Source organism: Lissotriton helveticus, chromosome 11, assembly GCF_964261635.1.
Source record: "Lissotriton helveticus chromosome 11, aLisHel1.1, whole genome shotgun sequence".
NCBI lineage: Eukaryota > Metazoa > Chordata > Amphibia > Caudata > Salamandridae > Lissotriton > Lissotriton helveticus.
The window spans coordinates 967,342,126-967,486,304 of NC_136072.1; positions in this window are offsets into that span (position 1 = coordinate 967,342,126).

Here is a 144,179-nt window from a genome sequence, read left to right on the forward strand (position 1 = left end):
TACCTGATAATATTTCCTGAATACCTGCCTGATTTCCTGTGGGTCTGAATGTATTTTCCCGGACTCGTCCCTAATCTCCCTGACTACCCCCGTTGCTGCTATCTGTCTGGTGCGCATGGCAAGTACATGTCCAACCTTTTCGCTAAACTCGTAGCATCTCTCCCTTTTGGTCGTGAAATTCTGAGCTGCCTTATTCGCCATATCTTCTTCCGCTTCGCTTTTTACTTTCATTAATTCTATACTGGCCTCTTCAATCGATTCGCCCCTTATTAAAGATTCATAAAGATGCTGCTCCGCCTTTAAAACAGCCCTCTCCAAATCACTGTCCCTAGTTCGCGCTATTTTCCTTTTATGGGCGCTAAAGCTGCATGTCTCACCCCGCACTCCGGCCTTAAAGGCATCCCAAACTACTCCTACTGGGGCACTGCCTCTGTTATTCTCAAAAAATTCGCAGATCCATTTGGACATATGCTTTAAGTAGTGTTTATCCAGAAGAAGTCCCCTTTCAAAAGTCCAAACCCTACTTACTTTACTTCTCCCTCCCACCTTCATTGTTAATATTAAAGGGTTATGGTCACTTAAGATACGAGGTAGCCTATCAATTTCTAACCTATTCAGTAGATCTGTTGAGACCAAAAAATAATCTAATCGGACACACAGATGGTGAGGTGCTGAATAGTATGTAAATCCTGCTTGACCTGGTTTAATACTACCCCAAACATCTTGCAGCAGGTTATTCTCTAAAAGATTGGTTAGGGCTTTGTATACTCTTTTCTTCCTCCCTTTGTAGGACCCTGTTGACCCTACCCCCAGCCCGTCTGCCCCATTAATATTTAAGTCTCCTCCTATAATTATTTGAGATGGCCAGCCCACCAATTCTGTATCCAGGAATTGCAGGATTTCTGGGTCGTCCTGCGTTGAGCCATATACGGCTACTAAAGTTGTCCATACCCCATCAATCAATATCTCTGCCATGGCCCATCTACCCCATTGATCCTCTAATTTTCTGCCGACCACCACATTTCTACTCCGTGAGAGGATGGCTACCCCTCTATTTTTAGCCCCTAGTTTAGATCTTGCTATCAGATGAAATCCTAATTGGTTAAGGCAGAACTCCTGAGTACTCATTACATGTGTCTCCTGTAACAATACAAAGTCTACATTCATCTGCCGTAGACGGACTGCTATCTTTTGTCTCTTTTTTGAGTCATTCAGACCACAGACGTTCCAAGTTACAAATCTAACTGCCATATCGGAATTTGAATAAACAGCCTACTAACTGCACAGTACTAACACTCAAATTAGGTGGACTATTCTTTCCATCTTTTATCTCCAGATCTAGCTTAACACATTTATACCTTTCATTACGCAGTCTATAATAACAGTTCCTGTCTGAGTCATCTTCTTCCTCTTCATTACTCTTGTGCCCTGCCCCTTCCCCATCCCTCCCCCTCCCCTGACCACCCTTCCACAGATTCCCACCCCCCCTACAGGCAAATAGGTCAACCTGACCTATATCTGACCTACGATGCCGACGGGATGTCGCCCCCTCACCCCCCCCGATGCTCACTTTAATCTAAACATTTGTTTCCCCCTCTGTTACCACTTGCTCTCACCTCATCTGCCCCTCAAAACTTCCCCAACCCAAAAAAGACAAAATACAAAGACCCCTAAACCAGTGGATCCCCCTATTCCCCAATCTGGAATTATACACCAAATCCTATTCATAATCTTGAAATTATAATGATATATAAGATGACATATGATAGAATAAACATCAAATCAAGCATTACATTTCTATCTCATTGCTCTGAGCATTATTACTATTATTGTCTTTTTATTTCTGCTTCTTCCAAGAGATATCTCTAACAGCTACCAGCTGTGATCCACGCTCCTCAAGTTCCCTTTGTTGCGCCTTCTGTTTGCCTCTAGATTCACGTAAGAAACTTAGGTACTCTTGTGCCATAATTTCAGAGTGGAAGATCTTAAAGTTTCCATTCAACCCAACTTTCAGCCTTGCGGGAAAGAGGAGATAAGCTTCACAGCCAATGTTCTGAAAAGGGGTAATCATCTGCCGCATCCGCCAACGCCTCTCCACAGTGGTGTGGCAAAAATCAGGGCGAGCAAAAAATACTATGTCCTTATATGTACATTTCGCATGCGGCTTTGCCTTGCTAATTATTTCTTCGCGCAATAAATAGTTGCCAACATAAATCAATATTGCACGAGGTTTGCCCTGAGTTTCTTTCCTCGTCATCGGGAATCGGTGCGCTCGCTGAATCTCATGTTCCCAAACCCATGATGTCATTTCGGGAAAAGCGCCCTTTAAAAGCTCAATCACAAATCCTCGAACATCTCCCCCCTCCTTTCCTTCCTGTACTCCAAGTAATCTGACGTTATTGCGTCTTTGCCTATTTTCTGTCTCTTCCAATTTCCAAAGCATATCATTTGTGGTCTTCTCCTGATCCCTCTTAACGTCCTGCAAATTTACCACCTCCTCCTCCAACTTGCCTGTTCTTTCTTCCACCTCAGTAATTCTCCCGACCACCTCTTCATACATTTTACTAATTTTATGAAGTGAAGATTGTATTTTTTTATTGGCGTGCCTAGCTCTTCTCTTAGCATTTTGGCTCTCAGTACGAGCCTCATCCTGCATTTGCTTTAAAGTGGATAGTAAGACTTCAAAGTTAGAAGGATTCACATCCACGTCCACGTCCACATCCTGTGCGGTAGCTTGCGGGATATCAGTGTTTATATTATCCGGATCTCCTGTGAACCTCGCTCGACTTTCCAAGGTGTTCTCCCACTCAAGTCTTTTGGCAACTGTTTTCACAGGAGTCTCGTGATGTTCCCTAGCCGGAATCATATGTCTAGAGCTACGCCTTTTATTCTTTTTAGTCTTCCTCTTACTCCTACTCTTACTCCTACTCTTACTTTTACACTTGGCTTTAATCTCTAGTGCAGATTCGCTCTTTTCAGCGGGAACAGAATTAAGGACTCTCTTGGGGCCTTTCAGTACTGTATCGTGCTGTATGACAATTAGTTCTGCCTCACTATCGATAGGGGTTGAGGTGCTGTCATACTCCAACTCACTCTCGTTATCTGATCCAGTACCAGATACCGACCCCACAGATGTTTCCAACTCTGATTCCGAGAGTGGATCTGGGTCCGGGTCACTGTCCTCACTCTCGTCCTCATCATCCGCCTCGTCGTTTCCAGTAAAGAAAACATCCTCTGTGGGTGAGGCTGGGACTAGTGCGAGATTACCCAAAACCTCTCTGTTAGCCATGGAAACTCCATTGCTTGCCTCTGTATTCCCTGCCCCAAAAAACACATTCTTACCGTTGCACCCTTGAGGTAAGTCCGGCAACGTTGTGTCTGCATCAACTGATATCAGCACCTCCTTATGAGCCCCATTCTGTAGTTGCAAGGTGCCAGCTACGTTATCTGTAATACCTCGTGCCAAAGCTGATTCTACACCTTTAACTGCAGACCCACTCCCGCTGCTCTCGGTGATTTTTTCAGCCATTGGGTCCGCCTCTGTACTAGCTCCGCCCTCCACTCCGCCTCCTGCTGATAATGTCAGCTGTTGTACGGGCTCTGTAACTTCAGCGCAACCATTCTCCAGATCAGCTCGGTAAGCGACGCTCTTCATTGCGCCCCTCTCCTGCTGCTCCGCCAGGCACCTCTCCCGCTTTTCTACGGCGCTGCACAGAGCGCTGAGCGGCGGAATGCTGAAAGCTCGAGCAGGCTGCTGAGCTTGTTGAGGGTGAAGCATGGGGGAAAACGTCTCTACGATAGTAGTTTGCCGCAGTGAAGTCTCTTTTACTGCTGTCTCCCCCTCGACGATCTGCACATCATTCCGCTTTACTGCCAGCGTCTTTTTCCTTTTTGCCTCGATCTCCTTCTCACGAACCTTGCGGAGCTTGCTTTCTTTGGCAGCCTCTCGTCTCTGCTGCGCTTTCGCTCGTGCCTTCCCTCTCAGATTGGAGGCAGGGGCCCCAGGACTGTCCAAGTGCGCGTCGTCATTATCACATACATCACCCCATTTGCCTTGTGGCTCCTTATGCCTTTTAGGTGATCGCTGTATCTTAGGTGCCATCTTCCTAAGCAGGCTCCTCCAGTCGATCCGCCCAGACTGTGTCAAGCGCGCCAAAAGAGAAAAACCGGCTGTAGAAAAAATCTTGGATTTGGCCTGTAAAATAACATCAAATCGTAAAGGCCATAAGAAAGAGGGACCGAGCATTGCCCTGTCAGCAGCAGCACCTTGTGTTCTCTCCAATAGCAGTTGTATTCACTACCATATGCAGCAGCAGAACAGTAGAGCAGTAATAGAGATGAGAGATGAGAGGCAACCGTGTAGATTAATATACCCCTAAAGACAATCCATAAATTCAGTCCATTAATCCTTCAAACACAGTTCCTTAGAGGGGCGTCGTGCAAGAATCAGCACAGCATCGGGAGGAGGATCTGGTGCGACTAACCCCTACAGCCTCTCGGCGGCCATCTTGTCCCTAACATTTTAAATGATTGATTCAGGATGACGATAAGGTGTGGCCTATCCAGAGGTTTGTTTAAGGTGAGGCCTACTCAGGGTTGCAGATGAAATTTACGCTTGTTGAAGAGTACAGAGGAGATAATACATGTGAAAGCCTACCAATGTAGTAAGTCATGTCCACTTCACTCTTGAACAAAGGCCAGACCTCTTCTGTGTCCGTGGACAGGCCTAAACCTCATCTGCACAATGTCATTCGTAAACTTAGGAAACACAGGTGATGTAATTGAAAAATGTGGAGTTTCTTTTCCTCATTTCACAATCACATCACCTGTGTTTCCTTTGCTTAGGTATCTCATAGTGCATTATAGTTATTTTTTTTTTTAAATACTTTATTAGTTTTTCTTTCCCCCCCCACATTTTATTTATAACAGGGCACATTAATTACAATCCATTTACAGTAAAGAATTAAGCATAGTATTACAGACAGTGAACAAAATCATATAATAAGCAAACTATTCCCCCCCCCTGAGGGCCTAGGCCTACTTTCCATCGGATGAAGGGTTCCCAAATCTGCATTCCCATTTTCTTACCATTCTTCCCCCTTCTGGCATATATAGCTGTTTCTAATTTTTGTATAGACATTACTTTGCCTAACCATTGATGATATGTTGGAGGGTTAGGGTCTAGCCAAGCCGATGCCACAATCAACCTCAAGATCGCCATTGCAACAAATAAAAAATATTTACAAGTCGGTTGCTCACCAATACTAATCCCCAACAACATAACAGCTGGTGTTAATTCTATATTCGAGGTCATAGCAATCTGAAAAAAATTAGTAATGTCTTGTTTCAGTTTATCCAATTGGGGACAACTTACAAAAATATGTAAGAGATCTGCATCTGCATTCCCACATCTAAAGCAGGTATTTCCAGTCGTACCACCCCACTGGGCAATCTTAGCAGGCGTGTAATACAGATGATATAATATCTTATAATGCTGGGCTTGAAGAGACGATGAGCATAACGCTATCCTGCCCATTTCTATTGATTCAGTGAAAATGCCCCTGCCCGCATCCATATCCAAATTTAAATCCAAGGACCATTTATCTCCCCATTTCTCTAAATCGTCCTTCTTTATTTTCGTCATCTCTAAATAAAATCTTTTAATCGTGCAATCAATACCTTTTTCCATAAGATCCATTATTGCATTTCTTTCGAAACCCGATGCGCCCCCTTGCTTATTTACAAGACAGCTTCTAATTTGAAGGTATTTGAAAAAGTGTCTAGCATCCAAATTGAACCTCTTTTGCAGTTCGGCGAATTGTACTATGCCATAGGGACCCATCATATCTCCAACTTTTCTTATCCCCCGCCTATCCCATTCTTGGAATACATTATCCGAAAAAACCTCACTAGAGAGCGATGGATTATTTTTTAATCTAGTATAAAAGCTATACTTCCCAATTCCCACCTTTTTTGAAATTCCTTTCCAAATATTATGTGCAGCGATTACAGTCTTAAAACGTGTTCTTTTAAAATAACTACCCTCAGAAAATCTCAGAAAAGCATTCTCAGCATTCATACCAAGTGCCAAACCATAAATAACAAGTGATCCAAAATCATGCCAGGCCTCCTTTTCTGCTCCTCCAACCAAACCCACCATATATTGTAATGCCGCTGCCCAATAATAAAGTTTTAAATCGGGCAGAGACCAGCCCCCTCTTTCCCCGCGGGAGCGACATATACCTGAGAGCCCTCCGCGTCTTACCTCTAGCCCAAACAAAGCGGTTAATCATTTGCTCGCAAATTTTGAACCACTTGCCATCGAAGAATAGTGGAATTGCTCTAAAGATATATAGAAATTTAGGCAGAACCATCATTTTGATAATATTCACACGTCCTACTAATGATAAATGCAGATTTTCGTAACGGTCTAAATCTTTCTTAACTTTGCCTATAATTGGAGCTATGTTTTTTTCCACCAATTTATCTAGATCTGCTGTGATATTAATTCCTAGATAGACCCCTTCATGTACAACACGATTATCATTACAAATAGCCATTGAGTTCTTGATAATCTGGGTCTTTAAGGTATTCAGGGCATAACCAGATACCTGTCCAAACTTACGAGCCTCCCCCTCTATCATAGCAATTGCCTCTGTGGGGTTTGGAGTTATCACCGCCACATCATCGGCATACGCAAGTATCTTACAGGGTCCCAACATGGTGTTCACTGGAGTAATGTCTGGACATAGCTCTATCCTGCGAATTAGAGGATCCATATACATGGCAAACAACAGAGGCGAGCAAGGGCACCCCTGCCTTGTACCTCTCTTAATTGAGAATTGATCCGTAGTGCCCCCGTTGACTCTTATAGCTGCGACCGGATCCCTATACAAAGTTTTCAGGGCTTTAACGAATCCCTCCTTCATCCCAGCTCTTATTAAGATATGCCACAGGAAGTCCCAGGAGACCCGATCAAATGCTTTTTCAGCATCAAGCAGCATTACCGCCATCGGGTCCCCTGTAACTTCTGCGACGTCAAACATAGTTATGACTTTCCGGGTATGGTGTGTCGTCCCTCTGCCAGGAATAAAACCATGTTGATTACTACTAACCAACGGAGATATATTAGCTGCAAATCTTGTTGCCAATGCCTTTGAATATATTTTAGTATCACTGTTCATGAGCGTGATTGGTCTATAAGACCCTGGCTCAGTTTCTATCTTCCCTTTCTTTAATATTAGAACAATGTCTGCGCCACTCCAGTATTTAGGGATAGATTCCCCAAATTGTGCAATTTGCATAGTCTTAACTAGGTCTTGCCCTAGACTCTCCCAAAAGATTTTATAAAACTCTAAGGGCAATTGGTCCGGGCCAGCAGCCTTACCAGAGGGCAAGTTAACCATGGCTTCTTTAACTTCATTAGGCTCCAACACTTTCTCGAGTTCTTCTGCATCCTCACTAGATACCCCGACCACCGGAACGCCCTGAAGGTATTCCCTTATCTCTACAATATTACTAGGCTGTTGCTCGTCATACAGTACCTGATAATATTTCCTGAATACCTGCCTGATTTCCTGTGGGTCTGAATGTATTTTCCCGGACTCGTCCCTAATCTCCCTGACTACCCCCGTTGCTGCTATCTGTCTGGTGCGCATGGCAAGTACATGTCCAACCTTTTCGCTAAACTCGTAGCATCTCTCCCTTTTGGTCGTGAAATTCTGAGCTGCCTTATTCGCCATATCTTCTTCCGCTTCGCTTTTTACTTTCATTAATTCTATACTGGCCTCTTCAATCGATTCGCCCCTTATTAAAGATTCATAAAGATGCTGCTCCGCCTTTAAAACAGCCCTCTCCAAATCACTGTCCCTAGTTCGCGCTATTTTCCTTTTATGGGCGCTAAAGCTGCATGTCTCACCCCGCACTCCGGCCTTAAAGGCATCCCAAACTACTCCTACTGGGGCACTGCCTCTGTTATTCTCAAAAAATTCGCAGATCCATTTGGACATATGCTTTAAGTAGTGTTTATCCAGAAGAAGTCCCCTTTCAAAAGTCCAAACCCTACTTACTTTACTTCTCCCTCCCACCTTCATTGTTAATATTAAAGGGTTATGGTCACTTAAGATACGAGGTAGCCTATCAATTTCTAACCTATTCAGTAGATCTGTTGAGACCAAAAAATAATCTAATCGGACACACAGATGGTGAGGTGCTGAATAGTATGTAAATCCTGCTTGACCTGGTTTAATACTACCCCAAACATCTTGCAACAGGTTATTCTCTAAAAGATTGGTTAGGGCTTTGTATACTCTTTTCTTCCTCCCTTTGTAGGACCCTGTTGACCCTACCCCCAGCCCGTCTGCCCCATTAATATTTAAGTCTCCTCCTATAATTATTTGAGATGGCCAGCCCACCAATTCTGTATCCAGGAATTGCAGGATTTCTGGGTCGTCCTGCGTTGAGCCATATACGGCTACTAAAGTTGTCCATACCCCATCAATCAATATCTCTGCCATGGCCCATCTACCCCATTGATCCTCTAATTTTCTGCCGACCACCACATTTCTACTCCGTGAGAGGATGGCTACCCCTCTATTTTTAGCCCCTAGTTTAGATCTTGCTATCAGATGAAATCCTAATTGGTTAAGGCAGAACTCCTGAGTACTCATTACATGTGTCTCCTGTAACAATACAAAGTCTACATTCATCTGCCGTAGACGGACTGCTATCTTTTGTCTCTTTTTTGAGTCATTCAGACCACAGACGTTCCAAGTTACAAATCTAACTGCCATATCGGAATTTGAATAAACAGCCTACTAACTGCACAGTACTAACACTCAAATTAGGTGGACTATTCTTTCCATCTTTTATCTCCAGATCTAGCTTAACACATTTATACCTTTCATTACGCAGTCTATAATAACAGTTCCTGTCTGAGTCATCTTCTTCCTCTTCATTACTCTTGTGCCCTGCCCCTTCCCCAGCCCTCCCCCTCCCCTGACCACCCTTCCACAGATTCCCACCCCCCCTACAGGCAAATAGGTCAACCTGACCTATATCTGACCTACGATGCCGACGGGATGTCGCCCCCTCACCCCCCCCGATGCTCACTTTAATCTAAACATTTGTTTCCCCCTCTGTTACCACTTGCTCTCACCTCATCTGCCCCTCAAAACTTCCCCAACCCAAAAAAGACAAAATACAAAGACCCCTAAACCAGTGGATCCCCCTATTCCCCAATCTGGAATTATACACCAAATCCTATTCATAATCTTGAAATTATAATGATATATAAGATGACATATGATAGAATAAACATCAAATCAAGCATTACATTTCTATCTCATTGCTCTGAGCATTATTACTATTATTGTCTTTTTATTTCTGCTTCTTCCAAGAGATATCTCTAACAGCTACCAGCTGTGATCCACGCTCCTCAAGTTCCCTTTGTTGCGCCTTCTGTTTGCCTCTAGATTCACGTAAGAAACTTAGGTACTCTTGTGCCATAATTTCAGAGTGGAAGATCTTAAAGTTTCCATTCAACCCAACTTTCAGCCTTGCGGGAAAGAGGAGATAAGCTTCACAGCCAATGTTCTGAAAAGGGGTAATCATCTGCCGCATCCGCCAACGCCTCTCCACAGTGGCGTGGCAAAAATCAGGGCGAGCAAAAAATACTATGTCCTTATATGTACATTTCGCATGCGGCTTTGCCTTGCTAATTATTTCTTCGCGCAATAAATAGTTGCCAACATAAATCAATATTGCACGAGGTTTGCCCTGAGTTTCTTTCCTCGTCATCGGGAATCGGTGCGCTCGCTGAATCTCATGTTCCCAAACCCATGATGTCATTTCGGGAAAAGCGCCCTTTAAAAGCTCAATCACAAATCCTCGAACATCTCCCCCCTCCTTTCCTTCCTGTACTCCAAGTAATCTGACGTTATTGCGTCTTTGCCTATTTTCTGTCTCTTCCAATTTCCAAAGCATATCATTTGTGGTCTTCTCCTGATCCCTCTTAACGTCCTGCAAATTTACCACCTCCTCCTCCAACTTGCCTGTTCTTTCTTCCACCTCAGTAATTCTCCCGACCACCTCTTCATACATTTTACTAATTTTATGAAGTGAAGATTGTATTTTTTTATTGGCGTGCCTAGCTCTTCTCTTAGCATTTTGGCTCTCAGTACGAGCCTCATCCTGCATTTGCTTTAAAGTGGATAGTAAGACTTCAAAGTTAGAAGGATTCACATCCACGTCCACGTCCACATCCTGTGCGGTAGCTTGCGGGATATCAGTGTTTATATTATCCGGATCTCCTGTGAACCTCGCTCGACTTTCCAAGGTGTTCTCCCACTCAAGTCTTTTGGCAACTGTTTTCACAGGAGTCTCGTGATGTTCCCTAGCCGGAATCATATGTCTAGAGCTACGCCTTTTATTCTTTTTAGTCTTCCTCTTACTCCTACTCTTACTCCTACTCTTACTTTTACACTTGGCTTTAATCTCTAGTGCAGATTCGCTCTTTTCAGCGGGAACAGAATTAAGGACTCTCTTGGGGCCTTTCAGTACTGTATCGTGCTGTATGACAATTAGTTCTGCCTCACTATCGATAGGGGTTGAGGTGCTGTCATACTCCAACTCACTCTCGTTATCTGATCCAGTACCAGATACCGACCCCACAGATGTTTCCAACTCTGATTCCGAGAGTGGATCTGGGTCCGGGTCACTGTCCTCACTCTCGTCCTCATCATCCGCCTCGTCGTTTCCAGTAAAGAAAACATCCTCTGTGGGTGAGGCTGGGACTAGTGCGAGATTACCCAAAACCTCTCTGTTAGCCATGGAAACTCCATTGCTTGCCTCTGTATTCCCTGCCCCAAAAAACACATTCTTACCGTTGCACCCTTGAGGTAAGTCCGGCAACGTTGTGTCTGCATCAACTGATATCAGCACCTCCTTATGAGCCCCATTCTGTAGTTGCAAGGTGCCAGCTACGTTATCTGTAATACCTCGTGCCAAAGCTGATTCTACACCTTTAACTGCAGACCCACTCCCGCTGCTCTCGGTGATTTTTTCAGCCATTGGGTCCGCCTCTGTACTAGCTCCGCCCTCCACTCCGCCTCCTGCTGATAATGTCAGCTGTTGTACGGGCTCTGTAACTTCAGCGCAACCATTCTCCAGATCAGCTCGGTAAGCGACGCTCTTCATTGCGCCCCTCTCCTGCTGCTCCGCCAGGCACCTCTCCCGCTTTTCTACGGCGCTGCACAGAGCGCTGAGCGGCGGAATGCTGAAAGCTCGAGCAGGCTGCTGAGCTTGTTGAGGGTGAAGCATGGGGGAAAACGTCTCTACGATAGTAGTTTGCCGCAGTGAAGTCTCTTTTACTGCTGTCTCCCCCTCGACGATCTGCACATCATTCCGCTTTACTGCCAGCGTCTTTTTCCTTTTTGCCTCGATCTCCTTCTCACGAACCTTGCGGAGCTTGCTTTCTTTGGCAGCCTCTCGTCTCTGCTGCGCTTTCGCTCGTGCCTTCCCTCTCAGATTGGAGGCAGGGGCCCCAGGACTGTCCAAGTGCGCGTCGTCATTATCACATACATCACCCCATTTGCCTTGTGGCTCCTTATGCCTTTTAGGTGATCGCTGTATCTTAGGTGCCATCTTCCTAAGCAGGCTCCTCCAGTCGATCCGCCCAGACTGTGTCAAGCGCGCCAAAAGAGAAAAACCGGCTGTAGAAAAAATCTTGGATTTGGCCTGTAAAATAACATCAAATCGTAAAGGCCATAAGAAAGAGGGACCGAGCATTGCCCTGTCAGCAGCAGCACCTTGTGTTCTCTCCAATAGCAGTTGTATTCACTACCATATGCAGCAGCAGAACAGTAGAGCAGTAATAGAGATGAGAGATGAGAGGCAACCGTGTAGATTAATATACCCCTAAAGACAATCCATAAATTCAGTCCATTAATCCTTCAAACACAGTTCCTTAGAGGGGCGTCGTGCAAGAATCAGCACAGCATCGGGAGGAGGATCTGGTGCGACTAACCCCTACAGCCTCTCGGCGGCCATCTTGTCCCTAACATTTTAAATGATTGATTCAGGATGACGATAAGGTGTGGCCTATCCAGAGGTTTGTTTAAGGTGAGGCCTACTCAGGGTTGCAGATGAAATTTACGCTTGTTGAAGAGTACAGAGGAGATAATACATGTGAAAGCCTACCAATGTAGTAAGTCATGTCCACTTCACTCTTGAACAAAGGCCAGACCTCTTCTGTGTCCGTGGACAGGCCTAAACCTCATCTGCACAATGTCATTCGTAAACTTAGGAAACACAGGTGATGTAATTGAAAAATGTGGAGTTTCTTTTCCTCATTTCACAATCACATCACCTGTGTTTCCTTTGCTTAGGTATCTCATATTGCAGATGGACTCTAGCATATCAAAGAGTACACATAAGTTGAGCAGTGTATACAACAATTTTGACATTTACAGAAGATTCAGCTTCTTATCTTGTTGGAGATGAAATGAGGCCTGTCTTGCAACATGGTGCATCTTTTGCATCACTGCTGCATCGGTTTCATGTGGCACGGGACTTTACAGCATGACACATCTGCCTAGATGCATCAAGTTGTAAATATGTCACCACATAGCAAATCTTTTGCACCGCCGCTGCGTCACAAAAGTGACGCACAGTGACGCAAAAGAGTCATACACCTATCATAAATCTGTCCCTAACATTTTAAATGATTGATTCAGGATGACGATAAGGTGTGGCCTATCCAGAGGTTTGTTTAAGGTGAGGCCTACTCAGGGTTGCAGATGAAATTTACGCTTGTTGAAGAGTACAGAGGAGATAATACATGTGAAAGCCTACCAATGAAGTAAGTCATGTCCACTTCACTCTTGAACAAAGGCCAGACCTCTTCTGTGTCCGTGGACAGACCTAAACCTCATCTGCACAATGTCATTCGTAAACTTAGGAAACACAGGTGATGTAATTGAAAAATGTGGAGTTTCTTTTCCTCATTTCACAATCACATCACCTATGTTTCCTTTGCTTAGGTATCTCACAGTGCAGATGGACTCTAGCATATCAAAGAGTACACAGAAGTTGAGCAGTGTATACAACAATTTTGACATTTACAGAAGATTCAGCTTCTTATCTTGTTGGAGATAAAATGAGGCCTGTCTTGCAACATGGTGCATGTTTTGCATCACTGCTGCATCGGTTTCATGTGGCACGGGACTTTACAGCATGACACATCTGCCTAGATGCATCAAGTTGTAAATATGTCGCCACATAGCAAATCTTTTGCAGCGCCGCTGCGTCACAAAAGTGACGCACAGTGACGCAAAAGAGGCATACACCTATCATAAATCTGTCCCTAACATTTTAAATGATTGATTCAGGATGACGATAAGGTGTGGCCTATCCAGAGGTTTGTTTAAGGTGAGGCCTACTCAGGGTTGCAGATGAAATTTACGCTTGTTGAAGAGTACAGAGGAGATAATACATGTGAAAGCCTACCAATTAAGTAAGTCATGTCCACTTCACTCTTGAACAAAGGCCAGACCTCTTCTGTGTCCGTGGACAGGCCTAAACCTCATCTGAACAATGTCATTCGTAAACTTAGGAAACACAGGTGATGTAATTGAAAAATGTGGAGTTTCTTTTCCTCATTTCACAATCACATCACCTGTGTTTCCTTTGCTTAGGTATCTCATAGTGCAGATGGACTCTAGCATATCAAAGAGTACACATAAGTTGAGCAGTGTATACAACAATTTTGACATTTACAGAAGATTCAGCTTCTTATCTTGTTGGAGATTAAATGAGGCCTGTCTTGCAACATGGTGCATCTTTTGCATCACTGCTGCATCGGTTTCATGTGGCATGGGACTTTAAAGCATGACACATCTGCCTAGATGCATCAAGTTGTAAATATGTCGCCACATAGCAAATCTTTTGCACTGCTGCTGCGTCACAATAGTGACGCACAGTGACGCAAAAGAGTCATACACCTATCATAAATCTGTCCCTAACATTTTAAATGATTGATTCAGGATGACGATAAGGTGTGGCCTATCCAGAGGTTTGTTTAAGGTGAGGCCTACTCAGGGTTGCAGATGAAATTTACGCTTGTTGAAGAGTACAGAGGAGATAATACATGTGAAAGCCTACCAATGAAGTAAGTCATGTCCACTTCACTCTTGAACAAAGGCCAGACCTCTTCTGTGTCCGTGGACAGACCTAAACCTCATCTGCACAATGTCATTCGTAAACTTAGAAAACACAGGTGATGTAATTGAAAAATGTGGAGTTTCTTTTCCTCATTTCACAATCACATCACCTGTGTTTCCTTTGCTTAGGTATCTCATAGTGCAGATGGAGTCTAGCATATCAAAGACTACGCAGAAGGTGAGAACTGTATGGAACATGGCTATGTAAGTCAAATAATCAAAATCTAAATTTGCCAAGCACACATGGGGGCGTATTTACAAGGACCTTGCACCACAGGGAAAGGTCTTAAATTAAAATGGGAAAAATAACATCAGAGAGACTCAAAGGCCTTATAAATATGCCCCAAGCAACCTATGAAGCTCTAGCATTACATATCAAGAAACCTAATTGATTTCAAAAGTCGTTTTTAAACACATCATCTAAATCAATTATATACCTGCATTCATCGGGAAGTGACTTTAAATGCCCTAAGACACATAAAAGCGTTTTTTTAAGCCCTTGCTCCATTTTTAGATCACTTTTAACATGGCTATGTAAGTCAAATAATCAAGATCTAAATTTGCCAAACACAGATGGGGGCGTATTTACAAGGACCTTGCACCACAGGGAAAGGTCTTAAATTAAAATGGGAAAAATAACATCAGAGAGACACAAAGGCCTTATAAATATGCCCCAAGCAACCTATGAAGCTCTAGCATTACATATCAAGAAACCTAATTGATTTCAAAAATCGTTTTTAAACACATCATCTAAATCAGTTATATACCTACATTCATCGGGAAGTGACTTAAAATGCCCTAAGACACATGAAAGCGTTTTTTTAAGCCCTTGCTCCATTTTTAGATCACTTTTAACATGGCTATGTAAGTCAAATAATCAAGATCTAAATTTGCCAAGCACAGATGGGGGCGTATTTACAAGGACCTTGCACCACAGGGAAAGGTCTTAAATTAAAATGGGAAAAATAACATCAGAGAGACACAAAGGCCTTATAAATATGCCCCAAGCAACCTATGAATCTCTAGCAGTACATATCAAGAAACCTAATTGTTTTCATAAATCATTTTTAAACACATCATCTAAATCAATTATATACCTACATTCAAGGGGAAATGACTTAAAATGGCCTAAGACACATGAAAGCGTTTTTCTTAAGGCCCTTGCAACATTTTTGGGTCACTTTTAACATGGCTATGTTAGTGTAATGTTGACTCCACGCATGAGAAGTATAATTAAAGGTTTATTAGAGAGAGCACAGGAGCAAGGTAGGTAACAGCCTACGCAGGACTTCTTCCTCAGTAACTGCCAATACAGAGATGAGGAAGAGAATCCTGTACAGTACAGAATGTAGGAGGCAAACAATTCCAATAATATTTAAAGAGACAACATGACACATCTTCTTCCTTATGGAATAAAATAAATTAATAGATTAACAAACAAAATCTTGTAACCACTTGGGTTTGGAGCAAACACGTTTTTCACTTACATTCGCATTATTAACACTATCAGAATCTACAATAGTGGAACTGTTGGAGACGGAATTCTGTGAAGAACATTCATTTGACACTATGGAAGATGAACCAGAATTAATATTGTTAGCAGAGTCTACACACTCATCAGAGATATTTTCTGAAACAACAAAACCACCTTGATCCTCATTATGAACAGAATGAGGTTCATGAGTAGCAGTAGGAGAATGTGAAGAGCAAGAAGAATTGGTAGTTACATCTTTTTTTCCTTTGTAAATGGCAATTCTTTTCATATTCCACACCCTACCATCAGTTAATAAAACTGCATTGCGTAAAACTTTCTTAATCATTAATGGTTTTGAATATTGAGATTCTCCTTTTTTAACTTTCCAAGGTTTTTTAACTTTGACCCACATGCCAGCTTTGACATCTATAGTACAAGCATTACATTTTCCATCAAAACTTTTTTTATACTGTAAATGTTTCTCAATGATATCGGATCTAACTTTGTTCATACATATGTCCCGACAAGAATTTTTATGTAACCAATTAGGATTAGATTTGGTTCTGGCAGTACGACCCCTCATAATTTCGAAAGGTGACATTTTTAATGCATCATGGATATTGGTTCTGTAAGACCAAACAGCTTTGTAGATACAAATTTCCCAATCTTCTTTATTTAGATTGGCAATATGGATAGCGTTCTTCAATACTTTATTGAAACTTTCACATAACCCATTTCCACTAGGATTATATAACGAAGTAGTTTTGTGGATGATACCAGTTCTGTCAAAATAAGATTTGGTTAATTTGGACATGAACTGAACCCCATTATCGCTGATAATTTGGGTGGGAAGGCCTTCTTCAATGAACACTTTGTCAATGAAATCTAATACAGCGGCTGAGTCAACTTTGTCTACAATGGTGATGCAAGGCCACCTAGAAAAAATGTCAATAATAGAAATTATAAACTTGTGATTGACGCCTATAGGCCCCATACGTCAATGGCCACAGTGTGCCAAGGACCATCAGGAATGATGGGTTCACACATTTCAGGTTTCAGAGTGTTGAGAACCTTATCAGAGTTTGCGCAAGTAATACACTCACGTACAGTTCTTTCAGCAAGAACATCAATACCAGGCCACCAGTACCATTGTTTCACATTCTGTTTAGTTTTGACTATGCCACAATGATCTTTGTGACATAATTGCAAAATAGAATTCCTCAAGGATGAGGGGGGAACAGCTCTATCACCGCGAAAAATAGTACCATCCAAAACAGTAAGTTCGCTTCTAACTTCCCAGAATGGTTTGAGATCTGAGTTTAACTTTTTCTTTTCTATCCAACCTTCACGAATAAGTGAAATTGCAGTGACTAAGACATTGTCTTTTAAATATTCTTCATTCCACATTTTCTTCTCAATGCAAAAAGGATTCTCATCATGGATGAGAGCAATCTGAAAAGAGTCCCACTCACTCACCTCACATTCTTGTAATTCAGAAGGCATGCGTGAAAGGAAATCAGCAATCACATTGTTCCTGCCTGGAAAGTACTCAATTTTAATTATAAAATCCTGTAAACGCATAGACATTCTTGCTATTCTAGCAGTGGCATTATAAAGACCATCAGTGGAGAGAAGCTTAGTCAGGGGTTTATGGTCAGATCTAACCACGCATTTCTTGCCCCACACAAAACTCCGGAAGTGTTCTAAAGCCCAGACAACGGCCAAAGTTTCTCTCTCAATAACAGAAAATTTGTTTTCAGGAACAGAAAGAGCCCTGGAAGCGAACGCCACAATACGTTCTTTGCCTAAATTATCTACTTGTGAAAGTACACCACCTAGACCTTTGTTGCTGGCGTCTACAGTAAATACGGAATCCAGATCAAGGTCAAAAGGAGACAACAGAGGTGCATTAATAATGTCTGTCTTAATCCTGTTAAATTCATCCTCACAAAGAGCAGACCATTCAAATGTGACTTTACTTTTCAACAGTTGTCTTATATTATAAACTTTGCTGGAAAAACTTTTGATAAATTTCGAATAAAATTCTACCATCCCTAAGAATGATCGAACATCATCTTTACTAGAGGGGGGAGGAGCTTCTTTAATAGCATCAACCAATTTGGGTTTGGTAGAAACACCATCTGAACATAATACATGACCCAAATAAGTTACAGATTTAACTCCAAAGTGGCACTTTGAAAATTCAATTGTCAACCCTTTTTCTTCAAGAATGCTTAAAACCTCTTCAAGGATGGTATTATGTTCACTTTTATCTTTTCCATAAACTAGGATGTCATCTTGGAAAAATTTAACATTAGACATATGGCCAAAAAGGTTATGCATAATGCGTTGGAAAATGGCAGCTGCGGAAGCAAGACCGAATGGCATTCTCTTAAATTGATAACACCCCATAGGGGTGATGAATGCTGTAAGGTGCTTACTGTCATTCTCAAGTGAAATCTGGTGATATGCAGCGGAAAGATCCAACGTTGTGAGGTTTATTAGAGAGAGCACAGGAGCAAGGTAGGTAACAGCCTACGCAGGACTTCTTCCCTAGTAACTGCCAATACAGAGATGAGGAAGAGAATCCTGTACAGTACAGAATGTAGGAGGCAAACAATTCCAATAATATTTAAAGAGACAACATGACAGTTAGTCAAAGAATTAAAATCAAAATTTGCCAAGCACAGATGGGGGCATATTTACAAGGACCTTGCACCACAGAGAAAGGTCTTAAATAAAAATGTGAAAAATAACATCAGAGAGACTCAAAGGCCTTATAAATATGCCCCAAGCAACCTATGAATCTCTAGCAGTACATATCCAGAAACCTAATTGTTTTCTTAAATCGTTTTTAAACACAACATCTAAATCAATTATATACCTACATTCATGAGGAAGTGTGTTAAAATACCCTAAGACACATGAAAGCATTTTTGTAAGACCCTTGCACTATTTTAGCGTCACTTTTAACATGGCTATGTAACACAAAGAAACAAAATCTATTTGTAAAACACTTGACACAAATCAAAATGTTAAATACACAACTTTCTTCATAATGTTCTCCCTAAACCATACTATTCTCTATCTAAATTAAATGAATCTTTTCTCACCTTAGCAAATACTTTATGAGTTTCAAAACAGTCTCAGAAACACACCAAATTGTCTTAGCAGAGCAAAAGGTATGCACTCCAGAGTCTGCAGCTATAAAAAGCACAGAAAAGCTGTAAATTCATCACACATATCTCTCATGTCACCCAATCAAAACTCTTCCATCACTTTTTTCAAATCAACACCCTTCCCCCCTCTGCCCTTTCTGCCTTTTTTGCATAGCAACCACCTCCTGAAAGACCTCTCATGTTTGCAAGTTCACACAACAATGTTTCAATTGAACTCTGAACTCTCCGTACACCTGCATATCCAGTGCAATCTTTCATAAAATGATTTTTTTTTGACCATTCAAATTACATCTTTCAAAGAACTCATCCATGCACCCTAACTTTCTGTTTTCAGCAATCAAAATCCACCAATCACTGCTACTGCTTCATTAACACAGAAACTCCACAGTTTTTTTCATTTTAAACTCTTATTTTTTCAACTCCCATTTCATTGCCACACTTCATCTGACTGCAGCAGAACCTCCTCTCACCATGTTTTCTGTCTGGATTGTTAGACATAGTTACATCTACTGGGCTCAGAGGTATGCTGATAACAGAAATTTACCTAACCTCAATTTACAAGATGTGGAAATTAAGTGGTTTGGCCACAGAGGATTAAAATGTCATCAATTGATACCATTGGTGAAAACCTTTATGCATTTGCCTAAACCTGACCTGTTAATTGTGCACTGTGGAGGAAATGACTTGGGCACTTTGACTGGGGTAGGTCTGGAAATGCTTTTAAAGGACACCTTTGAGCAATTGATGGCACTTTTTCCTCAAACTGCCTTGGTATATTCAAATATATGCCAAAGACAGAAATAGAGATGGTCGAACCAATTTTGTCCATAAAATGAGAAATCGAGGAAGCATGTAAACAAATCTGTTTCAGCTTACATGAGAGACCATGGAATGGGCTCCATCTACATCAATAACTTAGGTTACTACATGCAAGATATCTACAGAGGAGATGGAGTTCACTTCTCAGATGAAGGGAACAGAATTTTCATTCTGAATTTAAAACTGTGCATTGGTACCTACTTATAAGTACCTAAATGTACCATAAACTTAAAAGCTCTTCTCAGAGCTACCCTACATCTGATCACTCACAATTATTATTTTACTCTAACTTTTTTCACTAATTTTCAACAAAGTACGCTCCCCGGAGAGCTACCCGGTACGCGAACCGGAAGCTAACCGCGCGAAATTTTTTAAAAAAATGATTTTTTTTCACACATATGGGCCTCCTCAGCCACCCTCAGAAAACCTAGGGGGTCAAAATACGTCTACCGTGCCCCCTTCTACCCATTCTGAACATTATTTGCCCTCCATCTTGTATCTTAATTCGACCAAAACACAAAATGGTGGACTCCCGTAACGCTTCCGGTTCGCGTACCGGGGCGCTCACCGGGAAGCGCTCCATTAAAAAAGGTGGGAAAGTAATTTACAGAAGAAACTCTGGAGACACTTTCACCAAATATAGATTAGCTCATACTACATACCAATCCCTACCATTTTCACACATTTAGCCTGTAGACCTCTCTAAATACCCTGAGGTAAATTACTTCACAAAACACATCTGAAGTGTTGGAATTGACAACCAATTAAAATGTTACTTTCATTTTCTACTTTTTTTTACCTGACATTTGATTGGTTATGTAGCTGAATATATATAAAAAAAGAGAGAGAAACACAGCCATTTTGACTACTACTTCCTGAACTATATTGCAAGATCATTTTCACTCACAACTTAAACTTGTTTTTAAAAGGTAAGATATTATTTTATAAATTTGAAAATATTTTCAGATAGTTATATACTATCCCTCTGTAAGAGTTAGACATTGAGAAAGGCTTGTTTATTATAATTATGGATTGATTTAGGTTTCTGTGGTATTATTATGAATTTACATAGGCTTTCTCACAGGCACTTTTTAATAGTACTACTTCATGCCTCAAAAGTACCTGTCTGAACTTAAACCCAACAGTGCCCTATCTCTACTGATATATTTATTTTTTATTCAAATTTCAGCACAAAAATGCAAGGAGAACAGAACGTGTCCTTTGAAATTGTCCTAGACATGAATAATGAGGAAATAATTGAACCCATTGACTTGGAATTCATGGATGAATCACGAGACCATGAACTTCTACAATGTGTAGAATCTGTGGATCATTTACTTCATTATGATGACGGTCAAATGTGGGAAGTTATGTTCACTCAACAAGAGGACATATCGGACAGTCAAATGTTAGACGTTCTATTAAATTTTGAAAAAGAATCAGAAAAATAAAATTATATTTAATAATAAAAAATTGTTTGAGTCTTTAATCATTTTTATATGTAATTCATAAACTAGTACCAAATTGATTATAATGTAAAGTCAGACTTATAGTATACTGTGCACAATTCCAAAAATAAATTTATATTTAATAATCATAAATACTACTACTTAAATAACAAAAAAAACAAAAAACAACAACAAAAAGAACAATCAATAAACATACAATATTTCAAAATATCATAGTCTATCATTCTTTTTTCCTTATAGTACGCTCCCCGGACCGCTTCCCGGTGCGCGTACCAGGCGCTACCCATGCAAAAAAAACAAAAAAAAAATTATTTTTTTGTTTGCCCCGCGGAGCCCTTCCAAAGCCTCCACATCAAACCTAGGGGGTCAGGAAGGATCTACTATGCCCCCTTATGGTCATTTCCCCCTTTGTTTTGGCCTCCTCTTGTCTCTCGATCCTACCGAGAGACAAGATGGCGGCCGCTCCGGACTGTTTAGAATGTTGACAGACACCGGAGAGCCAATCAGCTTCGCTTCGCGAAGTTCTGTTACGCATCAGGTACGCGAACCGGGGCGCTGCCCGGAGCGCGCTTACAGATATATATATTTTTTTGAACGTTAATTTATCAAAATCCACTGGAGCACATATATTGAGACCTAGCAAAGGCACATCGGGCTACCAGTCCCTACAATTTTGCCAATTTTCGTGCAAATCCATTCAGCCGTTCGGGCTAAAAGTGAGGCCAACTGCCCTATGGAAATTAACATGGGAAAAACGCGTTTTGGGACCCCCCTTTTTTCTCGGCCCCCCCTTGACGAACCCCCCCCTGAAAATTTCAGCCAATTCCGTCCACAAACGCCAAAGTTATTAGACATAGAATTTTCAAAAATCCCATAGAGAAAAAATCCTAACTATATATACCTACTGGCGACCGCCAGTAGGTAATGTCATTTTTTATTACTATGAGTAATATTGCCAATACATGCCACATATGACCTTTGGCTATGCATGGTGTGGATTGGGTACACCCAACCCCTCAGAGGGGGCCGCCCTGACCACCCACAGTCAAATGGTTGGCCCCAGGGCTACCCCCATACACAACAAACCCACCACAGACACACAAGCCCCTTTTAAAAAAATATATGTTTTTCAGATCCCATGGGAATTTTGTGGGAGCCAGCGAGGGCCTCTGTGCTCCTGTAGTGTTCTTGTCAATCAATCCATCAATCATGGTATTTGTAAAGCGCGCTACTCACCCGGGAGGGTCTCAAGGCGCTGGGGGAGAGGGGTATGTTACTGCTTGAACAACCAGGTCTTGAGCTGCTTCCTGAAGGTGAGATGGTCTTGGGTTCGCCGAAGGTGGGTGGGGAGGGAGTTCCACGTCTTGGCTGCCAGGTAGGAGAAGGATCTACCTCCGGCGGTGGCTCTGCGGATGCGTGGTACGGTGGCGAGGGCGAGGCTGGTCGATCGTAGCTGGCGGGTGGGTGTGTAGAAGGTCATGCGGTCGTTGAGGTATTTGGGGCCCAGGTCGTGGAGAGCCTTGTGTGCGTGGGTGAGGAGTCTGAACCTGATTCTCTTGCTGACGGGGAGCCAGTGCAGTTCTTTCAGGTGTCCGGTGATGTGGCTTTGTTGGGGGATGTTCAGGATGAGTCGTGCGGAGGCGTTCTGGATGCGTTGGAGTCTTTTTTGGAGTCTTTGGGAGTAGGCTGAATCAAGCTGACTCCCACTGTTGTTCCGCTAGATCATTGAAACCCCAAAAAAAGGAAATACGTTTGCGATTGGGTGCGGGGGTTCGTCCGGGACCCCCCATAATGTCCAAGCAGTTAAGGAACGCTATTGTTTCCTCATTATATATTTTTTTTCAGGAAACGGATGTCAAGTCCTTCTGTCCTGTAATGGTTGCAGCAATATTTTTATTCATGTTGCCGCCTGCCATTCAGACCATGAGCTCACAGAGGACTTATTGGACCTTCTTGTGGCTGAGGGAGTGAGGTGGCTGATGGGAAAAAATCTCCCTCGGCCAATCAGATCGTACTATTAGTTGAAGCTGTGTGTCCGTCAGAGTGCCGTGGGACTCCCATGTACCCAACCATCCAGTAATCTGTGCAATATTAACCTCAATGTCTCAAAATCTGCTGAGCTGATTTACACCAAATCACAAAAAGCTTGCTTTCTGTGCGATGATCTGCCAAATTTGAAGTAATTCTGTTCAGCCATTTTGACTGTAGCATTGTTTACCAATCTCCGTGGAAATTACATGGGGATATTGTGTTTTGGGGCCCCCCTATTTCTTGGCCCGTGCTTCATGGATCACCCCAAAACATTCCAGGATGTAACTGAGGTGGATGAACTTTTTTGGGGAACATTTTGTGAAGATTCATCAAACTGCACAAATGTTATGAGAAAACCAAAATAAAATCCTCTGGTAAATAGATCCTAACTATAACTAAACAGTGGTGACTGTGACTGTAATTTTCTTATAAAGTGTGGGTTATTAATGTTTCATGCCACCTGTTACCCCTACAAATTGAATGCTGTGAATTAAGTTGCATATAGTGGTTAGGATGTAAGTGGGTGTTTATATTGTGGCTAAACATCTCATGCTGTACATAATCTTGCATTCCATAAAAATGTTTGCATTTTCCAAATAGCATGTTTCAGTACTGTTTTCTGACACAGGTGATCATCTGCATAGTGAAAACGGTGAAGTGACTTGTCTGCAGTGTTGAGATTGCTGACCAGTCCGTCTTCATCAAATATTATGGTTTACATCATCCTGGACTGCCTGGAAACATTTCATTTTACCAGGTGGTGTATTTTCAGTGCTTTTTCATGCCACCCATTATCCATGTATTGTGAATGCTGTGACGTATGTGACTCGGCACCTCATGATGGGGCACACCGTGAGAGCTCTGGAGTTGAGTTCGAAGGCAGCTTGATTTTCTCACTACATCTGCCTCTGTGTCACACATTTTTAGGCTATAAACGTATCCAATTTATGGCCTTTCTGCAGAGCACACTTAGCTAAGGTCGGATAAGAGCCAATTTTATTACAGGATGGGAGGCTCATATTATGCAGTCTCTTTTCGTACTGTTTATTCACATATTACTTAAATACAACGACAATTACCTTAATCCTGTTCGCCACTTTCTTTTCTTATTGCTGAGATACATCTTTTTTAGTGGATTGCTGTTGTGTGTGTGTCAGATCTTGTTGTGCGTTTGAGGAGTGCCACTTTGTAACTGTTTGTCAATTGGTGGTTGTAGGCTGGAGGAGTCCTGCTCCTGTTCAGAAGGCAACCTTGGTTTATTATTGTTCTTCCTTGCAAAATCAAGGCCATTGTAATTTTCGGTTTGACTTGGGGGAGTGCTCTATTGTATTGGCAGGCACTTATGAGTGTTACTTTGTATCAGCAGGTATTTGGAGAAACTAGCTCTAAGAGCATTGCCAGTTTCAATCTGACTTGGGAGAGTGTTATTTTATATCAGCAGGCATTTTTGAAGACACCTCTCACGTCAAGGTCATTTTCAGTTTCAGTTGGACTGGTGGGTCAAGATTCATTCCCTATCATTTCATGTCAGTTATTTTGTTCGTCTTTCTAGTGCAATCCTTATCATCTTTAAATAGACTTGTTTCTAAACAAAGGGGCTTATTTCATAAGTGGCCCCAAAAAGCTGGAGTAACAAAATGCAGCTCAAATCGCTGTGTTGAATTATTCTGCCCTGGGAAGGCCTTCCCTGGCATTGTGTGGGTGTTCCCATGCAACTCCTATGGTTTTTGACGCATTCCCAGATTTACAAGACCTTATAAACCTGGGAATGCACCAAAAAGATATGCCTCACCAGGAGAAGCATAATGAGGAGAAATAGCTTTATTTCTCCTTGTTACTTCCTCTTTTCATTTGTGCTGCATTCTGCGGCACATATACATAGAGGAATATGCCTCTCAGTATTGTTTTTGTCCCTTCCTGCACAAAAATAATCCTGTATGCAATGCAGGGTCACTTGCAACATGGTGCGTTGGCGCTTTTTCATAAATTTGTCCCAAAGTGTATGACCCAGAGGTGCAGTTTGGGATTAGCAATCAGACTTTATGAGTTTAATTCTAGGTGCAGGTTGGAAAATTTCAATTTTGCTTTCTTTGTTCCATCTTTAATTTTCAAATATGTATTTGTACATTTAATATAAAAGAAAGCTGTGACTAAAACTGTTTTGCTTTAAAAGGGGCTTTATCTCTTACTATATGGTTGTTATATAGCAATAACTTTAGCCGAGTTGTTTTTCACTCTGTGTGGGCGTTCAATTCCCTAAAGTGGAAAATGTTAGGAGAAATAAAAAAAAAAAACTGTATATATATATATACATATATATATACATTGCTTGACACTTCAGTGGCAAATTCTATATGAAAAGTAGCATCTTCCTCTTTTAACAACTGTGACCTCAGATATAGGAATCTCAGTGGCCACAGAGATAACAAGCTCCTTGGCACTCCCAAGGGGCAAAACAAAATGAAAACAAGCACGTTTGCACAGAATGATGACCAGGAGCATGATAAATGAGGCTGCATTTCAATTCCACATACTGGTATGAATTTTGGTGGTCACAAGAGACAATTCATTGACAGTTCTGAGGTATATTTGGATGAAGTGGACTATGATGATAATTGGTATTACCAGCATACTAATCCTAATATAGCGAAAATGTTGAAAGCAGATAAACTGTGAACTGTTATTTTCAGCGCTGGGGGCAATCCTATGCTTGATCCTGAATTTCTGGGTTGCCACAGCACCCCAATTCAGCAGTGTGGTTTCCACCTACATTCTTGGATGAATATGTAAAAATTGGGATTAGGACTATTGTAGATAGGATAACTAGGGCTAGGATGAAGGCTGAGTGCCTTAGGGCCTCTATTACGGTTAGGACAGCCATTATCACTAATAATGACCCTATAATTGTAAACTTTAAGGACAGGGCAGGCAAGTATCTCAGGAACGTACTTGGCAGGGTCTGGGAATACTGTCAGGACAAGCTTCTGTACACTTTAGGTCCTTTGTCTAAGATATTATAGTTCTGGTGAGCCTTTGGTCTCTATGTGGCAATTATATTTCTGACCAATACAAATTTGAGGTATTTAATTTTTCCGTCCTTCTTTTTCTTTCCTTTTTCTTTATCACCTTCCTCTTTCTTTTTTGCCTTCCTTTCTTTCTTTCCTGTCTTCTTTCTTTCTGACCTTCCTCTTTCTGACCTTCCCATTTTCTTTTTTCTTGCCTTCATCTTTCTTTCCCACTTTCTTGTCTTCCTTTTTTCTATGCATTCCCCTTTCTTTCTTTCCTTCTGTCTTTCTCCCTTACTTTCTCACCTTCTTTCTGTCTGCCAATGCGAGATCAATTGGTTTTTTTAAGTCTGTGTTAGCCTGGACCATTTGATTTTACTAATATTATGTATATAACATAGTTACTTATAAGGGATCCCAGCCAGACTTCATCCATTAATTAGTCTGTGGTTCTGGTATTCACATTTTTCTTCCACCAACTCCAGCATACATCAAAGGGCAATGGGTCACCCCACTTCAGCCATTGACTGAATTCACTATGAGTTGGGGTTGCTGCCATTTCACAAGAACAAATCGACCCACAAGATAGTTTCCCCCGTGCCAGAGAGTACGATGCAATGTATGATTTTTTTTAGATTATACCAAATTTTTTGCCTTTAGCAAATGTTTTGTTTAGATTGATACTGCCCTGGTTGTTTCCTTTGCAATAAAGGTTTGCAAAAACCATGACTAAACAAGAATTGCCAAAAGCCTGGCAGTGAATGCCCTAGTGGCTTTTCCAATGCATGCTGATAGTATAGTTATTGGCTACTGTTGTCATGGTAGTTTGTGCGGTTGGTAAAATAGGTTAAACTGTTGATTTGTATTACATTTTTGCTTTGTTTCATTAATTCATCTGTGTAGATTTTATTTTGCTTTGTATACTATTTGCACGTAATGCTTTTGATCGAGCAGGTGATTCCATTTTTACAAGTGTGAGGGAAGTCATTGTTGTTTTTTTTGTTCAGACAATATAAGTGTCTCAGTTCAGTAGTTTTAGGTGCATTATTCTTCAACATTTTCCCGTTGACTTTTTTTACTATAAATGTTATGACATGACTTCATGTAAGATGTTTTCTGCTGCAGCATTGGAGCTGATTCTAGAATTCAATTCAGAACTTGAGCCAATGCATGATTCAGAAACTGACACTATATCAGATGTTGAGAGTGGAGAGGACTCTGGCTGAGCGGAACTCAAAGGAATCTGATTTCTTTGATGATGGTGATGCATATGTTGTCGCAGGGTCAATGTCTTTGACTGTTGAGCATGAAGTGGAAGCTCCACACTTATGGGTACCTTGAGCTTATACAGTCTCTTAGACTTGTGCCTGCTGGAGCAAGAGGGCAGGAAGAGCTAATGTGTGTTGCTCTGGATGGAGATCAACATGTTCTACTTTATTTAACAGGGATTCCTGGTGGCTCTGTGGACACAGACAATTTTACTCCAATAGTTTATTTAAATTTATTTGTGGATGATGATTTTTTTGGCAAGATGGACTATGCTGAAAAATATTTAACACAGCACTAGGACAGGCATCAGCCCAATTCAAGAGTACATCTGGGAAGATGCTGTTCATGCTGTGCAGTTTGTGGCACTGCAATACAGCTCAAAATGTGCAAATTTGCACCCCAACCCATGAGCTGTGAATAAAAAATAAAAAAATTAATTTTGGGATGCAGAAAGTCGCCCTCTGATCATCACAAGGGCTAGAGGGTAAGAGTATTCCTACCCTGCCCCTTATGTCCTTTAAAAAAATATCAGGACAGTGGACCAAGTTCCCAAGTCCTTTAATTAATGCTGCAACATTTCTGTTCATGTTGTCACAAGCCAATCAGAGTACTCACACCGAAAAAGCCCCCTCTGCTGATCAGAAGGCTTGAATTTAGAATTTTAGCCCAATGGTGCAGTTATCTATTAGTTTTGAACGTTAATTTGTCAAAAACTACTCATATGTACGAAGGATTTTAGTGCATCTTATGAGAGAAATGAACAAAATTGTTTCAATAAGTGTGAATTCATTTTCTACTTTGTTAACAGTGGAGTTTGTATTAGCAATGGCTTTGTTTACCGAGCATGGGAAATTGGAGAGAAAGCTTAGGTAAGAGTTTTTTTGGGATACATTATTAATTTGTCATGCTGAAAAGCTGGTGCCTGAGACAGCTTCTCTACAAAGCCCTTTTGTATGTATCTTTGCACAAGCATTGGACGAGATAAAATATAAGCCCAGGCACTAAAATAAAAGTGGCCCCCATTAGAAAAGCAGATGGCTAAAAAAAGTGACGCATATTTGCAAATTATACCAGTTTTAAACTTGTAAAGACGGTCTTTAGATATTTTCCGAGGTAAGGGAGACTGTATGTGTTGGAAAGTGGATTATTGTAGTGGCAAATAGGCATCTACCACTGGCAATAATGCCACTAACACAATATAGGGCTCAAAATAGGTCTTAGAAAATTATTTCCATGATCAGCCCTTGGTAGCTTGGCTGTGAGCAGGCAGGCTTAACTTCAAAGACAGGAATGTAAAGCATTTAAAAAAAAAATAAAGTAAATAAATACACAACACACAATAAAAATCCAACACCAATTTATAAAAATAGGAAATATTTTTATCTTTAAAACGACACCAAAACGAAAAGAAATCCCATGTAGGGAACCAGAGATATGATTTGTTCAAAGATGTAGCACTATATAGCACATAATGCCTATTGGGACATGGTTGTGACAAAGTCAAAGTTTCAGGCCAACCGCATTGGAGCCCTCGGCCACTACCCCTCGCAGTAGGTCTTTGTCAAAGTTTTTGCCAAATGACTTATAAACTTTTCTGGAGCTTTTCTTCCAGGGGTCCCTTGAAGCGCTCAGCTAGTCTAGATTGACGGTTCAATGGCTTTTCTTGCAAGGAGATCCCAGACAACTTATGGAAGTCATACCTCTTGAGCTTTCCATCGGGACGAACAAGAGATCCAGGCTGACTCGTGGTTGAAGGTGGGCGGCTTGACTCTTGCGGTTGAAACCCCGTCACCCTTTCTATGTTCGGACTTGGAAACGTATACAGGCCTTTTTCTTCTGGAGTCCCCCGATGCTCTTCACTAGCCAGATTCGGTGAGGGTTCGCTGGCTTGGGTTGCTACCAACTCCCAGTCAAACTCTGGAAGTCGAATATCTGGAGCTCTCCAGCAGGACATACCTGGAGGTCAGGCCAGCTCGTGTTTGAGGGTCATCAGCTTGGCTGGCCAGATCGATTCCGTCTACTCATTGAGCTTTTTTTTAAAGTTGCTCTAAACTTCTTCAAACTTCTGGAACTTCTTTCTGAAGTTCCTTTGAGAGTCCCAAAGTGTCTAAAACTTACTACAAGTATCTGGAAGCTCCAAGATGGTCCTTGAACGTTGAGGACTTCAATTCCCACAATCCACTTGGACAAAATCCTTACAAATTCACTGGCAGTACATCAGGCTGGGGATTCATGGTGGTGATGGTCCAGGTGAGCTCTGTTAACCTATAGCTTGCATGGAGTCCCCTCTTTAGTCCTTTTGAAGCAGGTTTGATCCACATGGCTGTAGTTCCAGACTGTGTAGCAGGCGTAGTCAGTCAGAGCGCAGGGCCTGGTTGGTGCAAATCAAACTTCTCAGTATGGACCCTTCTGCTTCCTTTAGTTTCAAGCAGCAGATCTAAGAGGCTCAGCCCCTCTCAGGAACTTATTCAGTGTTATTTGGGTCAAGCAAGGTGGCACTCCTATCCAATGAGGTGCATGGTAACACCCCAGAGCATGACCATTTCCTCCAGAGTGTGGCACTATGGTCTCCCAGAAAACACTATTCTTCAAAATTAAATATGGCTGAATTCTCAGCAGAGAGGCAAGAGCTGGCTAAGTCAACCTCCAGGATGGCTCATTTCCATATTCTCCCTCCCCCTGCTATCTGAACACTCCTTCCTTAAGCCTACCATATGGCTGGGTTCAAAGGATAATGTTGTATGTGGGCTTTGCTTCTCTGACTTGCCCCATCTTCACTTTGAAGATCAGTGTTTACGACTCCTCCCCTGCTCTGGTATTCTTATGCAGCAGAACCCTCTCCTCTCAAAATGGCTCTTTCACCCCAGGGGCTACTTATTACCTCATCAAAGTAGCCTGGCTAGCCCACTTAACTCTGACCAATCATGGCAGATTACTGGAAGGCTGAATTTTGGCTTACATCCAAGAAAGTCTTATAACTTATTGTCTGTACATTTTAGGACAACTTCAACAGTAGCATATTGTTGGCTTTATCAATACCATTCTAGTAAGTCCTTGAATTATATTTTTTCGGGTTTCCCTGGTGGAAGTTTTTCTTTCATAACTTTTTGCCATGTTAACCTATGTGGCTGGGGATCTGCAATGGGGAAAATGAACTGGGCAATTTCTCCAACACCAGAGTTTATAAAACATATTTTATGAAGACCCTGCCTATATATCCAGGACCCCTCACCCCTGGAACATCCAGGGGAGACATTAGGGGCACTGAATATGCCCAAATAATCCAGATCCTTACTCCATAGTGCTCCTAGCACAACATTCGATTCTGGGAAGCACATTACTACAATGGGGAAAGGGCAATGTGCTATTTCACTAAACCCAAGGCATATATAACCTATTTTATGAGGGTCCCCCTTATAAATACTTGACCCTCCCACTCCACTGAGACACATTGGTGAGACCCTGAGAGTACCTAATATGTCAACATATTGTAGTTTATTAATTTTTAAGTGCCCCAAACACCAAAGTCAAGTTTGGGCACAATTTGCATTTTAAAAGTAGTCCTGCAACACAGGGCTGCTTTTAAACTTACCTCAGGTCTCAGCAGTGCACACAGGCAAGTGCAGGAAGAGCTGCTGGCCTCTAAACTGCCTTTCCCTATTATATACTAGGGTCTTAAAGGTTATGTTCATCCCCCTATCCTATTATGTACTAGGGCCTAATAGGGGAGGTCATTGTATACCCTATTGTTTATAAGTGTGTTTTTACTGTATTTTAAGTGTGCCCCTGCATAGCACTGGGACAGTCAGAGTCAGTTACCACCAATACGCAAAAAAATGGGGGTACACAGGGCACAGGATGACTTTGCTTGTGGTAATATCAGGGAAATCAACAGTAAAAAAACGGCCAACTGGCAATGAAAGAAGCCCACAAACCACTGAAAACCGGCCCACACATTGACCAGTCAGACCAAATCTTCAGCCATTGCTATATTGTTCTATAGGCCAGTCGGTCCCTCTCTTGCTCACACACTGACATTCAGCTGACATGTGAGGTGGCGTGTTGTATGTATGTCATCCCATCAGCCAGCATGGGGCATGAAAAGGATTACACGAAAACAGGTAGTGAAGTGTTGAAAAACATGTCCACTGTCAGGAGATTCAGGTCCTGGTTTAGATTTAGTCTTCACCACTTGTTATGCGCTTTTGCTTTGCATTGAAATAATATTATTGATATTTTTCTTTTTTCACCGCTTCCCGAAAGATGTAACATTTCTACTCTTTGTCACTTTTTTGATGTTTTCATTGCTTAACCATTGATTGTAGCTTTGACTCATGTTACCATGGGAATACAGACATTTTGTTAAGTTACATGATTTTATTTATCTTTGCTATAATAATGGCATTTAGAAGCCATTTTATGGCATTTTCGAGTTGTAGTAGCTGTCTTTAATTATATCCACGATTTGCCCGTCATTTTTCGCCTAAATGCATTATGGAACATATATAGCAGAAGTTTTATCATTCATACGGATAAAAAAACGAAAAAACAAATGCAGATAAATACTGTCAAAATACACCACTTAACATCTCTTATCTGGTTTAAGGATACATCAACTGCTTCCGATATACTTATACTTCACACTATCCATATTATCCGTATCTTTAAGCGGATTAAAAATACACAACTTACATCGACATAAATCAATGTATATTCTGTATACTTAGCAACTGTTTTAATAAAGTCACTGTGGAGCAATGGGCTGCCCAAACCTCTCCATCTTCTTTTCCCACCGGTAATAATAATGTGAGATTTGGCATGAAAATGGGATTTGTTAAAAAAAGAACATGATTGAAAATTAATGATCATTACAAATACAAAAAAAAGACAGCAATATGACATTGACATAGGCAACCTGTACCAAAGGCATTCGTAAAACTAAAAACTGCCATACATAAGCAACATTTTAGATTTATTTAAATTGTTGCAATTGGACTAAACATATACTGAGACCCTCTGCTTCCTCTCGAGGTATGTAGTGGTGCTGCCTGGATTCTAGATATAAACCAATGCCTCGATAGTGGAACTTTGATGTGCCACAAACTCCCTCCTGGGAGAAGCCTGTTAGCCAGCGCAGACCTCAGTGGAATGGGAATCGCAAATGCCAATAAGACTTCATCCACTTAAAAATATTCATGAGCCCGTGTTTTCAATCAACCCTGCATTTGGTGCCTTAGATTGACAAACTGAATGTGATCTACATTCCTGCCCTGGAGCATATCTTGTTATAGCGGCTGGACTGCTCACATTTTTGCAAATGTGAAGTTGTTCAGTACATAAAACCAGCTGCAAACTGTACCCTTTTGGGTTCTTCCCATTTCTCCTTCTATGTTCTATTACAAAAGCTTCCGACGCTTCCCCTTCGTAGCCTAATTGGGGTGAAAAATGACAGATGGGATGATGAGCACATAGTGAAGATTGTGTGTACCCTTATAAAAGCTGCATGAAAAGCATGGACACCATTTGTTTTCCTTTTAGGTATCGTTATAACAAATTGACAAAATAATTACATCTCTAAGACGTCTAAGCCACGGCCTGGCCAGTCCCTCTGCAGATCCGATGCTGACAGTACTCAGGGCTAAACTGATCCCCGCCATCACGTACGGCCATAAAGCCTATCCAGGGGCTTTTGAGAAAGTGGTCCAAGCGGCACAGGTGAAAGCATATAAGATGGTGCTACGAGCCCCCAAACAGGCACGGAATAACAGGGTGAGACTGGAAATAGGCCTGAAACTTCCTGAACTGGTACTATTGGGGGAGTTGCTAAAATACTACATCAGAGTTCTGAAGTCGCCCGACAACACCTTGAAGCACTCGCTAAAAACCATCTTTGGGGAAGCGGGCTCCCCATGGCAAGCCAAGGTGGAACTAGCAATTGATCTTCTGAAGATCGAGGGGCGGAGTCTGCACTTACACGAAATCCCATATTCCGCCTGGGCAAAAGCCGTCAAGCGCCAAGTCCAGTCTATTTCCTTTGAGCTAGACCTTTCCTCGCTCCGGCCCAACCCGCTAACGTTGGCCTTGGAGAAGTCCTACACTCCCGGTAAACCTCAACCATACTTACAAGACTCACTAACAATCGAAGCAAGACAAAAAATTCTGTTTATGCGCCTCTTGGCCCTCAGGATAACGGACTTCAACCCACGTTGGGCACGCTCGGACGGAGCCACTGCCTGCCGACTTTGCAACTATCGCAGAGAATCCTGGCTACACTTGCTATGTTGCTGCACTAAGCTGGCCAGTGACCGTCAGCGATTGCTACGTCCGGCACTACGCATCTTGGGCCACAGAACTTGCAGAGAGGCCTCGATTGGTGCTTCTCTGAAACCACAACATGTTTATTAGCCAGGATAGGCAAGTTCACCCATCAAGTTAAAACGGCACTCGAAAAGCAACTAAAGGATACCATCCCGAAGAGCCCTGTGACCCGCCGCCCTAAAGTTGGCAATCCACAGATAACACAGGGAGTCGCCGAAAAGAAAATGGTCCCATCAGTCAGAGGTATCCAACTGGGGCCGACTAAGGGTCCGATGAAGCCCACAGTGCAACTGAAGATGTCGAACTTTTACACGCCTTCCAGACTCTAGTATGCGAGGTCTCATGCTGACTCTAAAACTTTAATTCTTTTTAATAATGTATAGTACCAGTGAACATAGTCAGTATCGAGACCACATAGCTGCACCAATGGTCCCTGACCGGTGTAGGTCGAGCGGGGGGGGGGCATTTTACTGTATTTTACTGTGTTTTATTTGAACCAAACTGCATTTTTTATACTGTAATGATTTTAAGTAATCGCACAGTTCATTAATAAAAACTTTAGGTATCGTTATGTGAGTATGTTAGTACCACTGTGACACATTTGTTTTGCCTTTAAAAGAAGTTGCTTATAAAGGAGACTGTCGAAAGAGGCCAAAGATTTACCAACTTAAAACTTTTGAACAGCTAGTCTATCAGAGGTTTGAGCCCTAATAAGAATTCAGAGGATTTAGCCTGGATTGCGGTGACTTGAGGTATAGTCTAGCTGTATGAATAATGAGCACACACCATGTCTGTAACTTGAGTATATCTCAGCAGTTTGAATCCTGAGCAGTCTGAAAATATGTGTAAATATATATATATATATTTATATCTTTATTTATATATCCCTAATAACTCTGGCGCCGATTGATGACTTCACTAAACTTTCCAAAAGAATGCATGTGTTTTCCTATTGTCTTCATCAAACGTTTTTGGGGTATGCGCCAATCAGGGGCCAAAAAAGTGTCCCGATTCACAAAATCCCCATTCAATTTCCATAGGGAGTTTAGAAAAGAACTACAGCAAATATGTTTGAATGGAATTACATCAAATTTGACAGAAAGCTAGTTCTAGGACCAGAATGCATATGTTTTGTGATTTGGTGTAAATACTCAGTAGTTTTTGTAAAAATTAAGGTACAAAAATATTTGTGGATGGTTGGGTTTCAGGGACTATTGCAAGAGTACTGTGAGCATAACCTTTAAAAAACAGAGCATTCTGATTAGTCAAGGGAGTCAGTTATCCATTGACTGACCTCTCCTTCACGGGGGTGAGGCTGCTGAAACATGAACAAAACTGCTGCAACAGCCATTACAGGTTTCTTGGGACTTAGTCACCTAAAAATAGTTAAGAAAAACGAAATAGGAGGGCAGGTAGGGATTCCCTACCCCTTCAAGCCCATGTTGGGGGACCCCACCTGGGACCAAAGGTTTCTTTTTTAAATGGGGTTTTGCCATTATCCTCTCTCCCCGAGCCTTGGAAGGCCCCAGGGACCCCAACCCCTGGGGGTGAATTTTTAAATAAGGGGAGGGGCCCACGTATGGGGCCTCTTCCTTGAGCAAATTTCGGCCCTGATGACCCCGTCAGCTGGGGCTGACAGCACTTGAAGGGAAAACCGTTCTGCTCCCACCTGGCAGGAGCTTCAAAAAAGGGCTCAAGGAGGGGGGAATAGACATTTGTTTCCCTGCCTGTGCTCTTGAGGGCAGGAGGAAAACACAGACTGCTGTTGCCAAGTGAGAGCAGTGCAGGTTCTTTATGCACCCAGTATGGGAGCGTGCAGGGAGCCGGTGGTGGGTGCTGGGGGCGTATGTCTCCATCTATGGCACCCAACACAGTGTTTTGTGGGTGCCACAGTAGGCACCAGGGCCGCCACCTAAAGCCTTAGGAATGGGGTTCCTGAGGTCATTATTGACTCTGGGAGGGGGGTGCATGCCCCTCTTTTCCTCCTTTAATAAAAGCAACAGCCCCAGGGGATGAGGTTCCACGGGCCTGTAAAGGCTCTGTTGAGGCTCAGGGAGGGGTCAGCATGCTGCTCCCCAATAATAGTAACGTTAAAAAAATTGCTGGCTCTTGTCACCCAAAATCGATGCTGGCAATGGATTGGTGGGGCTAACCACGGGGGCCCTGAGGTTCCCCCCGCCACAGCACCCAATTAAAAATAAGCATCTGGGAGGGCACCTGGATACCATAAATATAAAGAAAGTAAAAAATGAACAATAGCTAAGCAGCTCCTGCCGCTCATTATCATTTACTACTCCTAGCAAGGAGTATTCCATAATGTCATTGGGCATATTTACCTAATATATTTTCATGCTTTTGGTACTGCTAGAAGAGGCAGGGGAACCACTAAACGTTTTTTATGTTATGGGGGGGCTGCAGGAAGTTCCCCCAGAGACAATACAATAACTAAAACAGTAAGTGTCCTGGCTTTTTGAATCAATGTCCCCTGGATAGATCACCATATTTTTTCAAAGCATTCCTAGTTGGAGATCTCTGCTCTTCAGCTAGAATGTAAGGTCACCCTGTTGTGGTTTTATGATTACATTTTGTAGGTTGAAAAATGTTAAAAGGAAGATTCAGAAAGAAACATAATGGTTTTATTAATTATTTGTAAAAAACAGCTAGTTTTTCATCCAATCAATCAGGAAATTGTAAGCTCTCTACTCACCCGTGAGAGTCTCATGGTGCTCGGGGGGGGGGGGTGGAGCAGCTCTGTTCAGTCGAAGAGCCAAGTCTTGAGTGTCTTCCTGAAGATGTTCACTGAGGGGGCATGTCAGATGTCAATCGGAGCTCGTTCCAGGTCTTGGCTGCGATGTGGGAGAAGGCTGCGATGTAGGCTGACTTTGAGTGTTTCTTTTATAATTATTCAGCCCACAAAATTCAATCATAAAAACTATGTAAATAGATAGACACACAGACATATGGATTTTATGTTTTTTAATTAAAACTCTATAAACTATTTTTTTTTATAATTACAATTATTAAACATTGCATTGTGTGACTAACTACAACATATATGTGATTAAAATATTGGTGATTTTTGGAGAAAGATAATAGATCTGCTTAATAAATACCAATATGCCCACTGCTTGATAAAGCCAATAGGTCTACCATTTATATTTGGGTGGTGTGCCTCTTTGACAAAGTCAAAAGTCTGCCTGAGTGTGGTCAGAACCTGCAATACCAACCCCAGGCTGTTCATGCCTTTTGCTGTGCATAGTGTGGGGCTGCTTGCCTGCAAGGAGTTGGAAGCCGTGCCCTGGGGCCAACCACACACTGTGATGGCCAAAGGCCTTTTGCGGCTTGCGGCTTGCAGTTGGCGTTATCAATGGTAATAAAATATTACTTTACACTAAAAAGCCCAGGAAATTCACTGAAAAAACAGAGGTTAAAGTAACATTATAGTAAGGAATTGTAACTATATCTAACTTTACATAACAAAGGTTAGAAAATCAATGAAAAAGCAAAGGTTAAAGTATCATTACAGTTAGGTGAAAATTCCCAGTGACAATGTAACGTTTTAATCTAAAAAAACATAATGCCATAAAGTAACTATGACTCACACTCTCGCAATATATATATATTTTTTATGTAAAGTTATATATAATTACAATTCCTAACTATACTGTTACTTTAACCTTTGTTTTTTCAGTGAATTTCCTGGACTTTTTAGTTAAAGTAATATTTTATTACCATAGATAAAGCCAACTGCCAGCCGTATATATATATATATATATATATATATATATATATATATATATATATATATATACACATGAAATTTTAGCTGGTCCCTAGCCTCTGTTTCGGCGGGCTCACGGCAGGGGTAGCCACCCCCTTTAACATCTACACATTCAACCAGCGTGTTCCTCCCTGCGATCCCAGAAAAGAACAACACAGGAGCCGTGGCCTCTGTTCGTGGTGCAGTTTAATTCAGACACAACGTCCTACGCGTTTCGGAGTCAACTACTCCTTCATCACGGGCCTCATGAAGGAGTGATGTAATATGTGATGTCATCAGCAGTGCATTACACGCGCAAGTTATAGTGAGTCCAACTAACTATAACGTGGAATTTCATTGGTTTTATATCAGTAAAATTTCCAGCTAACTATAACTGGTGTCAAACCTATGGTTTTTTCAGTGAATTTCATAGGTTTTGTAAATGCTACTTCCTAACTATAACGTGTGTAAAACCTATGGTTTTTTCAGTGAATTTCATTGGTTTTTAAAATGCTAATTCAGAAATATCTCGTGTATACAACCTATACTTTTGTCAATAAAGTTCTGGCAATATTTTTTTCGGAAACAAGCCGTTTTCTTCACTGTTCAAGTTGCATAGAGACTCCTTGTAAAGCGATACAGAATTAGAAAGTCTGTACCTTGCCTTTTTTTCAACGCATTAAAATTTGTCTGTAAATAAAAATTGCCTTTCTAAACTTTCGTGCACGACCCGGTGTGCGCACTCTCGGCAACAGTTCTCAATAAAATGGATAGCGCATTTCCAGGCTTTCGTGCGCGACCGACTGCGCGCACCCGCCTATATATTTCGTGAAAACTTTGCAATCTGAACTTATTGAATTTCTTCATAGACCCATCAAAGAACTTCTAATACGTCAAAGAGACTAAACCTAGGCTTCTTTTTTAATATTATGAAAATTTTCATTAAATGGAGCCGAATGTCTTTTTAAACTTTCGTGTGTGACCGAATGTACACACCTTGGTATTTTAAAAAAAAATATAAAAGGTTTTATACTTTAACAATTGTATGCTTGAATCGAGCTCAGAAGATATATTAAATCCGGATATGTTTGGATTTACTCCTTTTCACGTTTTGAAACTTCGCTGAATTAGACCGCTACTTCCAAATGGCGTACGTGACCAGATACTATCACCGCGTACACGTCCTGAGACGCGCATGTAAAGTTATTTGACTTGAAAACAACACTTCCAATTGGTTCTTAGTAGTTTCTATTCTGCAATTTACACGGAGCACTCCACCCACTTCTCTCACTATCTTTTCTACTCTCAAAAGAGAACAACGTTCAACACCCTTCGGAAGACTTTGCTGAAATGGCTGCCGCCCCGCATTCATCTTCCGAATCTGAAGGAAATGAGCGACTACCTTTAAAAAGAAAAAAGGAATCTTTTATTTGGCAATTTTTCACTTATCCTGAAGAACAAAAGAAAGTGAATGCGCCAAAAGTTACCTGCACGATATGCAATTCGGTTCTCTCAAGAGGAAATCCAAGAAAAAAATATTCCTTTTCCATACATACGATGGTGCGGCATGTCAAACAAGTGCACCCTGTGGAATTTGCACAGGCATCGACAAGAGCCCTGGCCACGCTATTACCATCAGAGGTGGCCAGCACATCTTCTGGTGGACGACCTGTATCTCCATCGAGTGCTGTGATGGACTTGAGACCATATCTTGCAAAGGTGCACATGAAATGCAACGAGTGTGGAGAAATTCTTCTGTACGGAGAGCAGAGCCTCATTCTTACTAAACTAAAAATTGAGAGTCATAAATGCCCCGAGAAAAGATACATTTCTTCATTTCATTTTGATCCTGTGTCACACTTGAAAATGTTGTTGCAAGTTTAAAAAATCAAAAACAACATAACAGTTGTTTAAAAAAAAAAAAGTTCTTTTCAGAACTAACTCATTGTACCAAAAACATCTCCAGGAGCATATTATAAAGGGGGTTTATCTCCGCTTTTTTGGCTTTCGTTCGTGCGCGACCGTGTGCGCGCACCCGCCTATATATTTCGGGAAAACTTTGCGATTGCAACTTATTAAATTTCTTCATAGACCCATCAAAGAACTTATACTACGTCAAAGACACTAAACCTAGGCTTCTTTTTTATTATTATGAACATTTTCATTAAATGGAGTTGAATGTCTTTTTAAACTTTCGTGTGTGACCGAATGTACACACCTTGGTATTTTAAAAAAAAATATAAAAGGTTTTATACTTTAACAATTGTATGCTTGATTCGACCTCAGAAGATATATTAAATCCGGATATGTTTGGATTTACTCCTTTTCACGTTTTGAAACTTCGCTGAATTAGACCGCTACTTCCAAATGGTGTACGTGACCAGATACTATCACCGCGTACACGTCCTGAGACGCGCATGTGAAGTTATGTGACTTCAAAACAACACTTCCAATTGGTTCTTAGTAGTTTCTATTCTGAAATTTACACGGAGCACTCCACCCACTTCTCTCACATCTCTACCCTGTTATCTGCAATTGTGAACATCAAAAGGAGCTGCGCTACGCCCCTGTAAGAGGCCTCACTCCCACTGCTGCAACGGCTTGGCAGTCCTCCAGATGCACAGGAACAGCCCCTCCGATCCATTGAAGTTCTGTGTCGGTCTCAATACCACTTACGAAATGAAAATAAGCACTGAAGAATATTTATGCTGTAGCAGGAGGAGTACTACATGCTTGCAGAATGCATTCTATTACCTATAAAAAAGTGAAACACCCACTCTACAATCATATAGAATACTTCCTCTAAAGAAGCCTGTGAATAACTTTAGAACATCAAGTTAACCTTTTTTTACTCTCTCATCATTGTTAAAGATAAGTATTTACAATACTATATTAAACAATGCCATGGTTTTTGCTTTTTAATTTTAAAAATCTTGCAATCTTTCACAAACCCAATACTCATGGCTTTTTTTTCGTGACAAAAATATTGCAATATTACATACCTACATAGAATAACAGAAAAAACATAAAACTACAAAGGCCAAACAGTCTACTAAACGCGGATTTGTAACCTATGGGGCAGATTTATGTTAACTACTTCATACCCAGATATGCACCAGTTAATGTGCACCACAGTATGCTAGTGCTCCGTTACCCATGGTGTGCCACATTTGAAATGTGGCGCACCATGGTACAAAAACACCATACATGCGTAACACATCTGTGCTCAAAAACTAATACATTGCTAGAGTTGCATCGCAACTGTGATGCAGCTCCAGCAAGGCTCACCAATGCACTATATTCACAATGCTGCGTCAATACCTACGCCTGCTTCAAGCACATGCACAGTTTTGAAACAGCCTGGGCCTGAAAGTCACTGAGTGAAATATCATACATTACAGTCAGCCACTTTCAAGACGCATTCCTTCAGAGGAACACTTACCGTTTATTAGAGGTAGATCGTCCGACTCCACCGGAGGACACCCCTAATAAAAAAGACATATATATAAAATGCGGAGTAGCCGCTGTATCGTGCTAGCAAACTTTAACTTAAAAATCGTTAGAAAAAACAAAAGGAATCGAGCAAAATCAGTAGGCCACTGATAGGATCTCTTTTTCACCTCGCTAAAATAGAAACATTAGGAACAACCCCTCATGAGAAATATGAAACTAGTGAGAGAAACCGAGCTCGACGCCATGATGGCTGCAAGATAGCTCGGCTCCGCCGCCCACCCCGCCCAAAATAACGACAAAACAGGGTAAAACGTTTTATTAAATAACTATTTACATGGCAGCCTGCTGCAACATGAAAACAACACTTCCAATTGGTTCTTACTAGTTTCTATTCTGGAATTTACACGCAGCACTCCACCCACTTCTCTCACTATCTTTTCTACTCTCAAGAGAGAACAACGTCCTACATTTTTCGGAAGACTTTGGTGAAATGGCTACCGTATCTCATTCATCTTCCGAATCTGAACAAAATGATCGACTACCTTTAAGAAGAAAAAAAGAATCTTTCATCTGGCAATTTTTCACTTATCCTGAAGATCAAAAGAAAGTAAATGCACCAAAAGTAACCTGCACGATATGTGACATGTTTCTCTCAAGAGGAAATCCAACAAAAAAATATTCCTTTTCCATACATACCATGGTGCGGCATGTCAAACAAGTGCACCCTGTGCAATTTGCAGAGGCATCGACAAAAGCCCTGGCCACGCTATTACCTTTAGAGGTGGCCAGCACATTTTCTGATCGACGACCTGTATCTCCATCGAGTGCAGAGATGGACTTGAGATATTTAACTATATATGGTCTATAACCTATGGTTTTTCCAGTGAATTTGCTCCGCCGCCCACCCCGCCCAAAATAACGAGAAACCCTATGCAAATATTATAAATATATACAACACACCAACAAAGTAACAGGGTAAAACGTTTCATTAAATAACTATTTACATGGCAGCCTGCTGCAACATCGATCCAAATGCATGGTTTTTTCAGTGAATTTGCTCCGCCGCCCACCCCGCCCAAAATAACGAGAAACCCTATGCAAATATTATAAATATATACAACACACCAACAAAGTAACAGGGTAAAACGTTTCATTAAATAACTATTTACATGGCAGCCTGCTGCAACATCGATCCAAATGCATGGTTTTTTCAGTGAATTTGCTCCGCCGCCCACCCCGCCCAAAATAACGAGAAACCCTATGCAAATATTATAAATATATACAACACACCAACAAAGTAACAGGGTAAAACGTTTCATTAAATAACTATTTACATGGCAGCCTGCTGCAACATCGATCCAAATGCATGACACTGTTCCTGTCAAGTTAGCATAGCTGGCGGCCTAGGGGTGGAGGACTGTTGTGCAAATACCCCGGGGAGGACTCTGGATATGCTTGGTCCCTGAGATTCTTCGATGTCACTGCCTTCCACAAATGGCATAAGTCCTGGATGTTCGGTGCCATACTTGAGGGTTTGACCTAAAGACACGTCCTGCGGTGCCCTGGTTCAACCATCACATATACCTCCGCCAGGAGACGGCGTGGGGTGCACTGGAAGGGAGAGGCGGCGCGAACGAGCCTCCCCCACCTCCCCAGGTGGAGGTTTCTCAGCTACACCCCTAAAGACACGTCCTGCGGTGCCCTGGTCCAACCATCACATATGCCTGCGCCAGGAGACGGCGTGGGGTGCACTGGAAGGGAGAGGCGGCGCAAACGAGCCTCCCCCACCTCCCCAGGTGGAGGTTTCTCAGCTACACCCCTAAAGACACGTCCTGCGGTGCCCTGGTCCAACCATCACATATACCTGCGCCAGGAGACGGCGTGGGGTGCACTGGAAGGGAGAGGCGGCGCGAACGAGCCTCCCCCACCTCCCCAGGTGGAGGTTTCTCAGCTACACCCCAGCGCTTCACTGATCTCCTTGTCCTCAGTCAAGCATCAATAGTAAGATTTTCATAGGTGAGTGTAGGTTCATAGTTTGCCATCCACAGACTAAAAGCCTGGAGTGGCAGTGAAAAAACCATAACTAGGTAAGAAGGAACGCAGAGGCTGTAGGAAGGACTCTGGATATGCTTGGTCCCTGAGATGCTTCGATGTCACTGCCTTCCACAAATGTCATAAGTCCTGGATGTTGGGTGCCATAGTTGAGGGTTTGACCTAAAGACACGTCCTGCGGTGCCCTGGTCCAACCATCACATATACCTGCGCCAGGAGACGGCGTGGGGTGCACTGGAAGGGAGAGGCGGCGCGAACGAGCCTCCCCCACCTCCCCAGGTGGAGGTTTCTCAGCTACACCCCTAAAGACACGTCCTGCGGTGCCCTGGTCCAACCATCACATATACCTGCGCCAGGAGACGGCGTGGGGTGCACTGAAAGGGAGAGGCGGCGCGAACGAGCCTCCCCCACCTCCCCAGGTGGAGGTTTCTCAGCTGCACCCCAGCACTTCACTCGACATAGGCGGCCGGCTCCCGGGGTCCGGCGGAACTTTTAGCCTTTTGGTGACTCTTCCATTCTGGACCTTGTCCCACAATCCGTTTGACCTGAAGACACGTCCTGCGGTGCCCTGGTCCAACCATCACATATACCTGCACCAGGAGACGGCGTGGGGTGCACTGGAAGGGAGAGGCGGCGCGAACGAGCCTCCCCCACCTCCCCAGGTGGAGGTTTCTCAGCTACACCCCAGCGCTTCACTCGACAAGCTGAGTTGCGCCCGCTCCTGCGGCACAGTGCCTCGCTCGGCCAGCTGAATTACATCTGCTCTTGCTATACAGCGTCTCACCCGCCATCCGGCTGAATTGCACCCACTCTTGCGGTACAGCGACAGGCGGCTGCCACGGAGCTCAGGAAATGGCGGTCGGCTCCACAGACTTGGGCCTGGCCTGCAAGGATGGCTCTGGACAACCCTGGAACTCGGACGCTTGACTGCTACGGCATGGGCCCCATTCCCAAAAGCGTCCCATCAGCCTTGAAGATTCTACAAGAGTCACCGGGGCCCCCGACTCCCGCAGAGTTCCGGTGGGGAGCTTCTGCCATGATTGCTCGCAGAATGGCCACGACATAGCCACGGGGTGCTCTCATGCTGACGCCAGCTTCAGTCTGAAACTTCCAGAAACACTGTAGACTACCAATTCAATCAGTTCCGGTGGAGCCCCAACGACGTATCGCGTTGTTGCATAATGCGTCATATGACACGCCGCGTTAGCGCACCCGGAAGTGCTCCGGTGCGCGAGGCGCGAAGCGCAGCTTCCCGGAAGCAATCCGCGGCGCGGAGCGCGTAACGTAAGCATAACAGGTCATGTGACTTCTTAATAAAAGTTTTCATTGGTTTAGAAATATTTTTTGTCCCAAATGATGAAAACCCCTCCTTGTTTCCTCTTGGCTCCTGCCCCCTCCCCAAGTCTTGCTCGGCCAGCTGAGTTTCGCCCACTCTTGCGGCCTACGACATGGATACGCCGGGGCGTTATGGATCAGTATGAGCAAATATACACTTGGGGATTCACAAGCAACAACAAGCCTTTGTATTTGGGGCTCTAAATCAACAACAGTGACAGAGAACAGAACCGAACTAAGCACTCAGGGGCTACGTTTAAACGTAACATCATCTCCCCAGAGGTACATCACCTTACACACACATGCACTCTGATCTCCGTGGCCTCAGTCAAGCATCAATAGTATGATTTTCATAGGTGAGTCTAGGTTCATGGATTTCCATCCACAGACTAAAAGCCTGGAGTGAGAGTGAAAAAACCATAACTAAGTAAGAAGGAAGGCAGAAACAGAATCTTCCTCTGCAACATCCGGCTCTGCATCGCTACTTACTTATAAATGCAGAAAAAACTCAATTAACACAAGGGCTCTTTTCGGAGCCACCTTATATCAAAGCACTCAAACTTCTGATTTATCTCCATTTTCACACTCTTGTAAATAAGTGTGCGTGCCCGAGTGCGCGCACCCCGCAACTTAAAAAAAAAATATATATATATATTTTCGCCTTTAAGGACCTTACTGCACACCCTGAGAAAACCTACGCAGCAAAACAATCTCTACCTTCTCCCCTTTCCATGTTCCAACGCTTTCAAATGAACAATATATTTACTCGCAGTGACAAAATGGCGGTCAACACTTCCTGATTTCCTTCGAATCGAACGTTAACAGACGTCACGCAGCAAAAAAAAATTCCGCTCGCGCGCAGCCGCTTGAGTGTGCGCACCCGTGCGCACGTATAGATATATAATTGACTTTAACTTTTTTTTTTTTTTTTTAAGGTTTAAAGATTTTTATTTAGAGTTGCAAAGTAGTACACCGCTATTTAGCCAACAACCCGGAGGCAGGCAGCATCAATAAGTACAATCAGGTCTCTCTTGGCGGTCACAGGTCTTACATACTCGCTGACAGTCTGCAACATGTTGTATGTGATATATCTCGGGAAGAAAAACAAAGAAACAAACATTTTGAACTAAACCTAAAGCTTCTGTGTTTCATTATGTCAATCCTGGCCACTCATTTAGTATCGTGTCACCATCACATAGGCGGGCCCTGAAGTCTCCGGCCAATAGAAAAAGGAGGGATGGGGGGGGGGGGAAGGGAGGGGCGATGGTATGTCTGTCGTCTTACCCCGGGCAGTCTACTCATTCAAACAGTCTCAGGTGAGGGGCCAGCGTCCTCCCATCCTCTGTTTCAGCATTCTCTGTACCAGCGTAACAGTCACAGCGCAACGTCATCCAGGCTCTCGCATTCCTGCTATTCGAAACCCCATCCTTGCACATCCACACACTGTCCATCCTCAGTCATCCAGTACGGTGTCAGCCAGCAGGCTCGTCAGGGGCTGCCATATATCAGCCGGTCTTGACCTCAGCAAGAGTAGTTCCCAGTAAGTTGTCAGCTGATCTCGACAGTACAGTGCCGAGTTAATCCAGCCTTTTACCTCAGGAGCGCCCTTTTGCTTCCAATGTAGTGCAATCTGTCTCTTCGCCAGTAGCAGCAACATAGCGATCAGTTTCCTTGAGGCACAGGGTATTTCAGCTACCATTCCCAGGAGCGCCACCAGGGGATCCGGAGGCAACCGCTCTCCCAGGATTTGTCCCAACTTTGAGAACACCTCAGCCCAATATTGCTGTATAGGAGTGCATGTCCAAGTTAGGTGGAAAAAGTCTGCGTCCAGGGCACCACAACGCCAGCAGCTAGAGTCGGGTATTAACCCTAGTTTGAATAGCTGAGCCGGTGTGCGGTACAGCCTATGTAAAAAATTAAAGTGGATTAGCCTCAATCTGTAATTGGGAGACAGGTTCTCCAACTGAGTGCAGCTGAATGCCCATTGCTTGTCCGTTATGCTGAGTCCCGTCTCAGCCTCCCATTTTGCTTTCGAATCTGGACGTATCCATGGTGCCGTATCCTGTGTTATTTTGTAGATTCTAGTGATCAACTTATGCGGAGATTTGGTCGTCAATATGTTCTCCAACGCCGAGACCGTCGGCGGCACCATCGGGAACATCGGGTACCTTGCCCTACATGCCGCCCTGAGCTGATAATACAGGAGTAGGCCAGATGCTGTGGGGAGCTCCGGACCGCATAAGTCTCCCAGCTCCACAAAAGTGTCGTCCGGGTAGAGATCACTAGCAACCGAAAGCCCGCACTTACGTGCCCTTTCAGATATCGCCGCATCCAGCAAGGAACCCAGTAATGGATTACCACCAAGCGGAATCGACGGAGCATACAGTTCAGTAATGCCCGCACGTTTCGCTATGTTTTGCCAGGCCCATCGTGTTGTTTCAACTGTGTTCACATCTTCCGGCGAGCGTTTGTATTTTTGGTAGACCGTCGTGGCTAGGGGAACGGGTGCCGACACGTCCATCTCGATCGCCACATGTGGCTGATACGGGATCGGGTGTTGCCAATAGTGCAGGTATTGAGCCTGAGCACAGTATGCGTACAGCTCAAAGTCTGGAGCCGCCAGACCACCCTGTTTAAAGGGAAGAGTCAGTACCTTCCACTGGATTCTGGGCTGTTTGCCCGCCCATACCAAGTCCAGAATCGCAGAGCGTATGCGCTTAAAAAACGACATGGTAAGTGGCAGAGGTATGTTTGCAAACAAATATAAAAATTTTGGGAGTATAACCATTTTTGTTATGGCTATCCGGCCTGTCATCGACAGCGGCAAGGTGACCCATTTTTTCACCTTCGTCTCAAGCCAGTCTACTGCCTGTCCGTAGTTCAACAACCATAGGTCCTGTATCGAGCGGCTAATATGGATCCCCAGGTACTTCACCTCCTCTGACACCCAGGTTATGGGGAATTCAGTACTGCAGTGTACCGTACCGTCTGTCAACGGCAGTATCGTAGATTTAGACCAGTTGATGGTAATGCCCGTCAATCCACCGTACCGCACGAGTTCCCGCATGAGGGGGTCTAGATTGTCGGCTGGGTTCTGAACAAAAATCGTCATGTCATCGGCATAGAGGGACACCAAGAGCCCCCTCGAAGTGAACCCAATACTGCGTTGGGTATGGTGCTGTCGCAGTCTCGCCGCAAGGGGTTCTGTGGCGATGGCGAAGAGCAGCGGCGACAGGGGGCAGCCTTGCCTGGTTCCCCTGGAAATACATATCGTCCGCGAAATCCGACCATTGACCTTCACTCTCGCCGTGGGACCATTGTATAGAATGCAAATCCTCTGAATAAAGAGCCTACTGAAGCCCATTCTCGTGAACAGCGCTTGTAAAAATTTCCATTCGAGCGAATCAAATGCCTTGGTGGCATCTAGTAAGGCAGCAGCCGCTTGGACCTTCGGGTCCAAGTAGTGGAGCAGGCCAAACAGTGTGCGCAGATTTTGCGAGGTCGATCTACCCGTCACGAATCCTGATTGATCCGACAGCGCTATTTGGGGCAGCATCGGTTTCAAACGTTCTGCCAGTAATTTAGCGTAAATCTTGGCACCTAGGTTTATCAGCGAGAGTGGCCTGTACGAATCGGGGCTCGTGGGATCTTTGTCCGGTTTTAACAGCGTGATTATCATTGCTTCACGGAGCGACGGGGGGAGGACCCCCGTTTCGATCGCTTCCATGTACAGCTTATGTAACCTGGGGACCAGGATATCAGCGAATTCTTTATAGAAGGCCGCTGTAAGACCATCTGGTCCCGGCGCTTTACCCGACGGCATACCAGCTATTACCGTCCGTATGTCGTCCTGCGTGATCGGCAGGTCCATGTATTCACGTGCCCCGTTGTTAAACCACGCCAGCGCAATTGTGTCCAGGTACTCCGTTATCACTTCGTCTTCCGGTCTTAATTTAGAGGCATATAGGTCCTCGTAATAGGCCGCCATAGCGTGTAATATACCATTAGGCGTCCTGATCGGCTCGCCAGTCTCATCCGTAAGTTCCAAAATATATTCCGCACCTCTTGGCTTTCGAAGCATCGCAGCCAGTGTCCTACCCGGGCGGTCACCCTCCCCGTATCTCCGAGCCTGGGCATACTTACTTAAGAACTTCACCTCTCTATCTGCTTCCTCCTGATACTTAGTGAGGGTCGCCCTGAACGTCGCCTGGGTCTTGGCAGTAGGCAATCTGGTGAGCTCAACCTCCAGAGTCGCCAGTTCCTTTTCTAGTGTATCCAGTGTGTTCCTGATGGATCGCAGAACTCCCGTTTTTAGCGCCATGCAGTGTCCCCTTGTCACCGCCTTGCACGCCTCCCATAGCGTACCAGGCGATTCCACAGTCCCTTCATTGAACTCAAAAAATTCCTCCAACTTAAGTCTCAACTCCTCCCTGAATACTTGATCTAGGAAGGCCTGCGACGGAAATCGCCAGCTGAAGGGCTGTGCGTATTGTGCAGGTGTGGTCAATGTCACCATCACTGGAGCGTGGTCCGATAGTGATCTCGGTAGATGTACCGCTGCTAGCACCGAGGCCTGCAGGTCTCTGGACAGCAACCAGTAGTCCAGCCGCGACCAAGCGGCTCTGTGCGCTGTAATGCATGTGCCCTCCAGCGCCTGGGGGTGTAAATGCTGCCAGGAATCCACCAGGGACGCCTCTAGGATAATGGCTCCCAACGCCTCGGCCGCCTTCGGGTGGTGTTCCCGGGCTGCGCCCCGTCGATCTACCGCGTCAGATAGCACCACATTGAAATCACCCGCCCATAATATTGCTGCGTCACCAAATGTACGCATTTTTCCCCAAAGAGACTCAAAGAAGGCTGGGTTGTCATCATTCGGGCCATAGACATTCAGTAGTAATACCTGCATTCCACACAACATGCCCAGAATCAAAACGTATCTGCCATCCGCATCCCGTAGCACCCTCTGTGTCACCCACTGTAGGCCACGACGGATCAGGACAGCCACCCCCCTGGCATAGTTCGAGTATGGGGCATGTATCACTTCCCCCCACCTGGAGTGCCTGAGTTGTGGGGCGTCAGTGGAACTCAGATGCGTCTCCTGGAGCATGCAAATATCTACCATTTTCCACGATAAGTAGGCATGGACCAATCTCGCCTTCCGCCTATCATTCATCCCTCTCACGTTCCAAGACATGCATGCTATGGTCGGTAATCCAGTCTTCCCACCCAAGGCAGCAGTCGCACCGGACGTCAAGCACTCACTATCGGCCATAGTGACACTAAAATGTGAAGGCGCAACCGGCTCAGCAGAGCACTCAGTGCAATAGCAACGTATTTCAAGGGCTCACGGTCTAGTCGTGCCTTATTGGTGACTATCAAACTTAATATCTTCAGTGACACAGTAAACACACAGCTTTTCAAAATTAACAGAGCAAACCCAACAAACCCAATCCCCATCCCTCCCGCTCCACCCGCTCCAACCCCCCAATCAGGTCGTGCAGTCATCCCCCCCAGTACCAACCCAACATAACCAAATATCAACATCAAGAGATGGTTGAACCATAGTGTGGGATACATCCCTCGGGGTACGCAGGTGTCTGCCTACTAACCCTGTACTTTGGACAGGGCGATCGAGTGCATCTCTGCCTCAGTACGCTACAGGGTCTATTGCGCCCCAGGGCCAGCGGGGCAGCGAGCAGCTATAGAGAAAGAACTGGACAGGTCAATAGTAAATGCAACAATTCCCCGCAGAAGTGCAGCACCCTCACCACCCGCAGTGGCATGATTACATTGTCCCATTCTAACACATGAGTCCCAGCCACGCTTCAGTACAGAAAAACATGACACTATTCAACATCACTTAGCTGGTCAGCGTCTCCACGCTTGTCAGGCTCGGTCTGTCCCCTCTGATCCTTGGCAAGCTGTTTGGCAAATTTCAGCGCCGCCATGGCGTCCGTGAAGAAGGTGGGTTTACCCGGCCCCTGCACCCTCAGCTTCGCCGGGTAGATCAAGGAGTACTTTGTGCCTGTCTGTTGGAACACCTTCTTTGCGGGCAAGAATTCCCGCCTGGCAGATTGAACCTGGAGCGTGAAGTCGGGGTACATAGCAATCCGGTTGCCCTTGTATTGCAAATCTGCCATGTTGCGCGCCAGACGTAGGATTGTGTCCCTGTCCCTGTAGTTTAGGATGCGCGCAAGGATTGTCCGTGGTGGAGTCCCCGGCTTGGGCACTGGCCCCAGCGTGCGGTGTGCCCTTTCCACCAGGAACATCGGGGACAGTTCCGCTCCAAATAGATCTTTTAGCATTTGCTCAACGTAGCGCTCCATATTCGCTATGTCCGTCGATTCCGCCACGCCCGTGATTCGCACGTTGTTTCTTCTGGACCTGGCTTCCAAATCCTCATTCTTCATTTGGATCAGAGAGAGCACTTTGTCCATTCCTCGCAGCTTCTTGTCAAGGTCTGATTGGCACTCCTCCGTTTCTGTCACACGTGTTTCTAGCACCCCGACCAGTCCTTCCTGCTTGTCCATTCTTCTGGTCATACTGTCCATCCTAGCAGCCAGGGCGTCCATCTTTCTATCGATGCCTTGCAGACTCGACTTGAGGTCTTGGAACATGGCCTTGATGTCGTCCGCCGGCAGCACTGGTCGGGCATCTCCCGATAGTTCCTGATCCGGCGTTTCATTGCACGTGGACTTAGTCGATTTCTCAAAGGCGAGTTTGGGCTGCCTCGTGTCGGGCTTGCCCATGGCGTCGATCAGTTCCGACGTGTGCCCAACCACGGTCCAGGAGGGCCGAGGAACCAATTCAGGCAAGTTGGGCTGCGGCGATCACAGGGTTTGAGGAATACTTGACTGGTCTCTGCGCCAGGCGGCTGCAACTTGGTTCTGTGAAGGGGTCGGGCACCCACGCCAACAAGCAGGTGCACCTCAACCACACCCCCCCGCACCTCGTTGTTCTATCCCAGTGCTTACAGGGCCGCACGTCCACCCAAGGATATCCCCAACACGCTAAGAAAAGGAGAGCAGTGCAGCGATACACCTCCAACAGTGTCAGCCGTGTCTGGACAAAATGGCGGTCTCCAGCAAGCACTAGTAGGCCCAATCAATGTCCATAGGCGTATTTCCCAAAGTACCAGGGTCCGAAGTGGCCTCGCGCCCCACAGCAGGTCAGCCGCTTTCGATCCGCTCACCGGGTGGCACTCTGTTTCTCCGGCGATGTCTTGGCGCCCCCACCGCAGCCTCCGCTGTGTCTGCGCGCCGGCAAGCCTGCGCAGCGCGGCTTCTCACCAACACGTCCACGGGCGTCTGCTTCTTCACCTACGGTGCGAGCTCGCGCGGTGATGTCCCCCGTACCTGGCAGCGCTCACCGCAGTTAGGCTTGGCCAGCCAGTCTCCAACCAGGCGGCACCCGCAGGATGGGCCGAGCCGGGCACCCCCACACTTCCGGCCGGCTCGCATTCACGCAAGGTCCCCGGCGTCTCTCGCCGCTGCAGGCCCCACAGCGCAGGGAGATCGGAGAATCGGCACCACCGCGGGCCGGGGCACAGGATCGTCGGAGTTGCACTCGATAGGGCGGGGAAGTCCCGCAAGCGCATAGGGCACAACACCCGAGCCCCAGAGACAGTTAAGAGCGGATTATTCACGGATCAATTGACTCGATCGGCGGAGCTCACCACTCAGGCAGCCATTCCGCTCGGCAGCCAAGCCACGCCCCTAATTGACTTTAACTTAAATTTTCTCAGCAACTACTGAACGGATTTACACCATTCCAAAAAAAGCGTAATCTGCGAGCCAGACTCTACAGTTTTGCCAAATTTCTTATAAACCCATTCAGGCGTTCGACCTGTAGCCGTGTCTAAACGTCCTATGGAAAAAACCATGGAGAAAACACGTTTTGGGACCCCCCTTTTATCTCAGCCCCCACTTCACCAATCCCCCCCAAACTTTCAGGGAAGGAGCGCAGCGGACCAAGCCATCTTCTTTGAGAAATTCGCAAAGATTCATCCACCAGGGCCAAAGTTAATCCAAATAGAATGTTGAGGATTTCCTATGGAAACTAGGTCCTAACTATAACTACCTACTGGCGACCGCCAGTAGGTAATATATATATATATATATATATATATATCAATGCTCGAAGGTGTCCACTTTTGAGTAGCACGCGAACAGCAGCTTGGTTTATGTATAGGTGAGGACGGGGTTCCACTCGTAGACGCCGCTCCGTACGGGATCTGCCGGACGCGTTTCGAAGCTCCATTTGCTTCTCTTCAGGGGCTTTAACGGAAGCGATGTGCGCAACTGCCGACCCACTTCCCCATTTTATATATAACACACCCACCGATGGGAGGCTCAAATGAGACTGTGCATTCTGGGAAGTGTGGTCCAGGAAGCACACAATCAAGTCCTGTATGGACTCCACAAGTGGGCCCGTCCTCGATTCCAAGTACGACTGCTGCTTCACTTTAGTGACCCCCAGGGTACCCGGGTGGTGCATACTCCGCAGCTGGACGGCCGCGTATAAATCAATGCTCGAAGGTGTCCACCTTTGAGTAGCACGCGAACAGCAGCTTGGTTTATGTATAGGTGAGGACGGGGATCCACTCGTGGACGCCGCTCCGTACGGGATCTGCCCGACGCGTTTCGAAGCTCCATTTGCTTCTCTTCAGGGGCTTTAACGGAAGCGGTGTGCGCAACTGCCGACCCACTTCCCCATTTTATATATAACACACCCACCGATGGGAGGCTCAAATGAGACTGTGCATTCTGGGAAGTGTGGTCCGGGAAGCACACAATCAAGTCCTGTATGGACTCCACAAGTGGGCCCGTCCTCGATTCCAAGTACGACTGCTGCTTCACTTTAGTGACCCCCAGGGTACCGGGGTGGTGCATACTCCGCGGCTGGACGGCAGCGTATAAATCAATGCTCGAAGGTGTCCACCTTTGAGTAGCACGCGAACAGCAGCTTGGTTTATGTATAGGTGAGGACAGGGATCCACTCGTAGACGCCGCTCCGTACGGGATCTGCCCGACGCGTTTCGAAGCTCCATTTGCTTCTCTTCAGGGGCTTTAACGGAAGCGGTGTGCGCAACTGCCGACCCACTTCCCCATTTTATATATAACACACTCACCGATGGGAGGCTCAAATGAGACTGTGCATTCTGGGAAGTGTGGTCCGGGAAGCACACAATCAAGTCCTGTATGGACTCCACAAGTGGGCCCGTCCTCGATTCCAAGTACGACTGTTGCTTCACTTTAGTGACCCCCAGGGTACCGGGGTGGTGCATACTCCGCGGCTGGACGGCCGCGTATAAATCAATGCTCGAAGGTGTCCACCTTTGAGTAGCACGGGAACAGCAGCTTGGTTTATGTATAGGTGAGGACGGGGATCCACTCGTAGATGCCGCTCCGTACGGGATCTGCCCGACGCGTTTCGAAGCTCCATTTGCTTCTCTTCAGGGGCTTTAACGGAAGCGGTGTGCGCAACTGCCGACCCACTTCCGCATTTTATATATAACACACCCACCGATGGGAGGCTCAAATGAGACTGTGCATTCTGGGAAGTGTGGTCTGGGAAGCACACAATCAAGTCCTGTATGGACTCCACAAGTGGGCCCGTCCTCGATTCCAAGTACGACTGCTGCTTCACTTTAGTGACCCCCAGGGTACCGGGGTGGTGCATACTCCACGGCTGGACGGCCGCGTATAAATCAATGCTCGAAGGTGTCCACCTTTGAGTAGCACGCGAACAGCAGCTTGGTTTATGTATAGGTGAGGACGGGGATCCACTCGTAGACGCCACTCCGTACGGGATCTGCCCGACGCGTTTCGAAGCTCCATTTGCTTCTCTTCAGGGGCTTTAACGGAAGCGGTGTGCGCAACTGCCGACCCACTTCCCCATTTTATATATAACACACCCACCGATGGGAAGCTCAAATGAGACTGTGCATTCTGGGAAGTGTGGTCCGGGAAGCACACCATAAAGTCCTGTATGGACTCCACAAGTGGGCCCGTCCTCGATTCCAAGTACGACTGCTGCTTCACTTTCGTGACCCCCAGGGTACTGGGGTGGTGCATACTCCACGGCTGGACGGCCGCGTATAAATCAAAGCTCGAAGGTGTCCACCTTTGAGTAGCACGCGAACAGCAGCTTGGTTTATGTATAGGTGAGGACGGGGATCCACTCGTAGACGCCGCTCCGTACGGGATCTGCCCAACGCGTTTCGAAGCTCCATTTGCTTCTCTTCAGGGGCTTTAACGGAAGCGGTGTGTGCAACTGCCGACCCACTTCTCCATTTTATATGTAACACACCCACCGATTGGAGGCTCAAATGAGACTGTGCATTCTGGGAAGTGTGGTCCGGGAAGCACACAATCAAGTCCTGTATGGACTCCCATCGGTAGGTGTGTTACATATAAAATGGAGAAGTGGGTCGGCGGTTGCGCACACCGCTTCCGTTAAAGCCCCTGAAGAGAAGCATATGGAGCTTAGAAACGCGTCGGGCAGATCCCGTACGGAGCAGCGTCTACGAGTGGATCCCCGTCCTCACCTATACATAAACCAAGCAGCTGTTCGCGTGCTACTCAAAGGTGGACACCTTCGAGCTTTGATTTATACATGGCCGTCCAGCCGCGGAGTATGCACCACCCCGGTACCCTGGGGGTCACGAAAGTGAAGCAGCAGTCGTACTTGGAATCGAGGACGGGCCCACTTGTGGAGTCCATACAGGACTTGATTGTGTGCTTCCCGGACCACACTTCCCAGAATGCACAGTCTCATTTGAGCCTCCCATCGGTGGGTGTGTTACATATAAAATGGAGAAGTGGGTCGGCGGTTGCGCACACCGCTTCCGTTAAAGCCCCTGAAGAGAAGCATATGGAGCTTCGAAACGCGTCGGGCAGATCCCGTACGGAGCAGCGTCTATGAGTGGATCCCCGTCCTCACCTATACATAAACCAAGCTGCTGTTCGCGTGCTACTCAAAGGTGGACACCTTCGAGCTTTGATATATATATATATATATATATTACCTACTGGCGGTCGCCAGTAGGTATATATAGTTAGGATTTTTTCCCTATGGGATTTTTGAAAATTCTATGTCTAATAACTTTGGCGTTTGTGGACGGAATTGGCTGAAATTTTCTGGAAAATGGAACATTTTGTTTCTGAGCAGCCCCTGAAAATTTGGGGGGGGTTCGTCCAAGGGGGGCCGAGAAAAAAGGGGGGTCCCAAAACGTGTTTTTAACATTGAGTTTTCCATAGGGCGGTTGGCCTCACTTTTAGCCCGAACGGCTGAATGGATTTGCATGAAACTTGGCAAAATTGTAGGGACTGGTAGCCCGATGTGCCTTTTGTAGGTCTCAATATATGTGCTCCAGTGGATTTTGAGAAATTAACGTTTAAAAAACAGATATATATCTGTAACAGCGGACCGGGCAGCTCCCCGGTTCGCGGACCGGGGCGCGTACCAGAACTTCGCGTAGCGAAGCTGATTGGTTCTCCTGCGTCTGTCAACATTCTAAACAGTCCGGAGCGGCCGCCATCTTGTCTCTCGGTAGGATCGAGAGACAAGAGGAGGCCAAAACAAAGGGGGAAATAACCATAAAGGGGCATAGTAGATCCTCCCTGACCCCCTAGGTTTAATGTGGAGGCTTTAAAAGGGCCCCGCGGGGCAAAAAAAAAAAAAAAGATTTTTTGTTTTTTTGCGTGGGTAGCGCCCGGTCCGCGAACCGGGAAGCGTTCTGGGCAGCGTACTACAATGAAAAATGAATGATAGACTTTTCAAATGCTGTATGTTAATTGATTGTTGGTTTTGTTGATTATTTTTTATTTTCTTTATTTTTTAAGCATTTTTTTTTATTGTGATTGTGTTTCATAATTTATTAAACTTTCTAACATTTCATTGTCAGAAATTTCATAATTATCATGGAATATACATTGTAGTCTCTGAGGGTGTAAAATGTCCTCATTTGCAAGGAGGTTATCTACTGCTTGTACACATTGCAGTAGTTCATTGTCCCAAGTTTCATCGAAAAATTCAATGTCAATTTGATCAATTGTATCAATCAATTCTTGGCTGCTCTCTTGCAGGTCCATTTCAAAAGAAACTTGGTTTTCGCCTTCCATTTTGCCTGAAATTTGGATTAAAAAAATATATATTAGTAGAGATAGGGCAATGTTGGGAATAATTTTAGATAGGTATTTTTTATCAGTGAATTTATCTTTGGGCAGTGTACAGTATCAGAGTGGAAGTAGGAATATAAAAAAGTGTATGTGATTTAACGTAAGTAAATTCATAATTATACAAGAGAAGCCTAACTCCATCCATAACTATAACAGAGAAGTCTCTCTAAATCTATAACTACTACAGAGGGATAGTATATATCTATCAGAAAAAGTTTACCATATTAACTTATAGTGTAAAATATACTTCAGTTTTAAAAATAAAAACTTACCTTTAGAAAGAAGTTGAAGGAATTAGTGAAAATACTATTGAAATGTACAGCAAGAAGTAGTAGTCAAAATGGCTGTGTTTTCTTCTCTTCCTTTATATATATTCAGGTATATAACCAATGAAATGTCAGGTAAAAAAAGTAGAAAATGAAAGTAACATATTAATTGGTTGTCAATTCCAACACTTCAGATGTGTTTTGTGAAGTAATTTACCTCAGGGTATTTAGAGAGGTCTACAGGCTAAATGACTAAATGGAATTCCAATCAAATTTGTGAAAATGGTAGGGATTGGTATGTAGTATGAGCTAATCTATATTTGGTGAAATTGTCTCCAGTGGCTTTTCTGTGAACTACTTTCCCACCTTTTTTGATGGTGCGCTTCCCAGGGAGCGACCCGGTACGCGAACCGTTGAGCGCCTCGGTTCGCGGACCTTAAGCGTTCCGGAGTCCACCATTTTGTGTTTCGGTCGAATTAAGATACAAGATGGAGGGCAAATAATGTTCAGAATGGGTAGAAGGGGGCACGGTAGAGTTATCTTGACCCCCTAGGTTTTGTGAGGGTGGCTGAGGAGGCTTATATGTGCGGAAAAAAAACATTTTTTTAAAAAATTTCGTGAGGTTAGCTCCCGGTTCGCGTACCGGGTAGCGCCCCAGGGAGCGTACTTTGTTGAAAATTAGTGAAAAATGTTAGAGTAAAATAATAATTGTGAGTGATTAGATGTAGGGTAGCTCTGAGAAGAGCTTTTGGGTTTATGGTACATTTAGGTACTTATAAGTAGGTACCAATGCACATTCTTAAATTCAGAGTGAAAATTCTGTTGCCCTCATCTGAGAAGTGAACTCCATCTCCTCTGTAGATATCTTGCATGTAGTAACGCAAGTTATTGTTGTACAGGGAGCCCATTCCATGGTCTCTCATGTAAGCTGAAACAGATTTGTTTACATGCTTCCTCGACTTCTCAATTTGTGGACAAAATTGGTTTGACCACCTCCATTTCTGTCTTTGGCATATATTTGAATATACCAAGGCAGTCTGAGGAAAAAGTGCCATTAATTGCTCAAAGGTGTCCTTTAAAAGCATTTCCAGACCTACACCAGTCAAAGTGCCCAAGTCATTACCTCCACAGTGCACAATTAACAGGTCAGGTTTGGGCAAATGCATAAAGGTTTTCACCAATGGTATCAATTGGTGACATTTTAATCCTCTGTGGCCAAACCACTTAATTTCCACATCTTGTAAATTGAGGTTAGGTAAATTCCTGTTTTCAACGTACCTTTGAGCCCAGTGAATATAACTATGTCCAACAATCCAGACAGAAAACATGGTGAGAGAAGGTTCTCCTGCAGTCAGATGAAGTGTGGCAATGAAATGGCAGTTGAAAAAATGAGAGTGTAAAATGAAAAAAAACTGTGGAGTTTCTGTGTTCATGAAGCAGTAACAGTGATTGGTGGATTTTGATTGCTGAAAACAGAAAGTTAGGGTGCACGGATGTGTTCTTTGAAAGATGTATTTTGAGTGGTCAATAAAAAATCATTAAATGAAAGAATGCACTGGATATGCAGGTGCACTGAGAGTTCAGAGTTCAATTCCAACATTGTTGTGTGAACTTGCAAACAACAGAGGTCTTCCAAGAGGTGGTTGCCATGCAGATAAGGCAGAAAGGGCAGAGGGGGGATGGGTTTTCATTTGAAAAAAAGTGAGGGAAGACTTTTGATTGGGTGACATGAGAGATATGTGTGAAGAATTACAGCATTTCTGTGCTTTTGATAGCTGCAGACTCTGGAGTGCATACCTTTTGCTCTGCTGAAGACAAATTGGTGTGTTTCTGAGACTGTTTTCAAACTCAAAGTATTTGCTAAGGTGAGAAAATATTTCTTTAATTTAGATAGAGAATAGTGTGCTTTAAGGAGAAAATTATGAATTATGTGGCGCAAATTGCTTGTAAATATGCTCCCACCTGTGCATGGAAAATTTAGATTTTGAATGTTTGTGTTACATAGCCATGTTAAAAGTGATACAAACATGCTGCAAAGGCAATCAAAAAACGCTTTTATGTGTCTTAAGGACATTTTAAGTAATTTTCCCATGTGCAGTGTTTTGAAATTATGATTTGAAAATCGTTTTTGGGGAAAAGGAATTGTTTTTAAATTTATGACAAGGACATAATGGTGTATGCTTCTTTATAAGGCAATTGACTGTCCCTGATGTTATTTTTCCCATTTTAATGTAAGACCTTTCTCTGTGGCGCAAATTGCTTGTAAATATGCTCCCACCTGTGCATGGTAAATTTAGATTTTAAATGTTTGTGTTACATAGCCATGTTAAAAGTGACCCAACCATGCTGGAAAGGCAATCAAAAAACGCTTTCATGTGTCTTAAGGACATTTTAAGTCATTTTCCCATGTGCAGTGTTTTGAAATTATGATTTGAAAATCGTTTTTGAGGTAAAGGAATGTTGTTAAAATTTATGTGCGCCATATGCCCCCAAATTTCTTTTTCAGGGGTGCAGCAGGGTGTTATTGAGACACCCCTGCACCTTTGGAAAAATTCCTAATTTGCGATGAGCTAATTGCTAATCGCAAATTGCACCTTCATTCCTATGGGCGTCCTGGCCCATGGAAATGAATGGGTAATTTGCAATTAGCAATTTGCTCATAGCAAATTTGGAATGGTAAAGAATCGCTATTTATTCCTTAAAATTCGCTATTTTGGAAATGCAAAATAGTTATATGATACATATGGCGGTTGATGTCTAACAAGATAAGAAGCTTAGGGATACATTTATGATGACTGGCGCAATGAAGTGGACATCACTTACTTCATTGGTAGAGCTTTACATGTATTATGTCCTCTGTATTCTTCATCAAGCGTAACTTTAATCTGCAATCCTGAGTAGGCCTCACTTTAAACAAACCTCTGGATAGGCCACATCTTATTGTCATCCTGAATTAATCATTTAAAATGCTAGGGACAGATTTATGATAGGTGTATGCCTCTTTTGCGCCACTTAGAAAACACTGTCCATGGGGAAATGACTTAAAATGTCCTTAAGACACATGAATGTGTTTTTTTAAAACGTTTGCAATTTTTTTGGGTCACTTTTAACATGGCTATGTGACTCAAACAGTCAAAATCTAAATTCGCCATGCACAGGTGGGAGCATATTTACAAGGAATGTGCTACATGGGGAAAGGTCTTATAATGTAATATGGGAAAAATGACATCAGAGACACTGAAATGCCTTATAGAGAAGCATACACCATTATGTCCTTGTCATAAATTTGCAAACCATTACTTTTCCCCAAAAACGATTTTCAAATCATAATTTGAAAACACTGCACATGTGGAAATGACTTAAAATGTCCTTAATTCAAAATTTGCTATTCCTTATTTTGCGATTGCACTGAAGGATTTGCAAATTTTGCGATTCCTTAAATGCAATGTATCAAACAAAAAATATGTAAAAAATGATATTAAGGATTTGGAAACTACCACCAACTTCTAGTTTGTGGTAATTTGCGAATTCTTTTCAAAAAGCATTTTTTTCCACAAAAAAAAAAGTCACATATGACGCCCATACATGCCCTTAGGGCATGTATGTGTGCCATATGCCCCCAAATTTCTTTTTCAAGGGTGCAGCAGGGTGTTCTTGAGATACCCCTGCACGCTTGAAAAAATTCCTATTTTGTGATGAGCTAATTGCTAATCGCAAATTGCAACCTTCATTCCTATGAGCCTCCTAGCCCATGGAAATGAATGGGTAATTTGCAATTAGCAATTTGCTCATTGCAAATTAGGAATGGTAAAGAATTGCTATTTATTCCTTAAAATTTGCTATTTAGGAAATGCAAAATAGTTTGATGGTACATATGGTGGTTCATCTGTAACAAGATAAGAAGCTTAGGGATACATTTATGATGACTGGCGCAATAAAGTGGACATTACTTACTTCATTGGTAGGCCTTTACATGTATTATCTCCTCTGTATTCTTCATCGAGCGTAACTTTAATCTGCAATCCTGAGTAGGCCTCACCTTAAACAAACCTTTGGATAGGGCACACCTTATTGTCATCCTGGATTAATCATTTAAAATGCTAGGGACAGATTTATGATAGGTGCATGCCTCTTTTGTGCCACTGTGCATCACTTTTATGATGCAGCGGCGGTGCTAATTTGCAATTAGCAATTTGCTCATTGCAAATTAGGAATGGTAAAGAATTGCTATTTATTCCTTAAAATTTGCTATTTAGGAAATGCAAAATAGTTTGATGGTACATATGGTGGTTCATCTGTAACAAGATAAGAAGCTTAGGGATACATTTATGATGATTGGCGCAATAAAGTGCACATTACTTACTTCATTGGTAGGCCTTTACATGTATTATCTCCTCTGTATTCTTAATCAAGCGTAACTTTAATCTGCAATCCTGAGTAGGCCTCACCTTAAACAAAGCTCTGGATAGGCCACACTTTATCGTCATCCTGGATTAATCATTTAAAATGCTAGGGACAGATTTATGATAGGTGTATGCCTCTTTTGTGCCACTGTGCGTCACTTTTATGATGCAGCGGCGGTGCAAAAGATTTGCTATGAGGCGACAACAGTACAAATATATGCATTTGGGCAGATATGTCATGGTGTAAAAAAAACGTACCACATGAAACCGATGCAGCAGTGATGCAAAAGATGCACCATGTCGCAAGACAGGCCTCACTAGGGGCCATATGTATCAAGCTAATTAGCATTCGCAAAGATCAAAATTCTACGAATTTCGGCCTTTGCGAATGTTAATTAGACAAATGGTATGTATCAAACAAGTTTGATGCAAAATAAGGAGTAGCAAAATTTGCTATTCCTTATTTTGCAATTGCACTGAAGGATTTGCAAATTTTGTGACTACTTAAATGAAATGTATCAAACAAAAAATATGTAAAAAATGACATTAAGGATTTGGAAACTATTGTGGTAAATTGGTGGTAATTTGTGAATTCTTTTCAAAAAGCTTTTTTTCAAAAAAACAAAAGGTCCCATATGACGCCAACACATGCCCTTAGGGCATGTATGTGTGCCATATGCCCCCAAATTTCTTTTTCAGGGGTGCAGCAGGGTGTTCTTGAGACACCCCTGCACCCTTGGAAAAATTCCTAATTTGTGATGAGCAAATTGCTAATCGCAAATTAAACCTTCATTCCTATGAGCCTCCTAGCCCATGGAAATGAATGGGTAACTTGCAATTAGCAATTTGCTCATTGCAAATTAGGAATGGTAAAGAATTGCTATTTATTCCTTAAAATTCGCTATTTAGGAAATGCAAAATAGTTTAATGCTACATATGGCGGTTCATCTGTAACAAGATAAGAAGCTTAGGGATAGATTTATGATGACTGGTGCATCACCAGGGATGTGTCAGTCATCCTGCGCCGCTGTTCCGCCACCCATGGTGTGCTGCATTTAGAATGCGGGGCATCATGGGGCAAAAATGACACAGATGCGTGACGTATCTGTGCTGTAAAGGTAGTTATTGCTGGAGTTGTATCGCAAGTGCGATGCAGCTCAAGCAAGGCTCAGGGGTGCCCCATCTCCACAATGTTGCGTCAAGACCTATGCCTGCTTAAAGCAGGCGCAGGGTTTTGACGAAGCTTTCTTCTATCTGATTGTAAATACGGCACACCATGGGTGGCAGAGTAGTGGTGCACGTTAACTGGTGCATGCCTGGGGATGTGCCATTTAACATAAATCTGCCCCTTTACATTTAAGTATGTGCAGGACACACAGAGTTGGTGAGGCTTATCCAAGGTTAAGAAGAGATGAGTCCTGTTCACTGAAAATTTAGACATAGTCTTCACCTGCTCAGCATTGTTGGACATGGCTAAATAATAGCTGCAAAATATTACTCTTGTTAAACAATTTTACTATTATAATCTCTGAGATTTGTCTCTTACTCTTCAACATCTCATTGTTGTTATCTTTCTTTAAAGATAAAGACAACCTCAACATGAGCGACAATCTGCAATCAGTTGATTTTGACCTCATCATTGAACTTGTAATTGAAACATCAGTGGATGTTGATCCCTTGGATGATTTAAATCCTGAGGATGAAGAAGAGCGTGATGAGGATGCAGATTTGTCCGAATTATATGACATAGGATGGGAAGCTGACCTGCTTGAGCCTATGGAAATATAAACATTTATTTTTAAAATTTATAATTAATAAAAAGTAAAAAGGTAAACCGTTTAATTTAAAAATAAAGACACCTTCAAAAGCAGGTTATGTGTAGTGTCTTCAATAAAATATTAAAATATGCTCATAAAATTAGATCAGATTCACATATAAAATAGCATAGGTAACATAAATATAAATGTCATTTCTTTTCTGCTATTTCTGTATTGTAAATTTGCAAGGACTAAAAAATCTTCTATTTAAAATGTCAAGTAGTGTGTTAAGTTTTTGATCACTGTTATTGTTTTACTGTTTGGTAATAATGGTTAATAACATTTTTTATTATATTTTACCACAGATTCAACTGCAGATCATTTCAAGATTTCACCATGCCAACAATAGAAAGACAGAGAAAAGCTGCAAAACGTCAAAGACAGCAGGTGAAAGAAAATAAGCAGCAGTCCTCTAACAAAAAGATTTGTCAAGTCACGAAGAAAGCACCGGGTAAGAGCACAAAATATTTCATAAGAAATATGTGTAGTAAAAAAAATATTACTACAGAAAATGTTTCAGTCCATAAAACGAGAAGGAATTCAAATGGAAAGGAAAGACCAATCAAAAATGTTAGTGCTAGAGCAAGAGATAACTCTGTGCATGATAGTAGAAGGAAACAACAGTTTAGGGAGATTCGTAAACGAATGTTCCGCAACAGGATAATTGGCAATTTGTTAAAAAATATTAAGAAAGGTCAACAGAAATTGTTTTTTTATAAGAGAAAAAAAAAAAGTTGAGAAAGTTATTGATCAGGCATTTGAAATTAAACGTAAGTTATTTATTTTGATAATCAATAGAATTAGGAAGCTAAACAAGGCAATTTATGATTTCAAAAGAAATAGTAGATGGAAGAGAATAGTTAATCGTAGTAATTTTTGTGAAGTTTTTTCTGGAGAATGGATGCATAGTTCAAGCTGTGAGGCATTTTTTAATGAGGAGAGTTATTTCCAGGATAATGATTTGGTGCATGCAGTTGACACCAGTGGTCGTGCTTATGAAGTGAAAGATGGTTGTCCAGTTGAAAAAGAAAAACTTGTGACAACAGAGGCAGAAGAGGTGTTAGGTAATGAGGTTTTAGGAAGACGTGCTAAGGGTCCTGTGTACACCTGGAAGTGTTGTAGTATTTGCAGTGTGCGACAGGATTCCATCAATTTGCTTTGTGATTTTGTACGGTCATTTAATAAGAAAAGTTTGAAGCAGAAAATAAGGTTGTTGCAAGAATTAGATCCTTGCAGAGTAAGAGAAGTGACAGGTTTGCATGGTCATTCACTGGCTTGTCTTTCCAGGAGAGTATGCCAGAGTGTTTTTCATCATTTCAGGATGCTAGCAGTGCATCATAATAAAGTGAGGAAATTAGTTAGAATGTTGTATTATGCTAAGAGTCCAGCAATTATGCTTAAACAATTATGCGCTGCTCTTTTGCATGGTTCTGAAATAGATGTGAAGAATATATGTGAAGAAATTGAGTTTTGTTACTTTGGAAGTAAAGAGGAGAATGTTGAAATTGAGCAAGAAGAAGAGGGTCATGTGGAAGATAGTGTACAGGTTTCCAGTACAGATAATTTCCAGAGGGAAATTGCGACGTTTGAGGTGAAATCAAGTGAGAGGCCTAATTTCACTTGTGTGTGTTGTCGACGCACTTATTATAAGAATCAGACTAAGTTAGTGGATTTATATGCAAAAAGTGAAAGGGAAAATAATAGTGAATGGAAGGATTTCGCAACATACTTGATGGTAGAAAATTGTTTTGATTTGGGATTGGATCAACGTGTGTGTAGTTATTGTTGTTGCAAATTAAATCAAAACCAGATGCCTGCTAGAGCAGTTCATAATAATCTGGAATTGGTTGAGATTCCTTCTGAATTGAAGGATTTAAATACTTATGAATCTATTTTGATTCAAAGTATCCATCCCTTTCAGGCTATTGTAAGAATGGAGCCAAAGACAGGGAAATTGCCTCCATCAGATTTACAGAGAGGATTAAAGGGAAGAGTTGTTTATTTGCCTCTAGATTTGAAGAAAAACATTAACACAATTGGAGTAGAAAAAGTGGAAGAGGAACCTCTGGTTATCTTAGTTAATGGGGTTCCGACAAAGAATAAGAAAATATGGCAAGATTTAGTAGATGTTAGGAAAGTTAAAAAGGCAACATTGTATTTGAAAAAAAATTATAAATACTATAAGAATGTATATGTTGCAGAAGAGGAAGTAAGTGAGGAAGAGGATAGCGATTTGTGTGCTGGTCAAATTGAGAAAGTAGAACCCTCTACTAGTGAAGAAATATATGAACATTATAGTGTTCATCCTTTGCATTCCAAGGAAGTCATGGGGAATGCTATAGAGTTGTTTCAAATGAAACAAGCCAAAGGGAGTCCCATTAGTGTTTGGGAGGAAAGTTTGGAAGCTCGGTGTTTCCCACAGCTTTTTCCAACAGGTCAGGGAGGAAGATATGATGAGCGACCTCATCAAATTCCTGCTTCTGAATACCGGACTTTGCGATTGTATGCAGGAGATGCTAGGTTTCGACAATGCATTCCTTATTTGTTTCATCTCCTGTTTGAAAGCGATCTGTCTGGACTGTCATATGCAGTGAACCATATCTTGAAAAGTGGTATACACATGAAAAACATCTCGGCAAGTGACTTTATGGATAAAGTCAATGTCCAAGACAGTATTTTGGATTCTCACCTGATTAATCTCATGGCGTGTCAGCGTGGTACTAATGAGTACTGGTACCGTCGTCATGGTGATTTAAAATGTATGCTGAGGAACTTAGGTACTCCCACATGGTTCCTCACTCTGAGCTGTGCCGAGTATGGCTGGGAAGACTTACTTGAATTTCTACGAGAGGCAAATGCTAACGTAGATAACATCGAATTCAAGACACCCGGAGAACTGTGCTCTTTGGATCCAGTCAATGTATGTAGGTACTTCAATCATAGATTTGAAGCTATGATGTCTTTCATCATGAATAAGAAGAATCCACCTCTTGGAGAGGTGTTGGATTTTTTCTGGAGAAAGGAGTACCAAGCAAGAGGTGCTCCTCATATACATATGTTGCTGTGGATCAAGGATGCACCTAAATTTGGAACGGATCCAGAAGACTCAGTGATGAGTTTCATCCAACAGTATTCTACGTGTGCTGTTCCAAACGCAAAGGAGAAGAAAAGCCTAAGAGAAAAAGTTCTGCGTTTCCAAAGCCATCGATGTGGAAAGTACTGCCGTCGTAAATTCCGAAACAAGGACAAGTTCTACACTAAATGTCGTTTCGGCTTTCCACGACCGGTGATTTCTAAAGGAAGAGTAAACAGTTTGATGTCTTCGCTGCGACACAATGTCATGAAGAAATCACCTAAAAACACTTACAATTTGAAGAGGAACGAAGAGTCCAAGTACATCAACGACTACAACCCGGTGATTTTGTCCATGTGGAATGCTAACATGGATATACAGTTTGTGGCTGATAACTGTATGGCTGTGGCTCGGTATGTGACGTCTTACATCACCAAAAAAGAGAAGACAGAATTGAAGGATATGTGGGAGGACATTTCCCATGAAAAGAGCCTCAGCAAGAAGTTGTACAGTTTCAGTCTGAAGATGTTGTCGCATCGAGAAATCGGAGCGTACGAATGTTCTGACCGGTTGTCTTCAGCAAGTCTCTATGCCAAGTCCAGGAGTATCGTTTGGGCGAGTCTTGGTCTTGCTGCAACGCGTAATCGAGTTCTCAAACCTGTGCGGGAAATTGAGTATTTGGCGGAAAAGGAGCCAAACAGTACCGACATTTTGAAGACCAACATGTTGGATACATATTATCCAAATCGAAGCATTCACCTCGACAATGTTTGTCTGTATGAGGTTCTTCAAAATTACATATTCAAGAGGAACATCAAAGAAGATACTGAGAAAGGAGTGTATGCTGTAATAGGAAGTGAGGGATGTCTGGTCAAGCAAAGAAAATGCCACTTGGTAAACCATCGAAAATTGAGTGGCGAATCTCCTGAAAAAAAGGAGTTTTTCTATTTAGCACTTTTGCAACTTTTCAAGCCTTGGCGTGCAGAAGAGGAACTGCTTGGAGATTTCCTCTGTTACGAAGACTCTTTCAATGCCGCCAAGGAGACCATAGAATGTCCTGCTTTTCCCAAATATGTAGAAATGTTGAATGCGGAAATTGAGCAGGAAGCAACGATTGCAGCCGAGATTGCCAGAGACAGTTCTCAGGACAGTCAGAGTTCTGCTTCATTGAGTCAGGATCCACTAGGAGGACCTGTTATTGAAAATGAAGCTGCCACTGCTATGAATGAAGTGGAAAGAGCTATGGCACATGCTCAAGAGGATGCGGTTAACTTAGAAGAGTTGGAAAGACAACTCAACGTTGAGCAGAGGAAAATATATGACGAAGTTACCATGCAAATTGATCATGGATTAAGTCATGATAAGAAAGAGTGCTCATGTACGTCGTTGAAGCCTGTCCGACTGTACTTGAGTGGAGAAGCGGGAACTGGAAAAAGTTTCCTCATTAAAGCAATTTCATGCTATTTGCAGGAAAGGACAGAGTCATCGCTGTCTTGTGTTGTCACTGCTCCAACTGGACTGGCAGCACATAATATTAAAGGGATTACTTTACATCGTTTACTGATGCTGCCAGTGGAGCATGACAATAAATTACAATATCACAAGCTATCTGGAGATGCTTGTTTTGAAGTTTCAAGAATCTTGAGGAAAATGAAACTTCTTATCATTGACGAAGTAAGCATGGTTTCCAATGTCATGCTTGCCTTTGTGCATTTGAGGATGCAAGAAGTTCTCAAAACAGAGTATGATGTGTTATTTGGTGGCAAACACATCATTGTATTCGGAGATCTTCTGCAGCTGACACCAGTGAAAGGGCAACCTGTGTTCAAAATGCTCACGCATGAAGATACCAGGAAGTGCCTAGGCAGCATTGGCAACGTCAATATATGGTTAAACTTCAATTATGCTGAACTGCATGAAAATATGCGTCAGGCAAAGGATGAAGTTTACAAGACTATTCTACAAGATGTTAGAATTGGAAAAGTGACCGAGCATGGGAAAGAAGCTTTACATGCACGATTACTGTCAAATTTATATCCAGAACAAGATGTTGTGCCTGAGAATATTTTTCAGAAAATTACTGAGAAGAAATCTGGAATATGTTTGATGCCAACTCTTGCAGAATGTGCCAAATTTAACAACAAAATTTTGCATTTAGAAAAGCAAGAGATTGTGAAACTGGAAGCTATTGATAGAGTAGAGCATATGGGATCAACAATTATTTTGTCTGAGAATCTGAAAACAAAATTGGATTCATTAGAGAAGAGTATATCTAAAACTGCAGGTTTTGAAAAGACTCTGAATGTGTGCTTGAACTGCCGTATAATTTTAAGAAGGAATTTACATGTTGAAAGAGGTCTGGTAAATGGATCAATGGGTAATGTTGTTGATTTTGTGAAATACAGAAATAGAGATGGAATTGAATTTTTAAAAATTAAATTTGATGGCATTGAGGAAGTACAGCTAATTGGTCGTTGTTCTGCTAGATTTTTGCTTGTAAAAGACTTATATGTTCGCCGTAAGCAGTTTCCTGTTTGCTTGGCATATGCGGTGACAATTCATAAATCGCAAGGTTTAAGTGTAGACAGTGCATTGGTGAATATTGGCAGTTCTGTGTTCAAGGAGGGTATGGCATATGTGGCATTGTCACGAGTTAGAACTTTATCGGGATTGTACTTGATTGAGTGTGATGTCACAAACATTTGTGCGGATCTAGATTGTGTTAAGGAATACAATAGGTTAAGAAGAGAGTATGCGCCACATTTGCCTCAGTATCCTTTGTTTGAGAAACGTGTGGTAGGCCGGAAACGAAGAAATGAGAACAATACTGGGGAGGTTGTAGCAAAAAGACAAAAAGTCAATGAACCTAAAATTACAAGCAGAAACAAAAAGGATTCTGTTGAAGATGTTGTTGGTTTTCAGTTTGAAAACAGTTCTGGTGTCAACTGCTATGCTAATGTAGTGGTTAATGTTTTGTTTTCTCTAGAAAATGTAAAAGAAGAGATTGTGGTCAATTCTGATCAAAGATTTTGCAGTTTGTTAAATTCTGTGTTAGAGAAATGTAGCACTGATAGAAGAAACATAGAAAGTGTGTCTGAAATTCGAAATCTGTTAGACAGATGTTCAGGCCAAACACAATTCTCTCAAAATATTCAGCAAGATTGTCAGGAGTTTTTAATGTATATGCTTGATGTATTACATGCTGAAGGTGTAGATGTAGATCAGCTGTTTGGGCTTTCTTATCAATGGCAGCATGACTGCGAGAACTGTATGGTATCAAGTACTACTAGTGTAGACTCAGAAAGATTTATATATTTAACTTTGCCAGACAGTAAATCAGTCTCCTTTAATAAGCTAGTAAAAGCAGCTGATCACAACATGGAGTGTAGCCAATGTAAATCTGAAATGATGTCCACATTATTTATACGAACATATGGCCAGTATGTCATTTTAATGTTCCAATGATGTAGGCCTGATGGAACAAAATTGACAACTTTAATTAAAAATTTTGTAGCTTCGCAGTTGTCAATATCAGGAAGGACTTTTGTAACTGCAGCAATTATATATCATGACGGCCCTTCAATAACATCAGGACATTACACAGCTTATTTAAAGTCTAGAAATGGCTGGTCATTCTGCAATGATTCTGTTTTAATTTTCAAAAAAAAATTGCCGTATGACCTTAAAAACTCTTACCTGGTGTTTTTAAAACCAAAATTTTAGGGAAATAATCTCGGGATGTGCTCTGTGGAATTTCAAGAAGTTCTAATGGCTCCTACACAATTTGGCCTTGAGGATAAGTGTAGTTCAGAGACATAACTTCTAACCATAGGACTGGACGTCATGGAGAAATACGTGCACTTTTAATGAGTTCAGAAAAACTGTTTCTTTTTATAAGCTAATTGAAGCAGCCAATCAAAACATGGAGTAGAGGGAATGTAAGTCTGCAATGCTGTCTACTGTTTTACATTGCTTTGTGATTAAAAGTGATGTAGAGAATTAAATAATTGTAGTAGTCATAGAGGTAGTGTAAGTCTGCTTCATAGTAAGCAGTATCAGTGTCATAGGAAATGTAGAACATGACTGAGCAATAAGGGGAAGATATTACTATTCCAGGATTGTGAAAATGATCTTCAACATTTTAATTCTGAAAGTTGCGGAAATGCCAAATGACGGGATTGGTTTACAAGAAATCCAAGAGTTATAAATGGCTCTGACCAGATTTGGCCTTGTGGAAAATTGTGGTAGAGAGCAAGAAGTCATTTATTGCATGTAACGTGTTTTTAAAAACGATGGAGATTTTCTTTCAGAAAGTGGCGGGCTGAAAGTAATAACAGCACAAAAGAGTGTAAGCTGTTCATAGGACATCCTTGGACGTCATGGAAAGTAAGTTAACTTTAAGGAGTTCTGAATTTTGATTTCTGATGTTGTATGGGTTTTTTAAACACAATCATTTTGATTGTGGTTTTTTTTCCCCGCTGTTACATGATGAATACCTTCAAGTCACTGTTTTTAGTGAATTTTGATACATTCTGAGAACAGCAAAAATAAACCATTTAACATGTATAATTAATTCTGTACTGTTTGCATTTATGATGTATATGTAGAACTGTGTAGGAGGCATGGAGAAGGTGAGGCTTCTGTAAGTGTCAAAGTTGTTGCATGCAGTTCTGCACTTCTGCGTATTCTTTCATATGCTAGACTACATCTGCACAATGAGATACCTAAGCAAAGGAAACACAAGTGATGTGATTGTGAAATGAGCAAAATAAATTGCACGTATTTCAATTACATCACCTGTGTTTCCTATCATTACGAATCACATTGTGCAGATCAAGTTTAGGTCTGTCCAGGGAAACATAGGAGGTTTGGACTTTGTTGAAGAGTGCAGTGGACATGACTCACTTCATTGGTAGACCTTCACATGTATTATCTCCTCTGTACTCTTCAACAAGTGTAAATGTCATCTGCAACCCTGAGTAGGCCTCACCTGAAACAAACCTCTGGATAGTAGACATCTTATTGGCATCCTGAAGCAATTATTTAAAATTTTAGTGTCTTGCGACACTTTTCTGAAACAACAGCAATGCAAAAGATGCACCATGTTTTAAGATAGGCCTCACTTCATCTGCATCAAGATACTGTTAGTTTAAAATGTATATCTTTAGGACTGTGTAGGGGGCCTGGAGAAGCAGAAGCTTCTGTAAGTGTCAAAGTTGTTGAAAAACTGTTTGTCCTTCAATCTTTTCCCTTGTCTTTTCTAATTTTTAAATACATGTTTTAATATTTTTCAAATGTTTGTTCTCTCTTTCACAGATTGAAAGTATAAAAACAAAAAGTGAGTAATTTAACGACAATTATAAGGTAAATATTTTGTACTGTTTTCGTTACATTTCTATCACATTTAACTACTATTAGTTCCACTGCTTCATTTCTTTAACCCTCAGTTTCCTGCCTTTGCTACTTCCCTCATTCCTTTCTCTATTACCTACTTACTCAACTCCTTCCACTCTTTTTCTCAGTCCCTCTCTTCTCATAGTTCCTCACTCTTGTTCACTCACTGCGTCTCTATTACTATTAGTGTCTTTGACTGATCACTCTATCACTACTTGTTCATAATGCTTTCTCTGTGTAGTTGAAGCACACTAAGGGGAATATTATGAACACAGCCAATAAAATTATTGCTCTTTTTATTGGCAGAAAACTGGTGCAAAAGTGGTTTTAGTGGCAGTTTTCTGCCACAAAAGCAGCTTTAGCGACACATTTCTGCCAATAAAAGCTACAAAACTTTTATTGCCTATGTTGATGATATGGCTCTATGTTAATTACATTTCTTTGCTGTTTCAATTAATCTTTTTCTGTTATTTTTTGTTTTCTGTTTTCTATTTTTTCTCTCTGTTATTCCTCATGTTTTAATCTTATTTTGAACATTCACTCACATTCTCCAAGAAACTCTTCTTTGTTAATGTTATACTCTCTTTTTTTTTCTTTCACTTCGTTATCTATTTTGTTTTTCACAATTATACCCTCTTCTGTCTTTTCTTCGGTAAATAGATCTATTAAACAGTATCTCTTCTTTACTCCCTATAGCTGTCTTTCTTTTAACATCACTCTCTGTTTCCTTTCCTTATACTTACACTTTTTATTTTTTTTTAATTTTTTTGGTTAGCTCCCGGTCCGCGTACCGGGAAGCTAACCCGGAAGCGAACCAAAAGAAATAGAGCTTGCCAGAGTGCTAAACATTCTAGCAATTTTTTTGGAAAGGGAAGGTAGTTCTGAAAAGAACTTTTTTTTAAATATTTTTGTTGTTTTATATTTTTTTTTTATTTTTTGAACATTTTTTGTTTTTTTTGTATTTTTTGAACGATTTTATATTTTTTTTGGTTTTTTTGGGGGGGGGGGGAACAACAAAAAACAGGCGTTGAAAAGGGCTCAACAGGAGCAAAAAAAAATTACTGGGGGCGGTTAGGGCAATCATGGTGTTCATACGCCAGGTTTAGTGCATTGATGCTCATGTTGCCACAAGCTAATAATGCACGACAGTGCATACATAAGTGAATCATGTGCCCAAAATTTTCTTGAATATTTGGCACAGTTTCCCGTGCCTCTTCTGGTGTTAGAGAAATCGGTATTGTTGGTCTGGCCACAGGAGTTGGTCTTGGATTGTCGTGCATATCCCTTATTTCCGCCCGGCTGTAATTTAGGGGATGTTTCCTTGTCATGTGCCTGTGCATTGTGTGATTTCCATAGCTATATTTTTTGTCCGTCCCTCTGGACAATTGTTCCTTGCATATGAGGCAGGTGACATACCTTGCATTGACTTTTTTTTGGCCACGAGGTATTGAATAAAACTGCCAGATGAAACTGGCTTTCTTTCTGGAAACCCGGGGCAACTCTTCTAAAAATTGTGGTTCTTCTCCCTCCTCATCCATTTCTTCCTATTCCTCCTCAGTGTTGGTCAGGACCTGGGGAGGTGGTCCTTTCTTCCCATGAGGAGGTGGTGGTGGTGGTGGGGGTCCACCAGCTGAAGCTACCAATTAAGCCATTTTCCAACAAGCAAAATAGGTCTTCCTCTCACAATGATGAAAGTCAGAGTGAGGAAAGAAGGAGGGGTTTTCATCATTTGGGAAAAAACAATACTTCTCAACCAATGAAAAGTGTTATTTTTAAGTCACCTGACCTAGCCTTCCATCATTATGAAACCAAAAGTGAAATGAACCAATGAAAAGTTTTATTAACAAGTCACATGACCTCTCACGCTCATGTTACGCGCTGCGGAACGCTCCCCGGTTAGCTTCCGGGTCTCTCCGCTTCGCGCCTCGGTCCGCGCCCCGGGACACTTCCGGGTGCGCTAACGCGATACGTCACAAGACGCATTTCGCGGCAACGCGATACGTCGCGCTTTCGCGCCGCGGATCGCTTCCGGGGAGCTGCGTTTCGCGCCTCGGTCCGCGCCCCGGGGCACTTCCGGGTGCGCTAATGCAGTACGTCATAAGACGCATTACGCGGCAACGCGATACCGTCACTATGTTGTTTTCTTACTGGTTCGCGTACCGGGTCGCGGAATCAAATTGAGCTAACGGGAAGCTTCCCGGTTCGCGGACCGGGAGCGAAACAAAAAAAATATTTAAAAAAAATTATTAATAAACATATAAAATATATTTTTGGATTTAAAGAAGAATACATTTTACAGCTATAGATATTAGCTTTTAAAAAACCAATGAAATTCACTGAAAAAACCATAGGTTATAGACCATATATAGTTAGGAATTAGCATTTACAAAACCTTGAAAATTCACTGAAAAAACCATAGGTTATAGACCATATATAGTTAGGAATTAGCATTTAAAAAACCTTATTTTACTCACACAAAACCATTGAAATTCCATATATAGTTAGTTGTACTAACTATATATCGCGCACCCGCAATCCACTGCTGATCATGTCACATATTACATCATTCATGACATGGTCAGTGACATCACTGATGACATCACTGATGACATCTCAAATGACATCACTGATGACATCACTGATGACATCTCAAATGACATCACTGATGACATCACTGATGACATCTCAAATGACATCACTGATGACATCACTGATAACATCTCAAATGACATCACTGATGACATCTCAAATGACATCACTGATGACATCACTGATGACATCTCAAATGACATCACTGATGACATCACTGATGACATCTCAAATGACATCACTGATGACATCACTGATAACATCTCAAATGACATCACTGATAACATCTGAAATGACATCACTGATGGGCCTCTCATTTGACATCAATGGTCACATCACTGATGATATCATTCATGTGACAATACAATGCATCTCCTCACACTTTAATATAACCTCTGTTACACCCAGTGTTAAATACAGAATATATTTTTTTAAACAATTGACACACCAATACTAGTTACTACATACGCACTCACTGATTCCTACGTCTACACACACATTCACTCATTCACCCATACAATCATTCATACATACAATCACTCATCTTTACAACACTATCATATGCACTCATACACCCTATACAGACACTCACACTCTGCCACTCATCCTTGGAGTTACTCACACACCTAGTCAGTCCTGTAAAGAATCAATCACACTTCCATTTTCTAATCTATACAGTTAAACATAGAGTACCTTACATTTTCAAACATATTCTAACACATACTTACTCTCTTATAAATCATTGATACAAGAACACATTGATCTGCACAGAGTCACACATCTCCCAGCCAGCCACACACACACTCAGTCTCCCATACAAATACTTGGACAATCAATCAATAACCCATATAGTTACTCATATAGCTACTGATCAACACATGCAGCAGTTTACAGAATACCAGACATAATGATGCACAAATTAAGACAGTTTAGTCACTAACCTATGCATTCAGTGAGACACATTTAATCACTCACTCATACAGTCAGTCACGCACCTACTAAAACCTTCATTCAGACACTTATACATCCACTCATTCAGTTGTGATGTGATGTCATCAGTGATGTCATTTGAGATGTCATCAGTGATGTCATCAGTGATGTCATTTGAGATGTCATCAGTGATGTCATCAGTGATGTCACTGACCATGTCATGAATGATGTAATATGTGACATGATCAGCAGTGGATTGCGGGTGCGCGATATATAGTTAGTACAACTAACTATATATGGAATTTCAATGGTTTTGTGTGAGTAAAATAAGGTTTTTTAAATGCTAATTCCTAACTATATATGGTCTATAACCTATGGTTTTTTCAGTGAATATATATATATATATATACATATCACAGCTTCCAACTTCTTGTGTATAAAAGAAGAAACAGCACTCACGGCAGGAGGATCCAGAGTTTATTAGACCCTCTGAGCACCAGACGCGTTTCGGCTACTGCCTTCGTCAATAGTACATTGGCGCGCCATTTTTTTTAAATTTTTTTTTTTTAATACCTCTCACGTGTCATTTGTCATGGAAGTAGAAACAAGACTGATACATTTGTAGCGCGACATGTTGGAATAGTTTTCAACATATTTCCACCATACAGTTCTTACATTACGCCCTATATGGGCCTCTGTAAATTATACAATGTATAAATTTATTATGCCATTATTATACCTTATATAGTATATTGCGCTTATATTTAATTTCGCCCTGGATGGGCACAACCTATGACCTCTACCTCTCCTGACTTATTTGAACAAAACTCACACAGTGTAAATTATAAAGCCTTCACCAAAATGAATAAAATCTTTAAAATTCTGAAATTTCACAGTTTTTTCGAGGATTCTCCATGATCCAATTATCCACACAACTCAATGGAGCAGGGAGCCCCCTACCCCAAATGTACTGTCATTTCCTCATGACTATTCAGACCTCCTGGTACCTTAATCCCTATGTCTATTATATGTCTGGATTCTAGCCTCCTTAGTTGTAATAATCTGTCGCCTCCCCGTACACTAGCTGGTACATGATCCAGTGCAAAATATGCCAGTTGCTCACTATTGCTCTTATGTTCTTGTTTGTAGTGTCTAGCTACTGGGTATGAGGGGTCACAATTTGTGATCGCCCTGAGGTGCTCTAGGATACGCATCTTGGTGGGATTTACTGTGCTTCCTATATAGCGCAGTCCGCAAGGGCACTCAAGGCAGTAGACTGTGAAAGGGGTAGAACATGTTAAAAACCTTTTGATTTTCCTCTGTTTCACTCTCACTTCATAAGCCATTACCTTCTTGCTATGTTTACAGGCTTTGCATCGCCCACAAGGGTAAAAACCTGGTTTTGGATCCCCAAATGGTTGTATTACCGGGCGTGTTAGGTAACTGCTCGTCAAGTTATTTTTTAGTGCTCTTGCCCTTCTATATGTTACCATGGGTTGGCTTGGAATGTCCTTTCCTATCACTGGATCTGTTGTTAAAAGTTTCCAGTTTTTTCTTAGAACTTTCCTCAACTCTCCCGCCCCTTCTCAGAAGGTAGTAACAAATCTACACTTGCTCTCCTTTTTTGTATCCTTTTCTTTGTTTTTTAGCATCTCTGGTCGTGAGATGTTTACCACTTTCTTCTGGGCTTCTTCCAGACATTTTTCTCCATAGCCTCGTATTCTAAATCTTTCTACACATTCTTTGGCATTTTTATAGTGCTCTTCCTCTGTTGTACAATTGCGTTTAATGCGTAATAGTTCTCCATATGGAATACTATGGATTAACTTAGCTGGATGACTGCTGCTAGAGTGTAGGATTGAGTTAACAGCTGTTGGTTTTCTGAATAGTTGTGTTTGTATTTTCCTTTGTTCTATTCTAATCTCTAAATCGAGGAAATTTACTTTATGACTACTTATTTCCGCTGTAAAATGTAGATTGTGTGTGTTGGTGTTTAATTTATCAATATAGTCAATAGCTTTGCTTTCTGTTCGTCGCCAGACAATTAGCAGATCATCTATATATCTATACCAGGTCAGTATATGTTGGGTCCAATCTGCCAGGCACGTGTTCCATGCTACATTTTCTTCCCACCATCCCACAAAGATATTCGTGAAACTGGGAGAATAACTCGTGCCCATTGCCACCCCAACTTGTTGTTTATAATACTGATCCTGATAAAGAAAAATATTATTGCTAAGGCTGAAATTCAAAAATTCTAAAAGCATAGCATTATGTTCTGCGAAGTGTGCCTCTCTAGTTGATAGGACATCTTCTATCGCCTTCATACCATCTTCGTGACCTATACTTGTATAGAGGCTCGTGATGTCCATCACTATTAACAGATCTCCTTCTCTAGGCGTTAGCTGTTCTAATTTGCACAATAGATCTTTAGTGTCCCTTATATAACTTTGCAGCTTTTTCACATAGTCAATCAGAAAATAGTCAATATAAATTGATAAAGGTTCCAAAAGGCTGCCTTGAGCACTTACAATTGGTCGTCCTGGTGGTTCCGTTTTGTCCTTGTGTACCTTGGGGAGATGATAAAAGCATGGTGTTGTTGGATTCAAACGTCTCAAGTATAAATACTCTTCTGTTTCGAGTATTCCTTTGCCATACCATTTCCTTAGCATTTCGTGACACTCCATAATGCTATTTTGATATTCTTTTCTCCCCACTTTAAGGTAACACTTCGTGTCATGTAACTGTCTTATAGCTTCCTCATTGTAAGTCTCATAGGTTTGCAGTACAACGTTGCCTCCTTTATCAGAAGGTTTCACAATCAGTTTTTTGTCACTTTGTAGATTTCTTATTGCCTGCCAATGTTTTGGTGGTAAGTTCCATTGTTTGTTCGTATGCCCCTTCTTTTCCAATTTCCTTAGATCTTTCGAAACGGATTCCACAAATAGATCTATGTTGTCACTGGGCATTTGTGGTACAAACGTTGATGCTGGTTTAAAGTTCGTCTCTCCGCCTTTCTGTGTTATTTCTATTTGGGACAAATTCTCAAGTTGGCTTGCTCCTTCCATTCTAAGTTCTTGCATAGCCTTTAAGGCGGGTAGATCCTTCACTCGTATTCCTTGTGGACCCTCTTTATTGGGTTGTTTCCCTCCTTTTTTGGGGCGTAGTTCATAAAATTTCTGAAGTTTCAGTTTCCTTGAGAATTTATAGAGGTCTATTTTCGTTTGTGTATATTCCAGAGGTTTCGAGGAACAAAAGGAGAGTCCTAATTTGAGAACATGTTCTTCTCTCGTTAAGACGCGCTGACTGAGGTTCACGATAGTCAAGTTGTTGTCTTGTTTGTCTATTTCTCCTACCGTCTTTTGTTGCTCTTTGCACTGCGTGTCATTGGTGGTGAATAATTGCTTCTTCCGCCACTCCCCGCCCCTCCTTGTGGGGCGCTTTTTTGTCTGTCTGGGGGTTTGCCCCTGCCTCCTTGTTGTCGCGTCTGTCTCAGGATTTGGAACTCGTCCCGAAAAGGGAGTTTCCGTATTTCTGTTCTCCTCACCCCATCTCCATCCCTCCTCGCCTCCTCATTCTCAGAGACTTCAGATTATGTAGTATCATCCGATTCATTTCTACTCTCCATGGCGGCTTTGTTTGTTCTAGACGTTATGGCTTTCACCTGTGCATCATACCGTTTTGCAAACGTTAGTACTCTCCCAGCCTCATAGTCTCGTTCGTCACATTCGAACTTTCCCTGTTTCCGTTTTCTTATTTTGTCTTCATATGCTTTCAGTCTTTTTGTCATGGTACTTTTCTACTCATCTAGTTTCTTTTTATCCTCGCCCAAACTCTCTATTTCTTTTTCCAGCTCGGTTATTTCATTCCGTGCTTTCCCATGGTCACTCCACGCGAATTTGATCAATAATTTTAGTAATCCTTGGCAAAAATCCGCTGTGTACTCTGACCATTCCTCTAATAGTTGGGGGTCTGGATTTTCGTAAGCTGGGACCGTGTAAATCCACAGTCCCCTTGACACCCTTTTCACCTCAACATAATTCTGTGAGGAGGTGGCCTCCCACCACTTCCTAATTTCTCGTTCAAATAGCCTTTCCAATCTGCTATATTTTGCCATCAGAGTGGATCATTTTGGTTCCTCTTGTGTTTTCTTCGTTTCACTCGTTTGCGTGCGTTTTTTAAAGGCATTTACAGCCGCCTCCTGGCGGTCTGTATCGCTGTACATGGTTTGCCGATGTCGTTATGAATGTTCCTTTAAACGGAGTTCAGCGTGTTTTTCCCACCTTCACTCCTACTCATACTCCCTCGTGCGCCTCTGCCATTCGTAATATAGGGCTACGGGCTTCTTGCTACGTCCGTTATTCCCTTTGCTGACTTGTCTGTTGCAGCGGCGGTGCGTGGCGTTTTAAATCACTGCTTCCTTTTCACGCCAGATCACGCACTCCAGCACGGGTGCTTGTTCGCGGAGGACGTGCTCCGCAATCTATCACAGCTTCCAACTTCTTGTGTATAAAAGAAGAAACAGCACTCACGGGAGGAGGATCCAGAGTTTATTAGACCCTCTGAGCACCAGACGCGTTTCGGCTACTGCCTTCGTCAATAGTACATTGGCGCGGCATTTTTAAAAATTTTTAAATACCTCTCACGTGTCATTTGTCATGGAAGTAGAAACAAGACTGATACATTTGTAGCGCGACATGTTGGAATAGTTTTCAACATATTTCCACCATACATTTCTTACATTACGCCCTATATGGGCCTCTGTAAATTATACAATGTATACATTTATTATGCCATTATTATACCTTATATAGTATATTGCGCTTATATTTAATTTCGCCCTGGATAAATATAAGCGCAATATACTATATAAGGTATAATAATGGCATAATAAATTTATACATTGTATAATTTACAGAGGCCCATATAGGGCGTAATGTAAGAAATGTATGGTTAAATATGTTGAAAACTATTCCAACATGTCGCGCTACAAATGTATCAGTCTTGTTTCTACTTCCATGACAAATGACACGTGAGAGGTATTTAAAATTTTTAAAAAATGCCGCGCCAATGTACTATTGACAAAGGCAGTAGCCGAAACGCGTCTGGTGCTCAGAGGGTCTAATAAACTCTGGATCCTCCTCCCGTGAGTGCTGTTTCTTCTTTTCCACACAAGAAGTTGGAAGCTGTGATAGATTGCGGAGCACGTCCTCCGCGAACAAGCACCCGTGCTGGAGTGCGTGGTCTGGAGTGAATAGGAAGCAGTGATTTAAAACGCCACGCACCGCCGCTGCAACAGACAAGTAAGCAAAGGGAATAACGAACGTAGCAAGAAGCCCGTAGCCCTATATTAGGAATGGCAGAGGCGCACGAGGGAGTATGAGTAGGCGTGAAGGTGGGAAAAACACGCCGAACTCCGTTTAAAGGAACATTCATAACGACATCGGCAAACCATGTACAGCGATACAGATCGCCAGGAGGCGGCTGTAAATGCCTTTAAAAAACGCACGCAAACAGGTGAAACGAAGAAAACACAAGAGGAACCAAAAGGATCCACTCTGACGGCAAAATATAGCAGATTGGAAAGGCTATTTGAACGAGAAATTAGGAAGTGGTGGGAGGCCACCTCCTTACAGAATTATGTTGAGGTGAAAAGGGTACCAAGGGGACTGCGGATTTACACGGTCCCAGCTTACGAAAATCCAGACCCCCAACTATTAGAGGAATGGTCAGAGTACACAGCGGATTTTTGCCAAGGATTACTAAAATTATTGATCAAATTCGCGTGGAGTGACCATGGGAAAGCACGGAATGAAATAACAGAGCTGGAAAAAGAAATAGAGAGTTTGGGCGAGGATAAAAAGAAAAAAGATGAGTAGAAAAGTACCATGACAAAAAGACTGAAAGCATATGAAGACAAAATAAGAAAACGGAAACAGGAAAAGTTTGAACGTGATGAACGAGACTATGAGGCTGGGAGAGTACTAACGTTTGCAAAACGGTATGATGCACAGGTGAAAGCCATAACGTCTAGAACAAACAAAGCCACCATGGAGAGAAGAAATGAATCGGATGATACTACAGAATCTGAAGTCTCTGAGAATGAGGAGGCGAGGAGGGATGGAGATGGGGTGAGGAGAACAGAAATACCGAAACTCCCTTTTCGGGACGAGTTCCAAATCCTAAGACAGACGCGACAACAAGGAGGCAGGGGCAAACCCCCAGACAGACAAAAAAGCGCCCCACAAGGAGGGGCGGGGAGTGGCGGAAGAAGCAATTATTCACCACCAATGACACGCAGTGCAAAGAGCAACAAAAGACGGTAGGAGAAATAGACAAACAAGACAACAACTTGACTATCGTGAACCTCAGTCAGCGCGTCTTAACGAGAGAAGAACATGTTCTCAAATTAGGACTCTCCTTTTGTCCCTCGAAACCTCTGGAATATACACAAACGAAAATAGACCTCTATAAATTCTCAAGGGAACTGAAACTTCAGAAATTTTATGAACTACGCCCCAAAAAAGGAGGGAAACAACCCAATAAAGAGGGTCCACAAGGAATACGAGTGAAGGATCTACCCGCCTTAAAGGCTATGCAAGAACTTAGAATGGAAGGAGCAAGCCAACTTGAGAATTTGTCCCAAATAGAAATAACACAGAAAGGCGGAGAGACGAACTTTAAACCAGCATCAACGTTTGTACCACAAATGCCCAGTGACAACATAGATCTATTTGTGGAATCCGTTTCGAAAGATCTAAGGAAATTGGAAAAGAAGGGGCATACGAACAAACAATGGAACTTAACACCAAAACATTGGCAGGCAATAAGAAATCTACAAAGTGACAAAAAACTGATTGTGAAACCTTCTGATAAAGGAGGCAACGTTGTACTGCAAACCTCTGAGACTTACAATGAGGAAGCTATAAGACAGTTACATGACACGAAGTGTTACCTTAAAGTGGGGAGAAAAGAATATCAAAATAGCATTATGGAGTGTCACGAAATGCTAAGGAAATGGTATGGCAAAGGAATACTCGAAACAGAAGAGTATTTATACTTGAGACGTTTGAATCCAACAACACCATGCTTTTATCATCTCCCCAAGGTACACAAGGACAAAACGGAACCACCAGGACGACCAATTGTAAGTGCTCAAGGCAGCCTTTTGGAACCTTTATCAATTTATATTGACTATTTTCTGATTGACAATGTGAAAAAGCTGCAAAGTTATATAAGGGACACTAAAGATCTATTGTGCAAATTAGAACAGCTAACGCCTAGAGAAGGAGATCTGTTAATAGTGATGGACATCACGAGCCTCTATACAAGTATAGGTCACGAAGATGGTATGAAGGCGATAGAAGATGTCCTATCAACTAGAGAGGTAATTGCAAACACAACAGTGATGGACAGAATGTGGATCAATGTCACACATTCACCCCAGTCAAAAGATCTGGGCCCAAATCCATCGTTTTTCCACTCCACACCACCCTGGGTTAGACAATGGCGATATGCAAATCAGCGCTGACCCTGTGTCCCATGGGAACAGTCCAGTCCGAACTACAAAAGCCATGTCCTTCCCAGAACGGAAACAAGCATCCGAGGACCGGCCCGGTTTCGAGGTAACACCTCTCATCAGCCCGGCTAGCTTGACTCCAGTGGTGTGGATTGCCTGGGACTCACGTCTGAGCATCCCCAGTACACTTAGAGCGGTAATTGCAAACACAACAGTGATGGACAGAATGTGGATCAATGTCACACATTCACCCCAGTCAAAAGATCTGGGCCCAAATCCATCGTTTTTCCACTCCACACCACCCTGGGTTAGACAATGGCGATATGCAAATCAGCGCTGACCCTGTGCCCCATGGGAACAGTCCAGTCCGAACTACAAAAGCCATGTCCTTCCCAGAACGGAAACAAGCATCCGAGGACCGGCCCGGTTTCGAGGTAACACCTGTCATCAGCCCGGCTAGCTTGACTCCAGTGGTGTGGAGTGCCTGGGACTCACGTCTGAGCATCCCCAGTACACTTAGAGCGGTAATTGCAAACACAACAGTGATGGACAGAATGTGGATCAATGTCACACATTCACCCCAGTCAAAAGATCTGGGCCCAAATCCATCGTTTTTCCACTCCACACCACCCTGGGTTAGACAATGGCGATATGCAAATCAGCGCTGACCCTGTGCCCCATGGGAACAGTCCAGTCCGAACTACAAAAGCCATGTCCTTTCCAGAACGGAAACAAGCATCCGAGGACCGGCCCGGTTTCGAGGTAACACCTCTCATCAGCCCGGCTAGCTTGACTCCAGTGGTGTGGAGTGCCTGGCACTCACGTCTGAGCATCCCCAGTACACTTAGAGCGGTAATTGCAAACACAACAGTGATGGACCGAATGTGGATCAATGTCACACATTCACCCCAGTCCAAAGATCTGGGCCCAAATCCATCGTTTTTCCACTCCACACCACCCTGGGTTAAAAAATGGCGATATGCAAATCAGCGCTGACCCTGTGCCCCATGGGAACAGTCCAGTCCGAACTACAAAAGCCATGTCCTTCCCAGAACGGAAACAAGCATGTGTGACATTGATCCACATTCTGTCCATCATTGTTGTGTTTGCAGGTACCGCTCTAAGTGTACTGGGGATGCTCAGACGTGAGTCCCAGGCACTCCACACCACTGGAATCAAGCTAGCCGGGCTGATGAGAGGTGTCACCTCGAAACCGGGCCGGTCCTCGGATGCTTGTTTCCGTTCTGGGAAGGACATGGCTTTTGTAGTTCGGACTGGACTGTTCCCATGGGGCACAGGGTCAGCGCTGATTTGCATATCGCCATTGTCTAACCCAGGGTGGTGTGGAGTGGAAAAACGATGGATTTGGGCCCAGATCTTTGGACTGGGGTGAATGTGTGACATTGATCCACATTCTGTCCATCATTGTTGTGTTTGCAGGTACCGCTCTAAGTGTACTGGGGGTGCTCAGACGTGAGTTCCAGGCACTCCACACCACTGGAATCAAGGTAGCCGGGCTGATGAGAGGTGTTACCTCGAAACCGGGCTGGTCCTCGGATGCTTGTTTCCGTTCTGGGAAGGACATGGCTTTTGTAGTTCGGACTGGACTGTTCCCATGGGGCACAGGGTCAGCGCTGATTTGCATATCACCATTGTCTAACCCAGGGTGGTGTGGAGTGGAAAAACGATGGATTTGGGCCCAGATCTTTGGACTGGGGTGAATGTGTGACATTGATCCACATTCTGTCCATCATTGTTGTGTTTGCAGGTACCGCTCTAAGTGTACTGGGGATGCTCAGACGTGAGTCCCAGGCACTCCACACCACTGGAATCAAGCTAGCCGGGCTGATGAGAGGTGTTACCTCGAAACCGGGCCGGTCCTCGGATGCTTGTTTCCGTTCTGGGAAGGACATGGCTTTTGTAGTTCGGACTGGACTGTTCCCATGGGGCACAGGGTCAGCGCTGATTTGCATATCGCCATTGTCTAACCCAGGGTGGTGTGGAGTGGAAAAACGATGGATTTGGGCCCAGATCTTTGGACTGGGGTGAATGTGTGACATTGATCCACATTCTGTCCATCATTGTTGTGTTTGCAGGTACCGCTCTAAGTGTACTGGGGATGCTCAGACGTGAGTCCCAGGCACTCCACACCACTGGAATCAAGCTAGCCGGGCTGATGAGAGGTGTTACCTCGAAACCGGGCCGGTCCTCGGATGCTTGTTTCCGTTCTGGGAAGGACATGGCTTTTGTAGTTCGGACTGGACTGTTCCCATGGGGCACAGGGTCAGCGCTGATTTGCATATCGCCATTGTCTAACCCAGGGTGGTGTGGAGTGGAAAAACGATGGATTTGGGCCCAGATCTTTGGACTGGGGTGAATGTGTGACATTGATCCACATTCTGTCCATCTTTGTTGTGTTTGCAGGTACCGCTCTAAGTGTACTGGGGATGCTCAGACGTGAGTCCCAGGCACTCCACACCACTGGAATCAAGCTAGCCGGGCTGATGAGAGGTGTTACCTCGAAACCGGGCCGGTCCTCGGATGCTTGTTTCTGTTCTGGGAAGGACATGGCTTTTGTAGTTCGGACTGGACTGTTCCCATGGGGCACAGGGTCAGCGCTGATTTGCATATCGCCATTGTCTAACCCAGGGTGTTGTGGAGTGGAAAAACGATGGATTTGGGCCCAGATCTTTGGACTGGGGTGAATGTGTGACATTGATCCACATTCTGTCCATCATTGTTGTGTTTGCAGCTATCAACTAGAGAGGCACACTTCGCAGAACATGATGCTATGCTTTTAGAATTTTTGAATTTCAGCCTTAGCAATAATATTTTTCTTTATCAGGATCAGTATTATAAACAACAAGTTGGGGTGGCAATGGGCACGAGTTATTCTCCCAGTTTCGCGAATATCTTTGTGGGATGGTGGGAAGAAAATGTAGCATGGAACACGTGCCTGGCAGATTGGACCCAACATATACTGACCTGGTATAGATACATAGACAATCTGCTAATTGTCTGGCGAGGAACAGAAAGCAAAGCTATTGAATATATTGATAAATGAAACACCAACACACACAATCTACATTTTACAGCGGAAATAAGTAGTCATAAAGTAGATTTCCTCGATTTAGAGATTAGAATAGAACAAAGGAAAATACAAACACAACTATTCAGAAAACCAACAGCTGGTAACTCAATCCTACACTCTAGCAGCAGTCATCCAGCTAAGTTAATCCGTAGTATTCCATATGGAGAACTATTACGCATTAAACGCAATTGTACAACAGAGGAAGAGTACTATAAAAATGCCAAAGAATGTGTAGAAAGATTTAGAATACGAGGCTATGGAGAAAAATGTCTGGAAGAAGCCCAGAAGAAAGTGGTAAACATCTCACGACCAGAGATGCTAAAAAACAAAGAAAAGGATACAAAAAAGGAGAGCAAGTGTAGATTTGTTACTACCTTCTCAGAAGGGGCGGGAGAGTTGAGGAAAGTTCTAAGAAAAAACTGGAAACTTTTAACAACAGATCCAGTGATAGGAAAGGACATTCCAAGCCAACCCATGGTAACATATAGAAGGGCAAGAGCACTAAAAAATAACTTGACGAGCAGTTACCTAACACGCCCGGTAATACAACCATTTGGGGATCCAAAACCAGGTTTTTACCCATGTGGGCGATGCAAAGCCTGTAAACACAGCAAGAAGGTAATGGCTTATGAAGTGAGAGGGAAACAGAGGAAAATCAAAAGGTTTTTAACATGTTCTACCCCTTTCACAGTCTACTGCCTTGAGTGCCCTTGCGGACTGCGCTATATAGGAAGCACAGTAAATCCCACCAAGATGCGTATCCTAGAGCACCTCAGGGCGATCACAAATTGTGTCCCCTCATACCCAGTAGCTAGACACTACAAACAAGAACATAAGAGCAATAGTGAGCAACTGGCATATTTTGCACTGGATCATGTACCAGCTAGTGTACGGGGAGGCGACAGATTATTAAAACTAAGGAGGCTAGAATCCAGACATATAATAGACATAGGGACTAAGGTACCAGGAGGTCTGAATAGTCATGAGGAAATGACAGTACATTTGGGGTAGGGGGCTCCCTGCTCCATTGAGTTGTGTGGATAATTGGATCATGGAGAATCCTCGAAAAAACTGTGACATTTCAGAATTTTAAAGATTTTATTTATTTTGGTGAAGGCTTTATAATTTACACTGTGTGAGTTTTGTTCAAATAAGTCAGGAGAGGTAGAGGTCATAGGTTGTGCCCATCCAGGGCGAAATTAAATATAAGCGCAATATACTATATAAGGTATAATAATGGCATAATAAATTTATACATTGTATAATTTACAGAGGCCCAGATAGGGCGTAATGTAAGAAATGTATGGTGGTTGACAAAGGGCTGGGCCGATGCTGGAGAACATGGCGGCCGCAGGCTAGTGCGGTGCGCGCGCTGATCATCTGAGCTCCTCTGGCATGGGAAGCACTCCTCTCCGCTCTGAGTGAGGATCGGGCGTTTTTGAGCTCCCACTGTTCCCGCTGCTTTCTGCTTTGTTTTCCCCCTACCTGACTCGGCGCGATGACTTAAAACGCCGGACCGACTGCCATCGGATTGGGACTGCGGAGCAAGGTAGGAGGCTGCCGGGCTGACCCCCTTCGTTAGACCAGGTCCGCTCCGGAGGCCTCGGAGGAGTCGCTGCCCTGTCGCTGCCCCGCCCCCACCCCCCTCCCCAGTCTCCCTGCGCCCATCGACTGCCGCTGGAGCTAGGACGGGAGAGCGGAGACGGTGACGGAATAGCGGAAGTGTGAGGAAAGGGCTGCCGGCTTGTTTCTCCCTCGTCTGGTCAGTCGGTACACCTCGGATGTGTCTCGCCCTGCCTTCCAGCAGCTCTCCGCCCCCTCAGAGTTCGTGGAGCAGAGCAGCCGTGGAGCTTCGTCGGGGTCGCTCGGCGCGAGGTCTGCTTAGAGGCAGACTTGAATGTGTGGGCTCCGGAGGCACAGTGGTTCAGCTGCTACAGAAGCAGTCTGAGCCCATCAGCAAGCCCCAGGCGCAAGTTGGTGCCGGCTTAGCATCATACAATACCTGCAACAGTAAGGAGCCGTGGGGGGGGCTGTCTCTGCATTTAGAGGGATCAGGGAAATCTAGACTTGGCAGTAGTAAGGGCAACTCATTAGGGGTGGCAAGTAATCTCAACTCTGTAGTTAATAATCTAAAAGAAATTAAACGGGTTAGCCAGGTTTTACTACAGCTACCAGAACCCCCTTCTTTAGAGACGGTGTCTCATACAACAGCAGCAATTGAGTCCTCTGTCCCCGCTCCAGCCCTCCCTCCCGTCTCCTCTGTAAGCAATTCTTCAAGCGAGCTTGCCCCTTCTAGTCTTCCAGCTCTACCAAAAGAGAAAGAGAAAAAGAAAATCAGTCAGAAACCTAAATTAACAGCTACAAAAACAGCTACAAAACCGAAAGCCAAAGGGAGGGGAAACAAAAGAGTCAGTAAAAGTAGCCAAGAAGGGGCTAAGACTCTAGGTCCAACTAACAGCGCTGTGAAAATCACCCCCTCTTTACGCTCTTTTTTTAAAGTCCTGCCTCAAGTTCTGGATCTAAGCCCAGTTAATAACCAGGAAGAGAGCCTTGAGACACCTCTGGGTATTGATATTCCCTCAGGGGATTCACTCCCACTAACAGAAATGGATGATCCATCACCGTCCGCTCTGCCACAGTCGGTGGAGGCTAATACTCCATGCGATGTTGAAGGAGAGGCCCTAAACAGTTTACCATCAGGCTCCGCAAAGGCTTCAGGGGAGAGAGAGGAAGAAGGGGAGGTCGGTATCATAACTCATACCACGACCGAGTCGGCATTGGCAGCGTTGGCAGCTTCAATCGCGTCAATGAGAGAAGAAATTCGTAGTGATTTTTTGGTCTCCAAAGCTAACCAAAACGACATTCGCTCATCTTGTGAAGCTCTGGAAAGGAAAGTAGATGGCTTGGGTGAAAGAACGGAGGCATTGGAGAACACAGTGGGAGCGGTAAAAGCTAATCTGGAAGCAGCTGTGTCAAAAATTCACAACCTACGCAAGGAGGGAGATGCGGTGAAAGAAAGAATGGAAACATTAGAGAATTTCTCTCGTAGAAACAACCTGCGTCTTCTCAAAATACCGGAGGGGAAAGAAGGCGGGGACATTAAGAGTTTCGTTGTAAAACTTTTGAAGGAAGCTTTGGATCTCGAGGAGACAGTAGAAGTGTTGGAGAAAGACATCCAAAGGATCCATCGTGACCCATTCCGTCTTAACGCGGGCAGGTCTAAACCCCGAAAAATCCTTGTCAACTTCCTGACTTATACCTTAAAGGAGAAAATTCTTAATACTGCACTAAAACTTAAAACTACAAAATGCTCTGAATTCCCTTTCGATATCCGCTCTGATTTATCCAAGGCTACACTTGATAGGCAGTGGGAGTTGGGACAGAAGATGGATAGTTTTAGAACAGCTGGTGCAACAGTCCAGATGAGATTCCCGGCCTACTTACGCATCATGTATAATAACAAGATGTACAATGTTAGAACACCACTTGAGGCAGATGAGCTCCTGGAGACTATTCAGAACCACTCGCAGGGCAAATTTTGAACGACTAGGTCCCCCCCCCGCCTCAGTGTACTTGTTCTTACTCAACAGGATTAACAACGCAATTAACTAAGTAGGAGTCTTACGAGCTTTTGGGGAGAGGGAGGGGGGAAGAATGAGGAACAGAGGGGGAAAAATACACATATAAAATAAAAAAAGAGGAGGAAAAAGGATAAAAAAAAAATATATATATATAAAAAAGAAAAAAAAAATATATAGGGGAAAGAAAGGGAAAAAAAAAGAAGAAAAAGAAAAGAAAATAAGGGGGTAGAGAAGGAACGGAGGAAAAAAAAAAAAAAGGGAAGAAAAGGGAAAGGAATTTTAATGGAGGAAAAAAAAATAAATAAATAAATAAATAAAGTAAATAAATAAATTGCACTATTTCACAAACAACCCTTTTCTGTAGATAAACAAATGATCAAAGGGATAAATCCACACTATCTGGAGAAAGTGAGTAACAAATCATTAGGGGGAAAGTGGGATGGTGATGGTGATCGTGCACGACAGTATAATGTTTCTTCACAGATATTCTTAAGGAGTGCCAAGAGTAGAGCTCAGATCGGCGCAAACCGGCCTTTCAACTGGCCGGAGTAAGTATGGAGGGGTTCTCCAAATGGGTGGGGGGGGGGACACAAAAGCATAAAAATTCAAAATTATCCTCAGAAACTTGGCCCTTTAAAACAGATTTTTCTTTTTTACAGTCCAATCGCCTTAGATACAAGAACTAAAAGAAACAAAGCAATAAATACTAAACCAGGTGGAATGGAAGTGAGCAAAGGGAAGGAGAAATGACATCGATATCCTTTTTATCTTGGAACGTGAATGGTTTGCGCGTGCAGGGGAGAAGAGAACGCATCTTTCAATATTTGCGCGACTCCCCGGCGCAGATCATCATCATCCAAGAATCGCATCTTTTAAAAAACGAGGCAGATGCAATTTTAAAAAAGCAAAAATGGATTGACGTATTCTTAAGCACTGACCATAATGCAAATATAAGAGGAATTCTCTTAATCTGCAAAAAACCAGCTAACGTGCGGATTCTTGAATTCAGAGAGGACAAAGCTGGAAGATGGCTCATAGTTAACCTCTCTATACATGGGCAGAAATACACTTTAGTCGGATATTATGGTCCTAACTCTGATGATCCATCTTTTTTGGAGATAATAAGGAACGATTTAATAACCACCTCTGATCCCATAATCTGGACAGGGGACTTTAACGTTATTTTGAACCCAAAACTTGATAAAACCACCAATAGCAGCAGATATAGGTGTCAACCCCCCTCAAAATCTAGACAGACTATAAAAGGGATTATGGAGGACTTGGGTCTCGCAGATCTATGGAGAGAAAGAGCCGGCTCTAAACCAGGGGTATCTTATAGGAATCTAAAGTATAAACATACTTCACGAATAGATTTTGCCCTGTTTAGTTACTGTCTCCAAAACTCTATAGCTAGTATCAAGTATATACCCTCTCACTTATCCGACCACTCAGCTCTCTCTTTCACCTTAATACTTCAAACTTATAAAAAACATCCCTCCTGGACATTTGATCGAACTATTCTTTTGGTACCGGAAGAAGTAACATATCTCAACTCCGAAGCTAGGATGTTTTTAGATAGCAATTTGCACTCAACCTCCCTTGCCTTAGTATGGGAAACTCTGAAGGCTTACCTGAGAGGTTGCATCACCAACAGAGCCTCCTTTATGAGGAAAAACTATCTAGCCAAAATCAAAAACCTAGAACAGGAGCTGGAGATAATTGAACAAAGGCTTAGGGGCACAACTGGCTCACTACAAGATCAAAAAAATATGTCAGACCTCAAAAGTCAGATAGAAGGTATCCTACAAGAAAGGGTCTCAAAAAAATGGGAGGCGAGTAAACTCTCCAATTTTGAATTCGGAGAAACCGCAGGGAAGATTTTAGCCTGGAGGGTCAAAGCAGACCAAGCAAAAAACCACATAAGAGGGATCATGGTAGCGGGGGAAAATCAGCTTAGGTCATCAGATGTAGGAATTAGTTCTGCCTTTACGCAGTTTTTTGCGGAAATATATAGGGATGATATCAAAGAGGACCAACAGGCGAGGAAGTCATGGCTGGATAAGATTCCTCTTCCACACTTATCGCAAGCACAAAGTGAGGCATTGGAATTGGACATCTCAGAGACAGAGGTTAAAAAGACTCTATCCGCACTAAAACATGGCAAAGCTACAGGTCCTGACGGACTCCCCGGAGAACTGTATAGAGCCTTGGCCGATATAATTGTCCCTACTCTGACGGCCCTTTTCAACGGTATTCTGAAGGACGGTAACGACCCACCTCAATCATGGAACGAGGCAACTATAGTCTTGATCTTAAAACCTGGGAAAGACCCAACACTATGTGGGTCTTACCGCCCAATATCATTATTAAATAATGACTACAAAATATATGCTTCTATTTTAGCAGCTAGATTGGGATCAGTAATGGGGGAAATAATCCATCAAGACCAAAAGGGATTCATTAAAGGGCGTCAGCTTTCTGACCTAACATATGACCTAGTGGGGGCAATCGACATCGCCTCAGCTTTTTCTATCCCACTGGCAACCCTCACCCTAGACGCAGCTAAAGCTTTCGACAGGGTAAATTGGCCATATTTAAACGACGTTTTAAAAAAGTTCAACTTAGGGGAGAAACTCTGTCGAACAATAAAACTTATATATAAATCGCCAACAGCACGGCTTCTAATAAATGGCAAGCTGTCTGAATCGTTCAAGATCTCTAGAGGCACAAGACAGGGCTGCCCGCTTTCCCCCCTCCTCTTTAACCTTTACATAGAACCGTTTGCGGAAGTTCTCGGACGAGAAGACTCTATTCCATCTTTTAGGTTCGGGGAGTGGGAAAAGCGAGTAGCCTTGTACGCAGATGACATCTTGGTCTTTACTTCAGACCCGGAGATTGCTCTACCAGTAGTCATCGATAGAGCCGCAGATTTTGGCCGTATCTCGGGCTATGAGATAAACGCCTCTAAAACAGATATTATGGCATGGAACATACCCGACCTACGGTCAAATACATCCAATGCAATGAGATATTTGGGAATTCAGATAGTGCAAGATATCGCACAAATCGCCCAAGTCAATCTTGAGAGAATTCTTAAGGAAATTAAAAAATCTTTGAAATCTTGGTCTAATCTCCCACTAACTATCCTAGGCAGAGTAAGCCTGCTAAAGATGTCAATTCTTCCCAAGGTTACCTTCCTATTTAACACGATCCCCCTTGCATTTGATAAAACAGCGTTAGAGAAATGCCAGAGAGAGATTAACTCCTTCGTTTGGCGATACAAGTCAGCAAGGATATCCTGGAAAAAGCTGAGGAGGAGGAGGGAAAAGGGGGGCCTATCCCTACCCGACCTACAATACTATGCGTGGGCATTCCAACTATCCCATTCAAGAATGCTCTTAAAAGTACCATCTAATACTTCAATAGGCCTCATGTTCATGGCAATGCTGATCGGTGCTGGCCTACCAACTAATGGCTATATGTTCAAGTTTGGAGAACAGAAATACTTCAAGAAAGTTAAATTAAAAACTCTTATGTCCCAAGCGAAGCTATGGGCACAGATAAGGAGGAACCTGGGTTTGTCATACTACTCCAACCTTGCGCCCATCTGGGAATCACCAGGGCTCCCTTCCTGCTGGGATGATAGGCTTACTATCCCGTTGAGATCAGGAGGGATACTAACATGGGGAGATGTGTTGACAGGTGACTCTCTGAGGCCCTGGGAGGATTTGCGGGGGCAGCGGGGGATAGAGCTCTCGAGGTTTAAATACCTACAATTAGATAGCTGGGCTAAGGCAACAAACAGGTCTGGGGCATCATTAGGGAAGTATAGCATCACTGAGGAGAAATTGGTAGCGCAACCTGCAGGGGGTAAAGAGGTCTCGAAATGGTACTGGTGCCTGCTAGAAGAGATAGACGGAGATTTCACCCTCCCGGAACAACTATGGGGCTCAGATCTGGGGGCCCAGAGCATCGAAATCTGGCAGAACTCCTGTACCCTATTATATAAATGTGTCAAACCCGCATGGCTAAGACGCAATCATTTTTTTACAATTCACCGTGCATATTTTACACCGCTAAAACTTTCCAAATTCATCCCAGGGAAGAAATGCAATAAATGTGGCCATATTGCAGCCTCAGATGTCCACATGTTCAAAGAATGCCCCAACATATTACAATTCTGGAATGAAGTTAAAGCAACTCTGGACTCCATTCTCAATACTTCGATCTCCATCACACTTTCCTTGATCATATTTGGATGGGACAACAACATAAAGGGCCACGCTAGGACATTTTTGTTTTTTGCCATACTGCTTGCAAGAAGAGAGATATGCAAGGTTTGGATTGAAAATTCAGCACCATCCCACGCAAACTGGCTGTCGTCTCTCTACGCAACCTCTAAAACTGATTTGAGGAGATCAGGCGGCGAGCGTAGCCGTATCTTTTGGGACGTTCTGGTTCATTGGAGACAATAACCGGGGTTTTTTTTTTTTTTTTTTTTTTTCCCCGGTCCTATGATTATGCCTTGAAACTCCAAGAACTAGGCCCCCCCAGACGGCTCAGAATGGCTAGTTCAACTGAATAAAATTTCAAGTTCGGAGTCTTTTCCCACGATACTCTTCGGGCCATCTTTTGCCGAATTCCACCTAATAGAGCATAGGATGCAGAGGAAACTCTGCACCTGGATAGAGTGGTTGGCAGTTGGAGGCTAAATAAGAGGTGGCCAGGCAAATGAGGATAAAAAAAAAAAAAAAAAGAAATGTATGGTGGAAATATGTTGAAAACTATTCCAACATGTCGCGCTACAAATGTATCAGTCTTGTTTCTACTTCCATGACAAATGACATGTGAGAGGTATTAAAAAAAATAAAAAAATGGCGCGCCAATGTACTATTGACGAAGGCAGTAGCCGAAACGCGTCTGGTGCTCAGAGGGTCTAATAAACTCTGGATCCTCCTCCCGTGAGTGCTGTTTCTTCTTTTATACACAAGAAGTTGGAAGCTGTGATAGATTGCGGAGCACGTCCTCCGCGAACAAGCACCCGTGCTGGAGTGCGTGGTCTGGCGTGAAAAGGAAGCAGTGATATATATATATATATATATATATATATATTCACTGAAAAAACCATAGGTTTCACACCAGTTATAGTTAGGAATTAGCATTTAAAAAACCTATTAAATTCACTGAAAAAACCATAGGTTTCACACCAGTTATAGTTAGCTGGAAATTTTACTGGCATAAAACCAATGAAATTCCCACGTTATAGTTAGTTGGACTCACTATAACTTGCACGTGCAATGCACTGCTGATGACGTCACATATTACATCACTCATGACATGGTCAGTGACATCACTCATGACATCACGCTACCCGGTACGCGAACCAGGTAGCTAACCGGTAGCGTAACGGATTTTTTCCAAATTTTCGCGCGGTTAGCGTCCGGTTCGCGTACCGGGTAGCATTCCGGATAGCGTAACAAGGGGAAAACCAAGGGAAACAGTAAAATAATATATTTAGAGTGCTTTGAGGTAGGGTAGCTCTGAATAGAGCTGTTGTGTTGTGTGGGTGATGAAAGTACCAACATGTAGGTACCAATGAAGAGTCTAAAATTCAATGTACACCGTCTCCTCTGTAGATGTCTTGCATGTTCTAATATGGAATCCATAACATAGTCTGTCAGGAAAGCAGAAACAGATCCTTTGAGCACTCCCTGAGCACATAGTAATATTAAAATGTTGAATCTTTAACCATTAGTCTGACTTTTTTAAATAATTACTCTACTATTATATCTTATATTTGAAAAAAAAAATAATGTCTCAAACAAATTTTTATTTATAAATACCATTTTATTTATGTTAAATTTAAAAATTGTTGGAAATTTCGAGTAAAAGTTCATCTGGAATTTCTTCATCTTTATTTTCATGAATTGTCTCTTTTTTATCAAAATTGTCCATGAATTCTAAAAGTTGTTTGTCCACAGCCTCATTATAAAAATCATCTATGTCCTGTTGAATTTCTGATTGAAGTTTGGCTTCCTGAGCTTCTTTATCCATAATTGCTGTTAAGGTAGCATAAAAAGAGAGAGAGAAATAGAGTTTAAGTTAGAAACTTCTACATTTTTATTTTTTTATTAACGTGTACAACATAGTTCTGAGTTTTTAACAGTGAATTTATGTTTGGACAGTGTATGGTACAAGGCAGGAAGTAGAAATATAAAGTACAGCATGTGATGAACTCTAACTCAAACCATGACTACAACAGAGAAGCCTAAGTCAATCCATAACTATAACTGAGGGACAGTAAATAACTAACAGAAAACGTTTTAATAAAAATAACTTTAGGTGCACAACATATTTCCCCTTAGAAACTCTAACTCAAACCATGTCTAACTCAAACCATGACTACAACAGAGAAGCCTAAGTCAATCTATAATTATAACTGAGGGACAGTAAATAACTAACAGAAAACGTTTTTATAAAATTAACTTTAGGTGCACAACATATCTCCTCATAGAAACTATTAACTCACCTTTACAAAAGTGTCTAAGGTTTTGCCAGGAAATGCTCTTTAAATGTGCCTCAAAGAGTTCCAGTCAAAATGGCTGTCATTCCCTCTTATTTTTCATATATATTCATGTACCAAACCAATCAAATTACAGCACATAAAAATACAACTTGAAAGTTATGTTATCATTGGTTGAAAATGTCAACTCTTTCCAATGTGTTTTTGTCATGTAATTTACATAAGGATATTTAGACAGGGCTAGAACCTGAATGGCTCGATGGAATTCATTCAAATTTGGGTAAATGGTAGGGACTGGTATGCATTAGGAACTATTTCAAATGTGGTGAAAGTGTCTGCAGTGCTTTCTTTGTAAATTAACTTCCCACCTTTTTCTTAACTGCGTTTGCCGTTGCGCGCCCCGGTTCGCGGACCGGGAAGCTAACCGATAGCGTAACGGGAGTCCGCCATCTTGTGTTTCGGATGAATTTAGACACAAGATGGAGGATAAAGAATGTTGGGAAAGGGTATAAGGGGGCACGGGAGACGTATCCTGACCCCCTAGGTTTTCTAAGGGTGGCTGAGGAGGCTCATATATGTCGAAAAAGAAAAATAAATTGAATTTTTCGCGAGGTTAGCTGCCGGTACGCGAACCGGGTAGCGAACCGGGAAGCGAACAAAAGTGAAAATTAGTGAAAAAAGGTACATTTGAAATTTTTAAAGAGTAATCATAGTTAAGGTAGCTCTGAAAAGAGCTTTGGGTTCTGTGTAAGTTCTAGGTACTTATAAGTAGGTACTAATACATAGCCTTAAATTCAGGATGAAAATTCTGTTCCCCTCATCTGAGAAGTGAACTCCATCTCCTCTGTAGATATCTTGTATGTAGTAACGCAAGTTATTGTTGTAGATGGAGCCCATTCCATGGTCTCTCATGTAAGCTGAAACAGACTTATTTACATGCTTCCTCGATTTCTCAATTTGTGGACAAAATTGGTTGGACCACCTCCATTTCTGTCTTTGGCATATATTTGAATATACCAAGGCAGTTTGAGGAAAAAGTGCCATCAATTGCTCAAAGGTGTCCTTTAAAAGCATTTCCAGACCTACCCCAGTCAAAGTGCCCAAGTCATTTCCTCCACAGTGCACAATTAACAGGTCAGGTTTTGGCAAATGCAAAAAGGTTTTCACCAATGGTATCAATTGGTGACATCTTAATCCTCTGTGACCAATCCAGTTGATTTCCACATTTTGTAAATTGAGGTTGTGTAAATTTCTGTTATCAGCATACCTTTGAGCCCAGTGGATGTAACTATGTCCAACAATCCAGACAGAAAACATGGTGAGAGGAGGTTCTGCTGCAGTCAAATGAAGTGTGGGAATGAAATGGCAGTTGAAACAGTAGGAGTTTGTAATGAAAAAAACTGTGGAGTTTCTGTGCTAATGATTCAGTAGCAGTGATTGGTGGATTTTGATTGTTGAAAACAGAAATTTAGGGTGCATGGATGAGTTCTTTGAAAGATGTAATTTGATTGGTCAAGAAAAAATCATTTTATGAAAGATTGCACTGGATACGCAGGTGTACTGAGAGTTCAGAGTTCAATTGAAACATTGTTGTGTGAACTTGTAAACATGAGAGGTCTTTCAGGAGATGGTTGCTATGGAAAAAAGGCAGAAAGGGCAGAGGGGGAAGGGTGTTGATTTGAAAAAAGTGAGGGAAGAGTTTTGATTGGGTGACATGAGAGATATGTGTGATGAATTACAGCATTTCTGTGCCTTTGTTGGTTGCAGCCTCTGGAGTGCATACCCTTTGCTCTGCTAAAGAAAAATTGGTGTGTGTCTGAGACTGTTTTGATACTCAAAAAGTATTTGCTAAGGTGAGAAAAGATTCATTTAATTTAGATAGAGAATAGTATGCTTTAGGAAGAAAATTATGAAGAAAGTTGTGTATTTAAAATGTTGCTTTGTGTCAAGTGTTTTACAAATAGATTTAGTTTCTTTGAGTTTCATAGCCATGTTAAAACTGACGCAAAAGTGGTGCAAAGGTCTTAAAAAACGCTTTCATGTGTGTTAGGGCATCTTAAGTCACTTCCCCATGAATCTGTGTGAATAATTTGCTTACTTGATGTGTTTAAAAACGTTTCTAGAAGTCAATTAGGTTTCTTGATATGTGCTGCTAGAGTTTCATAGCCAGCATGGGTCATATTTAGAAGGACTTTGAGCCACTTTCAACTTATTTTCCCTACGTTAAAGGTGACGCTAAAGTGATGAAAGGGCCTTGTAAATACACTCTCATGTTTGAGCCACTTTCATGTTATTTTCCCTATGTTAAAAGTGACGCAAAAGTGGTGCAAGGGCCTTGTAAAATATGCCCTCATGTGTGTTAGGGCATTTTAAGTCACTTCACCATGAATCTGGGTGAATAATTTGTTTACTTGATGTGTTTAAGAACGTTTCTTGAAATCATTTAGGTTACTTGATATGTACTGATAGAGTTTCATAGTCAGCATGGACCATATTTACAAGGCCTTTGAGCCACGTTCACGTTATTTTCCCCACGTTAAAAGTGACTTTAAAGGTGGTGCAAGGTCCTTGTAAATACGCCCTCATGAGTGCTTTGCAAATTTAAGTCATTTCCCCGTGGTGCAAGGTCCTTGTAAATACGTCCCCATGTGTGCTTGGCAAATTTAAGTACTGACAGGGTGTGCTTGTACATAGGAGCTGTGTTGTGTTTTCAAATTATGACCAGAAAATCGTTTTTTTAAAAAAAGAAATGCTTTTTACATTTATGAGAAGGTCAAAATGGTGTCTGCTTCTTTAAATAAATATTTCACTTTCCACCATGAATATGGGAGTATAATTTCCTTGTTTGCCGGTTTAAAAACACGTTTCTTGAAGTCATTAAGGTTTCACAATATGTTCTGCAAGACTTTTATAGTCAACATGGGGGCAAATTTACAAAGCTTATGAGCCACAATCACGTTATTTTCCCCACGTTAAAAGTGACTTTAAAGGTGGTGCAAGGTCCTTGTAAATAAGCCCTCATGAGTGCTTGGTAAATTTAAGTCATTTCTCTGTGGTGCAAGGCTCTTGTAAATACGCCCGCATGTGTGCTTGGCAAATTTAAGTACTGACAGGGTGTACTTGTACATAGGAGTTGTGCTGTGTTTTCAAATTATGACATGGAAATGGTTCATAAAGAAAAGGAATGGTTTTTACATTTATGACAATGACAAAAAGGTGTCTGCTTCTTTAAATAAATATCAAGGGAGGTGAGTAATGTACATTGCTCTGTTGCATACAGTCCTCATCTTCTGCGTACTCTTGGATATGCTAGACTACATCTGCACAATGAGATACCTAAGCTGAGAAAATACAGGTGATGTGATTGTGAAATGAGCAAAAATATTTGCACGTTTTTCAATTATATCACCTGTGTTTCCTAACATTACGAATCACATTGTGCAGATCAGGTTTAGGCCTGTCCAGGGAGACAGAGGAGGTCTGGCCTTTGTTCAAGAGTGCCGTGGACATGACTCACTTCGTTGGTAGGCCTGCACATGTATTATCTCCTCTGTACTCTTCAACAAGCCTAAATTTCATCTGCAACCCTGAGTAGGCCTCACCTCAAACAAACCTCTGAATAGGCTATACCTTATCGGCATTCTGAACCAATCATTTAAAATGTTAGGGGCAGATTTATGATGGCCGTGCGCCTCTTTTGTGCCGCCGTTGCGTCACTTTTGTGACGCAGCGGCGGTGCAAAAGATGCACCATGTTGCAAGATAGGCCTCACTTCATCTGCAACAAGATACCGTTAGCTTAAAATGTATATATTTAGGACTGTGTAGGAGGCATGGAGAAGCTGATGCTTCTGTAAGTGTCAAAGTTGTTGCATACAGAGCTCATTTTCTGCATACTCTTTGATATGCTAGACTACATCTGCACAATAAGATACCTAAGCTGAGGAAATACAGGTGATGTGATTGTGAAATGAGCAAATATATTTGCACGTTTTTCAATTATATTACCTGTGTTTCCTAACATTACGAATCACATTGTGCAGATGAGGTTTAGGCCTGTCCAGGGAGACAGAGGAGGTCTGGCCTTTGTTCAAGAGTGCAGTGGACATGACTCATTTCGTTGGTAGGCCTGCACATGTATTATCTCCTCTGTACTCTTCAACAAGCCTAAATTTCATCTGCAACACTGAGTAGGCCTCAACTCAAACAAACCTCTGAATAGGCCATACCTTATCGGCATTCTGAACCAATCATTTAAAATGTTAGGGGCAGATTTATGATGGCCGTGCGCCTCTTTTGCGCCGCCGTTGCGTCACTTTTGTGACGCAGCGGCGGTGCAAAAGATGCACCATGTTGCAAGATAGGCCTCACTTCATCTGCAACAAGATACCGTCAGCTTAAAATGTATATATTTAGGACTGTGTAGGGGGCATGGAGAAGCTGAGGCTTCTGTAAGTGTCAAAGTTGTTGCATACAGTGCTCATCTTCTGCGTACTCTTTGATATGCTAGACTACATCTGCACAATGAGATACCTAAGCAGAGGAAACACAGGTGATGTGATTGTGAAATGAGCAAAAAAATGTGCACGTTTTTCAATTACATCACCTGTGTTTCCTAACATTACGAATCACATTGTGCAGATGAGGTTTAGGCCTGTCCAGGGAGACAGAGGAGGTCTGGCCTTTGTTCAAGAGTGCAGTGGACATGACTCACTTCATTGGTAGGCCTGCACATGTATTATGTCCTCTGTACTCTTCAACAAGCCTAAATTTCATCTGCAACCCTGAGTAGGCCTCACCTCAAACAAACCTGTGGATAGGCCACACCTTATCAGCATCCTGAAGCAATCATTTAAAATGTTAGGGGCAGATTTATGATGGCCGTGTGCCTCTTTTGCGCCGCCGTTGCGTCACTTTTGTGACACAGCAGCGGCGCAAAAGATGCGCTATGTTACGACATATTTACAACTTGATGCATCTAGGCAGATGCGTCACGCTGTAAAGTCCTGTGCCACATGAAACCTGCGTCAGGTTTCATGTGGGCGTTTTGTTGCAGGGTGGGCGTTCACTTGCATGAAAGCCCTGTAAAAATAACACAGTGAAATTTACAAGATTTCACTGAGTCAGCTTTATGGCATTGCTGAATCAAATCCTTACGCCTGTTTGAAACAGGCATAAGGAGTGATGCACCATGCAATGTGTGGCTTACCACTGTGCATTGCAGTAGTCATGTCGCGCTTGCGACGTGATTTCTGCAATGCGCCGCTTTTGCGGTACAGATGCGTGACGCATCTGTGCTGTTTTTGCCCCATGGTGCTCCGCATTGTAAATGCGGCACACCATGGGTGGCAGAGCAGCGGCGCACGTTAACTGGTGCATCCCTGGGGATGCGCCAGTTAACATAAATCTGCCCCTTTACATTTAAGTATGAGCAGGGGACACAGAGTCGGTGAGGCTTATCCAAGGTTAAGAAGAGATGAGTCCTGTTCACTGAAAACTTGGACATAGGCCTCACCTCCTCAGCATCGCTGGTGGACATGGCTAAATAATATCTGCAAAATGTTACTCTTGTTAAACAATTTTACTATTATAGTCTCTGAGATTTGTCTCTTACTCTGCAACATCTCATTGTTGTTCTCTTTCTTTAAAGATAACGACAACATCAACCATGAGTGATAATGAGCAATCTGTTGATCTTGATCTTATAATTGAACTTGTCATTGAAACGTCAGTGGAATTAGATCCCTTGGATGATTTAGATCCTGTGGATGATGAAGAATATGATGAGGATGCCGATTTGTCAGAATTGTATGACATAGGGTGGGAAGCTGACCTGCTCGAGCCTATGGAACTATAAAGACTTATTTTTAAAAGTTACTGGAAATGAAAAGTAACCATGTTAACCGTTTTATTTAAAATTAAATACAACTTCAAAAACAGCTTGTGTGAAGTGTCTTTAATAAAATAGTGAAATATGCTAATAAAATTAGTTCGGATTCACATATAAAAGAGTACAGGTCAAATGTAGAAGCATTCCATTTCTTTGCTACTATTTGTGAGTTTTAAATTTGTCAATGCACTAAAAATTATTGTATGTAGAATTGACAACTAGTGTGTTAATTTTTTGACGACTGTTATTGATTTACTGTTTGGTAATAGTGGTTAATACCTTTTTTAAAAAATATTTACCACAGATTCAACTGAAGATCTTTTGAAAAATTCAAAAATGCCCTCAAGGCAAAGAAAAAAAAAAGAAGCAAAGCGACTTACACCCCACCTTGGTAAACCTTTGCAGCAGTCCTCTACAATAAAAACTTGTCAAGTCACCAGAAGAAACATTTGCAGACGAAAAAGTATCACTACAGAACATGTTTTAGTCCAGAAGAAGAGAGCCAATTTAAATGGGAAGGAAAGGCCACTGAAAAATGTTACTGCTAGAGCAGGAGATAACTCTGTGCATGGTAGTAGAAGGAAAAATCTGTTTAGGGACATTCGTAGACGGATGTTCCGCAACAGGATAATTGGCAATTTGTTAAAAAAATGTTAAGAAAGGTCAACAGAAAGTGGCTTTTTAAATGAGAAAAAAAAATGTAGAGAAAATTATTGATCAGGCTTTCGAAATTAAGCGAAAGTTATTTATTTTGATAATCAATAGAATTAGGAAACTAAGCAAGGCAATTTATGATTTCAAATCAAATAGTAGATGGAAGAGAACAGTTAATCGTAGTAATTTTTGTGAAGTTTTTTCTGGAGAATGGATGCATAGTTCAAGTTGTGAGGCATTTTTTAATGAGGAGAGTTATTTTCAGGATAATGATTTGGTGCATGCAGTTGACACCAGTGGTCGAGCATATGAGGTGAAAGATGGTTGTCCAGTTGAAAAAGAAATACTTGTGTCAACAGAGGCAGAAGAGGTGTTAGGTGATGAAGTTTTAGGGAGACGTGCTAAGGGTCCAGTGTACACCTGGAAGTGTAGTAGTATTTGCAGTGTGCGACTGGATTCCATCAATTTGCTTTGTGATTTTGTACGGACATTTAATAAGAAAAGTTTAAAACAGAAAATGAAGTTGTTGCAGGAATTAGATCCATGCAGAGTGAGAGAAGTGACAGGTTTACATGGTCATTCATTGGCTTGTCTTTCCAGGAGAGTATGCCAGAGTGCTTTTCATCATTTCAGGATGCTAGCAGTCCATCATAATAAAGTGAGGAAATTAGTGAGAATGTTGTATTTTGCTAAGAGTCCAGCAATTAAGCTTAAACAATTAAGCAGTGCTCTTTTGCATGGTTCTGATGTAGATGTGAAGAATATTTGTGAAGAAATTGAGTTTTGTTACTTTGCAAGTAAAGAGGAGAATGTTGACATTGACCCAGAAGAAGAAGGTAATGTGGAAGAGAGTGTACAGGTTTCCAGTACAGATAATTTTCATAAGGAAATTGCCACGTTTCAGGTGAAATCAAGTGAGAGGCCTAATTTCACTTGTGTGTGTTGTCGACGCACTTACTATAAGAATCAGACTAAGTTAGTGGATTTATATGCAAAAAGTGAAAGGGAAAATAATAGTGAATGGAAGGATTTTGCAACATACTTGATGGTAGAAAATGTTTTGATTTGGGATCGGTTCAACGTGTGTGTACTTATTGTTGTAACAAATTAAATCAAAACAGGATGCCTGCTAGAGCGGTTCATAATAATCTGGAATTGGTTGACATTCCTTCTGAATTGAAGGATTTAAATACTTATGAATCTATTTTGATTCAAAGTGTCCATCCCTTTCAGGCTATTGTTCGAATGGAGCCAAAGACAGGGAAATTGCCTCCATCAGATTTACAGAGAGGATTAAAGGGAAGAGTTGTTTATTTGCCTCTAGATTTGAAGAAAAACATTAATACAATTGGAGTAGAGAAAGTGGAAGAGGAACCTCTGGTTATCTTAGTTAATGGGGTTCCGACAAAGAGTAAGAAAATCTGGCAAGATTTAGTGGATGTTAGGAAAGTCAAAAAGGCAACATTGTATTTGATGAAAAACAATGAGTACTACAAGAATGTATGTGTTGCAGAAGAGGAAGTAAGTGAAGAAGTGGACAGCGATTTGTGTGCTGGACAAATTGAGAAAGTAGAAGCCTCTAAAAATGAAGAAATATATGAACATTATAGTGTTCATCCTTTGCATTCCAAGGAAGTCATGGGGAATGCTATTGAGTTGTTTCAAATGAAACAAGCCAAAGGGAGTCCCATTAGTGTTTGGGAGGAAAGTTTGGAAGCTCGGTGTTTCCCACAGCTATTTCCAACAGGTCAAGGAGGAAGATATGATGAGCGACCTGATCAAATTCCTGCATCTGAATACCGGACTTTACGATTGTATGCAGAAGATCCTAGGTTTCGTCAATGCATTCCCTATTTGTTTCATCTACTGTTTGAAAGTGATCTGTCTGGAGTGTCATATGCAGTAAACCACATCTTGAAAAGTGGTGTACAGATGCAAAATATCTCAGCAAGGGACTTTATGGATAAAGTCAATGTGCAAGACAGTATTTTGGATTCTCACCTGATTAATCTCATGGCATGTCAGCGTGGTACTAATGAGTACTGGTACCGTCGTCATGGTGATTTAAAATGTATGCTGAGGAACTTAGGAACTCCCACATGGTTCCTCACTGTCAGCTGTGCCGAGTATGGCTGGGAAGACTTACTTGAATTTCTACGAGAGGCAAATGGAAACATTGAAAATATCGAATTCAAGACACCCGGAGAACTGTGCTCTTTGGATCCAGTGAATGTATGCAGGTACTTCAATCATAGAATTGAAGCTATGATGTCTTTCATCATGAACAAGAAAAATCCACCTCTTGGAGAGGTGTTGGATTTCTTCTGGAGAAAGGAGTATCAAGCAAGAGGTGCTCCTCATATACATATGCTGCTATGGATCAAAGATGCACCCAAATTTGGAACAGATCCGGATGACTTAGTGATGAGTTTCATAGAACAGTATTCTACATGTGCTGTTCCAAAGACAAAGGAAGACAAAAGCCTAAGAGAACAAGTTTTGCGCTTTCAAAGCCATCGTTGTGGAAAGTACTGTCGTCGTAAATTCAGAAACAAGGACAAGTTCTACACAAAATGTCGTTTCAGCTTTCCACGACCGGTGATTTCTAAAGGAAGAGTGAACAGTTTCATGTCTTCGCTGCGACATAATGTGACGAGGAAATCACCCAAAAATACATAAAATTTGAAAAAAAAATGAAGAGTCCAAGTACATCAACGACTACAACCCAGTGATTTTGTCCATGTGGAATGCTAACATGGATATACAGTTTGTGGCTGATAACTGTATGGCTGTGGCTCGGTATGTGACATCTTACATCACAAAAAAAGAAAAGACAGAATTGAAGGATATGTGGGAGGGGTGTGTATCACTTACAACGCAACTTTTACGTCGTAATGCTGTTACAACGCAGCTATTACAATGCAGGATCCATTACATCGGATGCCATTACAACGCATGGCATTACATAGCAGATGGTATTACAACGCATACCATTACATCGTAAATATTGGTAAGTATATAATTTATTTTTATTTTATTTAATATTATATAATTGATTTAATTATTATTAATTATAAATAAAAATAAATAAAAATATTTATTAATGTATTTAAATATTATAAATTAAATGTATTAATTTAAGTAATTTTTAAAATAAGTATGAGTATAGGAGTATATGTTTTGGGGTACTGAGGTATATGTTTTGGGGTGTTTGGGTATTTTTAGGTTTTAGGGAAGGGTTTGGGTTTTGGGGTACAGGGGTGTTTTTAGGTTTTAGGGCAGGGTTTGGGTTTTGGGGTACATGGGTATTTTTAGGTTTTAGGGCAGGGTTTGGGTTTTGGGGTACAGGGGTGTTTTTAGGTTTTAGGGCAGGGTTTGGGTTTTGGGGTGCATGGGTGTTTTTAGGTTTTAGGGCAGGGTTTGGGTTTTGGGGTACAGGGGTGTTTTTAGGTTTCAGGGTAGGGTTTGGGTTTTGGGGTACAGGGGTGTTTTTAGGTTTTAGAGCAAGGTTTGGGTTTTGGGGTACAGGGGTGTTTTTAGGTTTCAGGGTAGGGTTTGGGTTTTGGGGTACAGGGGTGTTTTTAGGTTTCAGGGTAGGGTTTGGGTTTTGGGATACATGGGTGTTTTTAGGTTTCAGGGTAGGGTTTGGGTTTTGGGGTACAGGGGTGTTTTTAGGTTTCAGGGTAGGGTTTGGGTTTTGGGGTACAGGGGTGTTTTTAGGTTTCAGGGCAGGGTTTGGGTTTTGGGGTACATGGGTGTTTTTAGGTTTTAGGGCAGGGTTTGGGTTTTGGGGTACAGGGGTGTTTTTAGGTTTCAGGGTAGAGATTGGGTTTTGGGGTACAGGGGTGTTTTTAGGTTTCAGTGTAGGGTTTGGGTTTTGGGGTACAGGGGTGTTTTTAGGTTTCAGGGTAGGGTTTGGGTTTTGGGGTACATGGGTGTTTTTAGGTTTCAGGGTAGGGTTTGGGTTTTGGGGTACAGGGGTGTTTTTAGGTTTCAGGGCAAGGTTTGGGTTTTAGGGTACAGGGGTGTTTTTAGGTTAAATTAAATTAATTATATTATATTAATTACATTTCTTAATTAAAATAATTAAATTAAATACATTATTTTAAATAATTTAATTTAATTACAATCAAAAAAATATTTAAATTAAATTAATTTAATTATAATTATATAAATTTATTAAATAAAAATAATTACTATTTTAAAATGTATTTTAATTAAATTAATTTAATTAAATTAACTTAAATACATTTTTTTTAAAAAGGTATACTTACCTATACTTACGATGTAATGCCATGCGTTGTAATAGCATCTGCTATGTAATGACATGCGTTGTAAAGGTTTGCATTGTAATGGTTCCTGCGTTGTAAAAATTGCGATGTAACGGTCTGCGTTGTAAAATAACGCGTTGTAACATCATAGATCCGTGGGAGGACATTTCCCATGAAAAGAGCCTCAGTAAGAAGTTGTACAGTTTCAGTCTGAAGATGTTGTCGCATCGAGAAATCGGAGCTTACGAATGTTCTGACCGGTTATCTTCAGCAAGTCTCTATGCTAAATCAAGGAGTATCATTTGGGCGAGTCTTGGTCTTGCTGCAACGCGTAATCGAGTTCTGAAACCTGTACGGGAAATTGAGTATTTGGTGGAAAAGGAGCCAAACAGTACAGATATTTTGAAGACCAACATGTTGGATACATATTATCCAAATAGAAGCAGTCACCTCGAGAATGTTTGTCTGTATGAGGTTCTACAAAATTACATATTCAAGAGGAACATCAAAGAAGATATTGATAAAGGAGTGTATGCTGTAATTGGAAGTGAGGGATGTCTGGTCAAGGAAAGAAAATGCCATTTGGTAAATCATCGAAAATTGAGTGGCGAATCTCCTGAAAGAAAAGAGTTTTTCTATTTAGCTCTTTTGCAACTTTTCAAGCCTTGGCGTGCAGAAGAGGAACTGCTTGGAGATTTCCTCTGTTACGAAGACTCTTTCAATGCAGCCAAGGAGACCATAGAATGTCCTGTTTTTCCAAAATATCTGGAAATGTTGAATGCGGAAATCGAGCAGGAAGCAACAATTGCAGCCGAGATTGCTAGAGACAGTTCTCAGGACAGTCAGAGTTCTGTTTCATTGAGTCAGGATCCACTAGGAGGACCAGTTATCGAAAATGAAGCTGCCACTGCCATTATTGAAGTGGAAAGAGCCATGGCACATGCTCAGGAGGATGCGGTTAACTTAGAAGATTTGGAAAGACAACTCAATGTTGAGCAGAGGAAAATATATGACAAAGTTACCAACCAAATTGATCATGGATTAAGTCATGAGAAGAAAGAGTGCTCATGTACGTCGTTGAAGCCTGTCCGACTGTACGTGAGTGGAGAAGCAGGAACTGGAAAAAGTTTCCTCATTAAAGCAATTTCATGTTATTTGCAGAAAAGGACTGAGTCATCGCTGTCTTGTGTTGTCACCGCTCCAACTGGACTGGCAGCACATAACATTAAAGGTATTACTTTGCATCGTCTACTGATGCTGCCAGTGGAGCATGATAACAAATTACAATACCACAAGTTATCTGGAGATGCTTGTTGTGAAGTTTCAAGAGTCTTGAGGAAAATGAAACTTCTTATCATTGACGAAGTAAGCATAGTTTCCAATGTCATGCTTGCCTTTCTGCATTTGAGAATGCAAGAAGTTCTTAAAACAGAGTATGATGTGTTATTTGTTGGCAAACACATCATTGTTTTCGGTGATCTTCTGCAGCTGACACCAGTGAAAGGACAACCAGTGTTTAAACTACTTACACATGAAGATACCAGGAAGTGCCTAGGGAGCATTGGCAACGTTAATATATGGTTAAACTTCAATTATGCTGAACTGCGTGAAAATATGCGTCAAGCGAAGGATGAAGATTATAAGAATATTCTACAAGATGTTAGAATCGGAAAAGTGACCGAGCATGGGAAAGAAGCTTTACATGCACGATTACTGTCAAATTTGTATCCAGAAGAAGACGTTCTGCCAGAGAATATTTTTCAGAAAATTACTGAGAAGAAATCTGGAATATGTTTGATGCCAACTCTTGCAGAATGTGCCATCTTCAACAACAAAATGTTGAATTTAGAAAACCAAGAGATTGTGAAACTGGAAGCTATTGACAGAATAGAGCATATGGGAGCAACAATTATTTTGTCTGAGAATTTGAAATCTAAATTGGATTCATTAGAGAAGACTATATCTAAAACCGCTGATTTTGAAAAGACTCTGAATGTGTGCTTAAATTGCCGTATCATTTTGAGAAGGAATTTACATGTTGAAAGAGGTCTGGTAAATGGATCAAAGGGTAATGTTGTTGATTTTGAGAAATACAGAAATAGAGATGGAATTGAATTTTTAAAAATTAAATTTGATGGCATTGAGGAAGTACAGCTAATTGGTCGTTGCTCTGCTAGGTTTTTGCTTGTAAAAGACTTATATGTTCGCCGTAAGCAGATTCCTGTTTGCTTGGCATATGCGGTGACAATCCATAAATCGCAAGGTTTAAGTGTAGACAGTGCATTGGTGAAAATTGGTAGTTCTATGTTCAAGGAAGGTATGGCATATGTGGCATTGTCACGAGTCAAAACTTTATCGGGATTGTACTTGATTGAGTGTGATGTCACAAACATTTGTGCGGATCTAGATTGTGTTAAGGAATACAATAGGTTAAGAAGAGAGTATGCGCCACATTTGCCTCAATATCCTTTGTTTGAGAAACGTGTGGTAGGCCGGAAACGAAGAAATGTGACCAATAGTAGGGAGGTTGTAGCAAAAAGACGAAAAGTCGATGAACCCGAAATTATAAGCAGAAAGAAAATGGATTCTGTTGAAGATGTTGGTTTTCAATTTGAAAATAGTTCTGGTGTCAACTGCTATGCTAATGTAGTGGTTAATGTTGTCTTTTCTCTGGAAACTTGAAAAGAACAGATTGTGATCAATTTGGATCAAAGTTTTTGCTGTCTATTGAATTCTGTGTTAGAGAAATGTAGCACTGATAGAACAAAAATAGAAAGTGTGTCTGAAATTCGAAATCTGTTAGACAAATGTTCAGGTCAAACGCAATTCTCTCAAAATATTCAGCAAGATTGTCAGGAATTTTTAATGTATATGCTTGATGTATTGCAAGATGAAGGTGTAGATGTAGATCATCTGTTTGGCCTTTCTTATAAATGGCAGCATGACTGCGAGAACTGTAGGGTATCAAGTACTACTAGTGTAGACTCAGAAAGATTTATATATTTAACTTTGCCAGACAGTAAATCAGTGTCCTTTAATAAGCTAGTAAAAGCAGCCGATCACAACATGGAGTGTAGCCAATGTAAGTCTGCAATGCTGTCCACATTATTTATACGTAGATATGGCCAGGATGTCATTTTAATGTTCCAACGATGTAGGCCTGATGGAACAAAATTGACAACTTTAATTAAACATTTTGTGGCTTCGCAGTTGTCAATATCAGGAAGGACTTTTGTAACTGCAGCAATTATATATCATGACGGTCCTTCAACAACATCAAGACATTACACAGCTTATTTGAAGTCTAGAAACGACTGGTCATTCTGCAATGATTCTGTTTTAACTTTAAAAAAAAAATTGCCTTTTGACCTTAAAAATCTTACCTGGTGTTTTTACAACCAAAATTTTAGGGAAAGAATCTCGGGATTTGTTCTGAGGAATTTCAAGAGGTTCTAATGGCTACTACACTATTTGGCCTTGAGGATAAGTGTAGTACAGAGTGAAAAGTTATTTTTGAGTTTTAAGTAGTTCCTGAAAAAAAAGAAGGTTTTCTTACAGAAAGTGGTGGGCATGGATTAGTTAAAGGATAACAGAGTATTTCCCACAGTAAACGGTGTTCTTACCATAACACTTGACATCATGGAAAAATAACTGCACTTTGAATGAGTTCAGAAAAACTGTTTCTTTTAATAAGTTAATTCAAGCAGCCAATCAAAACATGGAGTAGAGGTAATGTAAGTCTGCAATGCTGTCCACATTATTTGTACAAACTTTTGGTTATAATGTCCTTTTAAAATTCCAACTATATAAACCTGATGAAAGTAAGTTTTCAACTTTAATTACAAATGTTGTGGCTACACAGTCGTTGATTTTAGGAAGAACATTTGTAACTGCAGCTATTATATGACATGATGGTCCTTTGACAACATCCGCTTATTACACAGCTTATTTAAAATGTAAAAAAAGCTGGTGTTTCGGAAATGATTCCCATTTGACTATGATACAATGTTGCCTTTTGACTTAAAATATTCTTACTTTGTGTTTTCAGAAGAGAGAATTTAGGGTAGGTAACTGGCCTATAATGATTCTAGGAGTTGATATAATTTTATGTACTGTTTTAAATTGCTTTGTGATTAACAGTGATTAAGAGAATTAAATAATTGTACTAGTCATAGAGGTAGTGTAAGTGTGCCTCATAGTAAGCAGTATCAGTGTCATAAGAAATGTGGAACATGAGTGAGCAAGAAGGGTGAGATATTACTAGTACAGGATTGTGAAAATGATCTTGAACGTTTTCTTTCTGAAAGTTGCGGAAATACAAAATGACGGGATTTGCTTAGAAGAATTCCAAGAGTTATAAATGGCTCTTACACGATTTGGCCTTGTGGAAACGTGCGGTAGAGAGCGAGAAGTCATTTATTGTATGTAACATATTTTTCAAAACGATGGAGCTTTTCTTTCAGAAAGTGGCGGGCTGAAAATAATAGCAGCACAACAGAGTGTAAGCTGTTCATAGGACATCCTTCGACGTCATGGAAAGTAAGTTACTTTTGAGGAGTTCTGATTTCTGATTGGTTATGTTGTATGGGTTTTTTAAACACAATCATTTTGATTGTGGTTTTTTTCCCCCGCTGTTATATGATGAATACCTTCAACTCACTATTTTTAGTGAAATTTGATATATTCTGAGAACAGCAAAAATAAACCATTTAACATGTATAATTAATTCTGTACTTTGTATAGTGAATTTTAATTTGTACTCATCTTCTCTCATGCTCACTCGTCTTTTACTACCTTCTATCAATCCTCTTTACATACTCACATTGCCTTTTGTTTTATTCTCTTTCACCCTTGTTCTCTAACTCCACTTATCTTTCAACCTTTGTTTCCCTATTCCAACTCTGCTTTTTTCTTTTCTCCCTTGCACTATTTTCCAGCTTTTAAACCTTCTGTTTCGCTTGTCTTTTCCATCTTTCCTCCCTTTGTTTTCTAAATTAAATATTTTTGGGGTCTCCTTTTTTGGTGCAATCAGTTAGTATAACTCACCCTCACTCATTTATCTTTCTTTGTTGTCTCACTCAGTCTGTATCTGACACTCTTTCCTTCACTTCCTCTGTCTCCTCTCTCCCTCACTCTCTTTTCCTTATTCACCCTTTCCTTATATAGTTTACCTTACTCACTTTCTTTTAGTAGCTTACACAACTTCAATTTAGTTTTCTCTTCTATCCTTCTTTTCTGTCACTGAAAGTATCTTCCTTTTTTTTCTCTTAGTAATTTACTCAATTACAATTTCTTTTTGTCCCTGACTGTCTATCACCATTTCTTTCTCTTTTTTTCTGCATGTTTATCTCTAACTTTATTTCTTTGTAAAACATTATTTTTTCTTAAATATATGTTATAATGTTCCAGGCTAATGTACTTTCCCGGAAATTTTACAACTGTCCTGCAAGTAAAATATATTCTTTTTTCGAGAAAAAGAGCGTTTCTTCGTCCCATGACGGAGCCGTTGAGCAAAAGAGGGTCGACCTGCTGTCTTAGTCGCCGATACGCCTGAATATGAGATTCTTATCGATCACTTTATGTTGCAGGAATAGAAAACACAACAGCCCTTGACCATTTATCTTTACTGCGTTCCTTCGTATTATACCTTTTACCCTTCATGTAATTGGTCTGCTTTATTTCACTTGCCTTTTAATGATTCTAAAACAGTCACTATTATTAAAAACGTTACCAATGTATATACTACTACCATGTTTTCTTTTAAAAACCTTTATTGTGAAAATTTCATTATACAAATACGAGCCTATAACCACGTGGGCCTGCCACAGAGCAAACTGTAATCGTATATGATGAATAGACATTTACACTGTAGAGGAACGTAACGGGCGGGCCATTAGGTTGCAAGAACTAAGGTGTCTAACAGTTACGGAATCGGTGGACGTACATTTTATAATTAAAATACGACAGGGCCAGTTACAATAAAATTATCTAGATATACATTTGCGGGCAAGTACCATGGGTGACGTTAATTCGAACTTTCAACAGTACAGTAATCAATAACACATCAGAACTTAATATCAATAGGGATGTCGAAATATTCAATCAATTCTCGTCCCCGCCCGCCATGTGCTTCAAAACTGCATACGTATCTCGTGATTTCAAGGTTCTGCAACCAGTACACAACAAGGAGTTACGAGTCCCATTTATTCCGGCGCCATTTTGGGCGAGGACGGGCAGGTCCAGGATATAGTCAAAATGTCTCTACCAACCATCGACTATGATGATGTTCATATGCTGTATTTATTAGAGTAACACTCATCTGTCCACATGAAATTAATTTGCCACAATCTAAACATGTCATTTTAATCTTTCCAAAGTTCTTCTAAATATTTGGGACCGTTTCCCTTGCCTCTGAAGCTCTCAGTGCCACTTCTTTGATGAATGTACTAGCAGGTCAGGGGTTCTCCTCCAAATCTCTCTTTTATGCAGCACTATAATTAATTGGTGCCACCTCTCCATATGACGATGCATGGTATAGTTACCACAACTATATTTTTTTTCGGTTCCTCTGGAGAGTTCATCGTGGCAGATGAAGCGTGTAACGTACCGGGCATTTACCTTTTTTTGCATGTACAGGAAAGGAAAAAAAAATCGAGCGTCCGAGTTCTAAGGTGTCCCAGGGCCATTTTGGTGGACCAGGCCCAAATCCAAAGAACAGCCATCTCACAGGCTAATGGGGCGACCCACGCCGAGTTTCAGCATTGTAGGATGACCACACAAGTACAGCAACTTGCTAGACATCACCTCGGTGCCATCCGGATCTCGGCGCCCCACTGCAGATGAAGTGCCTCTCAACTATGAAACCACCACGGTGCCATCCGGATCTTGGCGCGTTGTGCTGCCTTCGGCCTATTCGCACATCGGTCCGCTACTGACGCCATCTCACAGGCTAATGGGGCGACCCACGCCGAGTTTCAGCATTGTAGGATGACCACACCAGTACAGCAACTTGCTAGACATCACCTCGGTGCCATCCGGATCTCGGCGCCCCACTGCAGATGAAGTGCCTCTCAACTATGAAACCACCACGGTGACATCCGGATCTTGGCGCGTTGTGCTGCCTTCGGCCTATTCGCACATCGGTCCGCTACTGACGCCATCTCACAGGCTAATGGGGCGACCCACGCCGAGTTTCAGTATTGTAGGATGACCACACCAACTTGCTAGACATCACCTCAGTGCCATCCGAATCTTGGCATCTCAACGCCTAGTGTTATCTTCCATACAAAAAATATTGTTACGCTGCCTTTGGCCCCATTCGCACATCAGTCCGCAACTTAGACATCACCTCGGTGCCATCCGGATCTTGGCATCTCAGCGCCTTGTGGTGTCAGTCAGAAAATATTGTTGCGCTGCCTTTGGCCCCATTCGCACATCGGTCCGCTACTGACGCCATCTCACAGGCCAACGGGGCGCCCCACGCCGACTTTCAACATTGTAGGATGGCCACAGAAGTGCGACAACTTACTAGACACCACCTCGGTGCCATCCGGATCTTGGCGCGTTGTGCTGCCTTCGGCCTATTCGCACATCGGTCCGCTACTGACGCAAACTCACAGGCCAACGGGGCGCCCCACGCCGACTTTCAGCATTGTAGGATGGCCACACCAGTGCTGCAACTTGCTGGACACCATCTCGGTGCCATCCGGATCTTGGCGCGTTGTATTGCCTTCGGCCTATTCGCACATCGGTCCGCTACTGACGCCGCCTCACGTGCCAACGTATTTTCTCCGCATTTTATACCCTATGCCGCATAACAGGTCATGTGACTTGTTTATAAAACTTTTCATTGGTTCATTTTACTTTTGGTTTCCGAATGATGGAAGGCTTGATCATATGACCTAAAAACAACACTTTTCATTGGATGAAAACTTTTTTTTTCCCCCAAACGATGAAAGCCCCACCTTGTTTCTGGATGTTTCAGACTAAACTGGCGTCAGCATGAGAGCACCACCATCTCGTAGCTCCGTCGTGGTCATTCCGCGAGCAATCATGGCAGCCGCTCCCCACCAGAAGCCTGCAGGAGTCGGGGCCCCCAAAACTTTTGATGAATTCTCAAGGCGGAGGGGACGCTTTCGAGAATGGGGTCCAAGACCTAGCAGACAAGCGTCCGATTTCCAAGGTGTCCCAGGGCCATTTCAGTGGACCACGCCCAAAAAGGAAAGAGCCTGCCGCCATTTTGAGAGTCCTGTGGCAGCCGCCTATCGCTGCACCGCAAGAGTGGGCGCAACTCAGCTGAATGGCGGATTTTGACACAGTGGACCAAAAGCGGACGGAATGGCAACTGAAACGGTAAAGGGGCGCCCCACTAAAACAGATGAGACTCCACCTGGAGAGGCCCGTTCACGCCGCCTCCCCCGGGGCGCTCCACGCCGTTATTCGGAGCAGCATTGTAGGATACCAAAACCAGTGCGGCAACTTACTGGACATCACCTTGGTGCCATCGTTCTGCTGCCTTGGAACTATTCGCACAACAGTTTGCTACTGATGACCCACCCCCCGCGACGCCCCACGCCGTTATTTGCTGGGTGGCAACTTACTAGACATCACTTTCGTGTCATCTAGATTTCGGCGCGTTCTGCTGCCTTGGAACTATTCGCACAACAGTTTGCTACTGATGACCCACCCCCCGCGACGCCCCACGCCGGAAATCTGGACGTTGTGCTGCGTTGGGACTATTCGCACAGCCGACCGCTACTTCGTTGTTTTTCCCTAAAAATGTTTATATGTTATTACTATTTTTGTTTTCTTGTATATATTTATAAATTATTAAAGTTTTATAATCTTACTACTTTGTCGGAGTGCTATATATTTTTAATGTGACACATAATTGTAAAAACTTTGATGTACAAAGAGTCATCCCTGGAATCTTCCGCTTCACGCTCGGTCCCCTCCCCAATCACAATACAGGATGGTTTTCAGATAATAGCAACGCTTCTGCTGTGACGGATCTCATCGAGTGTGGGCCTTGATCTACTATAACTCCTTTGAAGAGGGGTGATTCTTTACAGCTGTGGCCATAAACTACATCTGCAGGGCTAGCTGATAGCCTAGGACCGGCCTGGACAATCGGACACAGAGGAAAAGGAGTGTCAGAGGGTGCGGTAGTGAATAGGGCGAAAGGGAGGTGTCGGGCGGGCACAGGGTGTGATTCTCAGGGAAGAGCAGCGCAGATGGGGGGAGGTTTATTACCCATGCATAAGACAGAGAGCGGGGGTGACCACTGCCTGGGTGAGATGCTTGCGAGGGTGGGGAGCCATGCTAAGGATCGACAGCGTGCACAGAGTGGGTCTGGTCAAGGCATCTAAAATGGCTGCCGTGCACGACAAAAGTGTGGCATTTGAAAAAAGACAAGATGGCGCACACAATGTTTTTCAACAATTCCTGATTTCCTTCTAATCGAACGTTAACAGACGTTGGGGCATATTACCAAAGTTAAGCGATATTTATCCCTAACGATGCATTGCAAAGATTTTTTTACCGTCAGAAATTATCGCAGATAAACCTTGCTATTATCAAGGTTTATCGCAAATACGATAAAAAACGAGCGCAATGCATTAATATCGCTGAAAACTCCGCGATATTCATGCATTACCGAGCTAATGCTCTTAGCCATGTTATCCACCTCCCATTGGATAACATGGCTAAGAACTGCTCAGGGCAGCTGTTACTTTTTGGAGATATTCGCGCTTATCTCGAATATTTCCAAAAGTTGATAATAGGAGATAGCGATGTGAGCGACTGTTTCCAGTCGCTAACATCTTGGCATGCCCACTTTGCATGTCATTAGTGATAAATATCACTCACATGCAAAGTGGGACCCAAGATGGTCGCTATCTCCTACCAGCCGTCGCTAACTGGTGTTAGCAACAGCTAGGTAATACAGATATAATTTTATCTCCGCGAAGCGGAGCGCTGTTACAGATATATATCTTGTTTTTGAACGTTAATTTCTCAAAATGCACTGAAGCACATATATTGAGACATAGCAAAGGCACATCGGGCTACCAGTCCCTAATATTTTACCAAGTTTCGTGCAAATCCATTCAGCCGTTCGATTATTATTATTATTTTTTTTTTTTGCCCCGCGGGGCCCTTTTAAAACCTCCACATCAAACCTAGGGGGTCAGCGAGGATCTACTATGCCCCCTTATGGTCATTTGCCCCTTCGCTTTGGCCTCCTCTTGTCTCTCGATCCTACCGAGAGACAAGATGGCGGCCGCTACGTACTGTTTGGAATGTTTACAGACACCGGAGAGCCAATCAGCTTCGCTTCGCAAAGCTCCGTAACGCGAAAAGTACGCGAAGCGGTGCGCTGTTACAGATATATATCTTTTTTTGAACGTTAATTTCTCAAAATCCACTGAAGCACATATATTGAGACCTAGCAAAGGCACATCGGGCTACCAGTCCCTACAATTTTGCCAAGTTTCGTGCAAATCCATTCAGCCGTTCGATTATTATTATTATTATTTTTTTTTGCCCCGCGGGGCCCTTTTAAAACCTCCACATCAAACCTAGGGGGTCAGCGAGGATCTACTATGCCCCCTTATAGTTATTTCCCCCTTTGTTTTGACCTCCTCTTGTCTCTCGATCCTACCGAGAGACAAGATGGCGGCCGCTACGGACTGTTTGGAATGTTGACAGACGCCGGAGAACCAATCAGCTTCGCTTCACAAAGCTCCGTTGCGCGAAAAGTCCGCGAACCAGAGCGCTGCCCGGTCCGCTGTTACAGATATATATCTTTTTTTAAACGTTAATTTCTCAAAATCCACTGGAGCACATATATTGAGACCTACAAAAGGCACATTGGGCTACCAGTCCCTACAATTTTGCCAAGTTTCGTGCAAATCCATTCAGCCGTTCGGGCTAAAAGTGAGGCCAACCGCCCTATGGAAAACTCAATGTTAAAAACACGTTTTGGGACCCCCCTTTTTTCTCGGCCCCCACTGGACGAACCCCCCCCAAATTTTCAAGGGCTGCTCAGAAACAAAATGTGCCATTTTCCTGAAAATTTCAGCCGATTCCGTCCACAAACGCCAAAGTTATTAGACATAGAATTTTCAAAAAACCCATAGAGAAAAAATCCTAACTATATATACCTACTGGCGACCGCCAGTAGGTAATATATATATATATATATATATATATATATTACCTAATGGCACATTTTGTTTCTGAGCAGCCCTTGAAAATTTGGGGGGGGTTCGTCCAGTGGGGGCCGAGAAAAAAGGGGGGTCCCAAAACGTGTTTTTAACATTGAGTTTTCCATAGGGCGGTTGGCCTCACTTTTAGCCCGAACGGCTGAATGGATTTGCACGAAACTTGGCAAAATTGTAGGGACTGGTAGCCCGATGTGCCTTTTGTAGGTCTCAATATATGTGCTCCAGTGGATTTTGAGAAATTAACGTTTAAAAAAAGATATATATCTGTAACAGCGGACCGGTTAGCGCTCTGGTTCGCGGACTTTTCGCGCAACGGAGCTTTGTGAAGCGAAGCTGATTGGTTCTCCGGCGTCTGTCAACATTCCAAACAGTCCGTAGCGGCCGCCATCTTGTCTCTCGGTAGGATCGAGAGACAAGAGGAGGTCAAAACAAAGGGGGAAATAACTATAAGGGGGCATAGTAGATCCTCGCTGACCCCCTAGGTTTGATGTGGAGGTTTTAAAAGGGCCCCGCGGGGCAAAAAAAAACCAAAATAATAATAATCGAACGGCTGAATGGATTTGCACGAAACTTGGCAAAATATTAGGGACTGGTAGCCCGATGTGCCTTTGCTAGGTCTCAATATATGTGCTCCAGTGGATTTTGAGAAATTAACGTTGAAAAAAAGATATATATCTGTAACAGCGCTCCGCTTCGCGTACTTTTCGCGTTACGGAGCTTTGCGAAGCTGATTGGTTCTCCGGCGTCTGTCAACATTCCAAACAGTCCGTAGCGGCCGCCATCTTGTCCCTCGGTAGGATTGAGAGACAAGAGGAGGCCAAAGCGAAGGGGGAAATGACCATAAGGGGGCATAGTAGATCCGTCCTGACCTCTTAGGTTTGATGTACCATTTTGCCAAGTTTGGTGTAATTCCGTTCAGCCATTCAGGCTGTAGACGTATGTAAATGTCCTATGGAAAATTGCATGGGGAAAACACATTTGAAAGTGTTGAAATTTAGAACCAATTAAAATGTTACTTTGGTTTTGTATTTGTGTGTGATGAAAGTTAATTGGTTATGTATATATGTCAAATGAGAGGAAACCACAGCCATTTTGTGATACTACTGTCTGAGGTACATTTGTGAGGAATTTTTGGTGGTGAATTTCTGGTGTTTGATTTACACAGTACTAACACTTCTGCTACTTTTAAAAAGGTGAGTTGTTAATTTGTAAGGGGAACTATGTTGTACACTTGAAGATAATTTGAAAAATGTTTTCTGTTATTTATTTGCAGTCCTTCTGTTATACTAAATACTTGATGAAGTTAGTTTTATATTATGTATTACTAAAAACGATAAATGAAAGTGATTATTTTTTTCTGCAATTTACAGCAAGCAATTTCAAAATAAAATGGCTCACAATGAAGAGACCGTGGCAATTTCTTTTGAATTGTCCACTACATTGATTGAAATTGAGAGCACCAATAATGAAATATTGTCACAAGGAGGACATGACTTGTATGATTCCATTAGATTGATTGAAATGGACAGCACCAAGAATGAAATATTGTCACAAGGAGATGACTTGAATGATTCCACTACATTGATTGAAATTGAGAGCACCAATAATGAAATATTGTCACAAGGAGGAGATGGCTTGTATGATTCCATTAGATTGATTGAAATGGACAGCACCAATAATGAAATATTGTCACAAGGAGGAGATGACTTGAATGATTCCACTACATTGATTGAAATTGAGAGCACCAATAATGAAATATTGTCACGAGGAGATGACTTGAATGATTCCACTACATTGATTGAAATGGACAGCACCAATAATGAAATATTGTCAGAAGGAGGAGATGACTTGAATGATTTTTTTGATCAATCTCTTGATGGCGAATTTATCGAGTGTTTGGAGACCATAGAGTTACAAGAATCATCATTGCAGACTTTTAATGAGGAGATTCCAGATGAGATGATTGAAGAGGAAATTACTGATGAGGACATGTTACTAGTTGTTTCAAATTTAGAAAATTCTGAAGAATAAATTTATATTTAGAAATCAAAAATTGTTTGAGACATTATTTATTTTTATTTTTAATTTATGAGGTTGTAGCGAAGTGATTGTAGTATAAAATGAGACTTATAGTATAGAGTGCAACATTTTTATGTTACATGGTAAGTTTACTCATATTTACTTCCCTTCTGCCACTATATTATCTCCAATGTGTATTTGACATCTCTTCTTCATCTCCGGCCTCCTTTCTCTCACTGTGTGTCTCCGATGCATCTTATCGCTGCTATTTTGTGTAATTACAGAAGAGAGTAAAATAAAATAGTTCGGAACGTGAAAAGGGGGCAAAGTAGAGTACTCCTCACCCCCTAGGCCTTTTTAGGCGGTCCCAAAAGGATCAGTTTCTGCTTTCCTGAGAGATTATGGTATGAGTTCCATATACCACAATAACTTGCATTACAACATGCAAGATATCTATCTCCTATTACCAACTTTTGGAGATATTCGCGCTAAGCGCGAATATCTCCAAAAAGTAACACCTGCCCTGAGCAGTTCTTAGCCATGTTATCCAATGGGAGGTGGATAACATGGCTAAGAGTATTAGCTCGGTAATGCATGAATATCGCTGAGTTTTTAGCGATATTCATGCATTGCGGCCGTTTATTATCGCATTTGCGATAAACCTTGATAATAGTAAGGTTTATCTTCGATAATTTCTGACGATGCTTAGTGGTAAAACATTGGTTGGTAAGCATCGTTAGCGATAAATATCGCTTAACTTTGGTAATATGCCCCAACGTCTGTTAACGTTCGATTCGAAGGAAATGAGGAAGTGTTGAAAAACATTGTCTGCGCCATCTTGCCTTTTTTGAAATGCCACACTTTTGTCGTGCACGGCAGCCATTTTAGATGTCTTGACCAGACCCACTCTCTGCACGCTGTCGATTCGTAGCATGGCTCCTCACCCTCGTAAGCATCTCCCCCAGGCACTGGTCACCACCGCTCTCTGTCTTATGCATGGGCAATAAACCTTCCCCCATCTGCGCTGCTCTTCCCTGAGAATCACACTCTGTGCCCGCCCGACACCTCCCTTTCGCCCTATTCACTACCGCACCCTCTGACACTCCTCTTCCTCTGTGTCCGAATGTCCAGGCCGGTCCTAGGCTATCAGCTAGCCCTGCAGATGTAGTTTATGGCCCCAGCTGTAAAGAATCACCCCTCTTCAAAGGAGTTATAGTAGATCAAGGCCCACACCCGATGTGATCCGTCACAGCACACGCGTTCCTACTATCTGAAAACCATCCTGTATTGTGATTGGGGAGGGGACCGAGCCTGAAGCGGAAGATTCCAGGAATGACTCTTTGTACATCAAAGTTTTTACAATTATGTGTCACATTAAAAATATATAGCACTCCAACAAAGTAGTAGGAATATAAAACTTTAATAACATATAAATATATACAACAAAACAAAAACAGTAAAAACATTTAAACAACGAAGAGACCGTGGCAATTTCTTTTTAATTATCCAATAGATTTATTGAAATTGACAGCACCAATAATGAAATATTCTTGTCAGTAGCGGTCTGTTGTGCGAATAGTTCCAAGGCAGCAGAACGCGCTGAAATCTAGATGGCACGAAAGTGATGTCTAGTAAGTTGCCGCCCAGCAAAAAACGGCGTGGGGCGCCGCGGGGGTGAGTGAGTCCAGTAGGCACCACAGCTATTCTTACCGGCATTGCAGAATTACTGCTGGGGACAATGCCTGTGCTGTAGCAGGGTCACAGCAGAAACAAAAAGGATTCTGTTGAAGATGTTGTTGGTTTCAATTTGAAAACAGTTCTGGTGTCAACTGCTATGCTAATGTAGTGGTTAATGTTTTGTTTTCTCTAGAAAATGTAAAAGAGGGGGAGGCAGTCCAAAGTTCCGTTAAAAGGGCAAAGGAAAGGATCGGTGGTTTGAACTATCAGTCAAAAAGGGGAGGGGGTGCAATAATTTTTCCTACCGGGTCACACTGTGCTTTCACCGGAAGTGAGGTCTGCAGGATTGTAGTAATTCAAAGTGAGGCTGGCGCCAGCATGGGAGCGCCGACGTCCCGCGGATACAGTTTCGTCACTCCACGGGCGATCATGGCAGTCATTCCCCATCGGGGGTCGGAGACTCCCGCGGCTCCTCTAGAATCTTCAAGGTCGTGGAGGACTACGGTGGTGGAGTCAACCAGTGACCGGGCCATTTCTTTATGTTGGGCCCGCTCTTGCCAGGTCGACAGCCATTTTGAGAGTTCGGCAGCTACCGGCGATCGCGGGGTCACATGAGCGGACGGGCTCCACCCTGCCGGGCGAGACGTTGCAGCATGGCCACAGTGGAAGAACCGTTATCTAGGTCGTTCCGAAACTGTGCAGCACTGTAGTTGTTAGGATGCCACCGCCTGGAGCGCTGAGGGTGCAGCTGGGAAGCCTCCACCTGGGGAGGCGGGAGAGGCCTGTTCGCACCGTCTCTCCCTCCCAGTGCACCCCACGGCGTCTCGCTTGAGATTTGTTATGGCCGGACCAGGCGATGAGGACGAGGGGGGGGTCGGAGGCATGTGCAAGACATCCCCCTCCAGTGTTGTCGCAGCCATTATAAAAGAAAGAAGTGTCCCGTCCGTCTTCGGGCCGGGCTTCCGGTGGATGTCGGCCGGACGCCCCTGGCTCTGGCCCCATGAACGGGTTTCTTGGTTTATCGGCTGCAGCCGGATCCCGTCGGCCTCGGCCCCCCGACCGTTGGTGGTCGGACCGGAAGAGCATGTGGCGGGACTACCTGCAACTCTCAAGGGCCACCGCGGCCGGACTGGGAGAGAGAGGGGAGGGTCGAGGAGACATTCCCCCCCCCTGCAACTGTTCAGCGTTGTAAAGGCAATCCCCTGGCCGGGTCCCGCTGGTCTCGGCCTCTCCTCCGGCTACACCCTACGTTAGGATCTCCTGGCCGAGGCGTGGCAGCAGGACCTGCCTTATATGGGCTGCTCCCGGCTGGGCGTAGCCGGAACCCTGCCCCACCTTGGAAGTTTCCAGAGTGGGGGTGGATGTTCTACTGACTTGCATTTTCCCTAGTCTATCGATTTTTTTGGCGTGGCAGGCGGTGGGACAGCGAGGGGTGATTTGGTTTCTCTTACTGTTTTTCTGGTCTCTCACCACTGGCATATTTTAACGTTTTCTTGTTTCTAGGACATTAATAGGTTTTATCATTACGTTATGTTATCGTTTCTTTGTTCGTTGTTTAATAAAAGTTCATGTTCATCAGTGGCCTACTGATTTTCGTTTTCCTATTTTTTTCTTTCCAGGTTGTTTCATGGTAAAGTTTCTGTTAACAGGATACAGTGATCACTTCGTTATTATTGCATATGTCCTTTTCACTAGGGGTGCTCTCTGGTCGGGCCAGATGACGTATCTCTAGTAAATGGTCCGGGTGAAAAAGGTGCATCAATCAGTGGGGAGTAGATAGGCATGACAGATTACAACGGGGGAGAACGGTCCGCATTACGTACCCTTTCACTACTTGCAAAGATTTTCCTACGTTTATTTGCAAACAGGGAATACCTCCAAAAAGAACTAATTCCCAAACAGTCAATGTTCGGACAATCAATCAATCAATGAGGAATGAAATAGGTACGACGTGTTAAAGGCTTGCGTTACCTACCCTTCACTATCTGCAAAGGGAGATAGAATATTCCTATTCTTCCTCGTTTGCAGGTAGAGAAGATCGTTAAGAGAATTAACTTCGAACAATTCAATGCTCGATTGAAACAATCAACAAGGGGTACTGTGAACACAAATGAACGCCGCTTATATACATACGCATTGCTATTTTCAACAGGTTGTTCCTAATGTTTCTATTTTAGCGAGGTCAAAAGAGATCCCATTAGTGGCCTACTGATTTTGCTCGATTCCTTTTGTTTTTTTACACGATTTTTCGCTATCTGCAAAGACTAAACAGAGTATTGCGACTCTGTGCTTGTTTGTAAATAGAGAATGAACCAAAGAGAACAATCAATCAAATGGAGAGAGAAGCAGGCACGACGGATTACAAAGGGGGAAAGGGCTGCGTTAACTACCCTTCACTATCTGCAAAGAGAGAGTACTCCTAATAGAAATGAGGGGTGGGGGGCAGCAATCAAAGCAGATCAGTGTGCATAAACACGAAAAAAAAAATTCTTACCACGTACTTGACATTCGACAGCTTATGATATTTGCTATTAAAAAACCATTGAAATTCACTGAAAAAACCATAGGTTATAGACCATATATAGTTAGGAATTAGCATTTACAAAACCTTGAAAATTCACTGAAAAAACCATAGGTTATAGACCATATATAGTTAGGAATTAGCATTTAAAAAACCTTATTTTACTCACACAAAACCATTGAAATTCCATATATAGTTAGTTGCACTAACTATATATTGCGCACCCGCAATCCACTGCTGATGATGTCACATATTACATCATTCATGACATGGTCAGTGACATCACTGATGACATCACTGATGACATCTCAAATGACATCACTGATGACATCTCATTTGACATCAATGACCACATCACTGATGATATCATTCATGTGACAATACAATGCATATCCTCACATTTTAATATAACCTCTGTTTCACCCAGTGTTAAAAACAGAGTATAATTTTTGAAACCATTGACACACCAATACTAGTTACTACATACGTACTCACTGATTCCTACGTCTACACACACATTCACTCATTCACCCATACAATCATTCATACATACAATCACTCATGTTTACAACACAATCATATGCACTCATACACCTATACAGACACTCACACTCTGCCACTCATCCATGGAGTTACTCACACACCTAGTCAGTCCTGTAAAGAATCAATCACACTTCCATTTTCTACTCTATACAGTTAAACATAGAGCACCTTACGTTTTCAACCATATACTAACACATACTTACTCTCTTATACAATCATTGATACAAGTACACATTGATCTGTACAGAGTCACACACCTCCCATCCAGCCACACACACACTCAGTCTCCCATGCAAATACTTGGGCAATCAATCAATAACCCATATAGTTACTCATATAGCTACTGATCAACACATGCAGCAGTTTACAGAACAACAGACATAATGATGCACAAATTAAGACAGTTTAGTCACTAACCCATGCACTCAGTGAGACACATTTAATCACTCACTCATACATTCAGTCATGCACCTACTAAATCCTTCGTCCAGACACTTATACATCCACTCATTCTTCAATATGTAAGACATATTTTAACTTTACAGAAACATAGTCACTGGATGTTGTCATCAGTGATGTCACTGACCATGTCATGAATGATGTAATATGTGACATCATCAGCAGTGGATTGCGGGTGCGCAATATATAGTTAGTGCAACTAACTATATATGGAATTTCAATGGTTTTGTGTGAGTAAAATAAGGTTTTTTAAATGCTAATTCCTAACTATATATGGTCTATAACCTATGGTTTTTTCAGTGAATTTTCAAGGTTTTGTAAATGCTAATTCCTAACTATATATGGTCTATAACCTATGGTTTTTTCAGTGAATATATATATATATATATATATATATATATATATATATATATATATATATATATATAGAAATTCACTGAAAAAACCATAGGTTATAGACCATATATAGTTAGGAATTAGCATTTACAAAACCTTATTTTACTCACACAAAACCATTGAAATTCGCATATATAGTTAGTTGCACTAACTATGTATCGCGCACCCGCAATCCACTGCTGATCATGTCACATATTACATCATTCATGACATGGTCAGTGACATCACTGATGACATCACTGATGACATCTCAAATGACATCACTGATGACATCACTGATGACATCTCATATATATATTGGAATCGAAGGGAGCCTGGCTGCTGGAGTATCATTGGCAGGCTTACAAGCGGCACTCTCATCTCATGTGCCCACTCGGGTATATATTTTGTGAACTCTCCTTGTGGCAAATCAGTACCCAATCGGGTTTTGGAAGGAACTGTGAGTCAGCAGCGATGGGCGAAACTACAGAGACCAGCATGCCCTGCTTTGCGACGCCCACAAGGGCTGGACTTTGCAAATAAATAAAATGATGTTCCACCTGAAAACTGCTTTTCCAGCATATCTGTGGGGGAGAGCCAGTGAACAAGAGCATCACATGTTCGAAACGCGTTTGGCAGTCACACAGCATTGAGATGAATGGCTGGCTTAAGGGTCTGCTGCCAGCGGTTGTGTGCGTGACCCCTTCCTTGTGTGACCTCCTCATTTTGGGCAAACTCGTTTTTGATGTATAGCGGCAGCCTAGCCGCAAGGAGGTCCCGCCGCTGAAGTTGGCGGATCTGCAGCGCTTTACCTGCCGAGCGCTGTTGGAATCGAAGGGAGCCTGGCTGCTGGAGTATCATTGGCAGGCTTACAAGCGGCACTCTCATCTCATGTGCCCACTCAGGTATATATTTTGTGAACTCTCCTTGTGGCAAATCAGTACCCAATCGGGTTTTGGAAGGAACTGTGAGTCAGCAGCGATGGGCGAAACTACAGAGACCAGCATGCCCTGCTTTGCGACGCCCACAAGGGCGGGACTTTGCAATTAAATAAAATGATGTTCCACCTGAAAACTGCTTTTCCAGCATATCTGTGGGGGAGAGCCAGTGAACAAGAGCATCACATGCTCGAAACGCGTTTGGCAGTCACACAACATTGAGATGAATGGCTGGCTTAAGGGTCTGCTGCCAGCGGTTGTGTGCGTGACCCCTTCCTTGTGTGACCTCCTCATTTTGGGCAAACTCGTTTTTGATATATATATATATATATATATATATATATATCTATATATATATATATTCACTGAAAAAACCATAGGTTATAGACCATATATAGTTAGGAATTAGCATTTACAAAACCTTGAAAATTCACTGAAAAAACCATAGGTTATAGACCATATATAGTTAGGAATTAGCATTTAAAAAACCTTATTTTACTCACACAAAACCATTGAAATTCCATATATAGTTAGTTGCACTAACTATATATTGCGCACCCGCAATCCACTGCTGATGATGTCACATATTACATCATTCATGACATGGTCAGTGACATCACTGATGACATCACTGATGACATCTCAAATGACATCACTGATGACATCACTGATGACAACATCCAGTGACTATGTTTCTGTAAAGTTAAAATATGTCTTACATATTGAAGAATGAGTGGATGTATAAGTGTCTGGACGAAGGATTTAGTAGGTGCATGACTGAATGTATGAGTGAGTGATTAAATGTGTCTCACTGAGTGCATGGGTTAGTGACTAAACTGTCTTAATTTGTGCATCATTATGTCTGTTGTTCTGTAAACTGCTGCATGTGTTGATCAGTAGCTATATGAGTAACTATATGGGTTATTGATTGATTGCCCAAGTATTTGCATGGGAGACTGAGTGTGTGTGTGGCTGGATGGGAGGTGTGTGACTCTGTACAGATCAATGTGTACTTGTATCAATGATTGTATAAGAGAGTAAGTATGTGTTAGTATATGGTTGAAAACGTAAGGTGCTCTATGTTTAACTGTATAGAGTAGAAAATGGAAGTGTGATTGATTCTTTACAGGACTGACTAGGTGTGTGAGTAACTCCATGGATGAGTGGCAGAGTGTGAGTGTCTGTATAGGTGTATGAGTGCATATGATTGTGTTGTAAACATGAGTGATTGTATGTATGAATGATTGTATGGGTGAATGAGTGAATGTGTGTGTAGACGTAGGAATCAGTGAGTACGTATGTAGTAACTAGTATTGGTGTGTCAATGGTTTCAAAAATTATACTCTGTTTTTAACACTGGGTGAAACAGAGGTTATATTAAAATGTGAGGAGATGCATTGTATTGTCACATGAATGATATCATCAGTGATGTGATCATTGATGTCAAGTGAGATGTCATCAGTGATGTCATTTGAGATGTCATCAGTGATGTCATCAGTGATGTCACTGACCATGTCATGAATGATGTAATATGTGACATCATCAGCAGTGGATTGCGGGTGCGCAATATATAGTTAGTGCAACTAACTATATATGGAATTTCAATGGTTTTGTGTGAGTAAAATAAGGTTTTTTAAATGCTAATTCCTAACTATATATGGTCTATAACCTATGGTTTTTTCAGTGAATTTTCAAGGTTTTGTAAATGCTAATTCCTAACTATATATGGTCTATAACCTATGGTTTTTTCAGTGAATTTCAATGGTTTTTTAATAGCAAATATCATAAGCTGTCGAATGTCAAGTACGTGGTAAGAATTTTTTTTTTCGTGTTTATGCACACTGATCTGCTTTGATTGCTGCCCCCCACCCCTCATTTCTATTAGGAGTACTCTCTCTTTGCAGATAGTGAAGGGTAGTTAACGCAGCCCTTTCCCCCTTTGTAATCCGTCGTGCCTGCTTCTCTCTCCATTTGATTGATTGTTCTCTTTGGTTCATTCTCTATTTACAAACAAGCACAGAGTCGCAATACTCTGTTTAGTCTTTGCAGATAGCGAAAAATCGTGTAAAAAAACAAAAGGAATCGAGCAAAATCAGTAGGCCACTAATGGGATCTCTTTTGACCTCGCTAAAATAGAAACATTAGGAACAACCTGTTGAAAATAGCAATGCGTATGTATATAAGCGGCGTTCATTTGTGTTCACAGTACCCCTTGTTGATTGTTTCAATCGAGCATTGAATTGTTCGAAGTTAATTCTCTTAACGATCTTCTCTACCTGCAAACGAGGAAGAATAGGAATATTCTATCTCCCTTTGCAGATAGTGAAGGGTAGGTAACGCAAGCCTTTAACACGTCGTACCTATTTCATTCCTCATTGATTGATTGATTGTCCGAACATTGACTGTTTGGGAATTAGTTCTTTTTGGAGGTATTCCCTGTTTGCAAATAAACGTAGGAAAATCTTTGCAAGTAGTGAAAGGGTACGTAATGCGGACCGTTCTCCCCCGTTGTAATCTGTCATGCCTATCTACTCCCCACTGATTGATGCACCTTTTTCACCCGGACCATTTACTAGAGATACGTCATCTGGCCCGACCAGAGAGCACCCCTAGTGAAAAGGACATATGCAATAATAACGAAGTGATCACTGTATCCTGTTAACAGAAACTTTACCATGAAACAACCTGGAAAGAAAAAAATAGGAAAACGAAAATCAGTAGGCCACTGATGAACATGAACTTTTATTAAACAACGAACAAAGAAACGATAACATAACGTAATGATAAAACCTATTAATGTCCTAGAAACAAGAAAACGTTAAAATATGCCAGTGGTGAGAGACCAGAAAAACAGTAAGAGAAACCAAATCACCCCTCGCTGTCCCACCGCCTGCCACGCCAAAAAAATCGATAGACTAGGGAAAATGCAAGTCAGTAGAACATCCACCCCCACTCTGGAAACTTCCAAGGTGGGGCAGGGTTCCGGCTACGCCCAGCCGGGAGCAGCCCATATAAGGCAGGTCCTGCTGCCACGCCTCGGCCAGGAGATCCTAACGTAGGGTGTAGCCGGAGGAGAGGCCGAGACCAGCGGGACCCGGCCAGGGGATTGCCTTTACAACGCTGAACAGTTGCAGGGGGGGGGAATGTCTCCTCGACCCTCCCCTCTCTCTCCCAGTCCGGCCGCGGTGGCCCTTGAGAGTTGCAGGTAGTCCCGCCACATGCTCTTCCGGTCCGACCACCAACGGTCGGGGGGCCGAGGCCGACGGGATCCGGCTGCAGCCGATAAACCAAGAAACCCGTTCATGGGGCCAGAGCCAGGGGCGTCCGGCCGACATCCACCGGAAGCCCGGCCCGAAGACGGACGGGACACTTCTTTCTTTTATAATGGCTGCGACAACACTGGAGGGGGATGTCTTGCACATGCCTCCGACCCCCCCCTCGTCCTCATCGCCTGGTCCGGCCATAACAAATCTCAAGCGAGACGCCGTGGGGTGCACTGGGAGGGAGAGACGGTGCGAACAGGCCTCTCCCGCCTCCCCAGGTGGAGGCTTCCCAGCTGCACCCTCAGCGCTCCAGGCGGTGGCATCCTAACAACTACAGTGCTGCACAGTTTCGGAACGACCTAGATAACGGTTCTTCCACTGTGGCCATGCTGCAACGTCTCGCCCGGCAGGGTGGAGCCCGTCCGCTCATGTGACCCCGCGATCGCCGGTAGCTGCCGAACTCTCAAAATGGCGGTCGACCTGGCAAGAGCGGGCCCAACATAAAGAAATGGCCCGGTCACTGGTTGACTCCACCACCGTAGTCCTCCACGACCTTGAAGATTCTAGAGGAGCCGCGGGAGTCTCCGACCCCCGATGGGGAATGACTGCCATGATCGCCCGTGGAGTGACGAAACTGTATCCGCGGGACGTCGGCGCTCCCATGCTGGCGCCAGCCTCACTTTGAATTACTACAATCCTGCAGACCTTACTTCCGGTGAAAGCACAGTGTGACCCGGTAGGAAAAATTATTGCACCCCCTCCCCTTTTTGACTGATAGTTCAAACCACCGATCCTTTCCTTTGCCCTTTTAACGGAACTTTGGACTGCCTCCCCCTCTTTTACATTTTCTAGAGAAAACAAAACATTAACCACTACATTAGCATAGCAGTTGACACCAGAACTGTTTTCAAATTGAAAACCAACAACATCTTCAACAGAATCCTTTTTGTTTCTGCTGTGACCCTGCTACAGCACAGGCATTGTCCCCAGCAGTAATTCTGCAATGCCGGTAAGAATAGCTGTGGTGCCTACTGGACTCACTCACCCCCGCGGCGCCCCACGCCGTTTTTTGCTGGGCGGCAACTTACTAGACATCACTTTCGTGCCATCTAGATTTCAGCGCGTTCTGCTGCCTTGGAACTATTCGCACAACAGACCGCTACTGACAAGAATATTTCATTATTGGTGCTGTCAATTTCAATAAATCTATTGGATAATTAAAAAGAAATTGCCACGGTCTCTTCGTTGTTTAAATGTTTTTACTGTTTTTGTTTTGTTGTATATATTTATATGTTATTAAAGTTTTATATTCCTACTACTTTGTTGGAGTGCTATATATTTTTAATGTGACACATAATTGTAAAAACTTTGATGTACAAAGAGTCATTCCTGGAATCTTCCGCTTCAGGCTCGGTCCCCTCCCCAATCACAATACAGGATGGTTTTCAGATAGTAGGAACGCGTGTGCTGTGACGGATCACATCGGGTGTGGGCCTTGATCTACTATAACTCCTTTGAAGAGGGGTGATTCTTTACAGCTGGGGCCATAAACTACATCTGCAGGGCTAGCTGATAGCCTAGGACCGGCCTGGACATTCGGACACAGAGGAAGAGGAGTGTCAGAGGGTGCGGTAGTGAATAGGGCGAAAGGGAGGTGTCGGGCGGGCACAGAGTGTGATTCTCAGGGAAGAGCAGCGCAGATGGGGGAAGGTTTATTGCCCATGCATAAGACAGAGAGCGGTGGTGACCAGTGCCTGGGGGAGATGCTTACGAGGGTGAGGAGCCATGCTACGAATCGACAGCGTGCAGAGAGTGGGTCTGGTCAAGACATCTAAAATGGCTGCCGTGCACGACAAAAGTGTGGCATTTCAAAAAAGGCAAGATGGCGCAGACAATGTTTTTCAACACTTCCTCATTTCCTTCGAATCGAACGTTAACAGACGTTGGGGCATATTACCAAAGTTAAGCGATATTTATCGCTAACGATGCTTACCAACCAATTTTTTACCACTAAGCATCGTCAGAAATTATCGAAGATAAACCTTACTATTATCAAGGTTTATCGCAAATGCGATAATAAACGGCCGCAATGCATGAATATCGCTAAAAACTCAGCGATATTCATGCATTACCGAGCTAATACTCTTAGCCATGTTATCCACCTCCCATTGGATAACATGGCTAAGAACTGCTCAGGGCAGGTGTTACTTTTTGGAGATATTCGCGCTTAGCGCGAATATCTCCAAAAGTTGGTAATAGGAGATAGATATCTTGCATGTTGTAATGCAAGTTATTGTGGTATATGGAACTCATACCATAATCTCTCAGGAAAGCAGAAACTGATCCTTTTGGGACCGCCTAAAAAGGCCTAGGGGGTGAGGAGTACTCTACTTTGCCCCCTTTTCACGTTCCGAACTATTTTATTTTACTCTCTTCTGTAATTACACAAAATACCAGCGATAAGATGCATCGGAGACACACAGTGAGAGAAAGGAGGCCGGAGATGAAGAAGACATGTCAAATACACATTGGAGATAATATAGTGGCAGAAGGGAAGTAAATATGAGTAAACTTACCATGTAACATAAAAATGTTGCACTCTATACTATAAGTCTCATTTTATACTACAATCACTTCGCTACAACCTCATAAATTAAAAATAAAAATAAATAATGTCTCAAACAATTTTTGATTTCTAAATATAAATTTATTCTTCAGAATTTTCTAAATTTGAAACAACTAGTAACATGTCCTCATCAGTAATTTCCTCTTCAATCATCTCATCTGGAATCTCCTCATTAAAAGTCTGCAATGATGATTCTTGTAACTCTATGGTCTCCAAACACTCGATAAATTCGCCATCAAGAGATTGATCAAAAAAATCATTCAAGTCATCTCCTCCTTCTGACAATATTTCATTATTGGTGCTGTCCATTTCAATCAATGTAGTGGAATCATTCAAGTCATCTCCTCGTGACAATATTTCATTATTGGTGCTCTCAATTTCAATCAATGTAGTGGAATCATTCAAGTCATCTCCTCCTTGTGACAATATTTCATTATTGGTGCTGTCCATTTCAATCAATCTAATGGAATCATACAAGCCATCTCCTCCTTGTGACAATATTTCATTATTGGTGCTCTCAATTTCAATCAATGTAGTGGAATCATTCAAGTCATCTCCTTGTGACAATATTTCATTCTTGGTGCTGTCCATTTCAATCAATCTAATGGAATCATACAAGTCATGTCCTCCTTGTGACAATATTTCATTATTGGTGCTCTCAATTTCAATCAATGTAGTGGACAATTCAAAAGAAATTGCCACGGTCTCTTCATTGTGAGCCATTTTATTTTGAAATTGCTTGCTGTAAATTGCAGAAAAAACATAATCACTTTCATTTATCGTTTTTAGTAATACATAATATAAAACTAACTTCATCAAGTATTTAGTATAACAGAAGGACTGCAAATAAATAACAGAAAACATTTTTCAAATTATCTTCAAGTGTACAACATAGTTCCCCTTACAAATTAACAACTCACCTTTTTAAAAGTAGCAGAAGTGTTAGTACTGTGTAAATCAAACACCAGAAATTCACCACCAAAAATTCCTCACAAATGTACCTCAGACAGTAGTATCACAAAATGGCTGTGGTTTCCTCTCATTTGACATATATACATAACCAATTAACTTTCATCACACACAAATACAAAACCAAAGTAACATTTTAATTGGTTCTAAATTTCAACACTTTCAAATGTGTTTTCCCCATGCAATTTTCCATAGGACATTTACATACGTCTACAGCCTGAATGGCTGAACGGAATTACACCAAACTTGGCAAAATGGTACATCAAACCTAAGAGGTCAGGAAGGATCTACTATGCCCCCTTATGGTCATTTCCCCCTTCGCTTTGGCCTCCTCTTGTCTCTCAATCCTACCGAGGGACAAGATGGCGGCCGCTACGGACTGTTTGGAATGTTGACAGACGCCGGAGAACCAATCAGCTTCGCAAAGCTCCGTAACGCGAAAAGTACGCGAAGCGGAGCGCTGTTACAGATATATATCTTTTTTTCAACGTTAATTTCTCAAAATCCACTGGAGCACATATATTGAGACCTAGCAAAGGCACATCGGGCTACCAGTCCCTAATATTTTGCCAAGTTTCGTGCAAATCCATTCAGCCGTTCGATTATTATTATTTTGTTTTTTTTTTGCCCCGCGGGGCCCTTTTAAAACCTCCACATCAAACCTAGGGGGTCAGCGAGGATCTACTATGCCCCCTTATAGTTATTTCCCCCTTTGTTTTGACCTCCTCTTGTCTCTCGATCCTACCGAGAGACAAGATGGCGGCCGCTACGGACTGTTTGGAATGTTGACAGACGCCGGAGAACCAATCAGCTTCGCTTCACAAAGCTCCGTTGCGCGAAAAGTCCGCGAACCAGAGCGCTAACCGGTCCGCTGTTACAGATATATATCTTTTTTTAAACGTTAATTTCTCAAAATCCACTGGAGCACATATATTGAGACCTACAAAAGGCACATCGGGCTACCAGTCCCTACAATTTTGCCAAGTTTCGTGCAAATCCATTCAGCCGTTCGGGCTAAAAGTGAGGCCAACCGCCCTATGGAAAACTCAATGTTAAAAACACGTTTTGGGACCCCCCTTTTTTCTCGGCCCCCACTGGACGAACCCCCCCCAAATTTTCAAGGGCTGCTCAGAAACAAAATGTGCCATTTTCCTGAAAATTTCAGCCGATTCCGTCCACAAACGCCAAAGTTATTAGACATAGAATTTTCAAAAAACCCATAGAGAAAAAATCCTAACTATATATACCTACTGGCGACCGCCAGTAGGTAATATATATATATATATATATATATATATATATATATATATATATATATTATCAAGCAAATGTCCCAAGTGGGGGGAGCTCTTTGAAGCCGGTGCTGGCGGCGAGAGTTAGGACACACTCGCAATATTTGCAAAAACAAGATTTCTTTGTATAAGAAATACGCCGCACACCACTCTTTAAATTGCGCTGTTTATTTCTTGTAGGTCTCCCACCAGGGAGACCTACAAGAAATAAACAGCGCAATTTAAAGAGTGGTGTGCGGCGTATTTCTTATACAAAGAAATCTTGTTTTTGCATATATATATATATATATATATATATATATATATATATATATATATTACCTACTGGCGGTCGCCAGTAGGTATATATAGTTAGGATTTTTTCTCTATGGGTTTTTTGAAAATTCTATGTCTAATAACTTTGGCGTTTGTGGACGGAATTGGCTGAAATTTTCAGGAAAATGGCACATTTTGTTTCTGAGCAGCCCCTGAAAATTTTGGGGGGGTTCGTCAAGGGGGGGCCGAGAAAAAAGGGGGGTCCCAAAACGCGTTTTTCCCATGTTAATTTCCATAGGGCGGTTGGCCTCACTTTTAGCCCGAACGGCTGAATGGATTTGCACGAAACTTGGCAAAATTGTAGGGACTGGTAGCCCGATGTGCCTTTTGTAGGTCTCAATATATGTGCTTCAGTGGATTTTGAGAAATTAATGTTCAAAAAAAGATATATATCTGTAGCAGCGGACTGGGCAGCGCTCCGCTACGCGTACTTTTCGCGCAACGGAGCTTTGTGAAGCGAAGCTGATTGGTTCTCCGGCGTCTGTCAACATTCCAAACAGTCCGTAGCGGCCGCCATCTTGTCTCTCGGTAGGATCGAGAGACAAGAGGAGGCCAAAGCGAAGGGGCAAATGACCATAAGGGGGCATAGTACATTGTCGCTCACCCCCTAGGTTTGATGTGGAGGTTTTAAAAGGGCCCCGCGTGGCAAAAAAAAATAAACATAATAATAATCGAACAGCTGAATGGATTTGCACGAAACTTGGCAAAATTGTAGGGACTGGTAGCCCGATGTGCCTTTGCTAGATCTCAATATATGTGCTCCAGTGGATTTTGAGAAATTAACGTTGAAAAAAAGGTATATATCTGTAACAGCGCACCGCTTCGCGTACTTTTCGCGTTACGGAGCTTTGCGAAGCGAAGCTGATTGGCTCTCCGGTGTCTGTAAACATTCCAAACAGTCCGTAGCGGCCGCCATCTTGTCTCTCGGTAGGATCGAACAGCTGAATGGATTTGCACGAAACTTGGCAAAATTGTAGGGACTGGTAGCCCGATGTGCCTTTGCTAGGTCTCAATATATGTGCTTCAGTGCATTTTGAGAAATTAACGTTCAGAAACAAGATATATATCTGTAACAGCGCTCCGCTTCGCGGAGATAAAATTATATGTGTATTACCTAGCTGTTGCTAACACCAGTTAGCGACGGCTAGTAGAAGATAGCGACCATCTTGGGCCCCACTTTGCATGTGAGTGATATTTATCACTAATGACATGCAAAGTGGGCATGCCAAGATGTTAGCGACTGGAAACAGTCGCTAACATCGCTATCTCCTATTATCAACTTTTGGAAATATTCGAGATAAGGGCGAATATCTCCAAAAGCTACCACCTGCCCTGAGCAGTTCTTAGCCATGTTATCCAATGGGAGGTGGATAACATGGCTAAGAGCATTAGCTCGGTAATGCATGAATATCGCTGAGTTTTCAGCGATATTAATGCATTGCGGTCGTTTTTTATCGTATTTCCGATAAACCTTGATAATAGCAAGGTTTATCTGCGATAATTTCTGACGGTAAAAAAATCGTTGCTAAGCATCGTTAGGGATAAATATCGCTTAACTTTGGTAATATGCCCCAACGTCTGTTAACGTTCGATTCGAAGGAAATCAGGAAGTGTTGAAAAACATTGTCTGCGCCATCTTGTCTTTTTTCAAATGCCACACTTTTGTCGTGCACGGCAGCCATTTTAGATGCCTTGACCAGACCCACTCTGTGCACGCTGTCGATCCTTAGCATGGCTCCCCACCCTCGCAAGCATCTCCCCCAGGCAGTGGTCACCCCCGCTCTCTGTCTTATGCATGGGTAATAAACCTCCCCCATCTGCGCTGCTGTTCCCTGAGAATCACACCCTGTGCCCGCCCGACACCTCCCTTTCGCCCTATTCACTACCGCACCCTCTGACACTCCTTTTCCTCTGTGTCCGATTGTCCAGGCCGGTCCTAGGCTATCAGCTAGCCCTGCAGATGTAGTTTATGGCCACAGCTGTAAAGAATCACCCCTCTTCAAAGGAGTTATAGTAGATCAAGGCCCACACTCGATGAGATCCGTCACAGCAGAAGCGTTGCTATTATCTGAAAACCATCCTGTATTGTGATTGGGGAGGGGACCGAGCCTGAAGCGGAAGATTCCAGGGATGACTGTTTGTACATCAAAGTTTTTACAATTATGTGTCACATTAAAAATATATAGTACTCCGACAAAGTAGTAAGATTATAAAACTTTAATAATTTATAAATATATACAAGAAAACAAAAATAGTAATAACATATAAACATTTTTAGGGAAAAACAACGAAGTAGCGGTCGGCTGTGCGAATAGTCCCAACGCAGCACAACGTCCAGATTTCCAGCGTGGGGCGTCGCGGGGGGTGGGTCATCAGTAGCAAACTGTTGTGCGAATAGTTCCAAGGCAGCAGAACGCGCCGAAATCTAGATGACACGAAAGTGATGTCTAGTAAGTTGCCACCCAGCAAATAACGGCATGGGGCGTCGCGGGGGGTGGGTCATCAGTAGCAAACTGTTGCGCGAATAGTTCCAAGGCAGCAGAACGATGGCACCAAGGTGATGTCCAGTAAGTTGCCGCACTGGTTTTGGTATCCTACAATGCTGCTCCGAATAACGGCGTGGAGCGCCCCGGGGGAGGCGGCGTGAACGGGCCTCTCCAGGTGGAGTGTCATCTGTTGTAGTGGGGCGCCCCTTTACCGTTTCAGTTGCCATTCCGTCCGTTTTTGGTCCACTGTGTCAAAAGCCGCAATTCAGCTGAGTTGCGCCCACTCTTGCGGTGCAGCGATAGGCGGCTGTCACAGGACTCTCAAAATGGCGGCAGGCTGTTTCCTTTTTGGGCCTGGTCCACTGAAATGGCCCTGGGACACCTTGGAAATCGGACGCTTGTCTGCTAGGTCTTGGACCCCATTCTCGAAAGCGTCCCCTCCGCCTTGAGAATTCATCAAAAGTTTTGGGGGCTCCGACTCCTGCAGGCTTCTGGTGGGGAGCGGCTGCCATGATTGCTCGCGGAATGACCACGACGGAGCTACGAGATGGTGGTGCTCTCATGCTGACGCCAGTTTCAGTCTGAAACATCCAGAAACAAGGTGGGGCTTTCATCGTTTGGGAAAAAAAAAAAGTTTTCATCCTATGAAAAGTGTTGTTTTTAGGTCACATGATCATGCCTTCCATCATTAGGAAACCAAAAGTAAAATGAACCAATGAAAAGTTTTATAAACAAGTCACATGACCTGTTATGCGGCATAGGGTATAAAATGCGGAGAAAATACGTTGGCACGTGAGGCGGCGTCAGTAGCGGACCGATGTGCGAATAGGCCGAAGGCAACACAACGCGCCAAGATCCGGATGGCACCGAGGTGGTGTCCAGCAAGTTGCAGCACTGGTGTGGCCATCCTACAATGCTGAAAGTCGGCGTGGGGCGCCCCGTTGGCCTGTGAGTTTGCGTCAGTAGCGGACCGATGTGCGAATAGGCCGAAGGCAGCACAACGCGCCAAGATCCGGATGGCACCGAGGTGGTGTCTAGTAAGTTGCCGCACTGGTGTGGCCATCCAACAATGCTGAAAGTCGGCGTGGGGCGCCCCGTTGGCCTGTGAGTTTGCGTCAGTAGCGGACCGATGTGCGAATAGGCCGAAGGCAGCACAACGCGCCAAGATCCGGATGGCACCGAGGTGGTGTCTAGTAAGTTGCCGCACTGGTGTGGCCATCCTACAATGCTGAAAGTCGGCGTGGGGCGCCCCGTTGGCCTGTGAGATGGCGTCAGTAGCGGACCGATGTGTGAATGGGGCCGAAGGCAGCGCAACAATATTTTCTACTATATTTCCGGAGTAGAAGACACCACAAGGCGCTGAGATGCCAAGATCCGGATGGCACCGAGGTGGTGTCTAGCAAGTTGTGGCACTGGTGTGGCCATCGTACAATGGTAAAAGTCGGCGTGGGGCGCCCTGTTGGCCTGTGAGATGGTGTCAGTAGCGGACTGATGTGTGAATGGGGCCAAAGGCAGCGCAACAATATTTTCTACTATATTTTCGGAGTAGAAGACACCACAAGGCGCTGAGATGCCAAGATCCGGATGGCACCGAGGTGATGTGTAAGTTGCGGACCGATGTGCGAATGGGGCCAAAGGCAGCTCAACAAAATTTTCTAAAGAGAATACACCACAAGGCGCTGAGATGCCAAGATCCGGATGGCACCGAGGTGATGTCTAAGTTGCGGACCGATGTGCGAATGGGGCCAAAGGTAGCGTAACAAAATTTTCTGTATGGAAGATACCACTAGGCGTTGAGATGCCAAGATTCGGATGGCACCGAGGTGATGTCTAGCAAGTTGTGCCACTGGTGTGGCCATCGTACAATGGTAAAAGTCGGCGTGGGGCGCCCTATTGGCCTGTGAGATGGTGTCAGTAGCGGACTGATGTGCGAATGGGGCCAAAGGCAGCGCAACAATATTTTCTGACTGACACCTCAAGGCGCTGAGATGCCAAGATCCGGATGGCATCGAGGTGATGTCTAAGTTGCGGACTGATGTGCGAATGGGGCCAAAGGCAGCGTAACAATATTTTCTGTATGGAAGATACCACTAGGCGTTGAGATGCCAAGATTCGGATGGCACCGAGGTGATGTCTAGCAAGTTGGTGTGGTCATCCTACAATGCTGAAACTCGGCGTGGGTCACCCCATTAGCCTGTGAGATGGCGTCAGTAGCGGACCGATGTGCGAATAGGCCGAAGGCAGCACAACGCGCCAAGATCCGGATGTCACCGTGGTGGTTTCATAGTTGAGAGGCACTTCATCTGCAGTGGGGCGCCGAGATCCGGATGGCACCGAGGTGATGTCTAGCAAGTTGCTGTACTTGTGTGGTCATCCTACAATGCTGAAACTCGGCGTGGGTCGCCCCATTAGCCTGTGAGATAGCTGTTCTTTGGATTTGGGCCTGGTCCACTAAAATGGCCCTGGGACACCTAAGAACTCGAACGCTCGATTTTTTTTTCCTTTCCTGTACATGCAAAAAAAGGTAAATGCCCGGTATGTTACACGCTTCATCTGCCACGATGAACTCTCCAGAGGAACCGAAAAAATATATAGTTGTGGTAACTATACCATGCATCGTCATATGGAGAGGTGGCACCAATTAATTATAGTGCTGCATAAAAGAGAGATTTGGAGGAGAACCCCTGACCTGCTAGTACATTCATTAAAGAAGTGGCACTGAGAGCTTCAGAGGCAAGGGAAACGGTCCCAAATATTTAGAAGAACTTTGGAAAGATTAAAATGACATGTTTAGATTGTGGTAAATTAATTTCATGTGGGCAGATGAGTGTTACTCTAATAAATACAGCATATGAACATCATCATAGTCGATGGTTGGTAGAGACATTTTGACTATATCCTGGACCTGCCCGTCCTCGCCCAAAATGGCGCCGGAATAAATGGGACTCGTAACTCCTTGTTGTGTACTGGTTGCACAACCTTGATATCACGAGATACGTATGCAGTTTTGAAGCACATGGCAGGCGGGGACGAGAATTGATTGAATATTTCGACATCCCTATTGATATTAAGTTCTGATGTGTTATTGATTACTGTACTGTTGAAAATTCGAATTAACGTCACCCATGGTACTTGCCCGCAAATGTATATCTAGATAATTTTATTGTAACTGGCCCTGTCGTATTTTAATTATAAAATGTACGTCCACCGATTCCGTAGCTGTTAGACACCTTAGTTTTTGCAACCTAATGGCCCGCCCGTTACGTTCCTCTACAGTGTAAATGTCTATTCATCATATACGATTACAGTTTGCTCCGTGGCAGGCCCACGTGGTTATAGGCTCGTATTTGTATAATGAAATTTTCACAATAAAGGTTTTTAAAAGAAAACATGGTAGTAGTGTATACATTGGTAAAGTTTTTAATAATAGTCACTGTTTTAGAATCAGTAAAAGGCAAGTGAAATAAAGCAGACCAATTACATGAAGGTTAGAAGGTATAATACGAAGGAACGCAGTAAAGATAAATGGTCAAGGGCTGTTGTGTTTTCTATTCCTGCAACATAAAGTGATCGATAAGAATCTCATATTCAGGCGTATCGGCGACTAAGACAGCAGGTCGACCCTCTTTTGCTCAACGGCTCCGTCATGGGACGAAGAAACGCTCTTTTTCTCGAAAAAAGAATATATTTTACTTGCAGGACAGTTGTAAAATTTACGGGAAAGTACATTAGCCTGGAACATTATAACATATATTTAAGAGAAAATAATGTTCGGAAGTAATTAAAAGCGTAATTTTTAGGTGATATGACCAAGGCTTTCATCATTAGAATAAGAAAAGTAAAATGAACCAATGAAAAGTTTTATTAACAAGTCACATGACTTGTTATGCTTACGTTACGCGCTGCGCGCCCCGGATGACTTCCGGATGCGCTAACGCGGCGCGTCATATGACGCATTACGCGACAACGCAGGTCCAGAATATAGTCAAAATGTCTCCACCAACCAGCGGTCGAAACACAACCCCTTTCAGCAGGCTAAATAGTTCTGTTAAATGACAACAGAAGGGACAGGCAACAAGAACCATCAGTCAAAGAGGGGAGGGCTAGTTCTTCTCTACCGGGTTACATTGGGGCGCTACCGGAACTGATCGAATTGATAGTCTACAGTGTTTCTGGATGTTTCAGACCGAAGCTGGGGTTAGCATGAGAGCAGCACCATTTCGTAGCTCCGTTGTGGCCATTCCGCAACCAATCATGGCAGCCGCTCTTTATCGTTATTTTGGGCAGGGTGGGTGGCGGAGCCGAGCTGTTTTGCAGCCATCATTGTGTGGAGTTCAGTTCATCTCACTAGTTTTGTATTTGTCATGAGGGGTTGTTCCTAATGTTTCTATTTTAGCGAGGTCAAAAAGAGATCCCATTAGTGGCCTACTGATTTTGCTCGATTCCTTTTCTTTTTTTTTACACGATTTTTCGTTATCTGCAAAGACTAAACAGAGTATTGCGACTCTGTGTTTGTTTGTAAATAGAGAATGAACCAAAGAGAACTAATTCTAAAACAGTAAATACTTGGATAACAATCAATCAAATGGAGAGAGAAGCAGGCACGACGGATTACAACGGGGGCAAAGGCCTGCGTTAACTACCTTTCACTATCTGCAAAGAGAGAGTACTCCTAATAGAAATGAGGGGGGGGGGGGCACCATTCAAAGCAGATCAGTGTGCATAAACACGAAAATGTTTTCACTTACCACGTACTTGACATTCGACAGCTTATGATATTTGCTATTAAAAAACCATTGAAATTCACTTAAAAAACCATAGGTTATAGACCATATATAGTTAGGAATTAGCATTTACAAAACCTTGAAAATTCACTGAAAAAACCATAGGTTATAGACCATATATAGTTAGGAATTAGCATTTAAAAAACCTTATTTTACTCACACAAAACCATTGAAATTCCATATATAGTTAGTTGCACTAACTATATATTGCGCACCCGCAATCCACTGCTGATCATGTCACATATTACATCATTCATGACATGGTCAGTGACATCACTGATGACATCACTGATGACATCTCAAATGACATCACTGATGACATCTCATTTGACATCAATGACCACATCACTGATGATATCATTCATGTGACAATACAATGCATCTCCTCACATTTTAATATAACCTCTGTTTCACCCAGTGTTAAATACAGAGTATAATTTTTGAAACCATTGACACACCAATACTAGTTACTACATACGTACTCACTGATTCCTACGTCTACACACACATTCACTCATTCACCCATACAATCATTCATACATACAATCACTCATCTTTACAACACTATCATATGCACTCATACACCTATACAGACACTCACACTCTGCCACTCATCCATGGAGTTACTCACACACCTAGTCAGTCCTGTAAAGAATCAATCACACTTCCATTTTCTTGTCTATACAGTTAAACATAGAGCACCTTACATTTTCAAACATATAGTAACACATACTTACTTTCTTATACAATCATTGATACAAGTACACATTGATCTGCACAGAGTCACACACCTCCCAGCCAGCCACACACACACTCAGTCTCCCATACAAATACTTGGACAATCAATCAATAACCCATATAGTTAATCATATAGCTACTGATCAACACATGCAGTAGTTTACAGAACAACAGACATAATGATGCACAAATTAAGACAGTTTAGTCACTAACCCATGCACTCAGTGAGACACATTTAATCACTCACTCATACATTCAGTCATGCACCTACTAAATCCTTCGTCCAGACAGTTATACATCTACTCATTCTTCAATATCTAAAACATATTTAAACTTTACAGAAACACACAGTCACTGGATGATGTCATCAGTGATGTCATCAGTGATGTCATTTGAGATGTCATCAGTGATGTCATCAGTGATGTCACTGACCATGTCATGAATGATGTAATATGTGACATGATCAGCAGTGGATTGCGGGTGCGCAATATATAGTTAGTGCAACTAACTATATATGGAATTTCAATGGTTTTGTGTGAGTAAAATAAGGTTTTTTAAATGCTAATTCCTAACTATATATGGTCTATAACCTATGTTTTTTTCAGTGAATATATATATATATATATATATATATATATATATATATATATATATATATATATATATATATATATATATATGTATATATATATATATATATATATATATATATATATATATATATATATATTCACTGAAAAAACCATAGGTTATAGACCATATATAGTTAGGAATTAGCATTTAAAAAACCTTATTTTACTCACACAAAACCATTGAAATTCCATATATAGTTAGTTGCACTAACTATATATGGAATTTCAATGGTTTTGTGTGAGTAAAATAAGGTTTTTTAAATGCTAATTCCTAACTATATATGGTCTATAACCTATGTTTTTTTCAGTGAATATATATATATATATATATATATATATATATATATATATATATATATATATATATATATATACATATATATATATATATATACATATATATATATATATATATATATATATATATATATATATATATATATATATATATATATATATTCACTGAAAAAACCATAGGTTATAGACCATATATAGTTAGGAATTAGCATTTAAAAAACCTTATTTTACTCACACAAAACCATTGAAATTCCATATATAGTTAGTTGCACTAACTATATATCGCGCACCCGCAATCCACTGCTGATCATGTCACATATTACATCATTCATGACATGGTCAGTGACATCACTGATGACATCACTGATGACATCTCAAATGACATCACTGATGACATCACTGATGACAACATCCAGTGACTGTATGTTTCTGTAAAGTTAAAATATGTCTTACAT